This window comes from Ahaetulla prasina, chromosome 3 (assembly GCF_028640845.1).
Source record: "Ahaetulla prasina isolate Xishuangbanna chromosome 3, ASM2864084v1, whole genome shotgun sequence".
NCBI lineage: Eukaryota > Metazoa > Chordata > Lepidosauria > Squamata > Colubridae > Ahaetulla > Ahaetulla prasina.
Window position 1 is genome coordinate 143,172,028 of NC_080541.1, and position 144,179 is coordinate 143,316,206.

General features: G+C 39.0%; 2 protein-coding genes across 4 annotated transcripts; one reads left to right on the forward strand and one right to left on the reverse strand.

The window, feature by feature from the left end:
- The first annotated feature begins 60,456 nt into the window (after positions 1 to 60,456).
- On the forward strand, positions 60,457 to 110,745 carry ABCD3 (ATP binding cassette subfamily D member 3). 3 transcript variants are annotated; one of them, XM_058176116.1, is made up of 23 exons: positions 60,457 to 60,731; positions 71,217 to 71,250; positions 75,414 to 75,512; positions 80,975 to 81,063; positions 82,643 to 82,712; positions 86,973 to 87,070; positions 88,627 to 88,750; positions 89,149 to 89,205; positions 90,386 to 90,528; positions 91,313 to 91,382; positions 94,803 to 94,872; positions 95,906 to 96,003; positions 96,097 to 96,188; positions 96,730 to 96,818; positions 96,907 to 96,979; positions 99,516 to 99,579; positions 101,258 to 101,335; positions 101,424 to 101,489; positions 101,574 to 101,663; positions 104,405 to 104,524; positions 106,516 to 106,620; positions 108,009 to 108,065; positions 110,443 to 110,745. In XM_058176116.1, the coding sequence occupies exons 1-23, from the start codon at positions 60,607 to 60,609 to the stop codon at positions 110,518 to 110,520; spliced, it is 1,989 nt and encodes a 662-aa protein (XP_058032099.1). In that variant the 5' UTR covers positions 60,457 to 60,606; the 3' UTR covers positions 110,521 to 110,745. The 3 variants fall into 3 exon arrangements, with proteins under 3 accessions (XP_058032099.1, XP_058032098.1, XP_058032100.1); XM_058176115.1 differs by lacking the exon at positions 82,643 to 82,712 and adding an exon at positions 83,874 to 83,943; XM_058176117.1 differs by lacking the exons at positions 60,457 to 60,731; positions 71,217 to 71,250; positions 82,643 to 82,712 and adding exons at positions 72,983 to 73,014; positions 83,874 to 83,943.
- A 19,617-nt stretch (positions 110,746 to 130,362) lies between these two features.
- F3 (coagulation factor III, tissue factor) lies at positions 130,363 to 141,045 on the reverse strand. The gene is made up of 6 exons (XM_058176108.1): positions 140,820 to 141,045; positions 135,419 to 135,533; positions 134,504 to 134,691; positions 133,354 to 133,532; positions 131,767 to 131,926; positions 130,363 to 131,272 (listed from the first exon to the last, which is right to left on the reverse strand). Exons 1-6 carry the CDS (start codon positions 140,908 to 140,910, stop codon positions 131,127 to 131,129), a joined length of 879 nt encoding a protein of 292 aa, XP_058032091.1. The 5' UTR covers positions 140,911 to 141,045; the 3' UTR covers positions 130,363 to 131,126.
- Between the last annotated feature and the right edge of the window lie 3,134 nt (positions 141,046 to 144,179).

Consider the following 144,179-nt stretch of genomic DNA (forward strand, 5'->3'; position numbering starts at 1 on the left):
CCCCCCATCTCTCCAAAAAAATTCTGAGAAAAATTAAAAGCAAGGGATTCCATTAAATGAAAAGAAGCCACATATGACTGCATGGAAGCTGAGTAAAACTACTAATTACATTTTAATAGTTTTAATATTTTGATATAATTTTATAAATTTTATGGGGTTTTATTATTTTAATGTTTTAATTCGGCCATATGTCTAATAAGTTTTTTAATTCATTGTTTTATTTGTATATTGTTGTCGTTTTTATCTTGGCTGTAAACCGCCCTGAGTCCTTTGGGAGAAGGGCGGTATAAAAATTCAATAAATAAAAAAATAAAATAAAACATGCACTCATAAAAGAGCCCCATACTAACATCTTGCCCCAAATGCCCAGTGTTATACATTTTGCTTCTAATTCAGTCAGAAGACAAACATAAACTTAAATATCCACTGTAGACAAATTCCTTGTGTGTCCAATCACACTTGGTCAATAAAGACCTTTATTCCTTTCCTATCCTATCCTATCCTATCCTATCCTATCCTATCCTATCCTATCCTATCCTCCTTGAAGCTAAACGTAACTTGTGACTTTAGCTTCTGTGGCTAAGAATTAGCCATTGTGACTAGTTTTACACACTGTGGCTGGCTCCATATATCACACTAAGCCATAACCATACATACAGTTTAATGGCTTTACAATACAGTTGACCAAGAAAATTATGGCTGATTAAATAAACTATGACTATGTTCACTATGTCAACTCAGCAACTTTCTGATTTAATGTTCTCCTCCTGAGCAAAAAAACAACAACAACCAGAAGATAAGTTTACTGGTTTTCTGATAAGTTTTCCTGATTTCTAATGTGGCATCAAGATCATTCATCAAAGTCCTTAATGAACTTCAAAAATGAAGAAAGCTCAAGACTATCTAGGAATACATTTCTCTGTGTGGGAGGACTGTGACTTTAGTGCTGATACTTAAATGTGGAATGTGCTCAGGGGAATGCCGGAGCATCATATTGTCTTCATGTCAAACCTGTACAGATAGTTCTTGTTTACTGACCATTCATTCAGTGACCATTCAGTTACAACTGTTGAAAAAATAACTTTACAGCCCATTTATGACTATTAAGACCTTTTCAAGGTCTCTCAGTCACAGCATTGCCATGACAAGTCAGTGCCCGTACTCTTATCAGCATCAGAAAGAGGCAAAGGAGATGTTGCTACACCCACACAGAATAGAGAGATTTTGAAAGGAAGAAATTTCAAGGACTTGTCGTGTCCCACTCCTCCGCTGACGGCTGGGTCAGGGAAATCCGAATCAGGTGTGCCTCTGCAGCTCTGCCAAAGTCCTAGCAAAGTCCTCAAGGCAGGCAGGAGACCAGAAAGTGACTTCAGCAAGATATATTTAGACTTTGCCTGACTCAGAGAATGCCAGAAAGCAGATCCTTTATATAGGCCATGGGGTGTGGCTCCATGACTCAGCACTTATCCAGCCCTGCCCCTCCCTTCCTTCTGTTGCCTCCGCCTATCAAGTCTTCTGACGCGAGGGTCACTCCAGTCGGCAGCTGTTGGTAATAAACCTTCCTCAGGCTCACATGCTGTGGAGGAGGGGGAGGGGTCTAGTTGCTCCATTTGCCTTGGCATGGAGCCAAAGCTGGGGGCTGGAGGTATTTCTTCTTCTTCAGCCTGTCTGGGCATGGAGCCAGGGCTGGGGGCTGGAGGTATTTCTTCTTCCGTGTTCGGAAGCAGATAAGAAGACCCCGGCTGAGGTGAGATTGGACGAGACACAACAGGACTACAGATCAGGGGTGAAATGCTCCCGGTTCAGACCGGATTGTCTGATCCAGTAGCGATGGCGGTGGGTGGTTTGCAGAATTGGTAGCAAAAATCCCTGCCCCCCCGCACATGCCCAGCTGAACCGCACAATCATCAGAGGTTTTATTTTTTACTTTTAAAAGCATTTTTTCTTCGGCTGAAAAAATGCTTTTGAAAGTAAAAAAATAAAAACCTCTGATAATCGCGCAGCTCAGCTGGGATCGTCAGAGCCTTTTAAAAGCATTTTAAAGCATTTCGACTGAAGAGGTTGTAGAAAAAATGCTTTTAAAAGGTTCTCCTGATGATCCCAGCTGAGTTGCCTGATCATCAGAGGCTTTTTTTTCTTTTAAAGGCAAAAAAAAAAGCTTTTAAAAGAAAAGCCTCTGACGATCAGGCAACTCAGCTGGGTGTCAAGGTTCCAGAAAAACCTCTTCTGCATAAAAAAAACTCAGAAGCCATTGTCTTTCAGAGTTCTTTACTAGCATGAGGAAACTGGCACACGATGAGTGAAATTCCAAAACTGAACTTCCGGATCCTTTTCCCAGTTATACAAACCCCAAGAGTCCCACCCCCCTAACCCCTTTGCTGGTCACATGGTCCCACGTTCTCCCAGTTCATTCGAATATCTTCTCGCCACTCCTCCTGCAGATGTGAACACCATCCGACCTTGACCGCTTGAAGAACGTTACCATACCCCTCAACCCCCTTTCTTCCCCTCAGGGGAAAAAATGTGGCAGCGTCTGGAACCCTAAAGTCTAGTATGGTTTCCAGGCCTGACACTGGGATCATTAGAGGAGCCTTTTAAAAGCATTTTTTAACAACCTCTTTGGCTGAAGAGGTGGTAGAAAAAATGCTTTTAGAAGAACAAAAAAAGTTGGCCATGCCCACCCAGTCACATTACCCCCCCCACCAAGCCACGCCCACAGAACCGGTGGTAACAAATTTTACATTTCACCCCTGGTACAATTTACAATTTCCTCAATTTACAACAGTTCATTTAGTGACCGTTCGAAGTTACATTACTGAAAAAAGTGACTTATGACTTATGACCACTTACAACTGTTGCAGCATCTTTGTGGTCACATGATCGAAATTCAGATGGTTGGCTACTGACTCACATTTATGATGGTGGCACTGTCTCTGTATATTCTGATCCCCTTTTGCAACCTTTTGACAAGCAATGGGGAAGCCAGATTCATTTAACAACCTTGTCACTAACTTAAAGACTGCAGTGATTCACTTAACAACTGTGGCAAGAAAGGTCATAAAATGGGGGCAAAACTCACTTAACAAATGTCTTGCTTAACAACAGAAATTTTGGGCTCAATTGCTGTCATAAGTCAAGTCAAGGACTACCTGTACTGTAAACTCTTTGTGTAGCACATCTGCAACTCCCAGCCCCCAGGCATTTGGTATAATTTCATTGCTTTCAATAAGTACAAGATAGTAAGCAGGCACTGGAGCATTCCCTCCTAAACTGGGAATGGTTAGGAGGCAAAAAAATGGCAAAAATGTGAAACTAAGTAGTCTTGTCTCTTTATAACCAGAAAGCATAAGCATAATCGTTTGATTTCCCAGTTATCAACTGCTTTGTTTAGTGGCAGAATTGCTGTTCCAGATAAGGTTATTAAACCAGGATTACCGGTATATGTCAGGAAGCCACAATATGGACAGAACATGATGAAGGAGACGGCTGTATTAAATTTCTTTTAACTGGACAGTTTTGTTCCTAACAGATATCAGGTTAATTAAAATGATCACACGTGGGTATTTTAACTACTTTTATACCATCTCTTCCTGCCTCCCTCTTAGCCCACTGTGATAAGCAAGGAATTATCCAGTTAAATATACATAATGATCCTGTCTTCTTTTAAGAAGCGGTTTTTTCAAAGACCTTGAGAGAATTATTGACAAATATTAATTTAAGTACGCCCTTTATTCCCATTGCGCTTTATTTGTGTCTCCTTTAATACTGAAATAACTCAGGATTATGTTTTAGTTGAGTACTATTTCTGCCTGAAAAGAAAAATATCCATTCCCTGATCATCTGAAATACTGAAGCATACTTTTGAATAGATCCTATCCATGCTCCAATAGCACAAATCATTTCAGTAGTAAGACAGATATGGACAGTTTGTGTGGTACATGATTGGGGGCAGGGAGGGGAAGACCCATTTTGAATAAATAGCTGGGCTCTCTTTGAAGGAAAACACAGGGCTAAATAGTTCCCTGCCTTCTTTTCTTTGGCATGGGGAAGAAGGATACTCTCAGGAGGTGAGGCTTAATATGGTATCCTTGTTGATGACATTCTTCATCAGTTCTTCAGTCACTTCACATCACCTTTTTGGGCATGTCTGAATTAGGCTCCCAGACAAACTAGTTTCTTAGCCATAGTTTATGGGACAATTATGCATGGTAGCTAAGTTGCTTGTCTCCAACATTGCTCCTGGTTATTCTGAAGCTAATTGCAGTTCAAATTGTATCGGTTGGTAACACAACCAACCAAGTTAGTCTTTCGTTCAGTTACGGCCAGTGCAGGCCCTGATTCCCTGCTGCCCCTCCTCCCAAATTGTAGGAGTCTTGCTTCAATCCTACAATGATTACAGCAGAGGGGATACATTCCAATGTGTGTCCAAACTTTATGGCAATGAAGAGCTGATGATTCAGATTTATAGAGGCAAATACCTAAGTAAGATTTTATAGCTTCATTCTAACCTGCCTATGTTGCCACTTAATTTTAAAAGGGGGATGCCTAATAGTGGAATGGAGATGTACAAGAAGAGCAGATGGGAAAAACATGGTAGCCAGGGGACTTGAGTGGACTTCATGACTCTTATGGGCTATTGCTGGATCGACTGGGAAAATAACAACCAAAAGAAACTATTGACATAGCAGCCTAAAATAAAGAGGCTGTACAGTATAGTGACCAGACATCCCGCTTTTGGCGGGACAGTCCCGCTTTTTAATAATTTGTCCCGCGTCCCGTGGCAATTCCAAAAAGTCCCGATTTTTTCCCCCACTCCCATTCTGAAAATGGGAGGCGGCAACGCAAGAGGAGGAGGCGGAGGAGGGAGAGTGGCAGAGAAGGGGGCGCGAGAGGGAGGAGAGATGCTGCTTGACTTCACCCAAGAGGAAGAGAAGAGCCGAGAGGAGAGCCGAGGAGAGCCAAGCCTGCCTGGAAGAGCGGAGAAGCAGCAGCCGCTCCTCCTCCTTCAGGCAGGTGGCAAGACTCAGCGCGCATGCGCAGCCCCCCACCCGCCGGTCAATGGTGTCCCGCTTTGCCATCGCTGAAATCTGGTCACTTTACTGTACAGAGGGGTGTCAAACTTGTGTAATCATGGTGGTGTCACGTGGTGTATCGAGGATCACATACTAGACAAGAGAAAATATGCAAACACTTGGAGTTGGGGATGTTCCTAGATTCGAATGAAGGATTATTGACTGTTTGAAAGGACTTAAGATAACTCAGGATACAAAACAGTATTTTTAAGTGGAATTTCAAAGCCCACTTGAGGAATGCATTTGTGGTGGGCTAGGGGTTAGTGGAAACTGATTTTGTCAGTTCCTGGAAGAAATGTTTAGCCATGTGTTCTTTGAAGTAGAGCCCAGCTGTTCATTCAGAATGGATCTTTTTTTCATCATGTACCACACTAATTATCAATATCTGCCTTACTACTGAAATAATTGAAATAATGGATTGTTTGAACAGGTAACCGAGCAAACAGCAAGTATGGATCTGACCATGAAAAAAAAAAGTATCATATGGCCAACCTTATGACATGGCTATCATAAGACATTTGAGTGAGGGTAAACAAGCAAGGATGAATCATGGATATAGATGAGGGTTTGGAGGGAGGTAATCAAAACATGCCAACAGCCCTAAACTGGATTTCAGAAATATTCCATCTCAAGTTGATTTATCAGTCATGGACAAATCTGGCTAGATATAGACGCTTATTGCGGTACTTAAGATAGTAGCCCTTTAAGTAAGTAAAATATTAAGAAAGGAAACAGGAATGATACTGGAAGCTGTGCTTGGTATTTCAAAAATGTTAAGGAGGAGCAAATAGGAATTTCACTAAATTATTACAAAAATGCCAGCAAATCTCCATTTCCCATACTTTGCAAGAGTCCATGGGTTTTTTTTTACTCTGTGTTCCTTCTATGTCTGTTATCAGTCCATGATGAAACATTATCACTCTAAGTCTGTTTCCACGACCAGTAATGTGAGACTGAACAATGGGAAATACATTACACAATTATGTTATAGCAGAGGACAAAGAAAACAAAAGATGTGAGATGAGGGAGTAGCATCACAAATTCAACCTATTCTGGAAACTAAATATCAAACCCTTTGTAATCCCAAATATATATTCCTGTTTGACCAATTTTTTTTCAAAGTTAGCTCTCCTGTAGTGTAAGCCACTATTCTGGTGGCAGATTTACTGCTCAATTATACACTTGCTAAGCCTGCTGCATTTATCTTTCAGGAAGTACTTCTACCTGCTTCACATTTCCTAAATCAAAAATAATGCTACTGGTATACACTTTAGATACCTTTTTGTATTTTTTCTAAGAGGATTTCATGTTTGCCATCAATTATGAAATCTACTTGATTCAAGAAAGCAGTCCTTCCTACAGTAACAGGTTTCATACATTACATTAAGTTATTGGCTTAGTATATTCCATCACAGCTTGGGTTCCATATCTTTTAATTTAACGCAACATGTGAACACAATGAAATACTATAGGTCATGGTTCACTGTTATGTATAGAATAGAATAGAATAGAATTTTTTATTGGCCAAGTGTGATTGGACACACAAGGAATTTGTTTTGGTGCATATGCTCTCAGTGTACATAAAAGAAAAGATACATTCATCAAGGTACAACATTTACAACACAATTGATGATCAATGATCTTGACACTGAACCATTAATTCATGGGATTTGCTGCAACAAAATGAAATATTAGTCATTACATCTAAGAGTTTTATACGTGTTATTTTTTTAAAAAAATGCTCCCATAAAAAGTATTCCTGATATGGTCAGATGTATTTTTAATATGGAACTCTCACAAATCATAAAGCTTGACTCCCTGGTATGTGCAGTTTTTCATTCTTTTTACATCCTACAGAGCTGATAAGGAATTCCAGTCTGAACTATAAACTAATCTCTGTTTGTAGCAAATGTTAAATGAGAGTGTTAAGCAGCAGTTTTCCTCACTTGGCGGTGCAAGAGAAATCAAAGACTAGAAAAGGCCCTGGCACAAAGCTGTAGACTTCAGTTTTCCCACTCTGAATGCCCTCCATATTTTTCCCACAACAGGTGCCCTCCAGGTTTATGGGAAGTACAAAATCCTTGAATTCTGGGAATCCATAGCATATAAAGAGTGCTAGATTATAAAAGATGGTACACATAAGCAGGATATACATAAGACCAACGCTATACTTTTCACAAGATTTGTGCAAGGAAACTCCACAGTGCGTTTTGCTGGATTGGTTTTTTTTTATATGCATATGCTTGTTTCTGAAACAAAGATTCTTAAATAAAGATACCAAAAGCAAAAGAAAGAAAAACAGCATGGCATTTCATACTTCAAACCACTTGCTCCGTTTCGCATGCATTTATTATTAATTTGAAGGCACCCGAATTTCCCTATTACCTGTTCTCTGTCGGAGTGAACGTGAAACCGCAAAAGTGGGGAAAGCTGAAAGACAAATGCCTCCCCCCTCCTTTTTGTTCTTTTCTGTACACAGAGACACACAAACAAAATTGATTCGTGGGAGCAGGGTGGGGGAGGTCAAGACAAAACACGCAGTAAGAAGTCTTGTTTTTTTATGCCAATCTCAACTATTTTGTTTGGCATTCATCCTCAGATTCTTTGCCAGGATTCAATATTGTGCTGGAACGTGCACAAACAGAACAGTAACTAAGGAGCAGACCAGCATGTTAATATTTTTTCTGTTAGGCAAAAATAGCACGCCTATGACTTCAGCATATTAAAGTCTGAGTTGTACTCACAACCTAGCTAGTTTCATGTATGTGTGGGTAGCCTATGTGAGCTGCAAAACTGCAGACAATCCTTGGATGGTTTTCGCAGTGCCTTTGCTGTCATCTAGATTTTTGCAACCCAACATTGCCTGATTTGTCTCGGCTTCAAGAGGATCTCAATTCCTTTGTCAATCTACAACTTGTTCCAGTCCCAGAAGTGGAATACAATAATAGAGCAATTTGTTTCAATGAAACATGTTATGTCTCACTTATAGAATAGAATAGAATAGAATAGAATAGAATAGAATAGAATAGAATAGAATAGAATAGAATAGAATAGAATAGAATAGAATAGAATAGAATTTTATTGGCCAAGTGTGATTGGACACACAAGGAATTTGTCTTGGTGCATATGCTCTCAGTGTACATAAAAGAAAAGATACGTTCATCAAGGTACAACATTTACAACACAATTGATGATCAATATATCAATATAAATCATAAGGATTGCCAGCAACAAGTTATAGTCATACAGTCATAAGTGGAAAGAGATTGGTGATGGGAACTATGAAACGATTAATAGTAGTGCAGATTCAGTAAATAGTCTGACAGTGTTGAGGGAATTATTTGTTTAGCAGAGCGATGGCCTGTTCTTGTGTCTAGTTGTTCTGGTGTGCAGTGCTCTATAGCGTCGTTTTGAGGGTAGGAGTTGAAACAGTTTATGTCCAGGATGCGAGGGATCTGCAAATATTTTCACGGCTCTCTTCTTGATTCGTGCAGTATACAGGTCCTCAATGGAAGGCAAGTTGGTAGCAATTATTTTTTCTGCAGTTCTAATTATCCTCTGAAGTCTGTGTTTTTCTTGTTGGGTTGCAGAAGCGAACCAGACAGTTATAGAGGTGCAAATGACAGACTCAATAATTCCTCTGTAGAATTGGATCAGCAGCTCCTTGGGCAGTTTGAGCTTACTGAGTTGGCGCAGAAAGAACATTCTTTGTTGTCCTTTTTTAATGATTATACACGTAGTCTTCGACTTGCGAGCACAATTGAGTCCAAAATTTCTGTTGCTAAGTGAGATACTTGTTTAAGTGAGTTTTGTGCCATTTTACAACTTTGCTTGCCACAGTTGATAAGTGAATCGCTGCAGATGTTAAGTTAGTAATATGGTTGTTCAATGAATCTGGCTTCCCCATTGACTTTGCTTGTCAGAAGGTCACAAAAGGTGATTACAAGACCCCGGGAAATACTGCAACCATCATAAATATAAGTCAGTTGCCCAGCATCTGAATTTTGATCATGTGACTGTGGGAATGGTTAGGGTTAGGGTTTTAAGTGTGAAAAATAGTCATAATTCACTTTTTTCAGTGCCACTGTAAATTTGAACCTAAATTTGAATTGTAAACAAACTATTGTAAATGGAAGAATATCTGTAGTGTGTCCTTGCCTACAAAACTGTGTTGTTTCCACTGTCTCTTCCCATGTCATGTTAAGCCTTACTGTGGCATTTATTTATTTAATTAAACGTATTATATCTGCCCATCTTGGGATTTAAAAATCCAGGAATAAATTTTTTTTTTTTAAAAAGGTTAAAAATATGGTGGAAGAGAAAGAATGATTGCCATAAAGAAATACAGTGAAATGGGCAAATAATCAGAGAAAGTTCATTTGGCCATAATTTTCAGAAAAAGCAAGGCCATTGCTGTTAAAAAAAAGATTTCATTATAGACCTGGCATCAGGAGGTGCACAAATAATGAGATGCACAAATACAGTCTTTCTTCTTCCCCAAATAAAAGTGGAAGTTATCCCTAACCCATTGCTGGGAAAGAATTGGAAAGAAAACATTCGTTGAAAAGGCAAATATTGTAGCAGAGGCTGCCCAAACATACTTCTGTTTACATCTACTAAAGGCCATAGGGCCCCCTTTCTAATATGAGTGGCAATAGTATTATAGATTTGACACATGTTGAAAGAGGGAGGGGGCAATGTCAAATTGAACAAGGAAAAATCCACACACACAAAACATGAGGTAGTTTAACTCATGGCCTGGGGCAAGATGAAGTCAACATGTGATCCAAGGAAAGATGGAAATTGTCAAGCTTGGTGGTGTTTTCCAAACTGCAAGTTGCTTGCAAAGCCACTGTTAAAAGTTCAAGAGAACTATGTGGATCAATCTTCCAATAACAACAAGACAAATTAGTAGGTGCTGTAAATATTAGGGATTATTGCATTGAGAAAAATCTGTGCGTAAAGTAAAATTTACTTCTAAGCGCCACACCTGATAACAAAGAACAATGTATTTCGTTGGTTTGCAAATCAATTTTTTAAAGTGTTTGCTAGAATTCCTTTACAATTACCTCACCGCAAGGATAAAGTTGAACAGCTTTCCAAATAAAATGTAAACAATGTGTTAATCTATGATCTGTGGTTTGAATTTCAGTAAAGGTCAGGTAAAACTTAAGAGAGAAAAAAATGGGCTTTTCAATTGTGCCAAGCAATCTTGCAGTGTAATTATTACTGATCAGTATTAGCGTATTGCCTTAAACAATTTTTTCTCAATCTGGAATCCAGGTTTGTTTCTGTCAGAATTCCTAACCGAGCATTGGTTACTTTACTTTGATATACAAATCTAATTAGAAATGTTGGCGCTTAAAAAAAAAAGAACAAAAATAGACAAATTTATACAAATTTTGTTGCTCCAGCGAAAGATGGCAGCCAGCTGATTTGCAGATGTCTTGGTCTGGGACTGTAAATATTTAATATGATTTTGCTCAGCTTCTGATCTGAGACAAAGGACTCAGTCTGATGGTATGGAAACTCTTGCCAGAACAGAGAATCTTAGTGCAATGTGAAATTAAGTTTTGTAAAGTTTATTTATCTCAAACTAGTTCCTTGTGTTGTTTAAATGCAGACAGAAGAGTTAGACTAGGGTTAACATTTAACTAGAATGCTGTGCAAACTAAGTTCACATGGTTAATTTATGGTTCAGGAAACTGGGTAAGAATATTATAATTAAGTTAATCATGGATAAACTTATTCTCTATACATGACCTATTGTTGGCAGAAGATACTAAACCCACTTTTGCAAATGGAAACTGGGAAAAAGAAAGGGAAGCAAGAACATTATCCTGAAGGTAGCCAGTTTTATGGATACTTCCTTGATGTTTAGTTTCAATACTTACCAAATACATATTTCCTTTCAACACAACTAGGAAATATTTTAGCATTATGAACACAGAGAGCCATATCGATGATTCTTAATCTGTTTTGACCAAATTACTCCTTTTTTGGTCTCAAATAATACACACACACACAAGCTTTGTTGTTTTACACAAAGGTGTCAGCTGCAGCACTCCTATATAGACTCACAAATGAGCATTTACAAATAGCTCCATTACCCCCAGGATAAGAACCACTGTTACATACCACATGCTTACTTTTGCTATCAAACAATAGTCCAATATTTTCTTAAGATTTCACTGACTCAGTTTTCTTTTCTGCAAGTTTCCATATGGGAACAGGACTCTTGATTATGACCAAAATAATTACAAATTATGGTAGAGTTAATTTGCCTCATACCAATACCTTAAGGACTTGGAATATAAAATTTCAAGAATATTTTTAGAGATGAAAGGGAATCAATTCTATAGTATTGACTTTTACGAAAACAGAAAATACTTAAATCTAAAAGTTCTTAAAAGAAATTGCAGCTATTTTTCAATTTGAATTTGTTTCTCCATTCCTACCTAGTTTTCTACTGTATACAGGTTGACAAGTAATTAAACTGATTGCACATTTGATTCTCAATTCAATTTCTTTCCACAGAAATATTTTCTGCAGACGTTCAAAGTTCCATCTTTCTGACCTGCTATTGGACATAACCGTGAAAATTAAGAGACAGTGTCAACCTCTTTTCCATGTTTAAAAGGACAGGAGGAATTAATTACTTCCTTTACTTTTACATGCAAAGCAGGAGTGGAGAACCTGTGGACTTCCAATATTGCTAGGTCGGTTGCAGTGGTGGGTTGCTACCGGTTCTGTCCGGTTCTTGCGAACCGGTAGTAACGGCGGTGGGACGCTCCGCCCACCCTCCCAGACATCATCATGGACAATCTGCGTATGTACAGAAGCGTACGCATGCACGCGCTCTCTTGCGAACCAGTAGCGAAGGTAAGTGGAACCCGCCCCTGATTGGTTCCTCTGCTACCTAACAAAAGCTACAGGGAAAAACCATGCTTAGTGAAGTGCAATGCATGTAAATAGCAAACGTCCCTATTAAGGCCAACTGTGCTGGACAATACTGAGCAATAATTGAGATCACATTGAAGGAAAGCATTTAACGTCAATCCAGCCAATGCATTTAGAGTATAGTTCAATCTGTCCAGTGTGAAGCCAGAGAGCTGGATGGAAACAAGTAAATTGTTGTAACTTATCCATGGCGTTGTCTACGGAAGGAAAAGGAGGGGAAACTCTTGGCACAGAGGAGAGAAGGAAATGAAGTGAGCAAGTCATGGAAAGTTCCCAGTTTCTATAGAAATCAAGTCTGCATGAGGCTTTAATGGTGCTAAGGACATAACACAACTGTCTTGTTTCTTTTCCCAGAGAAGAAGTATAAACTGGGGTAATCTTATTGTAAAGTAAATAAGGCGTGGGTCTTCTAGAATGATAAGAACATAAGCAAGCCCTGTTGCACTGAATCCCTAGCCCATCTAGTCTGTTTTCACAATGGCCAACCAAGTGCACAAAGCCTTCAGTCTCCCAGCCAATAGCTTTGTAATGATACAAACACGAAATGAATTCTTACTAGTTTAGTAAGACTTTTTCCTCAGTAATACTTCTGGTCTAGATATGCTCCCATTCTAGGGAACTGAATTCTCATGGTTTTGTCCGGGTGGGTGGGTGGGTGGGATGTCCTCCAAAACAGTCATAATGCATATTAAGAAAAGGTGGAGCTTTGATTGCACGTTTGTGGCTACCATCTCAACTTTTTAAACCCTTGTAGAAAACCCCTGATTTTGTCACTTTTTTTAAAAAAAAGGACTTGTTGCTTATGTATCTGGAAAATTGCTCTGCAGAATACATACTAGTATCAGTTTCATGCAGAACTACTGAACAAGAAGTTTGTGCTAAATTGTACTTAGCCAATTGTACTTTTACACCATGCTCCTTTTTGGTTTTTTCCCCCTGACATCTTGAAGCACAACCCCAGCCTAGTTCAGGAGGGTCGTGCAAGAGATTTTTGGTACACTGTGCAGCTTCCTTTTTGTTCCATTTTGGTTTTGACTCATCAGAAGCTGAAGTAAGAAGATGGCAAAGGTCAGCTGGGTGGTGGAGCACAGGATAACAAGGGTTTCAGGGTGCATGGTAGTGAGGGCAACTGTGACTAGGATTAGGCCGAGGCAGCTAAGCTTCCTAGGGCATAGCAAGCAGCCCCAGAACCAGGTTCTGGTTATGCAAAATGATGCAGCACAGTCTAAGGGTAGAAATGTGCGGGCAGGGAGAATTGGGTACAGTCTCTTACCTTACTGAGCAGTGATGGGTTTCAATTTTTTTACTACCGGTTCTGTGGGTGTGGCATGGTGGGTGTGGCATGGTTTGGTGGGCATGGCTTGATGGGTTTGACAGGGGAAGGATACTGTCAAATCTCCATTCCCACCCCACTCCAGGGAAAGGATACTGTAAAATCTCCATTCCCACCCCACTCCAGGGGAAGGTTACTGCAAAAATCCCCATTTCCTCCTGATCAGCTGAGAATTGGGAGGCAGAGAATAGATGGGGGCAGGGCCAGTCAGAATTTTTGCTACCGGTTCTCCGAACTACTCAAAATTTCCGTTACCGGTTCTCTAGAACTTGTCAGAACCTGCTGAAACCCACCACTGTTACTGAGGCTCGGAGCTGAGAGGAAGCAAGCGTGGAATAACTTGGACTTGTCCTCGGCTAATGACAGCAATGGGGATTGTCAGGATTGTGGTCGCTGAGTTATGCAGTCACATGACATCTTGTTTTATAACTGCATCGCTCAGAAACAGAAATTCCAGTTCCAGTTGTGGTTGTAAGCGGAGAACTACCTGTAATGAGCCTGAAGAACATTTTAGTATGTATCTATTAATTATATTGAATTAATAAAGTGCTTTACAGCATACTGTATATTGTTTTTAATCTAAAACTGGTAGATGGGTTTTGTAATTTGCACTGAATTAGAACCATGCAACTATCTATATCCTGTACAGATTGGGAAAGGGAAGTGATAATCTACAAAATTCAGAGAATTGAAGAATTATACAATTTAACATTAAAAAAAAATCTTATAAGGACCAATCAAATGCATGCGCCACCGGCTTTTTCTTGATTATTATGCAAAGGATTTAGAATACTTTGTTTTAATTTTTCTCTTTCTCCTGGGAATCTGTTCTGGGTAAATGGTGACTTAGTTCTTTTTCTGCTGTTTTATAAATTAGGAGCATTAAGGGCAGAGCCACAATCTATTAAGACTGGTGTGGTGCTTTACGCTTCCTGTTACGTTGCTTCCCTAGTTTGAATAGACTTCCCTAAAAGTCATTTCCATCTGACTTAATACAAAGCCATAAATCTTCCGACTGCATCTTAGCTTATTGTGGTGTTTGAATGCATCGAGTCTAGTTTAGTTAATGGTTGTGTATTATACAAACCCAGAAAAGTGGGTTAATTGAGTAAACTGAGGTTATATTCATCACAAGTGTATAATGCAAAGTAGTTTCATATAGAGGCTAAATCACAAGACATCTTCAGTTCTTTCCTCTGCTGTGAATCTAGTAGGTGGCCTTATTCACTCCATCAGTTTTGAACAAGAGAATTAAAGGTCAGATAAGGGGTTAAGCATCCGCTCCCACCTGCCAATTGTTCTCAGAAATCCTTTGGGTTGTTAAGTCAGCATTACCAGGAAAACCAAAGATCAGAAAAGTCTGCCTTGCAATATGTAACTTTGCTCTCAGAAAGGCCGCCCGAAATAAACATGGTTTTAAAATCGTTTCGCTTATGCCAGAGTTATTTTTTTATAGCTCTTAAAAGATAACCAAAAGCCAGCTGATGAAAACACAGTTCCTGGGCGACAGGACCTTGCAGAGTAGCCAAAAACAGGAAACGCATTGAGGCTGCCTCTCTGTGCTTTGCAATCAAGTTGCTGAGCTATGATTCAGCATAGCACGAAACAGCAGGTGTATCTCCCATGAGGAAATGTGGGTGCCTGAGGCCCTGTGCTAGGACTTAATGTAAAGAGCAATTACAGCGTTTGTATCTGGGCCTTATGGAAGAGATGATTTTCACACTTTTGGTAACCGCCTTGCTTCAAACAAGGCGATGAAGGCAGAATGAAAGAAGAAGAGTCGAGGTGGCTACTCTCAGATGTGTTTGTTTGTTTTTTTAAATGGCAAAAGCTGTTACTGGATTCAGCTGGGTTCATTCAGCCACAATATGATTTGTATTTGTTTTAACCTGTTATGAGAAACCAGTCATTGTGGCTTGTAAATCATGGTTTAGGCTTATTACAGGTGTACAGAATGTATGGTCTGCCAGCATCCCTTTCGTTGTCCTCAGAATGAGTGGGGTGGAACCTTTGGGTCCTTTTTAGCAGTTAGATTTACCCAGTGGTGGGATTCAGCCAGTTCGCACCACTTCGGGAGAACCGGTTGTTAACTTTCTGAGCAGTTTGCTGAACTGGTTGTTGGAAGAAATCATTAGGGCAGAGAACCGATTGTTAAATTATTTGAATCCCACCACTGGATTTACCCCTTAAAACATCTCTCTTCAAATACAGGTAGTCCTCGACTTACAACCACAATTTAGCCCCAGGTTTCTGTTGCTAAAGCGAGACATTTCTTAAGTGAATTTTGCTCCATTTTATGACCTTTCTTGCCGCAGTTGTTAAGTGAATCGCTGCAGTTAAGTTAATAACACGGTTGTTAAGTGAATCTGGTTTTCCCATTGACTTTGCTTGTGTGAAGGTCGCTAAAGCTAATCACATGACCCCAGGAAACTGCAACCCTCAAAAATGTGAGTCAATTGCCAAGGGTCTGAATTTTGATCACTTGACCATGGGAATGCTGCAATGGTCGGAAATGTGAAAAATAGTCATAAATCACTTTTTTTCAGTGCCGTTGTAACTTTGAACAGTCACTAAATGAACTGTTGTAAATGGAGGAATATCTATAAGCCTTTGCCTCACCCACTTATGGAATGCAGCCCACAACATGTCTCCTGGTATGGCCCTTGAGCCTATAGAAATCCCATAACCCTGGCTTAGTGTGTTGTGCAAACCCAACCAACTCTCCTATTGCATAAACCATCTGCAGTTATAACAGCCATTGTTTAACGCAGTATCTATCAACCTCGGCAGCTTGAAGACGTGTGAACTTCAACTCCCAGAATTCCCCAGCCAGTTTTGCTTTGCTGGTTTGACTTGGCTTTGCTGGCTGGGAAATTCTGCGTGTTGAAGTCCACATATCTTCAAGCCACCGAGGTTGAGTAACACTGGTTTAGTGTCTGAAGAGTGAATCCAGTCAATATAACTTGATTTCGAGTGGAGCAGAACACAATCCCCTTTCCAGGGAATACGAGAGAGAGAAAAGTATGCATACTGACTCATGGCTAACTCCAGTAAGGAAAATCAGGGCACCTTTCTTCCTTTCGTATAACCAGTCAGTGATTGCTCCAAGCACATTCCACATTACTTGAGTTACTTTAATTGTCTTTAGTTGGAGGATCTTGGCCACATTCCTGTGAGATATTTTGATTCCTTTGGAGAGGAGCATGCTCTTCTTGTTTTTTTCCCCAGTCTATCCCTGTCCATCATGCTCCAGTTGGAATTGCACACCACCTACACTATGCACAATTTTACGACCCTCTGAACTAATGTTATGTAAGCTGTCTGCTGCTAAAGCTTCCCCTTTGATAAACTCTTGGAATAATAGTTTCAGTTCAGCCCATTATAAAATATTAAAACTGGTAACAGGGAAGAAGAGGATCTAAAGGTGTTATGAAATTCTTTTTACCTGTACGTTTTACAATGTGTCAGCAGGTGGCAACATCTGGCTGAACTTCTCAGCTCCAAAGCTAAGCCAAAACCAAGCTTGGTTTGTATTTGGAGACAAAACTCTAGGGATTTAGGTTAGACATGGGAAGAAAACAGTGGTGATACTCTTTCAGTATCGTTGCTGAGAAATCTGAATGGCCTTGCCCATGAAGTCGCCGAGAGTGGATTCCAACTCAGAAAGTTTACTTGCTTATTTAAAATCAGAAACAGCCATTCCATGCAGGTTCGTCCAGTGTTTTCTGCAGATTTGTTTAAGTCACTGTAGCTTGTTATAATCTCAAGTCCTCCAAAACATTTCCTACAAAGAGATTAATATGGAGCAGCTCCAAAGTAAGCTGTTTATAGGACTATAACCTTGGGATATGGGCAGGGCAGCTTGCTTGGAATGCACTACAATTTACAGGGCTCTTTTTTCAACCTCCAAATAAGGATGGGAATGACTGGTGCAATTTTCCCACCAGTAAACTTTTTGTGTAATGATGATGATGATGATATCACGAAACAGAAGGCAATGAATGAGGAAAAGCATTCCTGGAAGCCGGACTTTGCCACAATCATCTGCACTGAGAGTCTGCCACAAAACAAGCTTTCCCCCCACTATCCCATGTCTTTAGTTCATGTTTCACAAGCTAAAATGGAAAGCAAAAGTCCCTTGGTAGGGCTGCCAAGGTTAAAAAAGTTTAAACAACATATTTTTTTTTTGCCATGACTGTTCACTGCAACACCCCTGGTCACTTGCTTCTCTTTGAATCAGGTGTTTCTCCCTCCCTTCTGAAAATTCTGGTTTGAAAAAAGAAAAAAAACTAATTTGTTATCTTCCTGCACCATTGCTTTCCTGCTGCCTTTCCTCCTTGCATCCTTGCATCTCTTACCCCGGTATTATATGTCCCAAGTCATGGTCTGTCTTATCAACAGTTTGTTGACAGTTGGTTTCTGAGACCCTAAATAAATTATGTAGCGCAGTGGTTAGAGCCGGGGTGGCATAGTGGTTAGAGTGCAGTACTGCAGGCTACTTCTGCTGTATGCCAGCTGCCTGCAATTTGGCAGTTCAAATCTCACCAGGCTCAAGGTTGACTCAGCCTTCCAACCTTCCAAGATGAGTAAAATGAGGACCCAAATTGTTGGGGACAATATGCTGACTCTGTAAACTGCTTAGAGAGAGCTGTAAAGCACTGTGAAGCAGTATATAAGTCCAAGTGCTATTGCTATTGCTATAATCTGGAAAACCAGATTCACAGTAATCCGAAAATCACTCCTTATTTTAAGCTGCTATACTCCATATGTGTGGTTCCAGAGTACCAATGGTGGGTTTCTACTGGTTTGCCCAGATTTGGGCGAACCGGTAGTGGCGGTAGCAGGAGGCTCCGCCCACCCCACCCAGTCATCATCACGGACGCTCTGTGCATGCGCAAAAGTGCCGTGCGCTTGCTCCTGAACTGGTAGCGAAGGTAAGAGGAACCCATTACTGTAGGTACCCAAAAAAATGTTTCAGATGGACTCTTCCCACCGCCACCCCTGCCGCCATATTAATGCTATTTTTCCTGCTGCCACACCCTCAGCTATGACCTGACTAAAAACAGGGGAAAAGGAGGTTGCTGGTAATGCTGGCACTTCTGTTGACTGAAATGTTAGTTGACTTAGAGGTCGCAGTAGAATAGAATAGAATAGAATAGAATAGAATAGAATAGAATAGAATAGAATAGAATAGAATAGAATAGAATAGAATAGAATAGAATTTTTTATTGGCCAAGTGTGATTGGACACACAAGGAATTTGTCTTGGTGCATATGCTCTCAGTGTACATAAAAGAAAAGATACGTTCATCGAGGTACAACATTTACAACACAATTGATAGTCAATATATCAATATAAATCATAAGGATTGCCAGCAACAAGTTATAGTCATACAGTCATAAATGGAAAGAGATTGGTGATGGGAACTATGAGAAGATTAATAATAGTGCAGATTCAGTAAATAGTTTGACAGTGTTGATGGAATTATTTGTTTAGCAGAGTGATGGCCTTCGGGAAAAAACTGTTCTTGTGTCTAGTTGTTCTGGTGTGCAGTGCTCTATAGCGTCGTTTTGAGGGTAGGAGTAGAAACAGTTTATGTCCACGATGCGAGGGTCTGTAAATATTTTCACGGCCCTCTTCTTGATTCGTGCAGTATACAGGTCCTCAATGGAAGGCAGGTTGGTAGCAATTATTTTTTCTGCAGTTCTAATTATCCTCTGAAGTCTGTGTTTTTCTTGTTGGGTTGCAGAACTGAACCAGACAGTTATAGAGGTGCAAATGACAGACTCAATAATTCCTCTGTAGAACTGAATCAGCAGCTCCTTGGGCAGTTTGAGCTTACTGAGTTGGCGCAGAAAGAACATTCTTTGCTGTCCTTTTTTAATGATGTTTTTGAGGTTAGCTGTCCATTTTAGATCTTGCGATATGATAGAACCTAGAAATTTGAAGGTTTCTACTGTTGATACTGTGTTGTCTAGTATTGTGAGCGGTGGAAGTATGGAAGGGTTTCTCCTAAAGTCTACCACCATTTCTACGGTTTTGAGTGTGTTCAGTTCCAGATTGTTTTGGTTGCACCACAAGGCTAGTCGTTCGACCTCTCGTCTATATGCGGATTCGTCATTGTCTCGAATGAGACCAATCACTGTTGTGTCATCTGCGAACTTCAGTAGCTTAAAAGAGGTGATTTAAAAGCTCCAGTACAGGGGTGTCAAACTCGCTGTCATCATGTGACATATTGCAACTTTTCCCCCCTTCATTAAACCAGAGTGGGCATGGTCAGTGTGTGACGCATCCAATCTTCAGGCCGCGAGTTTGACACCCCTGCTCCAGTAGGTCCTCCCTTATTTACTGTATTCTTCCTTTGGCACCAGTCTTTTCATGATAGCGCCTGGTGGAACCATATCTGATCAGGTTTGTTGAGCTATGAGACAAAGGGAGATTCTATGGCTTCCTAGGCCTGTACACTAAGCCTGCTATGGTGGGGGGGGGGCAGGCGATCAGCTGTGGCGCACAATTTTTTTTTACTTTAAAAGCATTTTTTTTACACCTATTTGGACAAATAGGTTGTTAAAAATGCTTTTAAAAGTAAAAAAAAAGGCTCTGACAATTGCGCGGCTCAGCTGTGGTTGTCAGAGCCTTTTTTTTTACCTTTTAAAAACATTTTTTAAAAGAACCGGCAAGTCGGCAAGCAGGCGACTGGGCGATTGGGTGGGCATGTGGGGGGGGGAAAGGGATTTTTGCTACTGGTTCTCCGAACCACCCGCCGCCATTGCTGCCGGATTGGCCAATCCGGTCCGAATCAGGAGTATTTCACCATATGTAGAGGTAGACCCCCAGCAGCCTGATACTTGGGATGCACCTTGTCCTCTGGCTGCTATAGAAAAGGAGGAAACTGACAAAACCCTTGTCAATTCCAATGCTGCTCAGTCTAGTGTATTGTACTGAGGGGAGCTGTAAATCCATCCAATTAGCATCCTCCCTATGTGACCTAAATCCTCAGGTCTTAGAAGAGGACATGAATCAAAAATTCCCTCCAATAGGGTGTGTGTGTGTATGTGTGTGTGTGATTAAAGTTTCAATCTCAAGGCTTCAATTACATCACAGCTAAACCAGAACTAAATTAGTTCAGCTTTTCAACAACTGAACAGAATTCCAGGAATTGTGGGTGCTCCCAACACTGGAGGTTTTCAAGAAGAGATTGGACAAACCATTTGTATGGAATGCTATAAGGTCTCCTGCTCTAGTCCTGTTGGAATAGAAGGATCCTTCAAGGTTCCTTCAAACCTTGTTATTCTACGTTGTACGTTCCAAACTGGTACGTCAGGACAGAGTTTAAAGGTTTTAAATTACAAGAAAGCAGAGCTCAATTGAATATTAGAGGAAATGTCTTATGGCAAACATTTTAATCAATCTGTTACAGATAGTCTTCCATTTAAAATCAAAATTCAGGTGCTTGGCAAGTGGTTCGTATTTATGACCGTTGCTGTGTCCCGAGGTCATGTGATTTATTTATTTATTTATTTATTTATCAAACTTATATACCGCACCATCTCCCGTAGGACTCAGGGCGGTTCACAGGCATATTAAAACAGTATAATAAATAAACATTAAAACCCAGTTAAAACTAAATATTATCATGGCCTGGTCACTAAAACAGTAAAAACCTATAAAAACCCCATTAAAATATGCTAAAACCTTTCATCTTAGGCTAGTCCTGCACGCTGAAACAATAGAGTCTTCAGTTCACGTCTGAAGGTCCGGAGGTCGGGTAGTTGTCGTAATCCTGGAGGAAGCTCGTTCCACAGAGCTGGTGCCGCCACAGAGAAGGCCCTCCCCCTGGGGGCCGCCAACCTACATTGTTTGGTCGACGGCACCCTGAGGAGGCCCACTCTGTGGGAGCGCACAGGTCGTTGGGAGGCAATCGGCGGCAGAAGGCGGTCTCGAAGGTATCCCGGTCCTAAGCCATGGAGCGCTTTAAAGGTGGTAACCAAGACCTTGAATTGCACCCGAAAGACTACCGGTAGCCAGTGCAGGCTGCGCAGGACAGGTCTTATATGGGAGCAACACGGTGCTCCCTCTATCACCCGCGCGGCCGCATTCTGGACTAACTGGAGCCTCCGGGTGCTCTTCAAGGGGAGCCCCATGTAGAGAGCATTGCAATAGTCCAGGCGTGATGACCTTTTGTGAACTGTGATTTTGACAAGTCAATGGGGAAGCCGGATTCACTTAACAACCAGGTTATGAACTTATCAATTGCAGTGATTGACTTAACAACTGAGGCAAGAAAGGTCATAACATGGGGCAAAACTCAAAATTAACAAATATCTCACTTACCAACAGAAAATTTGGGCTCAATTGTCAAGAACTACCTGTATTTGGAGGCGAGAGGCAGGGCTGGTCTACCAGTGGGCAGAATGAAACAATCATTTGTAGACCAGAATGGGCAGCAGATTAAGCCAAGAAGCTCTCTTTCCATCATCATACAATTTCATCGCCTAGTATTCATTGCATCTATGATACAAGGTAGTGCTTGACTTAACGGCAATTGAGCCCAAAACTTCTGTTGCTAAGTGAGACAGTTGTTAAGGGAGTTTTGCCCATTTTACAACCTTTCTTGCCACAGTTGTTAAGTGAAGCACTGCACCTGTTAAGTTAGTAACATGGCTGTAAAGTGAATCCAGTTTCCCTCTTTTGACTTTTCTTGTCAGAAGACTGCAAAAGGTGATTACATGACCCTGGAACACTGTAACCATCATAACTATGCACCAGTTGCCAAGCATCCAAATTTTGGTCACATGACCATGGGGATGGTGCAATGGTCATGTGAAAAAATGGTCACAAGTCCCTTTTTCCAGTGCAGTAGTAACTTCGAATAATCACTAAACAAATGGTTGTTAGTCAAGGACTACCTGTACATTGTTTCCTAACTGCCTTGATACTCCTGGCTACTACTTACATATATTGTCCTGATGGTGTTTTTGGTTGCTGTGATCAAGTCACAGAGTATTGGCTGAGAGCAGGGGTGAAATCCAGCAGGTTCTGACATGTTCTGGAGAACTGGCAGCAGCAGTAGTTCGGAGAACCGGCAAATTACCACCTCTGGCTGGCCCCAGAGTAGGGTGGGAATGGAAATTTTGCAATATCCTTCCCCCAGGAGTTGGGAGGGAACGGGGATTTTGCAGTATCCTTCCCTTGGAGTGGGAATGGAGATTTTGCAGTATCCTTCCGCTGCCACGCCCACCAAGCCACACCCACAGAACTGGTAGTAAAAAAATGTGGATTTCACCACTGGCTGAGAGGCAGTAATAAGGTGGCTGGCTAACCATAGTCAAGACAGGCAGTGCTACTACAGCCGTGAAATGGGTGCACTAGAGGGAGTGTGCAAAAGGAGGGATTAATCATCCTTTGGACTCAATTGGTAATGTTTCTTCAGCAATCCTTATGCTGAAGAGACCTCTTTCTTGCTAGGCAACCATTCATAGAATGTTCTAATTCTGAATGTTCCAAATAGAATGGAACCACTCCAACTCTATGATGCTTTATAATTCCAAACAGGATAAATGTAAGCTGTGATAAAATGACTACAAAGGAGGATGTTTTGATAGCTATGTCTGCCTGACTGCGTGCTTAGGCAGACTATCCATCAAGCACTCTCTCTGCAAAGTTTCTATCCGAAACAAATGATATCGGAGTTATTTACCCATTCCCTAACCAATATTTAAAATAGCACAGATTTTCAACAATTATGTGATGCAAACACACACCCACACTTAGGAAAGAAATATTGAAAACTTAAGAGTAGGATAGATTTTTTTTAATATGGTTACTGTCCAGAAGGGCAAAACAGAAAGAGTTTAAAAATAAAAACATAAAATATTACAAGTGGTGCTGGGCTCATCAGTGGACAAAGTCAGTCTAATTTTGCAAGCAGATACAATAGCATTGTAATGTTAGGATTCGACGACAGACAAGTGCCCTATCCAGTGATGGGTTTCATATTTTTTTACTACCGGTTCTGTGGGTGTGGCTTGGTGGGCATGGCAGGGGAAGGATACTGTAAAATCTCCATTCCTTCCCCACTCCAGGGGAAGGTTACTGCAAAATCCCCATTTCCTCCCCATCATCTGGGACTTGAGAGGCAGATAATAGATGGGGGTGGGGCCAGTCAGAATTTTTACTGCTGGTTCTCCAAACTACTCAAAATTTCTACTACTGGTTCTCCAGAACTGGTCAGAACCTGCTGAAACCCACCTCTGGTCCTACCTGACAGAACAGAGTCTTCTGTTTGAAGGGATTTTTGCTCCAAGGAAAGAGAGGGAAAATGGACTTAAATTTGTTCAGCGTTAATACCTTGACTGTAAATTTACCAGAATACATATGATTGGAGAAGTCTTCTCATACCAAGGTGAAAAATGACATGTGGATTTAAATTGCAGAAATTATTTCTGAATCTTCCTCTGAACGTAGAAATTAGCAGCTGCATATTTTATTAAAATCTTTACCTTCTGACCTCCTTTTGAGTGACATATAAGCAATCACTCTATTGTAGTGTTTCTCAACCTCAGTCGCTTGAAGATGTGTGGACTTCAGTTCCCAGAATTCCCCAGTCCATGGCTCTATTGAAAGGCAATGTAACGTCTGTTTTCACTATCTGCTCAAATTTAGCAATTAGCGATCGGCTCCGGCAGGCCTTTCAAGAGAAGGCATTCCACAATGAACTTACGTGAGACTTGCATTTGGTAATATGTGTGCTCAGAGCTCAGAGTTCCTAGAACTCGTCAAGCTCAGAATTCCTAGAAACATATTTCAGAGTGGAAATAATTTGATCAGCAATACCTTCATAATTGGGGCCTCTCAAATGATTTGTTAAAGTAAAGTGATGTCTGTCTCTCTCTGTGTGTGTGTGTGTACCGATATATATCGGGGGTAAAATCCAGTTGGTTTGACAGGTTCTGGAGAACCGGTAGTGGAAATTTTGAGTATTTTGGAGAACTGGCAAATTCCACCTCTAGCTGGCCCCAGAGTGGGGTGGGAATGGAGATTTTGCAGTACCCTTCCCCTGCCACACCAGTCACACCTACAGAACCAGTAGTAAAAAAAAATGGATTTCACCACTGGTGTGTGTGTGTGTGTGTGTGTGTGTGTGTGTGTGTGTGTATGTAGAAGCTCCCAGAAGCATGAAGCTGAAGCCTGAAGATGACGAATGAGACTTTGTCGAAACGTCGCCAAGACACTTCCAATTTTACGCGGGAGAAAACCCGAATAACCAAAGACCTATATATATATATATATATATATATATATATATATATATATATATTTATATATTTATATATATATATATATAAATGATTGTTTTAACCTTCTTGCGAAGAATAATTAAAGATTTAATTATGTGGTTTTATAACTGCATATTTTTTCAATAGTACATTATTTCATAACAAACAGTGTGGCAATAGGGATAAACAAAATGCCAATTACTTATGTATCTAGAAAACAATTTAGGTCAACAATACTTGGCCAGCAAATGTAAGTGAAGTTATTATAACTTCAAGGACACCAAGGAACAGCAAACATTTGCGTCATGAAAGAACCGGAATCTCAGTGTGATTGAAACCATAAAAGAGAATTTTCAAGGCTGGCAACCATTTATTAACCCTCAAATAAAAATGAAGCAGTCCTATAGGATTAAAGATGTTGCATTTCAAACGGATTGTGATATCTGCATGTTTATTTTATTTTATCGAGCTGAAGTCACTGTGAGATAAAAAGACCACAAAGCAGATTGGCAACATAATTTAATATACAAAATCTTACCAAAAATTCTTCATTTACAAATAAAATAAGAAATAATACTGCAATGGATAAATCCTTGATTAAAATTGCAATTCATTAAAATAGACAAATGCAGAATAGAAAAACTGTCATTAATAAGGGAAATTCATTGGCAGAGTCGGCAGGAAAAAATAAAAAGGGCTATGGATAATTTTTTGCCAACATATAAGGATAGTCCCGGATTTTAGGACCACCACTGGACTCTGGCATTTGTCGATCTCAATGTTCCTCTTGCTGAACTCAAAAGAATCAGTTAGGTTTAAACAACATTCTGATTATCCTTCAGATAACCTCATGGAAGAGAATATATGGAGTTCAGGTTGAACTGTGCACAGTGTTATCTAATTCGGTAATGAAGCATATGCATAAAAATAGAGACAAAAAATAAAAATAGAGACAAAAAAAAAGAAACATCTGCAAAACAACAACAACCAAGCTCAGAGAGCACCAAATTCCCCTCAAATAATCTAATTCCATGCCCCATAGAGTTTTAATAGGCAATATCAAGTTAGTAATCTGAGGCCCTCCCTAGCCCACCTCACACTTTTTTCTGATTGATGCAGGAAATTTCTGAATGCTTCCATTCTGTAAAGGGTTTAATTATTTTGAACAGATTTAATACCTTAGTTGTGCAGCAGTTGTAATTTTAGACAAGGGAAGACCCATACAAACCATGGTACATTAATCAAGCTTGATCATTATTAGTCAGTGGTGGTTTTTAGGAGAGCATCAAATTGGCGAATCATGGTATAAAGAATTATATGATTCTTATATAATTAAGGATATTGTCATTCTGTTTGAATGCAGCTTTATAGTTTGCTCATACTCTCCAATCCTGAAAGAGAAAGTTAGGGTGATTAGAACTGTTCTGATGGACATTTTTAATGACCTCTAATCAGTGGTGGGTTGCTGCAGGTTCGCCCAGGTTTGGGCGAACGGGTAGCGGCGGCGGGAGGCTCCACCCACCTGCCCGGACATCTCTGGGCATGCGCAGAAGCATCACGCAAGTGCACGCGAGCCCACAAGTGAACCAGTAGTGACAGGTTTTGAAACCTAGTACTGCCTCTAATGGTGTGGGAATGAGGATGAAAAATTAACCTTCTTTTCAAAAAGGTGCCGCCGGATAGAAACAATAAAGTTTTTCAGAAAACTGAAAGAAATCTAAGGACTTTTTTGACTTACATGAGTTGGTGATCTCCAGTTAGAGCACCCTTTTGATTTTAAATGATAACATAAACATAACCTTAAGCACAACATAGTGGTTCAAGATGTAAACGTAATGCTAAAGTACAGAACCCGCCTAAATATGGAACTTAATTTTATTAAAACGGCTGGGTTTTTTCCCCTGCCTTGTAGTGAACATAGAACATACAAGGTTGCACATATTTTTGAAACCTAAAAACAAGAAACCAGAAGTAAACTTGGGCTTGGGTATAAAGCTACAAAAAGGAAATGGTTTTGTGGGTAGCTAATAACAGATTGTTGATAAACACTTCTAGACAGACAGGGAGGAGAAGTGTTAGCTGGCTGTAAAGAAAAGAAAACAGCAACAGGGAAGTTGAAACTGGTGCAGAGTTAGCCAGGAATTGAATAACTATATGAATTATGCTGTATGTCCTTCAGATTTACTGTATTATCTTCCGCCACAAGGTCAAAGCGGTTTATTCAGGGGGATCTCTGAAATTTCAAATTTGACGGTTTTAAATTTTCGGCCCTTTATAGAATATGTTATTTTAACTTTTGTCTTAATTTGTATATTGTACTGTTTTTATTCTGGCTGTACACCGCCCTGAGTCCTTCGGGAGAAGGGCGGTATAAAAATCTAAATAATAAATAAATAATAAATAATAAATCTCCCTCAATAACAGGTAAGATTAGCTGAGACAGTGACCTACTGTTCTGTTTCCCTCCCCCCAATACTCCCAGCAAAGAGTCAGTCAGAGGCCTCCTTTTCTAATTTATTTACATAGATAAATGTCCTGGCCACGTCTACCCACGGGCCTGCCAAGTTTCTGGAGATAGCGAGGAAATTATAGATAAGGCCAGAATTACTCACGAATATATTCTTCCCTCCATTGATACAGTTTGCCCGCGCAAATTCATTGTTTTGTCCAAGACAAAAAACCAGGAAGTCCCGCCTCCTATTTATAATCTCTGCAGATGTCCATCATTCCTTGACCTTATCCCAACGCTGCTTCTGCTGTGCGCGCCGGTCACGTCTGCGCAGTCTTGCATCACTCCAAAACTGTTCTTGGGGCGTTGCCAAATCAGAAGAAGGCTCCAGAGAATCAGGCCTTGCCGGCCCCTCCTCCTCCCTTTGAGTGGGTGCCAGGGAGGGAGAGGGCCCAAGAGAAGAAGGGCTTGCCAGGTCTTCTCCCTCACTTTCTGAATCATCCGAGTCCAGGAGTCCAGGTCCAGGAACCTGGGTCACAACACCTACCTTGGCTGAAGCTAAGTCTGGATCTCCTCAGGCCTAATTCAACATTTTTAATCACTGTATGTTATTAGTAGAAACTTCTCTCTTAGACTGTGACTTACTGTTACCTAAGAAGTTTGCATTGTTGTTGTGTTCTGTTGTGCCTATACAATAGCTTGCTACTTGTATCACATGCCACCGTGACAATTTCACGGAAAAAGTTCAGCAGACACATATACAAGTAGTCCTCGATTTACAACAGTTCGTTTAGTGACTGTTCAAAGTTACAACAGCACTGAAAAATGTGACTTATGGCCGTTTTTCATAGTAATGACCTTTGCAGCATCTCCATGGTGACATGATCAGAATTCGAGCACTTGGCAACTGGTTCGTATTTATGGACTTTGCGGTGTCCCAAGGTCATGTGATCACCTTTTGTGACTTTCAGACAAACAAAAGTCAATGGGGAAGCCAGATTCACTTATCAAGCCAGGTTACTAACTTCTCAACTGCAGTTATTCACTTAACGACTGTGGCAAGAAAAGTCATAAGATGAGGCAAAACTCACGTAACAAATGTCTCACTTAAACATGGAAATTTTGGGCTCAATTGTGGCCATAAGTTGAGGACTACCTGTACAAGCCCCAGTTCTCAAAACATGGTTAACTAGTTCATAGGGAGTTAAGTGTTGTCATGCATACACTATAATAACCCAATTTGTAGTTGGGCAATTTAGAGTGAATTAATATATAATATAATATAACAACAGAGTTGGAAGGGACCTTGGAGGCCTTCTAGTCCAACCCCCTGCCCAGGCAGGAAACCCTACACCATCTCAGACAGATGGTTATCCAACATTTTCTTAAAAATTTCCAGTGTTGGAGCATTCACAACTTCTGCAGGCAAGTCGTTCCACTTTATTAATTGTTCTAACTGTCAGGAAATTTCTCCTTTGTTCTAAGTTGCTTCTTTCTTTGATCAGTTTCCACCCATTGCTTCTTGTTCTACCCTCAGGTGCTTTGGAGAACAGCCCGACTCCCTCTTCTTTGTGGCAACCCTTGAGATATTGGAACACTGCTATCATGTCTCCCCTAGTCCTTCTTTTTACTAAACTAGACATACCCAGTTCCTGCAACCGTTCTTCATATGTTTTAGCCTCCAGTCCCCTAATCATCTTTGTTGCTCTTCTCTGCACTCTTTCTAGAGTCTCAACATCTTTTTTACATCGTGGCGACCAAAACTGAATGCAATATTCCAAGTGTGGCCTTACCAAGGCATTATAAAGTGGCACTAACACTTCACGTGATCTTGATTCTATCCCTGTTTATGCAGCCCAGAACCGTGTTGGCTTTTTTAGCAGCTGCTGCACACTGCTGGCTCATATCTAAATGGTTATCCACTAGGACTCCAAGATCCCTCTCACAGGTACTACTATTGAGCAAGGTACCACATATACGGTACCGGTGCAGGGTTTAATTAGTATTAAACCCAAATAGTTCCAGAGCTGCCTTGGGCTAAACTAATGATGAGGTTGACAAAAGATTTAACCTTCCCTTCCTGATGCCGGCAGAACAAACAAAAAGTGCTCTGCAGTTGCCCTGCAGAGAAGTTCTCCAAACTTCATAGCTCTCTGTTTTACTTTTCACCTCTTGCCACAACTACGGCTATGGGGAAGCAGCCTCTCAGCTCTGCTCACAAAGGTGTCAGTAACATTGCATTAAATTTTGCATTGTTTTTCTTCTAATGCCACTGAAAGAAAGAATATCATTCATGACTCTCCGGCAGAAAACCTTTTACCTTCAGCAGTGTTTTTACAATGTATGTAAAAAACATTGGATTGCTGTATGGATGCCTGTATGCAATATTTTCTCCTCTGCAGGTATAATAAATAAAAGTGTCAGAAGGAAAGAAGTAACTCTGCTGATGTCAACCAATATGCTTCAAAATAGCTGCAAGGATTTTTGTCGTCGTGATTTGACAATTACATTTTTTGGAAAAGTACTTCTATTTTTTCATTCAGGAAAAAATGTTTAGAAGAACTTGGAATGTTAACATTTCAGTGTTCTGGTGCCATCTGCTGTCTAAACATGGAAACTGCGTTTTTCTGTAATGCCACCTTCAGCTGCTTGTGCCCTGGATGTACATTGGCTAGAAATCAAAGTGGCTTAAGAAATGCTTTTCCATATTTCAGCTCCTTGCAATAGGGTCTACAAGGCAGGCATGGTCAAAAAAGTCAAAATGGCAGCCTCAAACCATGATTGAAGCCCTACCTTTTTGAATGTATGTTACTGTCACTGTTTTATACATGTATGTTAAGTTATCAAGTTAATTGTCGAGGATGCCCTTCATGTTGGCCACACGAGTGAACAAGTATTCTGTCCAGATGGCAATTAACCTGGCCTCCAACTGGTGGGTTTGTTTTGTTTTGGAGCCTTGAAATCAGTCTTGATTATTAGCACGTGCCTGGAGAAGCCCCTACATTTTTCTTGGCAATATTTTTACGTGCCCTTGCCTTCTTTTTAGGGCTGAGAGAAAGTAACTGGCCCAAAGTCATCCTTCAGGCTTTGCACCTGAAGTAGGACTACAACCCACTGTCTTCTGGTTTTCAGTTCAGTCCTTTAACCACTAATGTATCAAAAAAGCTATACCGGTAGCTCTTATTTGGCAGGAAAGTAAGTACCCACTATGATAATGGCTTTTGAGGACTGGTGGGGGGGGGGAAAGGCCAACACTGTAGTTTGACATTTTTTTTCTTATTTGGCTGAGAAGGGGAAACTCGTCAAACTGTTGTTATTTTTGTATAATTTTTTTTTTTAAAAGCCTTTCTCCGCCGAATCTGTTTTAAACTAAAGGACACCAACTCAACTGATTGCTTTGTTTCTTTCAATCTCAGTTCTCCAATGGATCACCAATCAATAAATACAAAACAAAACACAAAACAAACACCACCACAAATATTGTATTAGTTAATAGTTAATAACACTGATCACATCGAAAGCAGAACAGAGATGTAAAAGCCTGTTAACAAAAGCCCTGAACCTCTAAATTAAGCTTCTTTTTAGAGATTTAACTACCCCCCATTTCGTTCATTTTTCAGGAATGTGTGTGTGTGTTTTCCTGCAAGGGCAAAGTCTGTTGTTGGTGGGGGTTTTCCAATACTCAGTTGATCCATTGATTGTAACAGAACTTGATAGACTGGTCCACTGGCAAACCTCTCATTCACACATACTTGCTGAACTAACTACCATTCCATCTAGATAGAATTTGGTCTTATTTTGTTGCAACCAATTCTTACACCATCCCAACATTGGGTAAGGAGTCCCGCAATGTCCTGTTTAACTCTGGGTGGAATGAATCATATAACCAGATATCATCAGCATATTGATGATGCCTCATCCTGTAATGACAGGTGGCTTTCCCCCAGATTATTGCCATTTTATGTACTGTATATTTCTGATCTTGAGATGATCCATTGCTAACGCAGCCAAAATGAGCTCTTGAACACACATCCAGTACCCATGTATATTTGTGTGTTCCCCCACAGACAACTTCCCAAACCACCCAAGGAGGATTAATCATGCTTAATGGCACAGAAAGATGATTGCCCCATTTTTTTGCATCTTGAAATATTCAGTCAAATGTTGGAATGAATACTGTGAAAGAGTATGAATGAATGAATGTTTAAAGCAGGCGGACAGAGCATTCCAAATAGGAATGTTTTATTATCAAAGGTTCTAAATTACATAAAGTTTCTCCTAACTTTATGTAATTCCTAGCTAAACCAAGACAATACCTTCCACGAAAAACACATGCTGTGTAATGTATCTTTAAATATTTTGGCGGGAAACAAGCACGTTGCTGATTGGTTGAAGCCGCCGGTTAAACAGTATATAAGGAGAGGTTTTTCCCCAGCCTGGTTGCTGGGTTCACCATATAGTAAAGAGCTGTTGTCACTACCCTGGTCTCCTGCCTCGTTACTTCAGAACTTAACACTGGCGACGAAGGTGGGATCTCAAGGTTAAGAGCACCAGGAACGAGCTGAACACACGAAAGAACCGAACCCAGCAAAGATCAGGGCAGAATCGCAGCGATGGCCAGCTACACTCCGCCCGCGCCGTTTGACCCATCCAGGGAGAAATGGGGAACGTACATGACCCGTTTCGAGAGTTTCCTGGAGGCAAATGAGCTGCAAGGAGTTCCAGACAACCGCAAAAGGGCATATTTCCTGAGCCACTGCGGTCCCGAGGTCATCGACATCGCGGAAGCCCTGGCAGAGCCAACGCCGGTACAATCGGTATCGTGGCAAACTCTGCAAAATCTTCTAAAGAACCATTTCGCGCCAACACCGTCCAAATACGTCTGCGGCGTTTTGAATTTGGAGGCGCAGACAGCAAGAGGCGAATCCATCAGCGATTACATGGCCGCCCTGAGAAAAGCCTCCAAAGACTGTGGGTACCGAGACTTGGATGAGGAGCTGTTAGAGCAACTCATCCGTGGGGTCAGAGACATGCGTTTGCGGGCGGCTGCTATCAAAAGCAATCTAACGCTGGCAAGCGCTCTGGGCGAAGCCAGAGCTCATGAGATGTCCACCCAAGCGGCGGAAACCCTACAAAGCCACTCACGCCAACGGCGAGTGCAAAAGAAACCCGGTGCACAACGAAGAAATCCAGACCGAATCAGGCGGCGAGGATGAGGAAGGAGTTTGCCTCACCGAGAGAAGGGGCAAAGAAGACCGGGATGAATCACGGAAGTTGCGGAGGGCAACACCAGCGTCAACGATGCAAGTTCAAGGACGCTACATGTCGGCGGTGCGAGAAGGGGCACCTGTCTCAAGTCTGTCGAGCACCCCAACCTTCCCGCCGAAAATTCAAATCGGCCAATCAGGGCGCAGGGTCGGCAAGGCGACCCGCGATTGGTCAAAACAAAAGGGCGCGAATTCAAATTGAGCGACCGTTGTAATAGGCCGCAGCAACCCGCGTCGAGAAGAAAATCTTCACCAGACCGAAGATAGAAGGAGTGCCGTGCCGACTAGAAGTGGACACAGGGTCAGCGATCACAATCATGTCCTGGGACACTTTTGCAAAAGCTTTGCCGAAAACCGCCAAACGCAAACTGCAAACACAACGGCTACGAGTGCACGACTACCAAGGGAATCGCATCCCTGTTCGAGGGACCACCTCCGTCCGCGTCAAGTACGGACCACACAAGAAGACCCTGCCCATCACGATAGTCGAAGGGACCCTGCCAAGTCTGTTGGGACTAGACTGGTTCCGTGCATTGGGCATGGGAGTGACTGGCATCTACCGAAGTGACTGTAACCTAAAAGACACACTCATGACCGAGTTCGAAGATGTCTTCAAGGACTGCCTGGGCAAGTACAAGGGGACCCCTATTTCCTTCAACTTAGACCCCAGGTAGCCCCATTAGGTTAAAGGCAAGGAGAGTCCCTTTTGCCCTTAAACCTAAGATTGACAAGGAGATAGACAAGCTCATAAATCAGGGGATTCTGGTGCCAGTCGATCACGCAAAGTGGGAGACGCCAATCGTCACCCCAGTAAAACCAGATGGGTCAGTTAGAATCTGCGCTGACTACAAGGCGACGTTAAACAAAGCCTTACAGAAAAGCGCTTACCCGGTTCCCGTGGTGCAACACTTGCTGCACTCGTTGGGGCAAGGGCAAGTCTTTGCAAAGTTAGACTTGGCTCAAGCCTATCAACAACTGCCCGTGAGACGCCAACACAGCGAAGCCCAAACGATTGTAACTCACAGAGGTGCTTTCAAGTGTACCCGATTACAATTTGGGGTGAGTGTGGCATCGGGCTATTCAAAATTTAATGGGCGACTTCTGCAAGGGCTCCCAGGGTAGTCCCTATTTCGATGATGTATTGATATCAGCGAAAATTTAGAGAATTGGGGGCGCTTGAGAAAAGTTCTGGGCATTTTCGGTCAGCGGTCTAAAGGTTAAAGTGAACAAATGCCAGATAGGGGTAGAATCCGTAGAGTTCTTGGGCTACAGAATAGACAAGAGAATTCACCCACTGAAAGCAAGGTCAAGGCAATAAGAAAGGCTCCAGCGCCCAAAAACAAAACAGAGCTACAGGCATTCCTGGGGCTAGTGAATTTTACGGTCTTTTTAAAAACAAGGCAACCGTTGCTGAGCCGCTGCATAAGTTACTGGGAAAGAATACTGCTTGGTCTTGGGGAAAGTCGGAAGCTAGGGCTTTCGAGCAGTAAAAACCTACTCTCGGCGATAGCTTACTGATCCAGTATCATAGCTCATTGCCATTATTATTGGTTTGCGATGCCTCCCCTTACGGGTGGGGCTGTGCTCAGCCACAGACTTCCAAATGGCACAGAAGCCCCAATAGCCTTCTACTCCAGAGCGATGTCCTCGACAGAGAGGAACTATAGCCAGTTGGATAAGGCGCTAGCTATTGTGTCAGGGGTAAAAAGTTTCACGAATCGTTTTGGTAGAGACTTTGAAATTGTTACAGACCATAGACCACTGTTAGGGATACTGGCTGGCGACCGCCCAACGCCTGTGGCACTTTCGCCACGATTGACCCGATGGACTATCTTCTTAGCCGCTTATTCCTACAAGCTGCAGCATCGACCGGAAAAGAGTTGGGGCATGCGGACGCGTTAAGCAGATGCCCACTACCAGGGCGATCGAGACCCCACTCCGGGACGCCCATCCTGCTAATTGACTCTCTGGACTCTGGCCCAGTCACATCTAAGGAGGTGGCTCGGGCATCATACCGGACATTATTTTGAGGACTGTACTCGGTTGGGTACAAGAGGGTGGCCGCTGCGCTGGGCGGCGTTTTAAAGAATTTGTAAAAACGTGGGAACTTTCGGCTCAAGGGGTGCCTGCTATGGGGGATAGAGTGGTGATCCCAGAGAAATTGAGGAAAAGGGTGTTGGATCTCCTCCACGAGGTCACCCAGGGATCGTTAGGATGAAGGGTCTAGCGAGAAGCTATGTGTGGTGGCCCTTAATGGACTCCGAAATTGCTGAAAGGGTAGGGAAATGCCAGGCCTGCCAGGAGTCCAGACCTCTACCCCCAACGGCCCCGGTTCGGGAATGGGAAAGACCCCAAGGGCCCTGGTCAAGAATCCACATTGATTTTGCTGGCCCCTTCCACGGCCAAACCTTCCTGGTAGTAGTTGATGCCTACTCCAAATGGCTGGAAATCATTCTCATGAGATCCATGACAGCCGAAGCCGTGATCTCAGTCCTACGGCACCTATTTGCAACACACGGGTTGCCTGACACATTGGTTTCCGATAACGGCCCGCAATTCACGGCAACACAGTTTGAGGAATACTTGGCAGAAGAGGGCATCCGCCATGCCCTCTCGGCGCCTTTCCACCCTGCGACGAATGGCCTTGCAGAGCGTTTCGTCCGAAGCGCGAAAGAGGCATTATCCAGACTCAAGCCAGGCGACTGGCAATCAAAAATAGATATTTTCCTAGCCGTCCAACACCGAACCCCCTGTGCCACCACCGGCAGAAGCCCTGCCAAATTACTAATGGGCCGAAAACTCAGGTGCCCACTAGACCGTTTAAATCCCAACTATACACCGGAGGGATACAAGGGGGGACTCGAAAAGACAAGAGGAATGGATATAGGCGACCGGGTATGGGCACACAACTATGGTGAGGGCCCGACCTGGGTAACAGGAAAAATTCTAAACATAACAGGCCCCAAATCATACTTGGTAGAGTTAACGGATGGCCGAGTATGGAGGCGACATATAGATCAATTGAGGAAACGGTTAGCCGGACAACCCGAGTCAGACGAAACAGGCCCTGACTATTCTATGTTTGAACCAACAGCTGACTCAGACCCGGGAAAATCGCAGGACTTAACTGAATTCCCGGAGGTCCAGCGACGCCCACAGGTTCCTGTAGAAAACAGCAGGGACAACTCGGAAAATAATCCAGGGCCGGATGGCCTAGAGAAGGAGCCGAGAGGAGCAAACAGCCCCTCCGGCCAACTCAACCCGCTCCCAGAGACTGTACTGCGCAGGTCCGAAAGAGTCAGGAGACGCCCAGTCTATTTACGTGATTACGTTGAAAAGTAATGTAAATATATAGGTAAAGTGTTTTCTGGGAGGGAAGGAGTGTAATGTATCTTTAAATATTTTGGCGGGAAACAAGCACGTTGCTGATTGGTTGAAGCCGCCGGTTAAACAGTATATAAGGAGAGGTTTTTCCCCAGCCTGGTTGCTGGGTTCACCATATAGTAAAGAGCTTGTTGTGACCCAGGTTCCTGGACCCAGACTCCTGGACTCGGATGATTCAGAAAATGAGGGAGAAGACCTGGCAAGCCCTGCTTCTCTTGAGCCCTCTCCCTCCCTGGCACCCACTCAAAGGGAGGGGCCGGCAAGGCCTGATTCTCCCGGGCCTTCTTCTGACGGCAACGCCCAAGAACAGTTTTGGAGGGACGCAAGATTACGAAGGCTTGATCGGCGTGCGCAGCAGCGGAAGAGTTGGGACAAAGCCAAGTCATAATTGTCATGCAGTGACATCTGCAGAGACTATAAATAGGAGGCGGGACTTCCTGGTTTTTTGTCTTGGACAAAGCAATGAATTTGGCGCGAGCTAATTCATGGAGGGAAGAATATATTCGTGAGTAATTCTGGCCTTATCTATAATTTCCTCGTTATCTCCAGAAACTTGGCAGGCCCGTGGGTAGACGTGGCCAGGACATGTATCTATGTAAATAAAAGGGAAAAAAAGGAAGGCCTCTGACGGACTCTTTGCTGGGAGTATTGGGGGAAGGGAAACAGAACAGAGCTGTTGTCACTACCCTGGTCTCCTGCCTCGTTATTGCCCGAATCTAACATGCTGTACATTTGGAGACACGCAAACCACTGATTTGTGATTAGATTTTGCTTGCCTAGTCTTCTGAAGATGTGGGATCTGCACAAATAGACTGCCTGTGGTCCAGTTTTCCATCCATGTGATACTACAGTCTTTTAAATCCCTCAGATTTATCAAATGCGAAGGAGAGCTGAGTGAATGTCCGTCTTCATAATCAAAAACTACCACTATTCTAATATCTCAAGGAGAAGTGGGCAGTTAGTACATATGCTAATGACAGTCAGTACATAAAAATGGCTATACTATATCAGTGTTTCATCTAGAAGCTTCCTCTATTACATGGAGGGATCAATAATAACTCATGCAATTCATGAAGCAATCATAATGAATGAAATAGGCATCACTAACCTTGCAATTTTGCAATAATATGTTTTGTGATGGTTTGTGATGTTGGAGAAAGCCTAATGCACACTGGGGAAAAAATAACTTTTCATCAATGGTGTTTGCTAGTGCATAGTATATATACAGATTTATAGCCAAAGCCAGTTTGTTTCAGGGTATTGATTCTGTTTTCAGATGCCCTTATAAGAATTTATTCTGTCATGATTACATCAGTGTGGCATAAAACAAAAGAGCCAAAATAAATGCCCACATGCTCACTATTCATAAGTATTAAAACTACTTTACATACAAGTTATTTCTTGGACATGGCTAGGTAAAATTTAATGAAGTCTCCTAGTGCTGTTCAATTAAATTGTCACAAGCTACAACATTCCAGTGTTATGGAAATGGGCCGGGTTACTTACGGGACCGTCTACTGCTACCGAATACCTCTCACCGGCCCGTGCGCTCTCACAGAGAGGGACTCCTCAGGGTGCCGTCAGCTAGGCAGTGTCGTCTGGCGACGCCCAGGGGAAGGGCCTTCTCTGTGGGGGCTCCCACCCTCTGGAACGAACTCCCCCCAGGACTTCGTCAACTTCCAGACCTCCGAACCTTCCGTCGCGAGCTTAAAACACACCTATTTATCTGCGCGGGACTGGACTAGTTTTTAAATTTTTTAAATTTTAAAATTTTTTAAATTTTATAGGGGTTTTAATTGGTTTTAATATTTATATTATTTTTAATAATTAGGCTTTTTGAATATGTCTCTTAATGGTTTTCTTAATTTGTATATATATGTTTTTTATCTGCCTGTGAACCGCCCTGAGTCCTTCGGGAGATAGGGCGGTATATAAATTCGAATAATAAATAAATAAATAAATAAATGGAATATGTTGAAAGGAAGATCAGCTATTTTTCAGAGTAAATAGCAAATAGTGTATTTCATATTCACATAAAATGGATTTAGGCTGCATGAATCTTTATAACTGAAGACTATAATCTCGCTTCAAACAGCTGCATCTGAATTGTCCTTTTTAATGAGATAAAAGGTAAAGTATTAAAAGTGTACGGGTAACTAAATTAACAACATTTTGTATGTTTTTGTTGAGATGTAAATTAAAGTTTTTTCCTGGCTTTTGATCACTTCTTGAGCATGCCTCCCAATATTCCAGAAGTACAAAAAGTTCTCAGCTCCCAATAGGCTGCAGAATTGCACCTCCATTCCGTAGTATTCCAGTTTTAACTTATTTAATCTCTGTTTATTTTAATATTTAATGTTTTAATGCTTTGCGCCTATGGTTTTTATGATGTTTGAAACTCATCGAATTTAGTAACGCATTTTGATGCGAAAATTTTACCCATTGTTTGTCTGGTACTCAATGCACAAGCTAAAACTTATTGGTGTCGGTTGCCTTTTTCCCTATGGCAAAAAATTGTTTGATACTCATCTTTTTTCGGTACTCATTACACCTTCCGGAACCAATTAACGATGAGTACCAAGGTACCACTGTATTTATCAGATAGAAAAATGTAATTGTCAAGTGAAAACACAGTGAAACACTGGGTGATCAAATCACTACACTATATAGCATAAAGGTCTCAACCTCACATTTCTCAAGAAATTTTCTGTTGCCCATAATATAGTGGTTCTCAACCTTTATAGTGCTGCGACCCCTTTAATACAATTCGCCACGATGTGGCAACCCCAACCGTAAAATTATTTTTGTTTTGAATTTATTGCGCCTGAAGCCGTATTGGCTAGCAATCTGAACTGCTTGCGATTGCCTTGAGGATGGAGGCATTAAAGCGGAGACTCCTCCCCTATTAAATTTATCGCGCCTGAAGCCAGATTAGGCTAGCGATTGGGAGTGATTGCAGCTGGCTTGAGAGGGAGACATCAGAGCAAAGATTTCTCTCTTTTTTAATTCATTGCGCCTGAAGCCGAATTCGGCTAGCGATTTGAAGAGCCTGCAGGTGGCTTGTGGAGTCAACCATTGGAGCGCGATTCTTCGACTCGCAAGTATACTTCCCATATTTCCAATGGTCTTAGGCGACCCCTGGAAAAATCATCATTCGACCCCCAATGGGGGTCATGACCCACAGGTTGAGAACCACTGACTTAGAGGAATAAATAAGACCCCCAGGGCCAGGGGTGAAATGCTCCTGGTTCGGACCAGATCGCCTGATCCGGTAGCAATGGCGGCAGGTGGTTCAGAGAACCGGTAGCAAAAATCCCTGCCCACCCCCATGCCGAGCTGAGCTGCACAATCATTAGAGGTTGTTTTTTTTACTTTTAAAAGCATCTTTTTTCTTCAGCCAATGCTTTTAAAAGTAAAAAAAAAAGCCTCTGATGATCGCGCGGCTCAGTTGGGTGCTAGCCAAAAAATGTGGGGTGGGGGAAATCCATTTTTCCTCCCAGCAGGCTTCAGGGAAATCCAAAAACGGGGGAGGGGAGTCCGTTTTTCCTTCCAGCAGGCTTCCTTGAAGCTTCCCTAAAGCCTGCTGGGAGGAAAAACAGGGTTTTTTGGTTTGGCTAGCAGGCTTCAGGGAAGCCTGCTGGGAGGAAAAATGGGGTGGAGGGGTCATTTTTTTTGAGAGAGAGAGACAGACAGAGAGAGAGAGAGAGAGAGAAAGACAGGGAGGCAGGGAAGGAAGGAAGGAGGGAGGGAGGAGTGGAAGGAAGGGGTACAAACCTGGCACTAGATGCAGCTTCAGAAGATAATCCAGGTCTGGAAGGGACCTGGAGGTCATCTAGTCCAACCCTGCTCCAGCAGGACATTGCTAGTGAGTTTCTATCTTTTGATCCCCCGTCACATGGTTACATAGCTACGCCCACCCAGTCACATGATCCTTCACCAAGCCACGCCCACCAAGCCACACCACAGAACCAGTAGCAAAAAAAATTAGATTTCACCCCTGCCCCAGGGCACAGGACTTTCCCAAAAGATGTTGCTGCCCATTTCGCGGGTGTACAAATTATTAACAAGGATGGAGAAAAAAGGAGTGTGTTGGCTTACCTGAAGCCCAGGGTAGAAAGTATCTCACTGCACTGCATATACAGCAGCAGAATGAAAGTCTACTCCAGGCATCTGACCACACTGCCCTTGTTCCTTCATCCTCTCAGGTGATCTCAGGTGGAGGGGAGGCCACATAAATTGCAGAATTGGCAGGATCCATGAGAACAGTGTTGAGGAACAACTTGACCTTAGCTGTGTTAGGAGTAGTAGGTGGTATTACACTGAGGTTCCAGGAGCCTCTCTTGAAGACCTAAAGGTTTGCTGCTCTTAGCTGCTCTCTATTCAGGAGTCCTCTCCCATACAACCTCCGGTGACTCAACGGACTAAGTCTGTCTGTTATTAACACAGCTGCTTGGAATTACTGCAAGTTCAAGTCCCACCAGGCCCAAGGTTGACTCAGCCTTCCATCCTTTATAAGGTAGGTAAAATGGGGACCCAGATTGTTGGGGGCAATTAAGTTGACTTTGTATATAATATACAAATGGATGAAGACTATTGCTTAACACTGTGTAAGCCGCCCTGAGTCTTCGGAGAAGGGCGGGATATAAATTCAAATTAAAAAAAACAAAAAACAGCTCCAATGTCAACAGCAACTGATGAAGGGAAATTTCCTGACACAGTAATTCCATCAGGTATTTAAGAATAATTCTCTATTGAATTGATAGCACGTTTCAGGGAATATTTAAATGCCAAACATTTAAGGCAGAAAAATCACTGTGGTATCAGGGATCTCAACAGATATTGATTGATATGCTGGTGCAGGGGTGTCAAACTCAAGGCCAGCAGGCCAGATCCAATCTGCAGGGTGCTTAGATCTGGCCTGTGGGGCTGCCCAGGAACCAGTGAAGGACCAGCCCGCACTGCCTCTGCCAGCAAAAATGGAGCTTGGGAGGGCCGCGTGTGGCTCCCGAGCTTCATTTTTGCTGGCAGAAGGTTGCGGGAGGCTGTTGCAGCCAAAAACAGAGCTTGGGAGCCCATTTTCGCTGGCAGAGGACTCGGGCCACCACAGGCGCCGACACGAGTAACATCGAGCTGACCACGCCCACCCTGGCCACACTCACCCCAGCCCCTTCGAGGTCAAACACAACCCTGATCCAGCCCTCAATGAAATGGAGTTTGACACCCCTGTGCTAATGAAAAAATGTCTGTGCCCAGGGGGAAATAGCTTATCACTGATACCATCAGAACTTGATGAAAAATCATGGCAAAATATAGTGTTTAGACCTTGGTCCTGACCTACCTATATTAGGTAAATGCTCTTTTCATATCTTTCACCGTATCTCACATTTAACATGCATTCACATTGGAATTTTAATTAGTTTGCCTCTCTGAGTCTGTTAGTGACAACTAACTGATTATTACGTTCATGCCTTGAGAGATGACTAAATTCAAGGATATATGCGGCTCGGTTCAATTCACATATTAAAGTTTTTATGAGTTTTTTTTTATGAAGTTACCTTAAATGACTTAATCCTATAAAAGGTACTTTTGTACAGTAGGTAATCTTGTTTCTTTATCAACTGTAAAGCAATTCTCTCTGCATTTGGGATCTTCCACTGATATATACACATGCTCGAACTTTGATCAAACTTCTATGTTTGATCTGAACAATTTTGTGTTCTTTGCTCTTTGCTTGTCTGGTACAAAAGACCAGTTACTCACTGTAAGTTGCTATTTGGGTATCTTTCCACTTATGACTGTATGACTGTAACTTTGTTGCTGGCAATCCTTATGATTTATATTGATACATTGACCATCATTTGTGTTGTAAATGTTGTACCTTGATGAATGTATCTTTTCTTTTATGTACACTAAGAGCATATGCACCAAGACAAATTCCTTGGGTGTCCAATCACACTTGGCCAATAAAAATTCTATTCTATTCTATTCTATTCTAAAATAATTGCTTGTCTCCAGTTATGGGTGTTTTGGGACTGAAATTTCCACCACAGAGAAATAGTTGCCTGTGACTTAATAAGCACTTTTTGAGTTAGGGAAGGGTAGAGAAATGCATCGAAAGGCAACAAAATCCAACCCCCTGCTCAAGCAGGAGACCCTATACCATTCCAAACAGTGGCTATCCAATCTCTTCTTAAAAGCTTCCAGTGATGGGGCACCCATAAGTTCTGAAGGTAAGCTAACCCACTGGTTAATTGTTCTCGCTGTTAGGAAATTTCTCCTTAGTTCTAGGGTTTTAAAATCAAAACACTATGCTGGAAATATTGGTTTCAAGCTCCTTTCTTTATATTGGATCATTTTGGACTATTGGACCTAGTGCTATGGTTTTCTGCTTTACCTTAGGGTACCTAGTAGTATAACTTTTGGTTGGATTTACATACTGGCAAATCTTGTTCCTTGTGCTTTTGAATGTGAGGAATAACACAATCCTGAACTTCCTGGGTTACTTCAACTTATCTATGCAAACCTAAATGGACCCTGACATGGTAGAAATTATTCTCGCACAGGAATCTCTCAAGGAAGTAAAGGGCACTTAAAGATAATAATAACAACAACAACTTAAGAAGGAACTTGATTGATACCTAGGATGCTGGCAGCAACCTGTATGAACCATTAGCACCAGTCAATGGTATTTGTGATGCATTTTTGAATGTTCAGCTGACTGAGTTTCATGTTTAATGAATAAAGTAAATAATACTAATAATACTAATACTAATACTAATAATACTAATACTAATAATAATACTGATACTACTACTAATAATAATAATATATTTTAAGAAGATACTTGGTTGATACCTAGGATGCTAGCAGCAATCCGTATCAACTATTAGGACCAGTCAATGGTATTTATGATACTTTTTTAAATGTTCATTTGACTGAGTTTCATGTTTAATGAATAAAAGATAATAATAATAATAATAATAATAATAATAATAATAATAATAATAATAATAATAATAATAATAATTCATTCTTGCCAAACTGAACAAAGTATTGACTACTCTATTATGCATACTTAACCAGCTTGGTTAAGATTCTGTTATGTAGCAAGCTTTGGAAGACTTGAGATATTTTAAGGAGCAAGAAGCAGCCATGACTAGGTGGGCCTTTGCATAAATCCATCCTGTGCATCAGTTATGACTTGTCCAGGATTGGGCAGGCATTCTTACAATCACTCATGCCTTATCTCCCATCTGGACTACTGTAATCTGCTCTACACAGGGCTACCTTTTAACCCCACTCAGAAGCCACAACTGGTCCAAAACATTGTTGTATAGGTAATTGTGGGTGTTCCCCATTTCATCCAGGTAGCACATGCATTAATTGAACTGCCCTAACTACTGGTAAGCTTCCATTAGCTTCGAAGTAATGCTTGTTAACAGTAGATTCTATAGTGGCTTAGAACCTGGTTGACTTTAGAACTACCTTTCTCCTGTTGTTTCTACCTGACTTGCAATATCTGATCCAGCCGCAAAGAGATGTCATCTTGTGGGACCTAGAAGATGTATCTTTTCTGTAATTGTGCTTACCCTATGGAATAGGATTCCCCCAGTTCTGTATGGCTTTAACTTTTCTGTGCTTTTGTGAGACTATACAAACCTGGCTCTTTCTGAAACAATGGCACAGTGGTAGATTAAAGTGATCCACTCCCTAATAATTTACTTCTTTGATTATGACTGAGTATCCTTTTCCTCTAATGCTCTGTATTTATTGGCTGTTCTTTTATTATTTTAAGATGCTATTTCAATCCTAATTTGTAAGCTGCCTAAAGTTACTTTGGGGCTGAAGTAGCATACAAACTGATAAGTAAATAAAATAAAAGAGGGGGCAGCATCCAATAAAAGCTGCACATCACAATATTGTTCTGTACAAGCTATAGTCTGATGTAAATAAAAAGCAAGACAATTAAAGCCGGAACACTTAAATGATTTATCAATCTATAAATCTACCTGTAGCCAAGAAACAGTTGATAACTAAAACAAGAAGAGTGGATACTTTAGACAAAGACTTGAAGAGTTCAGAGAGAAGTTGCCTTGTAAATTATGCCAGCACTGAAAGTTGTTGAAGGATTCAGAGGTAAGGATGCCAAGAAGTGTCTAAGACAATCTACATGTTGAAGCCAAGACAATTTTTTGTATCCATGCTGCTCAGATCTCTTCACCCACTTGGCACTCTCTGATTCCTTACTACTAGAACAAGCTATTACAAGCTACGTTGTGTCAAATCCATCATTCATAGGTGGCTGCTAGCTTGTTGCCTCTTGAATTAATCTAGTAGATTTTGCTCTTCAGTCTTGACATTGAAGACGTCTACAAGAAATATCTGCTGACCGTACACATTAATTCTGAGGCAGATCAGATGCTCCATATCACAACTTCACAATAAGCAATGTTCCTGAGCTCAGGGAGATTTCAGTATCTTTTAACTTAAGCACTTCTCCTAGCAAGAAGTAGTCAGAGGCAGAGGCATAAGAATTGTCTCAGATACTTCAAACATTGAAAGCCAAAACTGCAAAGTGGCTCAAATGACAAACTCAAGAGCTGATCACCAGGCAAGAAGCAGAAGGAACCTGGGGCAGGATATTACAAGAACACTGAATCACCAAAAAAAAAATGTTTTGGAGAAAGTAAGGGAAATACGAAGGTTGCCCTTACATAGCTGTCAAACGTTTGAGGTAGCCCAGCCAAGAAGCACAAACCATGAGTACCAACACTACCCTTATGGTAAGGTTACAGTAACAGAATCTTGCAAGTCTGAAAGCACTTCCCCCCTCTGTTACTTTTACTCTCCAGAAAACTGGGGTCCCCTCTGAAATGCTTATCATGCCCTTTTCCCTTCTGCGGGCTGAGACACTTTTTACATGAGGATTGTCTAGGCTGCGTCTCTTCTTCCTGTCTCTTCATAGTCATTTTCACATACCATTACAATAGCCCAACCTGCTGACAGGTTAAGAAGCAGAATTTCCATCCTTTCCTCTTGAAGAGCTTTGCTGATCATGTCTGCTCTGTTCTGCTTAGTTGCCAGTCTCTTCTTGGACTTGCACTCTGTCTGGATCTGGGCCCTTGTGATCTGAGTTAGCGGCATCCTGTCATCTCTGGGAGCTACAAGTTGTGTGTATTCTGCTAAGCCTCAGCAATTTGCTACAAATTGCCATCCTTGAGTTTCACATTCAAATCATATTCCAGAATTGCATAGATATATTTTAAGAATCAGAATCTTTTAGATTTTATTTCTGTATATACTCATGTATAAATCCATCCATGGGTAAGCTGACACTCCAAATTTAAGTCAAAATACAATGAAAAAGCAATCCCTGAAAATCTGCACCTCCATGCAATCCCTGAAAATCTTATGTGTTTTAATTTTCATAATTGGCTTGTCTGTGGGAAATCCATGGTTTATCCATTTTTCATGGTATTTCAGTTAAAATTCAAGCATCACCTTTTGCACAGATCCACTCATACACAAATATATGTGGGATATAAAGGTACTTTAAAAAAAGTATTACCAAACATACCTGCAGACTAGTCCATCTGTGGATATGCCAAACCCAATTACTGGAATGTATTTTGACACCAAAAATTCTCAGCTTATCCATGAATATATATGGTATTATACTATTCAATTTACTAAGGGGAAAATAAATTCGTAAAATATAAAACAATATATTTTACAACAACATAACTTAGAAAAAACACAATAACACACAGAGAAAAGAAATAATATACATATTACAATACTTAATGGTGACACTGTTTCTAAATACCAAATTAAACCTTGCCAATACTGATCCATATCAATCAGTATGTGTTGATAAAGAACACATGCAAAGGCTGAATTAGATTAAACACACACACACATATATATATATATATATATATATATATATATATATATATATATATATATATATATATATATATATATATATATATATATATATATATATATTCGGGTTTTCTCCGCATAAAATTAGAAGTGTCTTGGTGACATTTTGACAAAGTCTCATTCGTCATCTTTAGGCCGGTGCCTTCTGCTTCATGCTTCTAGGAGCCTGAAGATGACGAATGAGACTTCATCGAAACGTCGCCAAGACACTTCCAATTTTACACGGGAGAAAACCCGAATAACCAAAGACCTAAATAATAATAACAACAGAGTTGGAAGGGACCTTGGAGGCCTTCTAGTCCAACCCCCTGCCCAGGCAGGAAACCCTACATCATCTCAGACAGATGGTTATCCAACATTTTCTTAAAAATTTCCAGTGTTGGAGCATTCACAACTTCTGTAGGCAAGTCATTCCACTTATTAATTGTTCTAACTGTCAGGAAATTTCTCCTTAGTTCTAAGTTGCTTCTTTCCTTGATCAGTTTCCACCCATTGCTTCTTGTTCTACCCTCAGGTGCTTTGGAGAATAGCCCAACTCCCACTTCTCTGTGGCAGCCCCTGGGATATTGGAACACTGCTATCATGTCTCCCCTTCTTTTTATTAAACTAGACATACCCAGTTCCTGCAATCGTTCTTCATATGTTTTAGCCTCCAGTCCCCTAATCATCTTTGTTGCTCTTCTCTGCACTCTTTCTAGAGTCTCATATATTATCTCATATATTATATATTATCTATATATAAACACCCGCGAAAACCTCAGAAAACACACACACACACACACACACACATATACACATACATATTCAGTCCAAGATTTTAAATCCAGAATCACTATTAATTTTTCAGTAAAGTGAAGATATATCCTTGGATATCCTCCAAAGTTCTCCATATACTGCTAAATTCCACATTTTTAGAACACTGTATCTTTAAAATTAATTCTCTTTACAAAACCATCCTAACAATGGTTTGAATATCTGCCATAATCAGATTATTATAGTCCTGAACACGTATATCAAAATCACCTCAAGAATTAGGCTCAGAAGCACAGACAACTTGTAATTAGAAACCGAAGATGTGATTCTGAAAAGGTTTATATTATGTTTCATAGAAATTAATCTGAACAGCCAAAAATCCACCAGCTTCACTGAATATTGTCATTCCCCTTTAATATTAAAAGAACAGATTTTCCATGTTGATGTTTCCACTCTCAGGTTATAAACTGATGCCTTACACTCCTCTTTTGTTTACTTAAAAAAAAATTATCTGGTCCACATATTCCTTACTGGTTTTGGGGGTCACAGTGGAGGATCCCACCAGGCAGAAATGAGCAAAAGCCAGACAGAGTTGTAGTGAAGATCTCTGAGTGATCTTCAGACAACAAGCATTTCCAACTTTAATTGGATCAGTAAACCACAACAAAATTATTTTTCCTGTGTGTTTTTGAGATGTTTTTGTGTAAAAGAACTTGATGTAACCAAATTCTTTAATATGCCCATCATGATCCCAAGCTCCTGTAATTGTAGGGTTTTTCTTTTCAGCTGGTTTCCAGTGAAGGCTGAATAAAATCAGATCTGCTTGCTCATGAAACCAAGCCTAATTTGGGAGGGCTGAACCATTTGGAAATGGTTATGCTGTGGGAAAAAGTTGAAAGTCATCCTACGCTAATTGGAGGTGTTGCAAGATTGAATGCCCTGAATCTAATGCATATTAATATCCCTTAGTGAAAATTGAGTAACTGGATGCTTGCCTTTCCATTAAGGATAGAAGCACTGATTCCTTAGAGCGATGGGAAATCTATGTGATGTTGCTCATGTTGCATTAAACTTTTGTGCAAGTGAGTGTATTCTTATAAAATAGATTAAGGCACAGAAAATTACTGTATTTTTCAGAGTATAAGACGCACCTTTTCCCCCCAAAAAAGAGGGTGAAAATCTGGATGCGTCTTATACTCCAAATGTAGCCCCGTCCAGCTTCTCAAATGGAGGTTTCAGAGACTGAAAAAAGCATCAGAAACGAAGCTTCAGAAAAGAAGCCCCCAAACAGAGCTTCAGAAAAGAAGCACCCAAACAGAGCTTCAGAGGCTTTTTTTCCGAAGCTCTGTTTCGGAGGCTTTCAGAGGCAGAAAAAAAAGCAAAAAAAAAAAGGAAGGTACAGAGTGCACAACCAAGGAACCAGTTGCTAAAATTCACCCCGGGCACAGCTGATTGGGGGTATTCTGGGAGGCCGATCCACCTGCCAATAAGCTTTTTTTTTATTTTCCTCTCCAAAAACTAAGCTGCATCTTATACTCCGCTGCGTCTTATACTCTGAAAAGTATGGTATTTTACATAGATTTCATGGGAGTCCTTATTTGCAGAGACTTTACCCTTGTGGATCCAGGGAGACTGAAACTTTCATCCATGTCCTCATACAGTGCCCTTTTGATGATGCCCCAAGACTTGCTCTGGTAGCCCCAAAGAATTCCAAATAGCAATAGCACTTAGACTTATATACCACTTCATAGTGTTTTGCAGCCCTCTCTAAGCAGTTTACAGAGTCAGCATATTGCCCCCAACAATCTGGGTCCTCATTTTACCGACCACGGAAGGATGGAAGGCTGAGTCAATTTTGAGATGGTGAGAATTGAATTGCTGGCAATCGGCAGAATTAGCCAGCAGTACTGCATTCTAACCACTGTGCCACTATGGCTCTTAATAAGAGGATCATAAAGATAAAATTTATGTTCGTTATATTAAGGAATGCTAACCCCACAATCACATATCAGGTGACCAAATATCTTCCCCAGCTTATACAACTGCATAAAACTTTTAATTACTTTGTTTAATTGTCCTGTTGTTGTTTTTCTCTTTCCCAATAATGAATTGTTGTATGAACCTAAGGTACAACAGGCTGGTCAAAGACCATAATAAAGATATTTGATTTAATTTTTTTTTACATACATACAAAATTGAAATTTTATAATACACCTGAAATAAGTATGCAGATACATACCTGTATGTAGTTTTGTAAGATCATCATTTGTATGGTGCTAATCTTTTCCATGTCTACTTTCTCCTCCATTTGCATGGGAAATTATAGTGAATTTAAGAATTGTGCTTACCATCCTTTAAAGCTATACTATCTGCTTCCAGTGAGAGTATAGGAGTGGGATTCATGCTGAGAAAGCAGTGAGAGTTTGTCTTCATTTCTTTTTTTATTTCTCCAGTCTGACTGTCAACCGTGAAACCATTTTGGAGCATCTTCAGGGCTGCCACAGTAGGGCTGGCTAAAGCTATGGGAACAGGAGTGGGGAGGTAGAGATAGCTGGGGACTTATAGCCAAAACAAAATTCTTTCTCCTGGGAACCAAGTATATTCTCACCAGGTGCTGGAGAGGTGTGGACTGAAACCAACTGGAGTTTGGATGGTGTCCGGATTAGACCATGTGACGGACATGTGGACTGGGGGGAAAGAACTTTGACTTTTAATTTGGCTGGGGAAAACCGCAGGACTTTCAGAGTCAGGTTTTCACCAGATGTGCCAATATGACTTGCTTAATATTTGGACTTTGAGGAACACCTTGGCCTCAGAGCTTTGATTGTGTTGGGTCTGTTACTTGAATCCCTGACACTGACTGGATGGCAGATTTGAGAGGAATAAGGGCTGTAGGACTGGACCAAGGATTCATGATTGAAATCACTGAAGCGAACTTAAAAGTACAAGCAGAAATGTCAACTTATTGTATTTATTTTCAAGGCTGTTTTGCTCAACCGTTTAGTGTTAACTCTGCTCTTATTTTCTGTCTCAATTTTTTGGTAGATTAATTTGGTTAGCTTTTATATATGTATAAATGTAGGTCTCCTGTAACCTGGCTGCTATCTTATTTCCCAAACATTTACTTAATTGAATCTACTAAAAGAAAAATCCTTTATATTCCTTTATGGGAAACATTTATAAGCTTAGTCCTGGAAATAAGATATTTCCTGTTCAGCCCCATCCAGATTCTAGACAAAGGGACTGGAGAACTGACCACTCAAGAACAGGTGATGACAGCTTAATTACCTGCCCAGGTAATTAATTATTTTATTTGAAGTAACAGCTACACATCCAGACACCTCAGATCTAAAATAGAAGAGTGGATTTCTGAGGAAGGGATTTAAAATATTTATTTCAGAATCCAGAATACCAGTATTTGAAGAATATCTTAAAATATTAGATTGTGGTGAGCATTCACTAAATTAACCTTTCTTAAATGGTTGTCCACAAGGGGAAGATACAAAGGAGTAATGATTGTTGTGACTATATGTAAAATATCTTCTCAGTATTATATGGCATAAGTATTAAAAGTAAGAAAGCAGTTTCTTAGCAAGAAGTAAATGGGAAGAAAAATCTTATTATTCCATCTGCATTTATTTATTTATTCTTTTGCGCTTGTGGAGAAATTAAACCCTGTTGAAAAATACTGAAGCAGATGGAAGTTTTATAATCTATCATAGACTAAAAGGGCACCTATAGTCTTACAAGAAGGCTTGCTCTTATTCTGCAGCGAATTCATTATCAAGCAAGAGAAAAATGATAAATTGATTAATGAAACTGTGTAGGAGACTTATTCTAAGTGCAAATATGCATTTCTTTGGTAGTTTTCTATAGATTTCTATAGTTGTTACTGTTGAAGGATACTTTTATAATGAAGCTGAGTAGGTTCTGTTAATTAAAAATCTAATTAGGGCTACAATCCTATATAGAATGTACATTGTAGAGTACATTCAGTGAGTACATTGTAGAGTACATTCAGTGAGAGCCAGTTTGGTCCTGCGATTAAGACACCAAGTCACTAAGGTGATTAAGTAATCTAATGATTAAGACACCAGGTTTGAAACCTGTGAATTTTAGTCCCTCCCTGGCACAGCAACTGGCTGGGTGACCTCTCTCTCAGCCCAGTCAGGTTTTGGTAAAGGGCAAGTTGTTCAATTATTGTGGCAACCAAATGAATCAATATTTTGCTGATTAAAAAAAAAGGATACCCTGCACTTGCAGGAAAACCTAAGAAGAAGAAAAAACTTGCGCACACATTCATCTTGGAAAGTGACAGAGCTGACTTCTAAGTAGCCATATATAGATTTCACCCAATATGTTGTGTATATCATTTTACAATTATTTCCCCCCCAGCAAATCGGTTGCTTAACTATCAACAGAATGGTATTATTGCAAAAACCCTAATATCTCACGTAGATATTAAAAAGCAAAAAACGTTGCTTTTTTTAAAAAAAATCACACAAACCACTTAATGCAAAAGGCGGGAAAAACATTTCACCATCTGGGCTCTGCCACTGCAAAGGTTGCAACTGAAACTGTAACATAAAACAGTGACTAAAATACAACTGTCTCCAAATCTGAACTATTGGTTGTAACTTTCTTCTTCCTTGAATACTGAATTCTAGGGCGTATTCTGTGCTTCTTAGCCCATTACATGATGTCCTAGATTCATTTCTTTTCTTCTTTCACTTTGGTGGCCAAGTGACCCCCAATTTGAAACAAAGCCTGTATCTCCTGTTAGTTTTTGCTTAGTATTGCAAATTCAACTTGTTACTGCATGTTGTGGGCTTTCTTGTCCTTGGGAACAGGGCAAAAACACGTTTTCCTACCTGTGCAGCTCTAAAACTAGTTGTTTAACAAGATTACCTTACTGTTTTTGACTTTCACAAACTTCTATATGCATTCCATAATGTAAGTATCACCTGCACGGGTGATTGAGGGAGCCACATGTTGCTCTCGGGTAACACCGCTCCTGCGCAGTCTGCACTGGCTACCTGTGGTCTTTCGGGTGCGCTTCAAGGTGTTGGTTACCACCTTTAAAGCGCTCCATGGCTTAGGGCCCGGGTACTTACGGGACCGCCTGCTGTTACCTTATGCCTCCCACCGACCCGTACGCTCACGCAGAGAGGGTCTTCTCAGGGTGCCATCCGCCAAACAATGTCAGCTGGCGGCCCCCAGGGGAAGAGCCTTCTCTGTTGGAGCACCTACCCTCTGGAATGAACTTTCCCCCGGTTTACGCCAATTACCTGACCTTCGGACCTTTCGCCGTGAATTTTTTTTTTTTTACATTTATATCCCACCCTTCTCCGAAGACTCAGGGCGGCTTACAGTGTATAAGGCAATAGTCTCATTCTATTTGTATATTTACAAAGTCAACTTATTGCCCCCCCAACAATCTGGGTCCTCATTTTACCTACCTTATAAAGGATGGAAGGCTGAGTCAACCTTGGGCCGGGCTTGAACCTGCAGTAATTGCAGGCTACTGTGTTCTAATAACAGGCTCCTTACAGCCTGAGCTATTCCAAGCGGGACTGGCTTGATTTTTAAATTTTCAAATTTCTGGAGTTTTAATAATTTTAAATTGGGGTATTTTAGTATAGGTCAATTCGACGGTTTTAATTTTTGGCCATCCTTTGAATATGTATTTTAATTGTTATTTTAATTTTGTATATTATTGTTTTAATCTGGCTGTATACCGCCCTGAGTCCTTCGGGAGAAGGGCGGTATAAAAATCTAAATAATAAATAAATAAATAAATAAATAAAGTACTAAAATAGTCTATCACATTTGTTCTTTATATTATGCCATTCTCAAATGTGATTATTCCTTTGTCTTCCCACTCTCTCTCTGCTAAAGAGTTACAACTCAAATGTCCAAGCAGTTCTGTTTACATTACTGACTTGGCTTCAACTTTTAATGTTTATTCCATCTTCTTTCCCAATCTTTTTGCCTTTTAAGGGCCCCAGCCCCATCTAGTAGCTTATTCTCAATTCAAATAGCTAGTTTCAGCTCCCATAGCAGCTGAAATTCCCTAAAGATTAAGAGGTACAAAAACTGAAGTTGAATAAGGCATTCAGATCTTTAGATATCTTATGAACTACTGAACAAAAAATATAGAGAGAAAATAAATTAGTATTCAGAGAAAACACTTGGAGAATCCTAAATGAAAAGACAAAGAAAAGCAAATGTACTGAAATATCTTAATTTGAGGATATGGTTTATGTCAGTGCTGAAATGTAAAATTTGCTACTACTGGTTCTGTGGGTGTGGCTTGGGGTGTAATGTAACTAGGTGGATGTGGCCACCTTTTTTTTTACTTTTAAAAGCATTTTTTCTATTTTTGGCCGAAGAGGTTGTAAACAATGCTTTTAAAAGCCTCTGACGATCAGTAACTCAGCTGAAGAGGTTGTAGAAAAAATACTTTTAAAGGCTCTGACGATCCCAGCTGAGCTGCATGATTATTAGAGGTGGTTTTTTTTTACTTTTAAAAGTATTTTTTTGGCTGAAGGAAAAAATGCTTTTAAAAGTAAAAAAAAACAACCTCTGATGATTGCGGGATTCAGCTGGGGATGGGGGTGGGCAGGGATTTTTGCTACCGGTTCTCTGAACCACCCACCACCATCTCTACTGGGTTGGGCGATCCAGTCCAAACCAGGAGCATTTCACCCCTGGTTTATGTACAACACTACTGACCTTCTAAAGCAATGCTATCCTGTTTCCCCCCAAATAAGACATCTCCTGATAATAAGCCCAATCGGCCAAACACTTATTTCAGTGTCAAAAAATATAAGACAGGGTCTTATTTTTGGGGAAACACGGTATATGCTAATTAAGACCATAAAATTAATTATAGCAGGATCCTAGGATGCAAAACATATCAAGCTTAGTGGGGGTTTGAGCAATAAACATCACTCAACAAGTTTTGAAATCTTGGAGTAAACGTGTATATTTCCTGCTAAACAAGATTAACCACTTAATTCAATTACTAATTTTTTCTAAACTAAAACGAAAAAACACCTGTAGGACAAATGAAACTTCCTATGACCAAAACCTGACTGAAGTACAAGCAGGATTTCATAAAGGAAGAGGAACATGTGATCATATGGCCAATCTATGTTGGATGATGGAAAAAGCAAAGGAATACCAAAAAGACTCTACGTGTGCTTCATTGACTACACAAAAGTCTTCAACTGTAACAAGCTCTGAAAATGCCTCAAAGAACTGGGAATATCACCATAACACATCTGGCTCAAAATGGCTCAGAATTGGAAAAGGCATTCAGCAAGGTTGTCATCTATTCAAAATCATCCAAATATTATTCAAAATGTACACAGAAATAGTTATGAGAAATGCATATTTGGAGAAATCTACCACTGTGGTTAAAATTGGCAGTAGGAATATCAACAACCTCTGATACGCAGATGATACAACATTATTCACGGAAAACAAAGAAGATCTACAGTGGCTAATCCTGAGAAGTTGAATATGAAAGTGAAAAATTTGGACTGATCTTAACATCAAGAACACAAAGATAATGATGACTGCAGAGAACATACAGGTCAGAGTATAGATGGAAAATGAGAATTCGTCTTTCTGGCTCTAAAATTGACCAATATGGTGACTGCAGTCCTGAAATCAGAGGTCATATAGCACTTGGAAGAACTGCGATGTCCAGCATGAATAACATCTGGAAGAATAAAGATATCAGCCTACCAATCAAATGCAGATTAGTCAATACAATAATTTTTCCTATTGCTGCAAAACCTGGATTTTGAAAAAGGCAAATAGGAGAAGGGTAAGTACCTTTGAGTAATGATGCTTAGAGACCACTATTACACGTTCTATGAATTGCAAAAATCATAAGTCCTAGACCAGGGATGTCAAACTCAATTTAATTGAGGGCCGTATCAGGGTTGTGTTTGACCTCGGAGAGCTGGGGTAGGTATGGCCAGGATTGGTGTGGCCAGTTCAATGTCACTCATGTCGGGGGTTGAGTGTGGTGGCCCAAGCGCTCTACCAGCGAAAACGGGCTCCTGAGCTCCGTTTTCGGCTGTGATGGCCTCCTGCAACCCTCTGCAGCAAAGACAGAGCTCGGAGACCCAAGCTCCATTATCGCTGGCAGAAGCACTGTAGGACAGTCCTTCACTGTCTCCAGGGCAGCCCTGCGGGCCAGATCTAAACACCTCATGGGCCAGAGCTGGCCCATGGGCCTTGAGTTTGACACCCCTGTCCTAGACTAAATCTTACCAAAAATATCACTCAATGTTGTGACCGAGGCCCAAGTAGTGATTACCAAACACAATTAGTCCTGAACAAATATATTTTATCAAAACAGCTGAGAATTAATCCATTCTCAGCTTAGTCCAAAACAAATTCTTCATAAACAGTCCTGCAACCTTATCACCAACCTTTGTTGTCTTTGGCAACCTGCCAAAGGCTTTTCTTGGCAAAACCCCCACAAAGTTCAAGAGATGCTGACAAGAAGCAATGGAATCAACGTTGCTTTTCTACAAAAGACCCAATGGCTTGTTGCTGCTCTTTTAAGGCTTATGGGAGCGACCAATCATCTTCTAGCCTTACTCCCAAGTCGTCCTTTTTGCTTCAGCTGCTCTTGCCTTCTGGCAGCTCTTCGCATGCATGCACTAGAAACAGGCTCCTCCTGTTCCTCTGCCTCTCTGCTTTCCTCCTCTGGAGGCTCCAGAGTCTGTGCATCGCTCCCAGATGGCCCTGGCAACATCTCTTCCCCTGACTCCAGGACTGGCCCATTGTGCTCCCCAGCCTCCTCACTGTCTGACTTTGCTGCCAGGTCTGCTGGTGGATCACAACACTCAAAGTCAAGATCTCCAAAAGAAGGTTATCATACTTTGGCCATGTCATGTGAACTGAGACTCACTTGAAAAGTCAATCATGCAGGGAGTGATCAGTGGAAAAAGGAGAAGGGTATTCGTTGGCTGGACATTATAAAGGATGACACTGGGATGACCATGGTAGATCTGAAGGAGGCAATGCGAGGCAGAGGGCATGAAGAGTGCTGATTCATAAGGGTAGCCAAGGGTCAGACACAACTGAATGGCTGACGATGATGGCAAAACTTGATGTTATATACTTTTAAGGTATTGATGTAAAGTATTTGTACAGCTAGATGGTGGAACCAACCAAAGCTAATTTCAAAAGCCTAAATGAAGTCAGATCTATTTAGTATTTCTACCAGAATCCACCAGAAATTCCAAGTAATGTAAACTAAACTAAGAAGCCAAAAAACATCATGGAATAAAACAGGGCAAATCATTCCAATATTATAATCTCTCCCAAAAAAACTAATATTCAATAAAACTGAAAGCTGTTACAACTTATGATGTTCTTCTTAAATTCCATCTCAGTACAGGTAGTCGACTTACAACAATTCATTTAGTGACCGTTCAAAATTACAATGGCACTGAAAAAAGTGATTTATGACCATTTTTCACACTTATGACCATTTCAGCATCGCCATGATCATGAGATTTACATGTGCTTGACAACCGGTTCATATTTATGACGACTGTAGTGTCTCAGGATCATGTGATCATCTTCTGGGACGGTATGACAAGCAAAGTCAATGGGGAAACCAAATTCATTTAACAACTTTGTTACTAATTTAACAACTGCAATGATTCACTTAACAAGTGTGACAAGAAAAGTCATAAAATGGGGGCAAAACTCACTTAACAAATTTCTCTTAGCAACAAAAATTCCTCGCTCAATGTAGACATACGTTGAGGACTACTGTACAGTTACAAATTACAGATGGAGGCCTTTAACGTATTTTTTTTTTACCTCTACCCCTGACATATTTTGTTTTACATCCAGCTTTAAGAATATTTTGAGAATCAGGAAAGCTTGTTTACAACTTTGTGAAATTTTGGTCCTACATATTAAAAGTTCTAACCTAATGTACTTTTGATTATTATTATTTTTTTGGGGGGGGAGATTTTATTAATTAAATATATATGCCACTCATCTCACTATTGAAGCCACTCTGGCCAGTTTTGTTTCAGATTATGGGTTCACTTGGCCACCAAAATGAAAGATGAAGAAAAGTGTATTGAGGACATCATATAATGGGTGAAATGGTCCATGACAGGGCAACAATTCTGAGTCAGTTGAAATGGGCATTAATAAATAATTAAACAATTTTTGACCCAAGGTAACTCAAATGGGTTTTCTACAGAATGTATCCAAAATCCATGACTCCTGAGGGAACGAAATTTTGGAAAGTTATGGCTGCTTCAATGCTATTGGCTGCTGCTTTACTACTGGGCTGCTGTGATCATGTGATCTTTATTTTCAACATTCCGTGATATTTTCCCAGCCAGTCTTGCGATCCCTCCCTCTGTCTCCCACCCAGGAGCAGTCATTTATCTGCTTGCTGGGAAAATGAGGGGAAGGGGATTTCCAATGCTCCGTTCAGCTCCCTGCTCCATATGGAAACTCAATGGGGAAGCCAGCAGGAAGTCAGAAATAATTCCTGCTCCCACTGTATTTTTTCCTATCCTTGGTCATGTTTCTCTGTTCAGGCAAAGAAATACCTTTGAAACGATCACTCAATGGGATATAGGGATATAGACAGATAGACACACAGACATAATGTACAAAATATGTCTATGTGTCTATCTGTCGGCCTGTCTGTCTATCAACTCAAAGCAGCAAACATATTTAATACTCCTGCTTCCTACTCTCTTCACAAGAAGCCTGTGAGGTGAGAGCTGAGTGAGTGACTGGTCAAAAATCACGACACCAAACTGTCTGCCTTAGTAAAGGCAGCCTTCAGCTTATGACTGTTTGCTTAATGACACTTCAAACTATTGATGTTCTGAGAAAGTGTGTTTTATGGCCTGCAAAGCACTTTCTGTTGCAAAATGTCACATTCCCCTCCTTGGGCACGTGATCACAATCTGAGTGCTTGGCAGCCTGTTTGCATGTATGACTGGTTGCCAAGCCCCCACAATCATGTAAACGCCATTTGCTATTTTTTTCTTTCTTGCAGGCCAGCCCAGAAAGTCAATGGGGAAGTCGGCAGGGAAGGTTGCAAGCTGCTGCTTTCTATTGAGAACTTCCTCTCAACTCTGGGGTCTGGCTCAAAAAGTCCTGTGCAAAAACCAGCATAAGTGCAATTGAAATCCTTCAACACTAAACTCTTTCAGCCAACCCACAGAGAAGAGAGGGAGTTGAAATTCAGGTAGGGTTTTTAATCCCTGAGTGGAGTGCCAACGCAGCCAAATAAAGAGTGCAAGGCACTTCAGAAGTGTGCAAGGAGGCCAGGCGCAGGTTGTGCACTTAGTATCTCTCTCCACTCAACTGAAAATCTGTTGATTTTCACTCAACTGAAAATCTGTTGACTGAAAATCCTGCTAGAATTTTAGCAGGGAGGATTTTCAGCTCCTGAGTGGAGAGACACTTATATGCCACCTGCACCAGGCCTCCCAGAATCTCCTCACACACACACACCCCTCACCAATGCCCCATGCTACTCACATGGAGCTCTGTCTACTTAATGACCTGCAAGATCACTTAGCAACCACAACTGGAAATGCAGTTGTTGAGCAAAGCAATCATATGATATCTTGCTTAATAAGTATTTTAGTCAACCATTGAGATTCTGGTGTTAACCGTGGTCATAATTCAAGAACTACCTGTACTTTATTTCAGAACCTACTGAAAAAGCATTTTTTGTACTCCTGAGGTAGCAAAGGTAATACAGGACATCTAGAGCCTCCATTCACATTTTGCAAAAACACACATATGCCTCTAGGAACACACTGAAATGACAGTGGAATTAAATGTGCAAGCTACTCTGATTAACTGTAGCGAGCCACTAGAAAGATTTTTCGCCTTAATAGATTTTTCTATTAAAGTCTGCAAGGTCACAATTAGAAGAGACGGTAATCTCTTCTTGTTGCCCCAAAAATCTCCAGGCAGAGAAGGGGAACAGCACTGGCTGCTTCTGGAGGAACAGGTAGTCCCCGACTTACAACAATTCATTTAGTGACCATTTGAAGTTACAGTGGCACTGAAAAAATGACATGATTTTTTCACACTTTATGACCATTGTAGCAACCCCATGGTCATGTGACATACATTCAGCGGCTTGACAATTGGCTCATATTTATGACGGTTTCAGTGTCCCAGGCTCATCTTTTCAGTGTCGGCCACCTTATAATATGTTGGTTTTAATTTCTTTTAATATTTATACTGTGATTTTTTACTTGGCTGTACACCGCCCTGAGTCCTTCGGGAGAAGGGCGGTATAAAAATTGAATAAAATAAATAAATAAATCTTTTGCGACCTTCTGACAAGCAAAGTCAATGAGGAAGCCAGATTCACTAAACAATCGTGTTACTAATTTAACGATTGCACTTAAGAAATAGTGGCAAGAAAAGTCGTAAAATGGGGCAAAACTCACAACAAATTTCTCACTTAGAAACAGACATTTCGGGCTCAATTGGGGTTGTAATTCGAGGTCTAACTGTATAACTTGTTCCTCTTTGAGATCTTTCTTTGATGACATTTTAATCCTAGAGCTCATGTTTTTGTTCTTTATTTTTACAGCTACAGCGGTAGACACATAACAAAAGGGAATCGTGCAATAAAAGCTGCCACCTATATATACAGAATACAGGTAATCCTCGACTTACAACTCTTGTTTTGACACCTGTTCTTGAAACAAAGGTCTTTCTGACTTTTAGTTGAGCGGTCTTGCCAAGAAGTTGAGACTCTAGAAAGAGTGCAGAGAAGAGCAACAAAAGTGATTAGGGGACTGGAAGCTAAAATATATGAAGAACGGTTACAGGAACTGGGTATTTATTTATTTATTAAATATGTCTAGTTTAATGAAAATTATGGGTATGTCTAGTTTAATGAAAAGGACTAGGGGAGACATGATAGCAGTGTTCCAATATCTCAAGGGTTGCCACAAAGAAGAGGGAGTCAAACTATTCTCCAAAGCACCTGAGGGTAAAACAAGAAGCAATGGGTGGAAACTAACCAAGGAGAGAAGCAACTTAGAACTAAGATATTTCCTGACAGTTAGAACAATTAATAAGTGGAACAATTTGCCTCCAGAAATTGTGAATGCTCCAACAACACTGGAAAAATTTAAGAAAATGTTGGATAACCATTTGTTTGAAATGGTGTAGGGTTTCCTGCCTGGGCAGGGGGTTGGACTAGAAGGCCTCCAAGGCCCCTTCGAACTCTGTTGTTGTTGTTGTTGTTGTTGTTGTTGTTGTTGTTGTTGTTGTTGTTGTTATTATTATTATTATTATTATTATTATAGACGTGTCTTGCTATTGCCTCAAAGGTGCTTTTTCAAGAGGCAACTGGACTTTCTGGTTTTTCTTTGAAGATGTTTTGCTTCTCATCCAAGAAGCTTCTTCAACTCTGGATGAGAAGCGAAACGCCTTCAAAGGAAAATCAATAGTCCAGTTGCCTCTTGGGGAAAAAAGAGACCTTTGGGGACAACCATGATCCGGATCAGGGGTCTCCAACCTTGGCAACTTGAAGACTTGTGGACTTCAACTCCCAGAATTCCTCAGCCAGCAAAGCTGGCTGAGGAATTCTGGGAGTTGAAGTCCACAAGTCTTCAAGTTGCCAAGGTTGGAGACCCCTGATCTGGATGACTGAGAATCTCTATAGACAAAGCTATTGCTTTGTTCCGGGATGTTTTGAGGACTTCTCAAGTCTAGCTTCGAAGCCGGGGATTCCCTGCTTGGTTTTCCATTCCAATATCACCACCTTCCTTTCCAGTCCACGGCCGTTCGTGGGTATCTAAGCTCACTCACACGCAAGCAAGCGCCTCTATTGTAGTGAATTCCCTCCCCTCTCTCTCTCCTTCGCCCGGCCTTGGCGATTTCGGCGCTCTCTGCTTGAGGCTGCCAACCGCTCAGGCTCGGCTGCCGGGTGAGGAGGAGCCAAGGCGGGGTTGCCAGAAAGAGGGCAAGGCCCGAGCCTTCTCCGTTGCCGGCAGACGCCACCTTTTTTTCCCGACGTCCTTCTTTGCGGCGAGCCCTGTCCCTCCGGTCGGCAGCCGCCGCTTCGCCGCTTGGGGTTGCGCTCGCCCTTCTTCGTTCTTGCTGCGCCGCCATGGCCGTCTACAGCAAGTTCCTCACCGCGCGCTACTCCACCATGGCCGGCACCGCCGCTGCCGCCTGCGCCTTGCTCTGCCTGCTCAGCAAGCGGCGGAAAGCAGCCGCTGCCGCCTTGCACGGGTCAGTGACGGGGATCGGGGTGGTGGTGGTGGTGGTGGTGGTGGGGCGGCCGGCTGGCTGGCTGGCCCGGGTCTGGGCTGCGATCGCGATGCCGGGCGACAGGCTGGCTTCTCCAGGGTACAAGGTCACCCGAGGTAGGCCGGGTTGGGTTGGGATGGATGATCTTCCCCTTTCCTCCAGTTACCTAAGAGCCAGTTCCAGCTCGGAAGCTGGTAGGAAAGTCTGAAAGGGATTTCGCAATTGACAGAGGTCAACAAAAAGCACCGCTGAGCTGCCGAGCCTTGCGAAAACAGGTGGATGTTCAGCAGGTGTGCCTTTTTTCAACGGGGGCGGGGGGCGGGGGGGGGAGGCACTGTCTGGTCTTGGAAAGCTTCCTCTTCCTTCAACCCAACTCTTGTCCCTTCCAAACTCTTGATCTCGTCCTGCATGCTTGGAACGGTGTGGGGTCACCAAAGGATCCCAGGCCATCTTGGGGCTGCCCTTTGTGATGAGAGCGCACTCCAAACCTTTATCCGGAGGGTCTCCTATTATGTCTTTCTGATATTTGAAACCCAGTTAATTGGAAAACATCAACAGTGGATGCAAGGTTTTAAGGACGACTTCGCAATGTTCCAAGATTCGTATGGCGTCCAAGTTTTAAGATAAATCGAAGCTTATGATATCCGTCTTGGACTTACAGTGACTTGCTTGCTAAGTGGCACTGGTGCTTTGCTCTGTCTTTTGATTCCAGAAATATAGTTGACAGCCGTTCTTCTTCGTTAGGAGAAAGGAATTGTACTACTTCAAAAATGTATATTATTTTAATCGTACAATCATAATAATTATCCTTCACAATATGCTCAGTGGCTCTTATACAAAAGATCTAATTGACACAAACTGCAGACTGTCCTATATGAAACATGATGTATGCATGGACCCGTGGAGAAAAAAAAAAAACTCCTGTAAAAGTTGAATCTTCTGAAGTGGAGTTAACAAATAGCGTTATTGTTCAGCTTGTAAGATTCCCTGTTGAAACACTGCACTGTGGGTAAACCTATTATTGCTGGTATGTACACTACTGTGCAAGCCTTAGTCCACCATTAGATTTGTTGTAGCAATTATACAATGACAATTTATAATTATATCTCACTCTCCTTATACCAGAAAATACAGTATTCAAAAGCAGGAAATAGCAGAAGAAACAACTCCCATAGGTTAAAGGGGCAAGTATTTAGTGTGACCTCTCCTTAAACTTGAGCAATAGCAGTCACCTGGCTCCTGTAAACCTAAATGGAATGGAGCCATACATACTGCCAAGTAGGCCACCTGTATGTGTTCTAGTATTTCATGCCAAAATGACAACTGTGCAAAAAATGCAGGCACATGTTGTATGAGTGTAATTCATTGGAAGCTTGCTAATAAGACCAACTTTCAATAACATCATTCCAGTCAAAATGCCAAAGTTCAGGAATTTGACAGACATAAAATTATTCTTTTGCATCAGTGAAACCACTCAAAGGGAAATCAACAAACAAGCTGGATATTCGGGATGTGGAATTCAAGACTGAAAAATAATTATGGACAGTCATTAAAACGGCTACAGATAAAATAAAATCAAATGACCTTTTTGCATACTATTATATAGCTTTCGGATTTGTAGCTGTGATAACTGAGGCTAAAATAATAGTTTGTGTACTTTTAAAAAATTTTTTAGCACTCAAACAATTTTAAAGATTTGTAGGTTGGTACTGCCAGAATTAAAATAATTAGGCAACAATTAGTTTAGTTTGTCTTCATACAAGCAAATTGAGTTTTTACATGAGCTGAACATATACACATACACAACACACATTATATGCTGCCAGAACTAAGGAAAGCAGTTTATCCAATTGACAAATCCAATAGCTATTTTATTTTCAGTGTAACCTTAGACCTTGATCCTGCGTTTGTTTTCCTGAAATTCTATTTAATTGTTAAATGATCTATTATGCTCCTTTGATTTGGCAACAAGTTTTGTGTATTTTATAAATTACCTGACAAGCTGCTCAATAGTATATACATACTAATGCATGTTGCCTTTATTGAAATGCAACCTTCTTTAGTTAGTTATTTAGAACCGTTATAGAGCTGTTCATTTTAAAGCCAAACTCTGGCTTTGCATATATTGGTTTATGAAAACATAAACCAATATAGCAGACAACAAAAACAAAATAATTTTTAAAAGCTCCAGGGCAACACGTACACTTCCCTGATGCAATGTCCAACATTCTCTTCCCAACACTAGAGGGAAATGCCAGGTCTCATCACTTTCCTGGGAGTTAAAAGGATGGGGGCCTGTTGGATCATTATTCCATAAGGCAGTGCTGGCAATGGAGAAGGCACATTTCCCAGGACCTATAAGATGGTAATGTTTAAGGGAAGGGACTGGGACTGTGCCCACGCTATCTGCTTTGGTGGAATGAGTACATTCAGGGAGTGGCAGTACTGTGGGTGACCTGGCCTCATGCCATGTAGGATTTTAAAGATGATAATCAGCAACTTAATTGGACCCAGAAAGAAATTGGGAGCCACCAGAGCTCATGTCACAGGGATGTAATATGGGTCAACTTACAGATGCCCAGCTCTGTGGACCCAGCTGCCCTTTGGATCAGGTAGTCCCATGTAGGTTCATTGCAGTAATCCAAAGGAAAGTGACCAAGATGGGCATTCAGGAAAGGGCATAATTGGTGCACGAGACAGCTTTGTGCAAAATCTCCCTAGCCACATCTGCCACTTATTACTTTTATAGTAAAAGTATATTTATATATTTATTTCATACTATGACATCCAGTGGTTCTCCAGTCACACAATGAACTCTTCTAATGCTGTCTCTTCAGCCTTTCAAATCTTTTCTGGTGAATTTTATTAGAATGAATATTCAAATAAATATAATTGATGGAAATTCCTATTAAATTAAATGACCTTTGGATGGTTAAATGACTATTCATGTTAAATGATTTAGGTAGTGAATTTTACTTGGTTAAAATGAATCTATCATCCTTCGTGTTCAAAGTTAATCTAGTAAAGTAAGCAACATTGCTGTATGTTCATACATTAAATTATAGTACCTACAGTATAACAGATGAGTATGTGGTGAAGAATAGGATTGTTAGAATTCTAGTGGAGGTATCATTACTGTTTTATTTGTATTGTTTCAGCATTGTGATAAATAAAATGCACCACAATGAACTGATATGCTCTCATCTTAAATGGAGTAACCCTTGAAATATATACAAGCAATTCTAATCAAAATTTTATTTGTGAAATTTTCTCTCCATCAATGGATTTGTGAACTCACTTTTGGAAATGTTTTGATATAAATGTTTCAATTTGGTAAACGATATATACTTTTATCCCAATAGGAATTGCACAGTGCAGCAGCAACAGGTTTTGATATTATCCCATGTACTATAGAAGGCTTTACACTAAAATAATATAAAACAGCATTTGGCAACCATAATTACTGGATATTGTAGGAGATAGGATTATGTTGCAAGGACAGATAGACTTCTTAACCTTTGTTCTACTGAGATGAATCATACTTGATTATTCATCTAAAGAAATAGTTGTGCCATAGTATATCCTTTTCAAAGGTAGTAGGAAGCTAAATGAAAATTAAGGGAAAACTATACGCAGAATAATAGTATTTGGAGTAGGAGTAGAGAAACTTCTTTTTTTTCAGATGTTACTGAATTAAGTTCCTGTTATTTACCTAGCTAACAAGTTTTAGAAAATCATAGTTCCCTCATTACAGATTTAGAAAGTGTCAGGTTGAATTCTTCAATGCTACTTTTTGAGGAATTCTTACACATTGCCACTAAGGAAAGGTATATTAACTTTACCTGTGATAAAATTCAGTCAAGGGGAAATAATTTTCCATTGCAAGGAAATTGATTGAAGCCAAACATAAATGCTTCCTTAAGTCAAAATTACTTCTATGACTACAGCAGTGTCCTCTAGTATCTGGAATCATTCATGTTTTATTCTTTTGGTGGATTCTCCCAAGTGAATATCATAGCACTTGACTAATGCAGAACACATAGAACTGTACTGGTTTGTTACAGTAGCTTTGCTCTCATTGTATAAAAGCACGAGGATGGATTTTGCAGTAAAATACTAAAAATAAAAAAGATAATTTATTTATGATAATAGAAAGGAAGCAACATTTCGTCTGACTATTGTAACACGGAACATGTCCTTCCCAGCAAGTCAATGAGTTACTTTTGAATCTTTGGAATTGTGATTGCTATTGATAATTAACAGCAAATAAGAAATGCCAGAAATGAATTTGGTCGGTATAGATCAGAGGTGGGTTTCAGCAGGTTCTGACCAGTTTTGGAGAACCAGTAGCGGAAAGTTTGAGTAGTTCGGAGAACCGGTAGTAAAAATTCTGACTGGCCCTGCCCCCATCTATTCTCTGCCTCCCAAGTCCCAGCTGATCAGGAGGAAATGGGGATTTTTTTTTTATTTTATTTTTTGTTTACATTTATACCCCGCCCTTCTCCGAAGACTCAGGGCGGCTTACAGTGTATAAGGCAATAGTCTCATTCTATTTGTATATTTTTACAAAGTCAACTTATTGCCCCCCCAACAATCTGGGTCCTCATTTTACCTACCTTATAAAGGATGGAAGGCTGAGTCAACCTTGGGCCAGGCTTGAACCTGCAGTAATTGCAGGCTTTGTGTTCTTAATAACAGGCTGTACCAGCCTGAGCTATCTGGCCCCTGGAGTGGGGTGGGAATGGAGATTTTACCGTATCCTTCCCCTGCCATGCCCACCATACAACACTCACCAAGCCATGCCACACCCACCAAGCCACACCCACAGAACCAGTAGTAAAAAAATTTGAAACCCACCACTGGTATAGATATATTTGCAAAAACGTCATTTTGTTCAGGTCTAGGATTATGAGCGGTTGTCAAGCTTCCTTTGAAGCAATGTGGATTGAAAACAGTTAATTGGTGTTTTAGAGCTTTTTTGTTTTGTTTTGCTTTAGCAATAGTTATTAGAAAAAAGTAAATCTGTTGCATGTTGCAATAAGAAAACTATATATAGGTGGCAAAATTCTGATCCACTTTCTCATCCTCTTTTCCTTCAAAAAGGAAAAGGAGGGTTGGCTTTTTGAAGGCATGGCTGCAGTTGTTGATTCTTTTTGTACTTGTTAGCTAGGCTTCTTATCAGTGTGAGAAATTACTCTCCCAGCTCTATCTTTTCAACACAGTGAAAGCAAATGCAGTTCCCCATTGGCAAAGAAGGGATCTGTTCTGATCTTGTGTGATATTTGAGCAGAACCTGGAAAAAGCACGGCAGGTGAAGGAGTTTCTTGTGTTTATCGATTAATCCTGTAGAATGAATAGAATAGAATTTTATTGGCCAAGTGTGATTGGACACACAAGGAATTTGTCTTGGTGCACATGCTCTCAGTGTACATAAAAGAAAAGATACGTTCGTCAAGGTTCATCCTTGATATTCCAAGACCTTGGTGGGTGGAGAGAAAAAGTAGTGACAGCAAAAAAAAAAAAAGTAGTCTGGCAGGATATTTTAAATCTTAGCTTCTTATGAAATGAAGGGGCTGTGAGAAGAACGTTGCCTTCAGATTGCCATCTGAAGAGTTACCTTAGAAGTCATTTCTTCATCACAGAGAATAATGAGAACTGGTGTGAGAACTTAGATGTCTTCTCTATTCTCATTCAAAGCAAAGAATAATAGCTTTTGTTGTCCCGTCTTCCAACGCTGTCGCTATTTATGGTGTCATTTAGGAATATCTTCTTATAGAAAGTTGCATTATTTATTCTGACCCAACATCCAGGTCCTATAAAACGGGTCCCCAACCTTGGCAACTTTAAGCCTGGTGGACTTCAACTCCCAGAATTCTGAGAGTTGAAGTCCTCCAGGCTTAAAGTTGCCAAGGTTGGAGACCCTTGCTATAAAAGGTTCTATTATTAAACTCTTGGATGAAATCTTGCCTTTCTTAGGATGTGTCCCAGGTCCTGGGATGGATCATACAATATAATTTTTAATATTTTTTTTTTTAAAAAGTGGTGAGTATAGCAATTAGATTAGTGTTAGTTTTTATTTTCTTGCTATGTCTTTTTTAATTTATTTGACAACCGTCTCTTTTTATCAGGTACGCCTGATTCGCCAGTTGCGCCCCTTTCTAGACCGGGATTCCTTATGCACAGTCACTCATGCTCTTGTCACTTCTCGCCTGGACTACTGCAATGCTCTCTACATGGGGCTCCCCTTGAAGAGCACCCGGAGGCTCCAGTTGGTCCAGAATGCGGCTGCGCGGATGATAGAGGGAGCCATAACCATAGAATTGCCTGATACTCATTCAGCGATAATTTACTTATCTGATTCTAAAATCCATCATGTAGTCAGTAAGCAGATTTAAAGAGATGAACCGTGCCAAAGGTAGCATAAGCAGGTTAGGAAATACATAGGCTCAGTGTCTGAACTACTTACGATCCCAATTGAACCCAAAATTTCATTGCTAAGTGAGACAGCTGGTAAGTGAATTTTGCCCCTTTCACATTTCTTGCCATAGTTGTTAAGTGAATCATAGCAGTTGTTAAATTAGTATCATGATTGTTAGGTGAATCTGTCTTCCCCATTGACTTTGCTTGTCAGAAGGATGCAAAAGAGGATCACATGACCCCAGGACACTGCAGCCGTCATAAATATGAGCCAGCTGCTAAGCAGCTAAATTTTAATCATGTGACCATAGAGATGTTGCAACGGTCATAAGTCTGAAAAAGGGTCATAAGTCACTTTTTTCAGTGATGTTGTAATTTCGAAAGGTCACTAAATAAACTGTTGTAAGTCAAGGACTATCTGTAGTGTCTGTCCCACACATACCTGTGCTACAAAATTTCATGTTTGTATTTAAAAGAAAGAAAATAAGAATTGAAAGGGTGAGTTGAGCATCACATTCTGAGCATGTGTGAGTTTATTGCATGTAAGACTGATACCCGGCTTCAAAAAAAGGAAGCATTATTTCGGAATTCTACTTTTGGAAAGCACCATAAAGGCCCCTTCTTGGAGGAGGACCCTTAAGTAGCTACAGCTGGATTAAAGAACAATAAAGCAAGAATATGTAATGATTACTTTTGCCCAAAAGTTGCATATTGCCTTAAAGTAGATTACCAGAAAGTTGTATTGCAAAGAACAACTGAAGCTAGAATAAATAGTTGGAGAAGGCTAGGAGGGGAACTAAATTTGATTTCACTTAAAGATTAAATTAACTACAATTAATCTGATTATTCCCTATACATGTAATACATATGAGAACTTTTGAAGGAGCTCTGGGAGATGGACCAAAGGAGTTTGAGGCCACATGCAGCCAGAAATGCCAGGTGCAATACTTGTATGATGGAGGAATTCCTCCTATTTGCAACTAAAAGCACATCATTGGCTACATTTAGAAGGAAAACAAAGATCAAAAGCTAATATAATAACAATTGAAGTACAGGTAGTTCTCAACTTAATGGCCACAACTGAGCCCAAATTTCCATTGTTAAGCAAGACAGTTGTTAAATGAGTTGTGTTCCATTTTATGACCTTTTTGCCATGGTTGTTAAGCCATCTGAAGTTGTTTGTGAAGTTGTTAAGTGAATCATGTAATCGTTTAGGGGAATCTGGCTTTCCTTTTGACTTTGCTTGTCAAAAGCTCCCTAAGAAGGTTGCAGATGACAATCCTAGTGTCAGGGTTCCAAGTAATACACCCATAGCAAACAAAACTCCAAGGCAGGTAGATTCTTCAAAGAATAGTTTTATTGGATATATCATATTGGCACAGTTCTGGTGAAAACTGACTCTGAAGCTTCAAAGTGGCTTAGGTCAGGTCAGCTTTAGGGTTGATACCTAGGACCTACGATGCTGCAACCATCATAAATACTTGCTGGTTACCAAGCACACGAAGTTTGATCATATGACTGTAGGGATGCTGCAAAGGTCATAAATGACTTTTTTCAATGTTGCTGTAGTTTTGAACAGTCATTAGATAAATGGTTGTAAGTCGAGGACTTACCTGTCTTGGGTTTCACCTTTATGTTTGCTGAATGATGTTAAAAGTTATGAGGCATGTTTAATTAATTAATATTTCTATCTACAACTTTGCTTTGCATTCAGATAATGGGATTATTTTAAATCTGTCTGTCCTTTCAAACAGATATTGGACATGAACGAATCAAATATAGCAGCAAATACGTCTGTAGCAAAATTAATCATATTTGATCAGAGCTCAACATGTGGAAGTCAGGAAAACAGCTAGTCTGATATTGCCCAGTTTTGGAAATACATCAAGAAACTCCTTATACTAAATATAAAACTGTCTTTGTAGGTATAACCTATGAAGAATGGTGAAAAAATCGAAATAACATGAAAGCATTCATTCTGGTTGGTTTGTTCCCGTTGCTAATAATTTTTTAACTTCCTTTTGGTTGTATTTGAAATATACAAGAAACATAATTCCTGATTAGCCATCGTTTTGTTATTCTACAGGTATTTCTGATAGTCCATTAAATTTATATAGACTTCTTATGTTATATGCATGCACCTTTTGCTTTCTTTAAACGTAACTATTTCATCTTCTTCTGATGTCTTCCTGACATCAACTTGTAGAGTGAACCTAAAATAAGCCATGGGTACACAATGCTAATTTGTGCTCCCATCAGCCTCCACTACAAGCAGAGTTTCCTTTTATGCAATGCATTGCATAACCATTGCATAAACATCATCTTATCTCTTTGACATGCTGGTGGTTTTTATTTTTATCATTAAAATCCTGGCGTATTCTTTTAGCTATTATGCTTGTTTGGCAAAATTAAACGTGGACACTTCGGATAACTTTTTAGGTGATGCAACAAAGAATTGAAGGCAGAGGCAAGCAAGTGTGATAGGTGACATAAAAATTTGACAGATAGCAGACAGACAGAGAGTCAATCAGATAATCTAGGACAAGAGATAATTGTACATTATATTAATAATGTGGTGGCTTAGTGGGTAAGACGCTGAGCTTGTCAATTGAAAGGTCGGCAGTTCAGCGGTTAGAATCTCCCGTTACTTGTCCCAGCTTCTGCCAACCTAGCAGTTCGAAAGCAAGTAATAAATGCAAATAGAAAAATAGGGACCACCTTTGGTGGGAAGGTAACAGCGTTCCGTGCGCCTTTGGTGTTTAGTCATGCCGGCCACATGACCACGGAGAAGTCTTCGGACAGCGCTGGCTCTTCGGCTTTGAAACGGAGATGAGCGCCGCCCCCCCAGAGTCGGGAACGACTAGCACGTATGTGCGAGGAGAACCTTTACCTTATAGAGTTTTGGTTAATTTACATTTGTCCACTAAAGTATTTCTCCACTATAATGTTGGAGGGTTTTTTTTGCTTTTGTTTCTATTAAATGTTTGTGTTCTAGAAATAATAATAAAAAACAGGCTGGTTCCCCAGCTTTGGAGTTAAGATGGTCTCTTTAAGCTGAATGGATTTGTGGAAAAATGGGCTTATTTCTTTGGATAGTTGTTTTATGTTTGTTTGTTCATTTCTTTTAATGGAATTGTTATTCTACTCTGTGAAGCCTCCCAAAGTCTTTTAGAGTGGGTAACCTAGAAATGTAATAAATAACCATTAAAAAACAGTGTGATCTATATTTGAGTGAAATAAAGTAAATATGTACAAGATGTAAAAATTTGTCAGTAATTTGATACATTAAGAATATTGTAAATTGGTTTGTATTTTATTGTAATATTTATATTTTTCATATAGGCATGCAACAAATAACTTATATTTTCTAGAAGTGGTCCGCCTAATATTTTGATTGCATCTTGATATTTTAAAAATACTTTGCTTTTTAGAATAGGGTCCCCAGATATTACTAAATTACAAGTCCTGGGAACTCACCATTGCCATTCAGGTGACACTACCAAAAATTATAGCTTGGTGGTATTTGAAAGGATACCGCTTCTCCATTCTAGTTTAGGAGGAAAACATTCTCAATTAATTCACATAAATGATATTAAAATATGTTGACTTAATCTTATTAAAATAAGTTATAGACTAATACCCTCATCCAGTGAAAATTAAAGAGAATTTCTATGCAAATGGAGCTATTTTTATGCATTGGTTTTACCAGCTAGGTGTATCTGGGTTATTACCATCTTTTTTTGTTATCCTGAAACTATGTTTTTATTTTTCTCAAATAACGTTGGGAAATATTTTTAGAGTTATGGTTTCAGGAACAGATGCTTTATCATTAAAATTACAGAAGAACAGCAATCCTATTGAAGATTATAAAATCAGGAGAAACTAAAACAAAATTAGCTAATATAAATTTAACTAAAAATATCCAATGGATAGTGCGTATGTGTATTTTGATTTTATTTAGTAAAGAAACAATTTTAAGAATGTGTTGTGTTAATTTTGTAAAGAACTTTGTAAGAAACAATAAAAGTAAAATAAATTCATTATTTGCAGAAAGAAAAATGGAAAAAATTTATCCAGCAGTGAGGTAAGTTTTACTACAGTTACCCTATCAAATCTAGATCAGATGATTGCTGAAATTCCATGAAATTATTTTGTGTGTACGTTAAATACAATAAAGAAGAGGTTAGAAGAATGTTTTAGCCGTATTTTCTCTTATACAATGGGAAATTAGAGCACCTATTTAAGTGATGTATATTATATAATCCTGTATATTCGCTGACTGCAATAGGGCTTATTTCAGGGATGAAATGCTCCCGGTTCGGACCGGATCGCCTAATCCAGTAGCGATGGCAGTGAGAAAAAATCCCCCCCCCACCCATGCCCAGCTCATCTGCGTGATCATCAGAGGCTTTTTTTTTTTACTTTTAAAAGCATTTTTTCTTCAGCCGAAAAAATGCTTTTAAAAGAAAAAAAAGCCTCTGATGATTGCAGGGCTCAGCTGGGATCCTCAGAACCCTTTAAAGGCATTTTTTCTGCAACCTTTTCGGCCGAAGAGGTTGTAAAAAAATGCTTTTAAAGGGTTCTAACGATCAGGCAATTCAGCTGGGATCATCAGAACCCTTTGAAAGCATTTTCGATTGAAGAGGTTGTAGAACAAATGCTTTTAAAAGGCTCCTCTGGCGATCCCAGCTGAGTTGCCTGATGATCAGAGGCTTTTGAAAGCATTTTTTTAACAACCTCTTAGGTCGAAGAGGTTGTAGAAAAAATGCTTTTAAAAGAAAAAAAAATGGCCACGCCCACCCAGTCACATTACACCCCCACCAAGCCACGCCCACAGAACCGGTAGTAACAAATTTTACATTTCACCCCTGGCTTATTTTCAAGCAAATAAATAAAAGATTATGATATTCTAGCACTAAGTCATTATATGTAGCTTTGTTCAGAAACTGAAATAATTATAATACATTTATTTTTATAATATAGATAAACCCCTATAAAAATCCAATTATATAGTGGCTGTACAGAGCAACTTGTCATGAAGTCAGAATCAATTTTTTATTACAATACTTCATTATACTTTAGAGAAGAATAAATACAAAACATATAATAAATAAAAGCAGAAGAAATTCTGGAACATCCTTTTACAAATTTGTGTAAGAAAAAAAATCTGGTAAAAAAAAAATCACACTTCTTTTGATATTGGCTAATACAAAAATAAAATACAGTACTTGGCCCATAAAGCTTTCAGGGAATAAAAATTGAGTAATAAATATTAGATCTGCTGTGTGGTAGAAGCAGTAGAACATTATACGATTTAAAAATTCTACAGCTTTGATCTACTAGAATAAATTTGAAAAAAAGTTTATATCCACTAGTCTTAGTAAAATAAGTTATAGACTAATACCCTCATCCAGTGAAAATTAAAGAGAATTTCTATGCAAATGGAGCTATTTTTATGCATTGGTTTTACCAGCTAGGTGTATCTGGGTTATTACCATCTTTTTTTGTTATCCTGAAACTATGTTTTTATTTTTCTCAAATAACGTTGGGAAATATTTTTAGAGTTATGGTTTCAGGAACAGATGCTTTATCATTAAAATTACAGAAGAACAGCAATCCTATTGAAGATTATAAAATCAGGAGAAACTAAAACAAAATTAGCTAATATAAATTTAACTAAAAATATCCAATGGATAGTGCGTATGTGTATTTTGATTTTATTTAGTAAAGAAACAATTTTAAGAATGTGTTGTGTTAATTTTGTAAAGAACTTTGTAAGAAACAATAAAAGTAAAATAAATTCATTATTTGCAGAAAGAAAAATGGAAAAAATTTATCCAGCAGTGAGGTAAGTTTTACTACAGTTACCCTATCAAATCTAGATCAGATGATTGCTGAAATTCCATGAAATTATTTTGTGTGTACGTTAAATACAATAAAGAAGAGGTTAGAAGAATGTTTTAGCCGTATTTTCTCTTATACAATGGGAAATTAGAGCACCTATTTAAGTGATGTATATTATATAATCCTGTATATTCGCTGACTGCAATAGGGCTTATTTCAGGGATGAAATGCTCCCGGTTCGGACCGGATCGCCTAATCCAGTAGCGATGGCAGTGAGAAAAAATCCCCCCCCCACCCATGCCCAGCTCATCTGCGTGATCATCAGAGGCTTTTTTTTTTTACTTTTAAAAGCATTTTTTCTTCAGCCGAAAAAATGCTTTTAAAAGAAAAAAAAGCCTCTGATGATTGCAGGGCTCAGCTGGGATCCTCAGAACCCTTTAAAGGCATTTTTTCTGCAACCTTTTCGGCCGAAGAGGTTGTAAAAAAATGCTTTTAAAGGGTTCTAACGATCAGGCAATTCAGCTGGGATCATCAGAACCCTTTGAAAGCATTTTCGATTGAAGAGGTTGTAGAACAAATGCTTTTAAAAGGCTCCTCTGGCGATCCCAGCTGAGTTGCCTGATGATCAGAGGCTTTTGAAAGCATTTTTTTAACAACCTCTTAGGTCGAAGAGGTTGTAGAAAAAATGCTTTTAAAAGTAAAAAAAATGGCCACGCCCACCCAGTCACATTACACCCCCACCAAGCCACGCCCACAGAACCGGTAGTAACAAATTTTACATTTCACCCCTGGCTTATTTTCAAGCAAATAAATAAAAGATTATGATATTCTAGCACTAAGTCATTATATGTAGCTTTGTTCAGAAACTGAAATAATTATAATACATTTATTTTTATAATATAGATAAACCCCTATAAAAATCCAATTATATAGTGGCTGTACAGAGCAACTTGTCATGAAGTCAGAATCAATTTTTTATTACAATACTTCATTATACTTTAGAGAAGAATAAATACAAAACATATAATAAAAATAAAAGCAGAAGAAATTCTGGAACATCCTTTTACAAATTTGTGTAAGAAAAAAAATCTGGTAAAAAAAAAATCACACTTCTTTTGATATTGGCTAATACAAAAATAAAATACAGTACTTGGCCCATAAAGCTTTCAGGGAATAAAAATTGAGTAATAAATATTAGATCTGCTGTGTGGTAGAAGCAGTAGAACATTATACGATTTAAAAATTCTACAGCTTTGATCTACTAGAATAAATTTGAAAAAAAGTTTATATCCACTAGTCTTAGTAAAAGGAAGATGATAGCTAGATGGTTTATATTGGCCAATGAAAAATGTTTTAAACAATGCAGCTTTTCTTTAAGATGGTATCTGTTTTGCAATATTTACATCATAGTGAACTCAATTATGTGTAAGCTGTTTTAATAAGTACGTTTGTTAAAGTATTTTATAATAGTTTTCCTTTTGTGGCCAAAATATATCAAAGTTAAAATATTTTCCTTAAATCTATACTATGTACATTTCTGTTCTTAAGAACTGGTCATACATGTGTGGATGAATGAGAAGTACCTATTTAGTAGGGGCATGGAAAACATTTGAAAGTGCTTTTCATAGGAGTTAAGTCATGTGCAAATAAATCTCCTCTTTTTGAAAGATTAAAGCAGCTGCATTTTCTGCAAAGCTTGTGTGACTACTTAGAGGGCTGTGTTTGTTTTTCTGGGCCTGAATTTGATGGCTGTGCTGGCATACAGACCGACAAGGGACAGCCTTTGGAACAGCCGCATGAGCCCGGCAAAGGAGGCGACTGCTTTAACGCCTCAAAGAGAGAGACTTCATTCACACTTTGCAAAACACCTCTTTAAAGCACTCCGTTTACCTATTTATTTTATACCACTGTAAAATACCCTACCAAATTGTAAGCAATTTTCACCTGCACTGTTAAAATACATAAGGTCATTTTTAAAAAAATACTGAATATAATCCAGGAGAAAGAGAGCCGTTTTTGCCTTTTTGATTTTCACCTGGAAATAACAAAAAAATACTTGCAATAACCCAATTTGGTGTGGGAAGTGGAAGGACAGGCAAGCATGTATTATTAACTTCATCTCCCAGTTCAGTCTTCTTGGTCTATCCTGGCTGGCTAGATTTACAACCTATCTATTTGATTCATTCAGGAATAGGCATTGATAAAATAAAGATAACAGTATTTTAAGATAATGAAGAAAATGGCAAGCCCTGTTTCTTTTGCAAAGCAAAAGTATTGGTATTCTTTATTTGACAGATCTAGGATGCAGAGAATAATTCACATTAAATTGTTTAGCTGTGTTGAAATAATTAAGATACACTTGTTTTTTGAGACCATTTCCTCCTGTGATCTTTCAATATGCAGAAAGAAGTCAAGAAAGAGAGAGCGGTAGTAGATAAAGTATTCGTTGCAAGAATTTGTCGAATTTTGAAAATTATGGTCCCCAGGACATTTTGTAAAGAGGTAAGTTACAAATAGAGAATAACCAGTCTAATACTTTCGTTATGAAACTTTACTAGCTTGTGGTCTTTCAGATGTATTTTGGCTGCAATTTCTAGAATGCCAATTCAAGACAAAGGCTGTTCATTTCACTCAATTGAAGACTGAAAATTTAGTAATTTGCAGTTGCTGTTTATGTCAAACTGGCTCCTGAACATTTTTCTGTTAAACCTATACTTACTGATGTAGTATCTGGTGGATGGTTATTCTTATTAACTTGAATTAGTTAAACATTGAAAAGCATCTGCTGTAGTTTGATTGCTGTAGATGTTCTTAAAAGAATCCAAAGCAGCAATCAGGAATAACAATTCTGCTCACAACATTGAGCCTCATCACCATGGAAGAATGCAGTGGGTAGGAATAAGTACTACGTGATGTGTTTCTAGGAGTTTTCTTTAGACTGGCACTCTTGTTTATAAAGTTCGTAACTTTTTCAAAGACTATTTGATAGACAATGGAGATTTGCCACTCTCTTCGTTAAAGATACAAATTGTGTCCTAAAGCTGGACTGTTGTTCCTGTTTTTACAAACACAAATAGCATTAGAAGTTGCAGCAATTTTGCATGCTTCGTTCATTTCAATACTGTATGCTATATTAATACGCTGCATTAAATTTTCTACAAGTCCACCATCTGAGAGACATGATTAAAGTATAACAATCATATTAGGACTAGAAGTCAGCTTGCCTCAAAAAAATTTGTGCATGCAAATAGACTTTGTACGTACACACACAAAAAGTGTGCAATCCCTTCAAAAGTCCAATTTGATTTTTCTATCTTGATCATTCAGATAATTAACTGAAAACTAAACTAGATTGAAGATAATACATGACCGTAGCAATAGGAGTTTTCTAATATATAACAGTTACAATAATTTTTTACTCTGCTTATTTTAATATTTTTTTGCTTTGCATTTATACTGAAAAGAAAGGAAACAAGATGAGAATTTCTTAGAAACTGAGAGAGAAACTATTATTAACCTGAATTTTTATAACAGTACGTATAAAAAAGGCTGACTAGTCCTGATTCCATTTTTTAAAATAACTTTGTTGGACTTTTCAAAGATAAAACCTAACAAAAATTAAGTTAGAAAAGAGAAAAAAGTAAAGAATGAAAAAGAAAAGAAAGTTAAAAGTACAGAAAGAAAAAGACATCAAAGAAATCGCTTCGGACCTTCTTTTACAACAGATATAAGTATAAATTTACATTAAACTCTTAGTCTAAATTCAGAACAAACTTTTCCCCCATTATTTACTATTTTTATAACATCAAATCCATATGTCATAATTTCACTTTTTTCTGTTTCTGAAAAAACTACAGAAGGGGCTTCTAATCAGCATTAAAATTAATATGTGTTTGTCCATCAGTCCCAAAGGCATGTCTCTGATTTCAATTTTATATTAATTTTTAAAATTTTCTGAATTAATATTAATTAATTCAATTAAACTGAATCAATTTTTTTAGTTCGCTTACATGTTCACCAAGCATAATAAAAAGTCCTCTCTTGTTGTATATACTTTCAACATATAATCGAGGTATCTTTAAATGTTTCAGAGAATTTTTCCAGTAACAAATGTCACTTTACATCACTTTATAACATCATTTTATAACTCCAACACCAAATCATCTGCAAAAGTTTCTTTTTTTCATATTTATATCCATTATCCTCTCATCTTGCCTTATAGGTCTATTCATAATGTCAAAAACCAAAGTAAACAAAAGGGGGGGGGGATAATGGGCATTGGGCAGCCTTATCTTATTTCCTTATCTCACAAGGTTTGAGTCTCCATTAATGATAATTTATTCTGTGAAGTATATACTGATTTTATCCATTTTACAAAACTTCTCTCCAATGTTTGTATCTTCTGAAACTTTAAACAAAAAGCATCAATTTAAATTGTCAAAGGCTTTCTCTGCATCTAAAAAAATTAATGAGGCTTCTTTTTCATTGTGCTCTTCCAAATATTCTATAATGTCTAATACAATTCTGACATTAACTTATAATTTAGATTAAAAAAATTATAATATTGGCTTTCATGAATAATTTCTTGTAGAATTATTTTCAGTCTATTTGCCAAAATTGCTGCAAATAACTTATAAACACTCTTCAGTAGTGATATTGGTCTATAGTTTTTTGTGGAAATACCTAACGATGGTTAAACCTTGACCATCTTTATGTATTAATGTTACGTTAGCCTGTTTCCAAGACTCAGGCATCTTACCTCCCTGTAATGTAGTGTCCAGATTCCTACAGCTATACATCTTCCCAAATTTGAAATGCCTAATTAGAATACCAAATAATATGAATGAGCAACTGGAATACAACTCCCTAGAATTGCATTGATTCATCCAGTTTATATAGCTGTAATCCAGTTGCTCATTCATATTATTGATGACTCTGGGCGGTATACAACTATGCTAAAATACTAAATATTAAGAGATGCAGCAAAAATAATCCCTGCATCTTTAGTACACAGGTAGTCCTCAGTTTAGTGACCATTGCAACAGCACTGAAAAAAGTGACTTATGACCAGTGCACTTATGACTCTTGCAGCGTCCCTGCACTCACATGGTCACAATGCAGGCACTTAAAAACTTCAGTCACTTTTTTTATTATTATTATTATTATTTATTATTTATTCAATTTGTATACCGCCCTTCTCCCGAAGGACTCAGGGCTGTGTACAGCCAAGATAAAACAAAACGATACAAAAATATACAATTTAAAATACAAATTAAAAAACTTATTATATAGTTGGCCTAGAAACTTTAAAAATATATAAAACTAAAAACCCCATTAAAATTAGTAATAAATTTAAAACCAATAAAATTTAGGCCAGCCCCGCACTAATAAATAGATGTGTTTTCAATTCGCGGCGGAAGGTCCGAAGGTCAGGTATTTGGCGTAAACCCGGGGGAAGTTCGTTCCAGAGGGTGGGAGCCCCCACAGAGAAGGATCTTCCCCTGGGGGCCGCCAGCCGACATTGCTTGGCGGACGGCACCCTGAGAAGTCCCTCTCTGTGAGAGCGCACGGGTCGGTGGGAGGCATGAGGTAACAGCAGGCGGTCCCGTAAGTACCCAGGCCCTAAGCCATGGAGCGCTTTAAAGGTAGTAACCAAAACCTTAAAGTGCACCCGAAAGGCCACAGGCAGCCAGTGCAGTCTGCGCAGGAGCGGTGTTACACGGGAGCTACGCGAAGCTCCCTCTATCACCCGCGCAGCTGCATTCTGGACTAACTGAAGCCTCCGGGTGCACCTCAAGGGGAGCCCCATGTAGAGAGCATTACAATAATCCAAGCGAGAGGTAACGAGCGCATGAGTGACTGTGCACAAGGCATCCCGATCAAGGAAGGGGCACAACTGCCGAACCAGGCGAACCTGGTGGAAGGCCCTCCTGGAGACGGCCGTCAAATGATCTTCAAATGACAGCCGTTCATCCAGGAGAACACCTAAGTTGTGCACCCTATCCTTTGGGGCCAATAACTCGCCTCCAACAGTCAGCTGCGGCTGCAGCTGACTGAATCGGGATGCCGGCATCCACAGCCACTCCGTCTTGGAGGGATTAAACTTGAGCCTGTTTCTCCCCATCCAGACCCGTACGGCCTCCAAACACCGGGACAGCACTTCAACAGCTTCATTGGGGTGGCCCGGGGTGGAAAAGTACAGCTGAGTATCATCAGCGTACAGCTGGTATCTCACCCCAAAGCCACTGATGATCTCACCCAACGGCTTCATATAGATGTTGAACAGAAGGGGCGAGAGAATCGACCCCTGCGGCACCCCACAAGTGAGGCGCCTTGCGGCCGACCTCTGCCCCCCTGTCAACACCGTCTGCGACCGGTCGGAGAGATAGGAGGAGAACCACCGATACACGGTACCTCCCACTCCCAATCCCCCCAACCGGCACAGCAAGATACCATGGTTGATGGTATCAAAAGCCGCTGAGAGATCTAATAGGACCAGGGCAGAGGAATAACCCCTGTCCCTGGCCCTCCAGAGATCATCCACCAATGCGACCAAAGCTGTCTCCGTGCTGTATCCGGGTCGGAAGCCGGACTGGAACGGGTCTAGATAGACAGCTTCATCCAGGTATTGGGGTAGCTGCCACGCCACAGCACTCTCTACAACCTTCGCAACAAAGCGAAGGTTGGAGACCGGATGATAATTACCCAAAATAGCTGGGTCCAGGGAGGGCTTCTTGAGGAGGGGTCTCACCACCGCCTCTTTCAAGGCGGCAGGGAAAACCCCTTCCAACAGAGAAGCGTTGATAATCCCCTGGAGCCAGCCTCGTGTCACCTCCTGAGTGGCCAGTACCAGCCAGGAAGGACACGGGTCCAGTAAACATGTGGTGGCGTGGAGCCTCCCCAACAAGCTGTCCACGTCCTCGGGAGCCACAGGGTCAAACTCATCCCAAACAGACTCAACAAGATGTGACTCCTCTCTCTCGCTTGGATCATCCCAGTTTCGGTCAAGACCATCCCGGAGCTGAGTGATTTTATCGTATAGATAACCACTAAACTCCTCGGCACGTCCCTGCAAAGGGTCATCCCGCACCTCCTGATGAAGGAGGGAGCGGGTCACCCGAAACAGGGCGGCCGGGCGGTTATCTGCCAACGCAATGAGGGTGGAGGCGTAGGAACGCCTCGCCTCCCTCATTGCCACTAGGTAGACCCTAGAATAGGACCTAACTAGTGTCCGATCAGCTTCGGAACGACTGGACCTCCAAGTACTCTCTAGGTGTCTTCTCCGGCGTTTCATCTCCCTCAGCCCCTTGGAGAACCAAGGGGCCGGACGAGATCTGCGCCGGGTCAGAGGCCGCAAAGGCACGACACAGTACAAGGCCCCAGCCACGGCCTGTTCCCAGGCCACAACTAGTTCCTCAGCCGAGCCGTGGGCCAGATCCTCAGGGAATGGCCCAAGCTCCGTCAGGAACCTCTCAGGGTCCATCAGGCGCGTGGGACGGAACCAACGTATAGGTTCCGTCTCCCTGCGATGGTGGGTGGCGGTTCGGAATGACAATTGCAGTAACCTACTGTCATGTGATTGCCATTTGTAACCTTCCCAGCTGGCTTCCGACAAGTGAAGCCAATGGGGGAGTTGATAGAGAGTTGCAAGTCATGGTGACATGACGTCTCGCTTAACGGTAGGTGATTCGCTTAACGACCCTGATAAAAAAAATTGTAAATTCAGATTCATCCCCATCATGTCTCACTTAATGACCACACTGCTTAACAATGATTTTTCTTCTGGTCCTTATTTTGGTTGTAAGTCAAGGACTATCTGTACTTCATATTTGGAACAGATTAGCTTCATTTTAGAGTCTAATTTGTACTGATTCTTTATGGTTGGAAAAGATCTGTATGGTTTCTGTGCAGAGCTCCTAAAATTAATACAATTCTAAATATTTTTTCTATCTTTCTTATAATAGACAGGTTATTTGATACTTATTGCCATTATGTTGGTACTTCGCACATATTGTGACATCTGGATGATTCATAATGGAACAGTTATCGAGAGGTAAGAGTCATTTATATATTCCAAACCATTTTCTACCATTATTCTTCTATGTTACCATATATCAGAAGCCAATACTGCTATTTTTAGAAACAGTGCATACAAATAAATGATATTTGATTTAAATGAGTACCCTGTGTCCACCAAAATAAAACATCACCTGATAATAAGCCCAATCGGGCTTTTGAGCACATGGCAATAAGGCCAAGCGCTTATTTAAGGGTTCAAAAAAATATAAGAGTGGTAAATATAAAGGCTTAATCCAAGTACAATACAAAATCAAAACTTCTTTCTAAGGGAACATGCCATGTTAAACCACAGGCTCTCCTCCACCCTATTAGATGAGAGCTGCCTGGAGAAGAAACTTCCACTTTTAAACTAACCAGTGTGGCTCATGCAAAAGCAAAAACCATAGTTTAAAGGTTAGCCTTGCGCAGCTGGTGCCCTCTAGAGATACAAAAATCATAGTTTTCTCCCAAAACCCAGATATATTGGGATTTCTCTCTCAGAATTCCCTAGTTGCATGACTATCAGTTATGTTGACCGTGAGTTTTTAAAGTTGGTATTTCAACATACTTAAATGTGTCAGTCAAGCGCATATACGTAGGAGTTTTATTTTATGGAAGGTAATACATGATTCTTTATTCCCGTGTTGCATATAGTATAAATACAATGCAGTATTGTGGGCACAAATTATCTAAACCATGAATACTCTTGGATAGCAAGAGTTTTGCTCTAAGCATCAAGACTCAATTTTAAACAAATTTTATGGAGAAGAATTTATTTTAAGCTTTCCATTTTGACATTCATGCAATAATCCTGTGTAGAATAGAATAGAATTTTTTATTGGCCAAGTGTGATTGGACACACAAGGAATATTTCTTGGTGCATAAGTGTACATAAAAGAAAAGTTGCCTTCCTCAAGGTACACTTACAATAATAGTGATAGGGTACAAATTTAACACTTAATGATACAACACTTAATGATAGTCATAGGCTACAAATATTCTATGAAATGTAACAGATAGCTATTCTTTTTACCTTACAATTTTTGATGTCTATTGAGGAATGTTGTTTAATAAACTACAGGCAGTTCTTCTGTACTACAGGTAGTCCTTGACTTACAACAGTTCATTTAGTGACCGTTCAAAGTTACAACGGCACTGAAAAAAGTGACTTATGATCATTTTTCAACTTATGACTGTTGCAGGATCCCCATGGTCACATGATTTACATTTGGATGCGTGAGAACTGGTTCATATTTATGACAGTTGCAGTGTTCTGGGATCATGTGATCACCTTCTGACAAGCAAAATCAGTGGAGAAGCCAGGTTCATTTAACAACCATAATTTTAGAAACGGAAGTGATTCACTTAAGAAATGTGGCAAGAAAAGTCAGGGGCAAAACTCAGTTAACAAATTTCTCACTTAGCAACATAAATTCTGGGCCCAATTGTGGTTGTAAGTCGAGGACTACCTGTAGTAATTATCCATTACTTTTGTACAATAAAAATATATAATGATTACATTGCCTAGTCAGAAATAAAAATGTTAAATTATGTACATTTTTTGTTTCTTTCAGTGCAATCGTTAGCAGGGATCTGTCGCTATTCAAGAATTTCTTTTTTAAATTTGTAGTTTCCATTCCACTGGTAAAGAGACATAAATATTAGCATGTATCTACAATGTTTATGCTCATAACTGATGCATAAATGAAACAATTGCTTCTTTTCCCCAGTGGTTTTTGGCTTCGGAGATATTTAGTTTAAATAATATCTGCTAAATTATATACTCCATAGTCTTTCTAAAGCTTTATTAATTGCTTCAAAACTTGTATTCTTACAAATTATACAGTATGGTGCTGGTGACTTTCACTGTTGTTTTCTGCTACTCCAAAGACAACCACTTAGTAGGTCAACAGCCTCAATTGCCGCCAATGCCAATCTTGGTCTAGATTGCTCTTAATCTAATTCCCAGTCAGTGTATTGGGAGTGCAGTTTCCAGTTTTGGCCATGCTGACTGAGAATTCCGAAAGTTGAGGATGAGCATGTTAAGAAACATTGCTGATCATTGTAGTCAAATTTCTTCCTGCTATGTTTCTAAACCATTAGTATTATTTTTTTTCCTACCAAATTCTTCACCTTCCTGAATATAGATTTTTATTCCTTGTATATGTATTTCTATGTTGGCTTTTATCCAATTCGAATCCTATTTATTAAAATCTTTTGCATTTGCTGCTATAATATAATACATTTTTTTATTTTATTTTTTACAAAAAACACGGAACTGCCTTTTATAGTGGCAGCCCATGCTTTCTCTTGTGGAAAACCTAACTTATCCCATGTCCGGATGTCAGCAGAAATGGGGAAAATACATATCTTAATGATGTCAGGATGGAAATGTAGGTTAATAGCCAGGCGTTATGGAGGCCTGGGATTTAACAATAGGTTTGTTTGGCGATAGCTTTCTTTGAATTGTGGTGTCTTTGAGGAGATGGGCAACAGTATGTGGAAGTTTAAAACCCACCACTGCCTGTATAATTAGTTTCATTAGTGTGAAGGGTAGCAAAGGAGGTGATGGCTTTCACCAGGGGTCAAAAGGGAGGTGATGGCTTTCACTGATTCAGTTGTCGCTTTGTCCACAGTTGTGGGAGCACAACTGAATGTTGATATGGTGTAAAGAGAATCTTGCTACTTCTTTTGTTGACCTTTTCTTGTGTTCGTTTTCACGGCTTTCCACTTGTCCTTGTGGAAACATCGCGGGATGGGTCTTCTTGCTTCTGCCACTAATCTTGTGCATGTGGTGGTTTGCAGTGCTATCATTGGCCGCAGTAGAAAAGATTTCAAGAGGTACTTGTTCAACTTCATCGCTGCCATGCCTGCTGTAAGTGGTGCTTTTTTGTTCTTGACCTCTTTGGGGTAAAATGAATAGGTATTATTCAGTCACAACTTTTCCAGTAACATTTGACCACTTTGTACTCCCATGAAATTTATTACCCTGAAAAAGTTTATGGGTTTGTGGTGTTTCATTTCCCCCCCTACTTTAATTATGCACTCACTATATTGTAGTGATTTCCAGGAGTTAGGTCTACAATATTATCAAGCGAAGCTAGTATGACCCATGGCACAATCTTGTGGAAACTGTCATCCAAACTATTTGCAGTGCTCCAACTTCCTACCCTTGATCTTAATGTGAAAGATTTCTTTAATGTCACTCCAACTACAGTGAAACAGGAGGATTGAAATATTCTATGTCCAGAGTATAACAGCATAGGAAAAGTTTGTATTTAACAGTGTAAAAAAAATATATTTAAAAGTTGTTAAACTGTTCGTTCCATTTTGATTTTGAATCAAAGTACATAAGATACAATCTTGGTGTAGTTTTTCCTCCTCATCATTAACAAAATTATAGTTTCTCACCTCATTAATGGAACAGCTCCTCTTCCAGATGATGGGGAAGTGTTTTATACAAGAGAGGATTTTTTTTTTTAATTTTTTTTTGCTCTACATCAAAGTAAGAGCAAGGGTAGATATGAGCACAAATGGATTTGATTTGTGATAGGGCAGAATATGCTAGGTAGGAAACTAAGATTGGTGGCATAAATAATTGCCTGATACCCATAATCAAATTCAGAAGTACCTGAGTTCAAAACTGGTACCTGGCCAATTTTCCTCTCTGTTAAAGGGATATGACATGACAAAAATGATTCCCCAATCCAAGCTCTTCTTTTTCTGTATAGTGATTTTATTAAAAATAGTAAGTTCAGGGATGAAATGCTCCCGGTTAAGATTGGATTGCCCAATCCAGTAGCAATGGTGGCGGGTGGTTCGGAGAACTGGTAGCAAAAATCCCTGCCCCCCCCCCACCGCCCATGCCCAATTGAGCCGTGCGATTATCAGAGGTTTGGGGGTTTTTTTACTTTTAAAAGCATTTTTTCTTCTGCCAAAAAAAGCTTTTAAAAATAAAAAAAAGCCTCTGATGATTGTACGGCTCAGCTGGGATCGTCAGAACCCTTTAAAAGCTTTTTTTCTTCTGGCAATCCCAGCTGAGTTGTTTGATCGCCAGAACCTTTTAAAAGGATTTTTTCTACCACCTCTTCTGCGGAAGAGGTTGTAGAAAAAATCCTTTTAAAAGTAAAAAAAAACAAACAGTTGGCCACATTACCCCTGCCACCAAGCCACGCCCACAGAATCGGTAGTAACAAATTTTATATTTCATTCCTGTGTAAGTTAGATAAAAATTTAATACAATGCAATATAGAAAATTTAGTACAATGCAATAAAAAATTAATACAAACTAAAAAGGGGGCAGAAAATAAAATAAAAAATATTTAAAAATGAAAACAATAAGAATATATAGTAAAGAAAGGGAAAAGAAAAAAACTTCCCCCTTCATCATGACTCCTCATCATATAACAAGTGTAAACAATTTTAGTAACAATGCAGTAAAATATACAGCCAAATAAAACCGCCACAGTAAATATCATTAAAATAAAAGTTGTAAACGTTAATAATATCGTTATGGTTCATCCTGCTTTCAGCCAGGTGCTCAGACTGGGTTTGGCATTTTTGTCTGCCTGTCGAGTCCTTCCCAAGGACCTGGGATAGGCAGACAATAGGGAAAATAATAGCACAATCAAAATGTAAGATAAACGTAAAAAACAACAGTTAAAGGGGGTTGAAGCCGTTGAACCAGTCCCTATACATTCTGGGGAAGAGTTCAGAATGTGAAGAAGGATAGAAGGGTAGTGTCAGTCTTATTTCCAAGGGAAGACCATTTCACAAAGCCAAAGAAGTAAGACCCTGTGACCTCCATTCTCCTTACTTATAAAAGGGGGGTATGTGCAAAAGCATCTTCCAGGAAGAACATATCAAATGGGCCAATTCAGGTAGGTGGAAGCGTTACTGTAGATCACGGGTGTCAAAATCAAGGCCCATGGGCCGGATCAGCTCGCGATGTGGTCGGATCCAGCCCACAATGTGGTCAGATCCAGCCCATGAGGCCGTCCTGGTCTACCCAATGTGAAGAGGAAAGTCCAGGCCAGTGTGGCTTCAGCCCGGTCTACCCAGTGCGAAGAGGAAAGATCAGGCCAGCGTAGCTTCGGCCTGGTCTATCTACCCAATGCAAAGAGAAAAGATCAGGACAGCAGTTTGGGGAGTGGCGTCAAGCTGGCCACCCAGTTGGCCACGCCCACCCAGTTGGCCACACCCACCCAGTCAGTCACGCATGGCCAGCCTCCTGAGGTCAACCATAGCTCTGATGCGGCCCTCAATGAAATTGAGTTTGACACCCCTGCTGTAGATAGTTGAGACTTGCGTAGTAAGGTATTAGCATGTTAAAGCTTTTTTTGTGTGTAGAAAAGCCAGCAGAACAAGTCCTAGCATAGAAATGAAGAAAAAACTGAAAAGCTTTCAAAATCAAAAAAGAATTAGAAGTTCCTGATTCACACAAAGCCCCCTCCACTGCTACTGCTTTCTATTTCTTTTGTGGTACCAATATGTGGTTCTTGCAGATAAAAGATTGCTCACCAACAATCTATAATTTATAGACATTCTGTAATTTATATCATTCCCAATATATTGTGATATTGTGCCATGAGAAACTGTCACCATCTGGTAAAACAGTTCACAGAGTAGCAAGTATTGTTACGCTTCAAGCTGCCTCTTGGTGCCTTGTATCTGAGCATATATTTCTTCATGAAGTTTTTTTTTTAAAAAAAATACAGATAACAGCAGGTTTACATTGCATTCAGTTTATTGGGGCTTATTTCCCAAATAAACATTGCTAGGATTGCAGATGTGGGTTTGTACTCTTAAATGGGATTTTAGTTTGCCATCTGTTGGGATCTAAAGTGGTGGTTGGCTTTAAGCACATTAGATTATGCGTTCTTATTGATATCTTCTTATTTATAGATTTCCCTAGTGAATAACTTCTTGAAATATGGACTAAATGAACTTAAATTGTGTTTCCGTGTCCGACTTACCAAGTATCTTTATGAGCAGTACCTACAGTAAGTATTTTTTTTAGTTTTTAACATTACATTAGATTAAAATTAAATAAACTCTACTCTTTTAAAGTTAATATAAATTGTAATGTATAATTTTATGTATAAGGAGGCCCTGGTTCACCTTGCCTTCTTGCATGATCATTGCAAGATCCCACCTGCCTGAATAATTTTTGTCCATTTCTTCCATCTTCCCTTCTTAAGGAAGATGGTAGAAAAGGTGGTTGTTTGGCAGCTTCAGAGGATCCTGGATGAAACAGGTTATCTGGACCCCTTTCATTCAGGATTTAGGCCCAATTAAGGGACAGAAACAGCCTGGGTTGTACTTGTGCATGATCTCTGGCAGGAGTGGAATGGGAATTATAAAATCATCCTTGTTCTCCTTGACCTCTCAGCAGCCTTCAATACAATTGGCCATGATATCTTTTTGGGCCAGCTATGGGGTTTGGTGCTGGGCAGCAGAGTCTTGTGCTGGTTTGGCTCCTTTATCAAAGACCAGGTCTCAATCGTGAGGAGTGAGGGAGTGAGAGATCCAGCTCACAGCCTGTGGCCTGCTGCAGGGTTTGTTACTCTCACCTCTCTTTTAAAACATCTACATGAATCCACCAAGCGAAATCATTCATCACCATGGGTTGAGGTATCATCAGTACTTTGAGGTATCTCCATCCCTGGTTGACCCGAGTGATGCTGTTTCTGCCCTTTCACGAAAGCCGGGAGGCTTTCGAGGCCTGGATGAGGGACAACAGACTTCAATTGAACTCTGACAAGACTGAATGGCTTTGGGAGCGTGGAGCTTCAGGATCTCGGACTTTGACATCTTTGGTTTGGATGGGGTGGCACTACCCCACACAGACCTGGTTCGCAACTTGGGGGTTCTCCTGGATTCATGAGCAGATGGCAGTCGCGGCTAGGGCAGCCTTTGCACAACTTTGGGTTGTGCGCCAGTTGCAGCCTTTCCTGGTTCAAGAGTTCCTGAACTGAGTCATTCAAGTCCTGGTCATCTCACATCTGGCCTACTGCAATGCGCTGTACATGGGTCTACCCTTAAAGAGCATTCAGACACTACAACTGGTGCAGAGTGTGCCTTTAGGGCCCCTAGAGTGGCCCATGTCACAGTGCTGTTCTGCAAGCTACACTGGCTACTGATTTGCTTCCAGGTGCAATTCAAGGTGTTGGTTATCACCTTTAAAGCCCTGCATGGCATGGATCCAGGTTACCAGAGGGACTGTCTTGTTCCAGTGGGGAGTATCACACTGGAGGTGGTTGATGGAGTCATAGCAGATCCCACCCCACCCCTGAAGTTTTTATTTTCTCACTCTCCATCTTTTTACCATAATTTTAATTACTGTCTGTCTGTCTGTCTATCTATCTATCTATCTATCTATCTATCTATCTACAAATGTATAGATATATATGTATAGTTTTATTTCTTTTAACCTTGTTAGCAGCCCAGAGTTGCCTTGCAGTGGGAGGGCTGCCAACATTTTTAATAAATAAATATAAATGTAATTAATTGTTCAGTAAAACTGCTATGTTATATGACTGATTTCCTGACATTTTAGGAGTTACACATTCTACAAAATGGGCAATCTAGACAACAGAATAGGCAACCCTGATCAACTACTTACACAAGATGTCGAAAAATTTTGTAACAGTGTAGTGGATCTATATTCAAACCTCAGCAAGGTAAGTGTGAAGAAAAAAAGTGATTATGTTGTCACCTGCATGTTTAAATATTATTTACATGGTAGTGATTTAAATATTTGTTCTCAGCATGAAACTGAAAAACTGCTGAATTAAAAAAAAATCTTGCATTTAAATAACTTGAACGGTAGAGAAAGCAAAAATTCTTGAGAAATTGATTTATATTGTAAGAATTTTTTTAAAATACAGGTTTTTAGTTTTTTAAAAATTGAATCAGAATGTTCACATAACCTTTGCGAGACTAAGTTATAATGAGATATTTTAGCTACATTTATTTGAAAAACCTGAAATATTCCTTTTAAAAGTGTCCTTTCAAATAAAAATTCATACTGCATGCTTTCTCCCATGACCAATATTTACAATTAAATCTTATTTTACAGCCATTTTTGGATATTGTTCTCTACATCTTCAAACTAACAAGCGCAATAGGAGCACAGGTAAAATTGTATTTTTAAATGCACTTTAAATATGAATTATATGCTCTCCAATAGGAGAGATGAATTACTGAGAATTTTCTATAATGTAATATTGAGAAGTATTTGGAAGTAAAATGACAAGAAATTTAGAAATGTTCAACCATTATAATCTGTCAAATGTGTGCTACGTACTCTATAAACAGATGGTAAATATAATGTGGGATATTCTTTTAACAATGTCTTGATGATGTAATAGGTAGAAAGAGAAGATCATTCAGACTTTCAAGAATTTTACATGCATTAAAATTCTTGTAGAGAGCCACTTTGGTATAGTGGTTAAGGCACCAGATTAGTAACATGGAGAGTGTGAATTCTAGTTCCACTTTATCCATGAAAGCCAGCTGGGTGATCTTGCGCCAGTCATGTTGTCTGAGATATAGAAAGTAGGCAAAGGCAATCCATTTCTGAAATCTTGCCAAAAAAAATTGCAGGGACTTATCCAGGGAGTCACCAGGCGTCAACATGGAGACAAACACATACAGGCACGCATGTCCACATCCCTACACACATTTTTTGTAATAGAAACGGGTGTATTAATAATAGAATAGAATAGAATAGAATTTTTTATTGGCCAAGTGTGATTGGACACACAAGGAATTTGTCTTGGTGCATATGCTCTCAGTGTACATAAAAGAAAAGATACCTTCGTCAAGGTACAACATTTACAACACAATTGATGATCAATATAGCAATATAAATCATAAGGATTGCCAGCAACAAGTTATAGTCATACAGTCATAAGTGGAAAGAGATTGGTGATGGGAACTATGAAACGATTAATAGTAGTAATAAGCCACTATAAAAAGTTAAGCGTCATTGTGTCATAATCTTTCAGGAAAGGTTTTTATCATAGATCAGCCCTTGACATCTACAATACCATATAAGTATTTTACTCAGAAGCAAATGTTATATTTGGAACATTTATAAAAATAATTAAGTGTTGTTTAATTTCAGAATTTGCAGGCCTTACTTTAAGATTGATTATATTTTTCTGCAGTTGGAAGTAACTTCTGGTGATACTTTTCCTTGTAACCAGCCTCTGCACCGATGGATTGCTAGATGCATCCTTTTTGAAAAAGAAAATATTGTTAATAGATTTATTTTGGAAGTTGTGTCTTATTTTATTTTTTGATACTTTCAGGGCCCTGCTTCCATGATGGCCTACTTGCTTTTTTCAGGCTTTATCCTTACACGCCTAAGAAGACCTATTGGTAAGATGACCGTTACAGAACAAAAATACGAAGGCGAGTATAGATACGTCAATTCACGGCTCATTACAAACAGGTATGACATAGTTTCAAGACAAATTAATGTTCATTAGGCCAAATATTATAAGCTAAATCAAGTCCTTTATCTTGTTATTTATTTTATAAAAACCTTTTAAAATGTTTCATGTTAAACCTCTCTATATTGGTTGGCGAAGAATGAAAACAATTTTCATCTGAAAACTGAATGAATGAGATATATATGTTTGTTTGATTTGTCGTAATTTGTTTTGGTGCAAATTTAATTTGTCATAGGAAGCACGTCCTAAGATAGTTGGTTTCTTTACTAAAAAAATATATATTAAAATACCCATTTTATTAAAATAAACGAAATGAACTTAATGTGAACTTTGCTGCTAAAGCAATGAAAATCGGTAGTTATTGGTAATTCTGTTACTGAACCAAGAGTATGGCTGTAACTAAGAATTTAAGAACGAACACACTCTTGAGTTGTTTTGCTCGGTCATTTAAATAAGAACATTTTGCTAATTTCGTTGTTGCAGCAAGCTTTCACTAGTTGCAAGACTAGTTTCAAGGTCTGGTCCAGACATGTGAGAGATCGAAAAATCATGAAATGTGGAAACAGTCAATGTGATTCTGTGTTGCAGGGAAAGATTAAAACCTGTGTAGTAAGCAGGGAAAGAGATTGAGGGAGCATTTAAAATTGTGACTTCCAACCGGTTGTCTGAAACGGCAGGTGCCATTACACTTTTATCGCCTGTAGGCAACTCCACCTCATTCTGCTGCTGCTTAGTTTGATCTTGCTTGCCAATATGTACTGATTAGACCTTTTTTTCCTGCAGTGAGGAAATTGCATTTTATAATGGGAATCAAAGGGAAAAACAGACAATTCACAAAGCTTTTCACAAACTGGTAAGTTAGCATCAAACCATTCAGTAATGTAAACAATCCGTAACATTTGGTGCAGTGATGTTAAAGATTATGAAAGACTTCTGTGCTAGAGGGATATCTGCATGAGACAATCACTTATGAAAAATGAAAAGCAATAGGTGAAAGGCACTATATATTTTTTTCTGAAAGCAATGCCTAAGGACTATGTGTACTGCCAAATGATATACAGTAGTTAAAAAGGAGGGGACATGATTGTAGTATATTAGCCTTTTCTATAAATTGGCCTTCTAAATGCTTTAAGGATTTTGTCTCCTTCAATTTGATTTGATTCAATTTGATTATATTCATTCTACAAAAATCTTGCCAAACTTGCTTATCACCTTCTTCCCCTTTCAGCCTTTCAGCCTTTATGTCTTTTATTTTTCCTTAAGTCTGACTTAAAACGCCTTTTAAACCCAGTGACTTCAGAATCAGTGAGCTTTGTTGATCCTGAATGTGGATTTTTTTTTAAAAAAAAAGTTTATTTGACTTTTACAAGTACCATTACACGCACCAAAGTCTTTTTTTTCCTCACCATTAGTTCACTTTTTTAGTTTTCCGTATTGCATTATAAATATAATTTCACTTTTTTAGTTGTGAGTAGGTTGAAGCCCTATCTGAGATGCAAAACAAATCTTATTGTTAAAGCTTAATAAATTTGATGTATGAAGTTTAAAAGGCAAAAATCTGTTTCACGTTGCAGACTTTTGCCTCTGAAAATTCATATCACAATTTAAGTTTAATTTCTAATGTACCACAGGTTTCCTTGACAGATGTGACATTCAAAGAGCTTTACCTGTCTTTACCTATTTACATATTTTATTCTTGGGAGTCATCAGCATAACCATCCACATATTGGATACAGTTTCTGTTATTCTTTTTTAAATCGTATATACATGCATGTATATTAGCAGTGTTCCAATATCTCAGGGGTTGCCACAAAGAAGAGGGAGTCGGGCTATTCTCCAAAGCACCTGAGGGTAGAACAAGAAGCAATGGGTGGAAACTGATCAAAGAAAGAAGCAACTTAGAACTAAGGAGAAATTTCCTGACAGTTAGAACAATTAATAAGTGGAACGACTTGCCTGCAGAAGTTGTGAATGCTCCAACACTGGAAATTTATAAGAAAATGTTGGATAACCATCTGACTGAGATGGTGTAGGGTTTCCTGCCTGGGCAGGGGGTTGGACTAGAAGGCCTCCAAGGTCCCTTCCAACTCTGTTGTTATATTATATTATATATTATATATATATTTCAAAATTGCTCTCCATTTTCTATGCCATTTTTAATCTTAACTGTTCATTTTTCTCTTTGATTACATTCTTGCAGCATACACAAACACACACACGCACACTCTGTTTTTTTCTAGTCCTCATGCTGCTGTCATTGTATAGCAGTGATGGCGAACCTACGGCATGCGCATCAGAGGTGGCACGCAGAACTCTCTCTGTGGGCACACGAGCTGTCGCTCCAGCTCATGCCTCCCACTGGCCAGTTGGTTTTTGGGTCTCCGCAGCACATGTGTGGGAGGCAGGGTGCATGCAGGGGGCCGGGGCGCATGCACGGGGGCTGCGTGTGCATTGCATTTTGGGGGTTGCGCGCATGCACTTTGGGCACTTGGTCCAGAAAAGGTTAGCCACCACTGTTCCATAGCAACGGTTTTTTCCTCATTAGCATTTTTCATCAACATTCCACCAAGTACAGTATCTTTTCACAGACTTCTCATAACTCCACGTATTTTTGTAGTACTTTCTAGCATACATCATTTAACACTCTTCCAAATAATCATCTCATTCTTTTTCCTTTTATCCATTTTCTGTTCATCTAAATAGGAGATTAATATATCTTCTAAAACTTTTTCATATAGGATTTGGCACCAAATCAACCAAAGTCCTATTTTACTTAAGCAAGCTCATGCTATTCTATGCAAGCTAAGATCTTTAATTAGAGACTACTTTGTAAGTCAATGTGCTGTTTATTGCCTGCATGATACCAACTGAGAGGCATATGCAGTGAAATTACACAAAATGAACCAAATTTCATGATTACTATTCATGCACGAGATAATCATGAGATTTTTTTGGATCTTTTTTTAATTTTTAATTTTGAGCATGCTCAACAATACACAGTGATTGTTATTGCCTCGAAAGGGTCATGATTCCCTCATCCACGGACATCTAATATAAAAATATATAAATTTGATTAAATAGTTAATAAAAAAGGTTATCTTGAAATTATAACCATTTTTAAAATATACTATAGCAATAAAATCAGCCATATGTTTTTCGAAAATTGTGGCTTATAAATGATAGTACCTTTTTTAAAAAAATACAACAGAAGAGGTTGCCAAATGTGGACTACTATTTGTTGTTGTTAGTTGCGAAGTCGTGTCCGACCCATCGTGACCCCATGGACAACGTTCCTCCAGGCCTTCCTGTCCTCTACCATCCTCTGGAGTCCATTTAAACTCATGCTTACTGCTTCAGTGACTCCATCCAGCCACCTCGTTCTCTGTCATCCCATTCTTCTTTTGCCCTCAATCTTTCCTCGCATTAGGCTCTTCTCCAGTGAGACCTTCTTTCTCATTAGGTGGCCAAAATATTTCAGTTTCATCTTCAGGATCTGGCCTTCTAAAGAGCAGTCAGGGTTGATCTCCTCTAGGATTGACTTGTTTGTTCGCCTTCCAGTCCAAGGGACTCGCAGAAGTCTTCTCCAGCACCAGAGTTCAAAGGCTTCAATTCTTTGGCGTTCAGCCTTTCTTATGGTCCAACCTTCCCAGCCATACATGCTACATACATACTACTACTTACACATTTTCAATTCTTGGGTAAGGAGTTCCCTCCTGTATATTGTAGAATGCAACATTTTTCTTTTTTCCCCCCTTCCAATAAAACAAATACATCCTAAAAAATACTGAGACACAATCTATTTTTAATTCATCATTTAAGTACCATGTATAAAATGTATTGTATGTATTCTCAGGGTGCTGTCCGCCAAACAATGTCGGCTGGCGGTCCCCAGGGGAAGATCCTTCTCTGTGGGGGCTCCTACTCTTTGGAATGAACTTCCCCCTGGTTTACGCCAAATACCTGACCTTCAGACTTTTCGCCGCGAACTGAAAACATATTTGTTTGTTCGCGCGGGGCTTTCTTAATTTGTCTAGATTTTAAATTTAAATTCTATTTAAGTTTTAAATTGGGGTTTTTTAGATTTTTATATATTTTAATTTCCCGGCCAAACTGTATAATAAGTTTTTTAATTTACTTTTAATTGTACATTGTTTATTTTTATCTTGGCTGTACACCGCCCTGAGTCCTTCGGGAGAAGGGCGGTCTAGAAATCTAATAAAATAATAATTTTTAAAAAAAATTGACATAACTTTCCAATTTTTTATTGCCCTAGGTAGAGCACCTGCACAATTTCATTTTGTTCCGGTTTACAATGGGCTTCATAGACACCATTATTGCTAAATGTAAGTGTCAGTCCTCCCTCCTTCCCTCCCTTCCTTCCTTTTCATGAGAACTAAGGACGGTCATGTCTGAAACGCTTTTTCTAATTACATGTCTCTCTTTCTCTCTCTCCCCGCCCCCCTATTATAGAACTTAATAGTACTTTCCACAAAACAGGCATTTTGCCATGTAAAAAACTCAATAGTGCCAGTATCTACTTTTTGATTTTTAAATACCAGCTTCTCCCTTCTGATTCCTGTATCGTTTAAGAAGTTTCCCCAACCTTGGACAGAAGGAAAGGTCTTATAGCAGCGTTTTATTCACATTTTATTGACCCTGGACCGGGGTGTCAAACTTGATTTCATTGAGGGCCAGATCAACATTGTGGTTGTCCACTGGGGGTCGAGGGGAGGGGCATGGCTGGGGTAATCACAGCCGACTGGGCGTGGTCCGGGAGGCACGGCCAGCTCGACATTTTCCAGTAGAAAATGGCAAAAACCACACATTGCATATGTTGGATTCGCTTAACCTCTCGGTTCACTTAATGATCATGTGATTTGGTTAATGACCATTGTGGCTTACATTACGATCATTGTAAAATGGTTTTAAAATTGAATCAGGTTACATTGGCACATACTTAATGATCGCAATGATTTATGACCAAAATTCTGGGCCCAATTGTGGTCATCAAGCAAGGGCTCCTATACTGGCTTGCACTCCCTTCCTCTCCAGTGAATATAAATGCAAATATTAATTCCTTTGTGCTGGAGTCAGCATTCCAAAGGTCTGGGGAATGGTTAGGAGGCAAAAAAAAACCTGATCAGCCTTGTCAGTTTCGTTGTTAGTTTCAAGCCTGAAATCCCAGGTGTGGTCACACAATTTCCCATTTAGCAACCCGGACTTGCTAATTGTGGTTGCTAAACAAGGACTTACCTGTATTAAACTGAAAAGAATAAAACAGTGTTTCATTAAATTGCTGTCTGAACGTTGGATCAATCCACATTTAAAATAATGACATGGAATTACAAATACTTTTTTCTTCTTCAAATGTTATAGATCTTGCAACCGTAGTTGGCTATTTGGTTGTTAGCCACCCATTTCTAAACTTGTCTCATCCTCGCCATCAAAATAGCACCCATGCTGAACTTTTGGAGGTGAGTAATATATTTGCTGCAATAGTTATAATAAATGACACGCATGTTGTTTGTTCGTTTTTGAGAGAAAAACATATATTTCATTGTTTTAAGGATTATTACCAAAGTGGAAGAATGCTACTGAGAATGTCTCAAGCCCTTGGCAGAATAGTTCTAGCTGGTCGTGAAATGACTCGATTGGCTGGGTAAGTGTCAAGTACAAGCAACTAGAGCCACCCATAAACAGTTAAAATAAACAATTTCATTGACTTCTACCTGTTCACTTTCCTCAGGAACAATCAGATAAGGCTTTATGCATCTTGAAGGAGGTCAAGCTTGGCTATGCAATAACTCTAAGCTAGACCCTCACTTGACTCCTGCTTCCAGCCTGGCCAACAGTTTCCCAACAATTAGATTGACCAATAAATGTAATCCTATTTTCATTCATAAAATAAATTCATTTTATCCTCCTTGTTAGCCCCAAATCCATATTAATTTCTAATTATGAGATAACTGAAATTAATGTGATCATTTTTAAAATATAAAACATGAATTACCTATTTTAACAAAGCTTGGAGCATCATTTACAGAAAAAAAAGTACTTTCTAAATAATGATAATATGCACTCGTGATATGTATTATTTTGCTTTCCAATTTAAACTGTTGATTTTATTTATTTTTCATGAACTGAATGTTTTGAAGAAAAATTCTTGAAGTCTGTCAGTTTAATAGATTTATAACCTTCAGCTTCACAGCTCGAATTACAGAATTAATGCAAGTTCTGAAGGAACTAAACAGTGGGAAATATCAAAGAACAATGCTAACACAAGACAAAGGTAACTATGATGCCCTGATGTTGATTAAGGAATTAATACAAAAACACATAATAACCTTACTATTGATTACTTTTTTTTTTAATTTAAGAATTAGATCTAAAGCAGGCCACCCCGCTGATTCCTGGCATGGGACGGATTGTCATAACAGATAACATTATCAAGTAGGTAGAATCCCTCATTTCTTATTAGGATGTCCCACTAACCTTTTTCATTTATACATACCTATCCACGTTATATCTAAATTTTATTTTTAATTTTTAGCATTTGTAGTAGATCTCTGCACATGCCTCTTGCCCAGAAGAGAAAACAGTACAAGAAGCAGCTGTGAGACCATGTCTACAATTGCTTCCTGCCAATGTCATTTTTTTCCCTCTTCTCCGTTCCCAATTGTGGTCTTCTGAATGGAGAAAACCAACCTAATCATGTAGACCTCTGTAGGGACATGCTTCCACAGATCTTGGAGCTTGTGTCATCTGCATGGGATTCAATGAATTAAGTTAAAAAGCAAGCAGCGTTACATTTGAAATGTTTAATGAATATCACAAACCACTACTTGTTCAGTTGGCAGAATTATCTAGCCATCTGACTTGATTGATTTAAGACAGCAGTTTTACATTGATCAACGTTTTACTCCAACTGTCAAGAACTACTGCCATCTCTTGGATCTACAAGAAGCTTTGTGGGAGAGAGTTGCAGTAAAGTAAACATGTAAAACAGGCTTTATTAAACAAAAGTCAAAAAGTTATTGAACCATTACTGTTCATACACATTCAAACTTTTGAAAGGAAATCAACACATTTCCACCTTTAGCTCTCTTTTATGTACAAGTAGCCTTGAGTTATGATGGCAATTAGAACTGGAATTTCCACCACTAAACAGTGCAATTATAAAGCTTGCTATCATGTGACTGCATTGCTTAGCGATAGCAATCCTGGCAGCCCCAATTACAATTGTGAACCGAATTCCACTCATCTTTAGCAGAGGACCCATCCTCAATGCAAATCACTCTTGGCTTGGTGGCAAGCAAGCCAAGAACTGCACAGCCTAGGGCAGTGTCGGTGAACCTATGGCACGCGTGCTGGAAGCGGCACGTGAAACAATCCCGCGAAGAATGCGCAGCCTCACCAGCTCATCTTCTGCGTTCCTGTGATCAAATGCACACCAGTCAGCTGGCTGTCACGTGTGCGGGAGCGGTGGAACCCAGAAGAGCGGCGTTCTGGCACACATGCGCAGGCAGACACCCGACCTTCCGGGTTGATGTCGCGCACATGCATGGTGGTCAGCTGTTTGTTGGGCGCACTTCCGTGTCAGTATCCGGGTGTTTGGGTGCTGGCTCACACATGTGTGATGGACCACCACTCTTCCAGGTATCAGCACGTGCGAAGGCCAGCAGGGCCGCGCATACTTCACGGGATGGTTTGTATGCCACTTCCGGCACACAGGCTGGCACGCGGGAACCCCAAAGGTTCGACATCACAAGTGTAGGGGCTGCTTGCCACATTGCAACTCCGGAGCTTCTTGGCTTTTTTTATTATTATTTTTTTTTTATTTGCATTTATATCCCGCCCTTCTCCGAAGACTCAGGGCGGCTTACACTATGTCAAGCAATAGTCTTCATCCATTTGTATATTATATACAAAGTCAACTTATTGCCCCCAACAATCTGGGTCCTCATTTTACCTACCTTATAAAGGATGGAAGGCTGAGTCAACCTTGGGCCTGGTGGGACTTGAACCTGCAGTAATTGCAAGCAGCTGCTGTTAATAACAGACTGCATTAGTCTGTTGAGCCACCAGAGGCCCTTGCCACAGCTCTGGGGCTGCAAGGAGTCCTGAGCCCTAGCATAAAGCTTCAGTTGCCCCAGGAAGCTACAACCATCACAATGGGAAGCCCCAGCCATCTCAAGAAGTTGCAGCTGCCCCAACAGCAGCTGCCCTTGTTGCTCTGCCCTCTGAGGCCCCTGCCATCCTGTGTTCCACTGCCCCAGCTAAACTTTACTGTCTTCTTGTTCCCACTGCTGACAAAGTGTAATGGAGTATGTGGGGAAGAGCTTGGGAGACAGGACAAACAGAGGCTGCCTAGGGAACAATGACAGCATTACCCACATCTGCAGAATAAGAGGCTTAGAAGGAACTCCCCCCCCCCGCAAGTTCTGATACAGATGGGAAAGATGGGTGGGGGAAATTGGAGCACCCCTGTGATTGTAAGTGCAGATGGGCTGCCAAGCACCTGAATTTTGGTCACTTGACTGCAGGGGTGCTGCAACAGCCGTAGCTTTAGGAACAAGGTGTATCATTCACCTGTAACTTCGAACAGTCACTGAAAAAATGGTTGTAACTTGACGAATACTCGTATCATTTCTGAAAAGAAATAACATCTACAAATATTAAAAAAGAGGGACAGAGGTTAATGCTTGTGAAACATAAAAGAATATATTTTCAACTTTGTAGATTTTCATATATTTCCCCTTTTTCAACTTCAAAAACACATTTTGTTTTTTGCACTTATGCACATTTTGTGGCACAGCTTATGTTTCAAGTACCTTGAAAATGTTTCTCTCTCCTTCCCTCTCTCTCTCTCTCTCTGTAAATCACTAGTAAATTTAATAGACAGTTTACTAATTCATTTATTAATTAGGGTTTTTGTGAATGATAATATCTTTAGTAATTAATAGTGGTATGTCTATATTCCTTGAAGATTTGATCACGTTCCGTTGGCAACACCAAATGGCGATATGCTGATTAAAGATCTCAACTTTGAGGTACCTTCCAACATTCACAATTTTATCTTAAAATAATTCGCTGAATAAGAATAAAAATCTGTTTTGTTCCTCTTCCCATCCCAAAGCATTATCTTTGGAAGATTATTTCAGAACAAAATGATCTCCGATAGTGAGGGAGATTGCCTTCAAAGTGAAAACTATCCAAAATTAGTGGAGGTATTTTGGTCAGTGAAATCTACCCAATTTTGAGCAATGTCTCCTTCTCAGAATAGGGCTCTTCCACAGACAATCAAGAATGTTTTCTAAATTTGGGGGGAAATGCCAAAAGGCAGAAAAAGGAAAGATTTCTATATGAGAAACTTTAAGAGGGGAGCTAACCCAGGTAGACTGTAAGTAGTTTTCCCATCTCCTGTATGCATAATGCTAAATATTTGCAGAAACCTCTTAATAATCATGCTGTACACATGGAAACCAGGAGAAATTTAACAAACAGACTGCATATATCAGGCATTAATCAGGCTGGTTGTTTCCCTCTTTAGGTAGTTATAATATACACCAGAATATTCATTCCATAATATTTTTTGTGTAGCTCCAAGATTCCCTTATGAGGGTTTTAGCACAGCCTGTTTTTGTCCTATCCAGATGCTTATATCTTCCAGACAAAGAAAAAGGAAATCCAGAGTTGATGGAGTCCAGTTCAGACTTGGGTGGCAGCATAAAACTTTGTATCATCAGCGCCCCAAGTCATTTCAGGACTTCTCCCAGTGGCTTCATATAAATGATAAAGAATAGGGGAGAGAGAGGACCAATCTCTGTAGCATTGCACAAATAAGTCGCCAGAGAGTTGGCCTTTAAGGGTACTTACGAGACCGCCTGCTGTTACCTTATGCCTCACACCGACCCGTACACTCTCACAGAGAGGGTCTTCTCAGGGTGCCGTCCGCCAAACAGTGTCGGCTGGCGGCCCCCAGGAGCAGGGCCTTCTCTGTTGGAGCTCCGACGCTCTGGAACGAACTTCCCCCTGGCTTACGCCAAGTGCCTGATCTTCGGACCTTTTGCCGTGAGCTAAAAACACATTTATTCAAGCGGGACTGGCATAATAGTTTTACTATTTTAAATTGGGTTTTTACTATTTTACGGTTTTTAAATTTTTAAATTTTAAGGTAGACCTTTTTTTCTGTAATTTGCTTTGTTTTAACTTCTGGTTTTAATTGTATATATATTGAGTTTTATTCTTGGCTGTACACCGCCCTGAGTCCTTCGGGAGAAGGGCGGTATAAAAATCTAATAAATAATAATAATAATAATAATAACCTTAAAGATCAGAAATCACTCTGCAGGAAGACCAGAACTACAATATCAGAATCTTGCATTTTATTTTCATAAAACAGTCTAGTTCAGTCTGTTTTAAAAACTTATCAATCTAACTGAACCTTTTAATACTTTAAAAAAAAAAAAAAGCAGGTCCGCCCCTTAGTGAACCAAAAATTTGCATGTAGGTTTTTAACTTCCTTCTACCAAATTTTATAAACACTTCAAGGTCTGAATACTTTTGAGTGCTCGTGTTTAAAAGGAATATCTAGAAAATATCTGCCAAATCAAATATATGTTCCCAAGTTAATGAAGCGAACCTCATGCATTACGAAGGTAATCCATATTCTGTAGCTTTTAGTGTTTGAGAAACTTTAAGTATATTCTGTCTTGATTTATATTCCAGGTGCAATCGGGTGCAAATGTTCTTATTTGTGGGCCAAATGGATGTGGAAAGAGTTCTCTCTTCCGTGTCCTTGGTGAAGTAAGTAAAGGCTAAAGTAAACTTGATTTTAAGGGCAAAAAAATGATGTTACATTTCTATTCTAATAAATTGTGTTTTCTTATTGCAGTTGTGGCCTTTGTTTGGCGGCTGTCTAACTAAACCCGAGAGAGGAAAGTTGTTTTATGTTCCCCAGGTAAATCAAACCACTAGAACTGTTGACATTTCTTCTCTCTCACAAATGTCCCAATTTTCTAATCCCTTATAAATTTAATTTCAGAGACCATATATGACACTTGGGACGTTGAGAGACCAAGTAATTTATCCAGACACTATAGAAGATCAAAAAAGGAAAGGCATCACTGACCAGGTGAAATGCATTATTATTCCTACAATTAATTTATTTGAATCTTCCCTTCATTATTTTTACAAATAACTCAAGGCAGCTAGCATATCCAACAAACTTTCCTCCTCCTACTTTCCCATCAACAACAACCCTGTGAAGTACGTTAGGCTGAGAAAGGGGACTGACCCAAAGTCACCCAGCCGACTTCCATGGCTAAGATGGGACCTAGCACTCACAGATTCCTGCTCTGCAATCTTGTGCCTTAACCACTAGATCAAACTGGCTTTGTCTATCTGTTTTTAAAGGTTATATTCACTGTAGATATATAATAAAAATAAGTAAAAAAAAAACCAGAAATCACTGTGAATTTTAAAAGCATGTAATAATTTGAAATGCCAGTGATTTAAACTAGTTTTGTCTCAGTCCATATGTACAAAATATCTATGGATGGATACTCTTGTATTTATTACAACCTTAATGGGAGCAGAGAAGAAGGGAAATTCATAAATGTTTCTACACATTTTGAATTGCCTTGCTCTGATAAAGATATAATACTTTAAAAAGGAAATATGTATCTATTATAGATAAGTATGCCAAAAGAATAAGGTTTCTGGGTAGAGTATTGTTTCATTGGGTTTCAGATTTGCTGTTATAGTGGCATCTGTGTTTCAGGTATTCCTAGAGTTGATTCTTGTTTGATTTTTAAATTGAGATTAATTACAACATTGCTCATACAAGCCTTAATTTGCTCAATTACTATAGAACTCTGAATTAGTATAGGAGCAGAATCATAAAAGCTAATTTTCTGAATTTATTGTAGACACTGCCACTTGGCAAATAGGAAAATGTGCTATATTATTTGACCAACCTGAAGCTATAGGACAGAAAAATCAGGTGCATAGCTCCCTGTCTGCTGATTTATTTATTTATTTATTTATTTATTAAATTTTTATACCGCCCTTCTCCTGAAGGACTCAGGGCGGTTTACAGCCATAATAAAACAAGAGCAATATACACATAAAACCATAATTAAAAAACATATTATACAAATGGCCGAATTAAAACATTAAAAATAAAACCCCAAATTATAAAATATTAAAACATTAAAACTAATTAAAATCCTATTAAAATCCTATGCCAGTCTGGCGCGAACAAACAAATAGGTCTTCAGCTCGCGGCGGAAAGTCCGAAGGTCCGGCAGTTGCCGGAGTCCAGGGGGAAGTTTGTTCCAAAGGGTGGGAGCCCCCACAGAGAAGGCCCTCCCCCTGGGGGCCGCCAGCCGACATTGCTTGGCGGACAGCACCCTAAGGAGTCCCTCTCTGTGCGAGCGTACAGGTCGGTGGGAGGTATTCGGTAACAGCAGGCGGTCCCGTGATGCCATTAAAGGGTATGAAAGTAATAAAGAAGAGATGCATCAATTCATCAGTACTTGCATAGAAATTACTGTTATGCTTTAACTTCTGCCAAGCTTTCAAGATGGAGGGAATTTTATAACTGTACCCATGGATTTCCAAGTCCCATAACTCTGGTTCTTAAATAGAAAAAAGAGAATATAGATTGAATCTGAAATCTGCGCTGATGCTTCTCTGAGTTAAATGCCAGGTTCTGTAGCAATGCTGTTGTGATTTCTGTCTTGAATCACAGAGAAATTGGAGGGGGAAAAGAAACTATAGTTATGGTGAAAAAGAGCACATGATTACTTAGGGCAGCAGTCACCAACTGGTGGTCCATGGACCACTGGTGGTCCATGAGAAAATTTTGGTGGTCCACAGAAAAATAATTTGCATTTTTTATATTGCACTAAATCAGGGGTTCTCAAACTACATCCCCTAGGCTGGATACGTGCAATGAATGCTTTTGTTACTGCAGAAGTCTTTTTGTGCAGGTCAGAGGGGGGGCAGAAATTCTGACTTGGGGTCTGTTTCAGCCTCCTGGTGCGGGGCTTTAGGCAAATGCTGGAGAGAAGGACCGCTGGTAGTGAAGCGCTAGAGGGTCTTGTTCCAGTGGGACTGTATCACGGCCTGGAACTGGCTGACCATCTCAGCCCACTGAGTCTCCAGGCACCGGTACTTGGTCTTGCACTCCTGCAGGTCTTCCCTCTGCTTGGAAAGCCTATGCTCATAGTCCTCAGTGAGATGCTTCTGCTGAGCCTCCTTTTCAGTCATATCCAATTTGAACTGAGCCAGCTGTTTTGCCAACTCTTTCTCGTGGTGGCTGCTTAGCTCCAACAACTGCTTCCTCTCGGGGCCCTAAGGAGCCCAGGCAGGCAGGCAAGGAGTGGCTGGGAGGGGAGGAGAGAATAGAGGCCAGCGAGGTGCCCCTCAACATGAGTGACATCAAGTTGGCCATCCCCACCTAGTCACATAATCACCTAGCCACACACCCCCAGCTGGTCATTAAGCAGATCATATTAGTGGTCCACAGGATTTAAAATTATGAATTTAGTGGTCCCTGAGGTCCAAAAGGTTGGTGATCGCTGACTTAGGGTGTCTATTTTAATGGAAGGGAAGGTCAGTGAATCAGAACCGCTTTCAGGCCAACTGTATGTGAGGCTGCATAACATTTATCATGTACTTCAATACCACTTAAAGTACATAATCTAGCTCAGTTAATATTGTTGCTTGGAACAATTTTCTGACAAAATTTTTTGAGCTAAACCAATCTAAATTGTCAGGGAGGGGGAGGATTAGATAAATTAACAGGGAGGTACCAGCAAATGTATCGGCAATCTGTTAAGCAATATTTGTTAACTGTTTTGGTTGCAGGTATTAAAGGAATACTTAGATAATGTCCAGCTGGGTCAGATCTTGGAACGTGAAGGAGGCTGGGATAGTATTCAAGACTGGATGGATGTTCTCAGTGGAGGAGAAAAACAGAGAATGGCAGTAGGTTGTCTTCACAGTGTCCCTCGACACTGTGTGCATTTTCCAGCACTTGTTTTAATTGATGTGTTGACGTAAATTCAGTAGTAAAATCGTGGTCTAATGCCACTATTATTAATTACATTTATAGACCGCCACATCCCTAGGTTCCAACAAAAATCAACTACTAAAGCAACCAAGCTTGTCTCCATTCCTGTGTGACCCAGACCCAAGCAGGTAGTAGGAAACTCAGTCCATGAAAAAAAAAACTTAATTCGAACAGCTGAGAATTACTTCATTCCCAGCGTAGTTCAACTAAATTAAAACAAATTCCTCCCAACACAAATTCCTCAGTCCTATCGCAAACCTTGGTCCAATTAGGCAAAGGCCTTTCTTGGAAAATGTTCAGAAGTCACAAAAATAAAGGCAAGATGTAGACGAAGCAGAAGACGAAGCTACCAACGTTGTTTTCCAGCAAAAGCCATTGCTAGTCTGTTTTAAGCGTTATGGGAGGGGGCCAATCATCTCTTGGCCCTACTCCCGAGTTGTCCTTTTTGCTTGAGCTGCTCTTGCCTTCTGGCAGCTCTTCTCATGCGTGCATGTTTCATGGCTTCTCCTGTTCCTCTGCCTCACTACTATCAGTCTCTGGAGGCTCTGGAGTCCGCACCTCACTCCCTGATTGCCCTGGCCTCACCTCAGCCTCATCCCTGTCCAACTTGGTTGCCAGCTCCGCAGGCTGCTGGTGGACCACAACAATTCCTAAGGGTAGAGTCCTTCAAAAATTCATTTCATATAAGATGCTCCATAGTTGATGCCACTGTTAATGTAATAGTGGTTTCAATAACCTTCCCCCAAAAGGGGAGGTTGAAGACTGGGCAATTGTCATCCAATACTTCTGGATCCAGAAAGAACTATTTGAGGAGGTGTATCATAGCCTCCCTCAAGGCTGCTGTTAGCATCTCATCCTTTGGTGAGGCATTAATAATCTCCTAGGTCCAGATCTAGAAATTCTCTATTCTTTAGCTGCCCAAAGGAGCTAAGTAGGGCAAAGATTAAAACTATAGATGTTTGAGGAGATCTTAGCATCCTTTGTTGGAGGTCGCAAGCCGAAAGGAATTGAAGTAAAATGATGCCCCAGTCATTCGTCCTGGACCTACTATAGGTAGTCCTCGACGTACAGCCATAGCTGAGCCCAAAATCTCTATTGCTAAGCGAGACATTTGTTACGTGAGTTTTGCCCCATTTTACGACCTTTTTTGCCACATTTGTTAAGTGAATCTGCTTCTCCATTGGCTTTGTTTGTCAGAAGGTCACCAAAGGTGATCACATGACCCCGGGATACTGCAACCGTCATAAATTGCCAAGGATCTGAATTTTGATCACATGACCATGGGGATGCTGCAATGGTCATAAGTGTGAAAAACAGCCATATGTTACTTTTTTCAGTGTCGTCGTAACTTTGAACAGTCACTAAATGAACTGTTGTAAGTCGAGGACCACCTATACCTGTTGATTAATAATTTAGTACAGTATTACATAGGATGTGTAACACATTTTGTTACAATGTCTGCTTTTGACAATAAGCTTTAAAAAAATAATAAGTTCACTACTTACCGTTTCCCATTAATTGCTGCCTTTAAGAGGGTCAGAAATTTAGCAAAATATTTTCAGTTAAATTCTGTGTGATGGCAACAGAACGAAATTTTTGCATCTACTTCAAGAAAAAAAAGAACTGTGTGCCACGTATAAAATTTGCTTTGTTTTTATTTTCATGTTTACTAAAGGACCACGTACAAATAATGTGACTCTCTGGAGAATATGAGCATGGTGGAATTAATGGACATTTGTGTAGTACTATTGTGATTTGAACATCTCTCCCATCATATAATGTGGCTTATTTTTTATGATTACCTGCAAAATACCTTAGATATTTTTTTTAAAAAAATCCCAATTTAATGTTCTTCGTATGTATGGATTATATGGTCATTCTTTTATCATTTCTTTTTCCATTGCAGATGGCTAGATTGTTCTACCATAAACCCCAGTTTGCCATTCTGGATGAATGTACAAGTGCCGTTAGTGTTGATGTGGAGGGCTACATCTACAGCCATTGTCGGAAAGTATGTCTTTCTGTGGTTAATTTTGCATTGCTAGTTTAAGATCAAACTTTAAAGCCATGTTAAAAAAAGAAAAGGGTATGACTACATTTAGTAACATTAGGCCTACAGACCCTAACCCTAACATGTTAACTTGAAACTGTGTTAAAGAAAACAAAATAAAACAGTAGAGAGAAAAATCACATGAAGAGTAACGACAGTCTGCTTTGGCCGATTTTTTTTTTTATATTTTCCTGTAGAATTTAACTTAAGTCTGTCCTTCTCATGAAGTGGCTCCAACCTGAAGGTTATTTCTCTGAATTAAAGAATGAGAGTGATTTATTTCATTGATTAGTACAGGTCATTGTTTTGGGGGAAAAGGGGGAAGATAGTGGCTGAGTGAAAACAATGGGGATTTGATAGATTTAATTCTCCGGTTTCAGTCAAAGAAGCTGCTTCTGGACCCAGGGGGTAGGCCACTATGACATCTTTACGACATGTGGACTTCAACTCTCAGAATTCCTAAGTGAGCTGTACAGGTTGTAAAGTTGTCATAGTTGCCCAACCCTGTCCTGGATAGGGGATGGAGGAATATAATGCAGTAAGAGGGCTAGCTGGGTATTTTGTGGATTTATTTAAGTTTATTTATTAAATGAATATGCTTCCCCATCTCACAGTTGAAACTGAGTTAGAGCTGGTCCTGCTCTGAATAGCTGTTTTGTCTTTCTTATGGCCAAAGGCCCAAAGCAAATAAGAATTGTGCAGTTGCTGAAGCTGGAGTTGACTATTCATGCACATATTTTCTTATTCACTGCATTCAGGTTTCTTCTTTGTCTTGGAATGAAAGTTTTAAAGAATGGTTAAAATATATTTTTAATTCTGAAGTGATTTCTGAAAGCCGGTCTTCAATTCTGGCGAATTCAATGAAAAAGATTTATGTATCTTTTATCTCTTTAGGATTTAATTTTGGAACCCATAAGTAAAGTTGACATAGGGGTTATAGCCTGATTTTTAATCAAAGGGCAGAATGGGAGGACAGGGTTAGGAGAAGGGAAGGAATTCTTATGTTTCCCATGTAGAGTCCCTGTTCCAAATCACCCAACTCTAAGCTGGTATTATTTATTGTAGGGAAAATGTACAAGTATCACAATGCAACTGTTAGTTACAAAAGGGAGTTATGCAGCACAAAATTAAACAGAGCAAAAAGTCCCGTTCCAGCACTGTAATCCTGTTCTAAATGTTCCCTCTTTCAGTAGCTGCTTTTAGAAAAAGGGATACCTTGGAAAATTAGATTATTTTTCTGTAGATCATATATGGGTTGGTTTTCTTATTGTTTCGTGTGCTTCAGTGCAGATAGATGTCTAGTAATCTAATGCTCATTATAACCCTTAAACTGTGTTTTGGCATTTCAGGTTGGCATCACTCTCTTCACTGTTTCTCACAGAAAATCACTTTGGAAGCACCATGATGTAAGGCTTATTTTATTTAACTGGTTTTTTTTGTTTTTTGTTTTTGCTAATGCATAAAATCCATTCTACATTATTTGTCTGCTAAGGGAATAAGACCAGCTTGGTATGTTATTGCTGGATAGGTTGAAAACAATAACGTACATAGGAGCTCTTATTATCTGAATTAAGGGGCAGAATCAAACAGAAGACTTACTCTTTAAATATTCTGGTCTCAAAGCATAAAGTTTTAAGCCTAGGAATTAGCTTGAAGGCATTATAATGCTTTTAATAAGTATGGGAAGTCCCCAAGTCACAAACCTCCCACTTCTAGATTACTAATTTAACAACTACTTTGATTCATTTAACAACGGTGGCAAGAAAGGTCATGAAATGGAACAAAATTCACTTCACAAATGTCTTGCTTAACAACAAATTTTGGGCTCAGTTGTGGTTGGAAGTTGAGGACTATGTGTATATAGAAACCCAAGATACAGAGTCAGCCTTAATGTTATCAGCAAATTGGGAATCAGGATTGAGTTTAAAGAGAAGTCAAATCCAAGGTTTGGCAGCAAAATGACCAGCTTTGGCGGCAAAATCAGCTGATAATTGGCAGGAGAGAACAATCCTCCTATCGTTCAGCAGCCATCTTGGGGGAAATCTGCTCAGAAATTGAATTACCATATTTTAAAAATGAATTTACATACTTTATATCACTTAATTTTACATATTTTTATTAGCATATATATTTTAGTAAAGTTTTTCTTGGTTTTGCTTTTGAATTTGCCTTTTTTTATAGGAAAAACAATTTTTTACTCTTATGAACCTCTTCCAGATTTACTTCTTTTCCTTTATTTTCCTAAGAAAATAGGGTCACTGTACTTATCACCCACCCTTTAAATAGATTAATTATTTACATTGGCCTGAACATTCACTGGAATGTCTCAGATCAGTTGTTTCTGCCAATAGAGTTGGCATGCTTCAGATTTCATCTGTTAAAGCAATATCATCTTCTTATGGGATTGGGTAGACATATAGTTTTCTTTGTCACTACATCTGCCTTTTTGGAACAGTTTCCTCTTGAGGTCTGTTTGATCCTGATTTTACACTCCTTAGGACAGGGGTCTCCAAACTTGGCAACTTTAAGACTTGTGGACTTCAACTCCCAGAGTTCCTCAGCCAGCAAAGCTTGCCTTAGGAGAACCTTAAAGATCTGGCTGTTCCCACAGATACCATGCTGGGACATTGCATGAATCAGCATTTTGAACTCTGAGACTGTATTGCTTAATTCTTGTGGGTTTTTTCCTCAGTCCTTTTTTCCCCTCAGTGCAATTCTTTTTAGTGATTTTTTTTTTTAAAAATGCTCTGTATTCTTTTTAACTCTATGTGAGCTGCCCAGTGTCATTGGCAAGTGGGCAGCCTTAGAAATTGTCATTGTAAGTAAATAAATGGAAAAATGCACTGCATATTTTCCCCTTATTTTTGACTGTTAAAGAGCCATAGGTTTGCTTAGATTCTGTTATATTTTTCTTCTAAATTTCTAAGTTCAGAATCATAACCATATTGTCACTGAAACTTCCTTTCAAAAGTATATCTATATATTAGAATAGAATAATGGAAGAATAAAACCACAACAAACCATTACAATAACACCAATTTTATACTCCTCTGAATCATTCGTTTTAATCTGTTATTTATATTTTGTATATTCTGTGTTTTTAATATGGCTGTAAACCGCCCTGAGTCCTTCAGGAGAAGGGCGGTATAAAAAATTAAATTATAAATAAATAAATAAATGTACATTTCTCTCAAGAATAATTAAAGATTGATGGTTTTCCTGTATTAATACTGCACATTATGATTGCTCATAAATATAATTAAAACTTTGTTAACAGTTAAGAGTGGTCACTTTTGTCATTAGTTTGTTGTAGCTAAAAAAAATTTTTTTGATAAATCACCTGTTTTAATACCCGTTGTTTTTAATCACTATTTGAAGAATACAGGATTATTATTTAGCAATTTGTGAGTTTCAATAATAAAAAGCATTGAATTCATTTTTTGAAGGATGAGGCTTAAGCCACTGGTTAAATTATCATGGCCAGCAGATGGTGATCAAATGTCCACATTTTACAGAGCTCTTTTTCCCAAGGGCGATGTCTGAATATGTTCATTTCTCTAAATCAGGGGTGTCCAAACTTGGTCCCTTTAAGACTTGTGGACTTCAACTCCCAGAGTCCCTCAGCCAGCAAAGCTGGCTGAGGAACTCTGGGAGTTGAAGTCTACAAGTCTTAAAGGGACCAAGTTTGGACACCCCTGCTCTAAATGATCCTTATCTAAACAGATGCATACTTTTCACTCTTTAATATCCAAATTTGCTGACTCTGTTTTCTTGTCTCCCCAGTTTTATCTTCACATGGATGGAAGAGGCAACTATGAGTTCAAGAAAATTACTGAAGAAACAGTTGAGTTTGGTTCATAACCCCCCATCCCCAGCCATCAACAGCCGTGACTGTTAACAATACTGGACTTGGGAAACGTACATCGTGGTGTAACAAAGCTACTTGACTTACTCTTAAATTGATTACTAGAAATACAATAACAAGCTGTCAGTACCTTTATTATTATGTAGAATATTACTAATTTGTGTTCATGTTGGTTTAATTATTAATATGCTCTAAGAATGTTCTTATTCTTGTGTTGTTTTTTTTAAAAAAATCTGCCTAAATTAAATTGGGCTTAAATCACTGAAATGTTGATTCATCCTGGGATGTAAACAGTCTGAAGTCAATTAATTTGACTTCTGTTTGACCATACTTCCTCTGGGGAAGGCCCTTATTCAAATTAGATTCACTACCTCTTCTGTACCCATTACAACAGATATGAATTTCTATGTCAATATCCTAATATATCAGTTCATTATATGTACTCTTTTCAGGATAGGTTTTGTTATATTATTGTAACACAGTTACAGGGCAGTTTGGCCTTTATGTTAGCTGTGGCTATGGAGACAGTCTCCTTCCAGCAATATGCTGTATTGATGGGATAAAGGACCCTTAGAATTTCTTTGCAAAAAGATATACTCCATCCAACATCCTCTGGCCATTGCTGGACACTACCCTTCAATCCTGTCTTTCCATTTTTTCCTGCTCAGCGCAAATAAAATAACAATATTCCATTTGGCCTTTATATTCCGATTTCAGAAGGACAAATAAAAGGAATGAGATTAAAGAAGAAAAAAATAAAAATAATTCCCAAATCCTTGTCATGGAATAAAGATCATGGACATTCTCACTTATGAAGAGGTCTGATCTCTTTGTAATTTGTAGAATGTAGTGCGCAAGTTTGAAATGAAATGCCACAAGGATTTGGATTTTTCAAAGAAGGTATTAGCTTACTGGACATTTTGTACCTGGCATGTAGGTCTATAATATGTGATTTTTTAAAAAAAAAAAAGGAATGTAAACTAAGTAATGCCAGAGACACAGCAGTTCAGAGTCACCAAGACACCGTTCAGAATCTTTTAGAACTATTTTACAGTTATTACTTGAATAATTGTTTGGCTTCCTGTCAATTACTTTTATAAAAACAACGTAACTGCTTAAGTATAAATAAGCATTTTTGAAACAAGTATGTGATAAAACTTACATATGATGATTATAAATTATTATCCAGATTTATTGACATAGATGGGACTGGAAGCTGTGAGTTGGTTAGTCTGGCTATGTAATTGATTACCATTCTTCTAACGAATCTTTAAAAGCCGTGCTGTATGACGTGATTTTGTCCTTGTAATATCTACATGCACTTAACCTGATGGCAAGCACGACATGCAAAATAAATGTGTTTGGTGTTTCTCCCCCCACCTTTGCTTAAAATCAGCATTTGTTCTTAAATGATTAGTCAATCATTAATTATCCCTTTTTCATGGGAAATCTGGAATTTGTCAAATTTTCCAAATAGTTCATCAGGTTTGGTATTTTTCCAAAAAGTCAAGAGTTTCTAAATGCCATTGTTTTCATGTGTGCTGTGGGTAAATGGGTGAAGAGTTGGGTTAGGATAAATTATCTGTGAAATGCAAAAATAAATGTTAAATAACTATTTTCAGTTTAAATATTTAATAACTAGTTTCAGTTTGTTGCCATTTTGTATTTAACAAAGAATTGCCTTTTTTAGAACTACTTCGATTTTTTTTCTCCCTAAAAGCTGATATTGGTTGTATTAGTTGATATGAGTTTACAGACAATGCATCAGGACGTGTCACAATCTGAAACAAGCCTTCCAAGCAGCAAGACTTTGATACCTATTTAGCATAAATCAATTGCTTGGAATGGTTGTTTCAGATTGGATGGAAATCTGACGTTAGGAATAAAGCTCTGATTTGAATTTGCTTGCCAGGCTTCTGGTGAAAACTTCTTTTTCCATGTATGATCTTTTTTTCCCCCTTTCCTTTCCTTTTTGTGTGCTGCTATTCTACCAAAACTAGCTTTCTCAAGAAATTCCTATTTAAAAAAACTGCTATTAAAATACATACCTATCCTTTTACAGGAAATCTGGGCTACCAGTGAGTAATAGTCAGAAGTGGCATGTATGTTTTTGTTACTAACTGGAAAGCACCCTAAACCATATAGCATCTTTTGTAGAAAATCCAGGATTGCTTAATAGCAGCATTTTTCATAGAGTGGGACATTGCCTTTCTTGGGAAGTAGAGCTAATTGTTTACTCTTCAATCTCCCTTCAGCCACCACAACCCTATAAAATCTTCTCTGAATCTAGAAGATTTTGAGGGATATAAACTGTTGGGAAGACCTCCACAGTCTATGAACAAAAAAGCATTTCTACTTATCGGAAACTCTCCAATGAATTTTACCCACTGGCCACAATTTTTAAAAATGTTATCTCTCAGACACAGCTGATTAACTTCAGTAACTATTAATCAGTGATACCGTTGATTTACTTCTGTGCTACATGAAACCCTAATGGGAAATGGTGATTTTGGATGACCTTCATTAAGCTCAAGCGTCATACTTTTTATTCAGAGTGCATCAAAAATCAACCTGCCCCATGAGAGAACTAGTATGAAGGTAAAAGTAACCAGAGCAGTGCTCAAGGGGAACAAGAGTTGTTAAGGTTATGCTTTTCATCTGTAATGGTTCGAAGGTTATGCAAAATGATCCACCAATCAGCCATGATGGTCTTGTCATGGTCATATGGTTTGATCGATACTGTTAATGATTTATTAAACTGGAAATGTTGGTATAATGTAAAAGTCCGCAAGAATGAAGCATCGCCATACTTTATACCACATTTAACCTGGTAGTATTTTGTACTGTAGTTGATCACCAGAGACTCTCGTTTCAGTGGGAAATAATTGCAGTAATTTGTTATTTTATAGCTTGTAAAGTCAATTAGAAGGAAAGGCATATGTACGATTTTTCTATATAAGTGCCTCTGGATAATAAAATTGAAACATATAACCACCTAGTATTTTTTTTCTTTTTAATTGATGTCAATGAAAAATTTTTATAACTTTACAATTGATTGCCATAGTGATTTAGCTTTCATAATTTTAGGGGCTGATCCCAGTTAAAGTGAAAAATTATTTTATCACATTAAGCCTAAATTACAAACATTACCGAGTCCAAATTTCTGTGAGTGCATGCCTGCTGGTGTTTAATTTTCTAACACAGGATCCAGTCAACAGAAAACAAAGAACCTACTGTAAAACAAATAGCCTTTGTGTTGTTTCAAGGCCACTTTTTTAATCCAGTCTGATTGCAATTCCTGTTTGTTTGTTTGTTTGTTTGTTTGTTTGTTTGTTTGTTTGTTTGTTTGTTTTTGCTACATGGTAAAACTTTCAACTTGGAAAATGTATATTATGTGGATGTGCATCAATCCAGCTGCCTTCTGCTTGCTAAGAACATATTTTGCTGTACACTTTAGACCAGGGGTCTCCAACCTTGGCAACTTGAAGACTTGTGGACTTCGACTCCCAGAATTCAACTCTTTTCTGATTACACTTGTTCTACATACTTGTGGTTTCCAGTAAGGGGAATGACTAAAGTGTTACTTTAACACCTGGCTAAGTGTGATTATTAAAAGGATTTTCTTAAGGAGCTGAGATTTCACATCTTATGAGCAACTACAGCATTGTGGTTTCTGGTTGCAACATGACAAGGCTTACATAACCATTTTTCTTCTTCACACATATCTCATACACGACTACATTCCTTACACATGAAAATTCATTTCTTCTAAGCTATTATCACACGCACACATGCGTATGTATTCATATATAAAAGTATTATGTGAATGTATAACATAATACATGCATACACATGTATGTTTGATATAGTCCTTTGGGGGTTTTTTAAACCAGGAATAAGTAATGGAATTGTTTTATGTGAGAATCTTCAATAGCTTTGATAAATTTCCATGACTCTGACCTCTGCATAGCAGAGCTGTTGATGAATATCTAACTCCCCTTTGGTCTTTATTACCATAATGGGAGATAAAGCAGACTGCAGAAGACAAGTTTACATTAGAAATACTTGTCATTGAACTACGCAGTGACTAAAACGTAAGTGGGGAAAAATGATTTATGTGTAATTAACAGCAGGTTATGCAAGTAGGTTTTCGAAAATGAAGTACACTATTTAGAATAGGAAAGGGGAATCAAAATTCTGATGGGGCTGGAGCCCATTTTTGAATATTGTGATCAACATGCAAACAGGTTTTGATTGAAGCACTTTTATACTTGCTATTAAAAGACATTAGCACTACATATGGATTTTTTTCTCAGACAACGCATTCATAGCATGTTAAAGCACTCCTGTCATTCATGCAGGTTCAAAGGCCCTGTTTATTATAATGGAGAAGTTTCCCATTCGTTTTAAAGCCTTGCTTGGCAGATTATCCACTGGAGTTGGAAAAGCCAAGCATAAAATTCCGTTGTTCCTCAGCCTCGGGGGGGGGGGGGATGAAAAGGGGAAAAATGGTTTTAGTTCTCTGTTCACTTTATTAAACATAATCACTTGTGGTTTTTTTTTTATTGATATTTAAGCGAGATCTCAGACAGTTTTCTACTTCTCATATACTTTTATCCCTTTTAATCAAGTAATACAGCATCTTCTGATAGTCTTTTATCCATCAAAGAGGTTAAATCTGTCAATGTTCTCATCAGATCATAGCTAAGTAATCAGATTGCTCTTGGCTGAGATGAATAGGGATGATAGGAGTTGAGATCTAAACCCTGAAACCGCTAATAATTAAATTCAGCAAAAAAAAATTCCATTTTATAGGCAAGTGTAAAAATACAGACATGTCATCAATTTAAACCAGGGGTCTCCAACCTGGGTCCCTTTAAGATTTGTGGACTTCAACTCCCAGAGTTGAAGTCCACAAGTCTTAAAGGGACCCAGGTTGGAGACCCCTGGTTTAAATCAATGCTATTCCATGCAATATACTCGCATTCCAGACATCATTATAGAAGTATATAGTGCATACAAGTATTATGCTTTAGAGGTACAAATTGCTCTAGATATTTATGGGATTTTAGTTTCTATTGAAACTAAAACACTGACCACAAAAAATAAATCTTGGGTTTCAGGAGCGGTAAGTGTTACGGCTTTTATCTGTTCAGACATCAGGGAGAGGGTTACTAATAAAATTTAAAGCACTTCTCACTCAACCAGTAAGCAAGTGAAGGATGGAGGGAAAACCAGTCCTAGATTGGTGGCAGAAGTAACTTACTGTAAGAAGTGGCAATCCTACCATTTGGGTTACACGTAGATGCTTTCCTTCCACCTGACTTAATGGCAGGTCAGTATGTGTGAAAGTGGACCATTCTCTACCATAAACCCAGATTCCAACGCTGTCTCTATATTTTCTCTGGCAACAATACTTTAGTTTCTGCTGCTATTCGCATAATATCCACTCATCTTTCCAATATGATATCCGCTATCGTTTTCCAGTATGCCAATTCATTCTAGGTAAAACACCTTTTTGCTCTGAGTATAAAAGAACAAATGTATATGATCCAATATCTGAAGTGATGTTATGCAAAAAAAAAGCAGGAAACCCTTAATCTTCTCGAACATTCCATCATTGATAGCTATCCTTGTGAGAAAAAAGATTCTAGAAAATAATGGTTTCTTTCTGAATTTTGTTACATAAATTCAACACCATGTCTGTTTTTAGTTGATTCAAGCTGCTTTCCCCCCATCAGTAGGTTTAAAAACAGGAAATGCTAGATGAACGCATACTTTTAAACATACTGTGGAAATGTAGAAAGAAGATATTTGAGAAATTGCACAATTTGCCGTTTCAAGAAGGTTCTCCTGTTTAAAGCTTTCAACAGAACTAGAGAATTTGTTTAAGTTTTAAGGAATTTAAGGATTTTTTGTCTCCATCGGATCCAGCGAATAAAGGCAGGATAAAGGCAGGATAATCTTTGCTAATAACCTTAGGAATGTTAATATGTCCTAGCTGTTCCCATAAAAAAAGTTTATATTTTAGATATAATAAACCTCTTAATATTAGGCACAGAATTTATGGGAATTCAGATAAGCATACATCTCTTCTAAATACAAAGATGTTTCATTTATGAAATCTTATAATTCATATTCTAATTTTACTTATAGGAAAGATGCTTTTAATATGCATAAATGTACAAAGGATTGAAAGTATTTGGAAATTAATGGGCATGATTCCCATGAATTACATGTGTCTATAGTGCTAATGTTTTCACATACATGTCACCTTTTTATGAATAGTTAATATAGTTTGATGATGCCCAATTCCAATCCTGTGCAACTTCTATGTTTTGGTATAATTGAGGATCAAATAAGTATTTTTTAAGCACTGCAAAAAAAAATTCTGAGATGAGATGGTAGAGGAATATGCACATTTAAACCATAGATAATGTTATTATGCCACCTTCATAAAATAAACTGTCATTGGTGCTTCATGAGTGAGGCTCATAGATGGTGTCCATATAAAACCCAAATCCAATCATTTGTAAATGATTGTGATCACATACAATAGATGAATCTCTTAGATTTCAAAATTCTAACAAAATCTCAGGGTTGCATTCCTGGGAATTCTGTTCTATTTAATAAACTAATAATGTGAGGACTATTCTTAAATATTTGTTCTATATTCAGGCCTGACAATGTCTAGCATTTGAAAATGTCTCTTGCTTAAATCGTTATAAAACCAGTGGTGGGATTCAAATAATTTAACAACCGGTTCTCTGCCCTAATGATTTCTTCCAACAACCAGTTGGTTGTTGGAAACTCCTCAGAAAGTTAACAACCGGTTCTTCCAAAGTGGTGCGAACTGGCTGAATCCCACCACTGTATAAAACCCATGTTAACATTTATATATAATATGAATTAAGATAGGAACTAGTATGACATTCGTAAGCGCTGTATGAGATTTGACAACATGCAACCCTAAGCAGAGAGACACAAATTATACTGTGATTCTAGCCTCCCCTAAGAGGCTATTGACTGCAAGCACTCTGGCTTCAAATCCTAAATTCTTGCTGTCCGTACATGTGTCAGCCTACCTAAGAATTATGGTGATCAAATATCAGTTTCAGCCAGCTGATTTTTTTTTGTAGTTAGAGGATTTGCAATATAAGAACAATTGCCCCAAGGTGCTGCAGTACACTCTTTGACATCAATATGAAGAGTAATAGACATAGCAGTAAAAACTCTTAAATATTACAAGTAAGTCTATAATTGCTTACATTAAAAAAAAAATAGAAGATGCCAAATGAGGCATTTAAGGAATATGGAATAAATACAGTACATGAACTTCAGGAGAAGCTAATTTTGACATCCATAGGTCATATTTCTAGCTTGAATTTCAGTTAATCCAACTGAAATGTTTTGGGATTCATTTGATACCTATATGTGTTTAGAAGGAAGTTGTGGTATTCAGCCAATGATAGGTGTGGTAGTTCTAAAATGCAATACTAGTTTATAATAAGGCAGTATTAGTCATTTGAAAGAGGTGCTTTATAGAATGCAGGAATTGTTCAAACATTAATTGCCTCATTCTAGGTAATTGTGGCACATTCATAAGCCACTCCATAAATGTGCATAGAGAATATGGAGCATCGGCCACTTTTCCACTGAAAGAGATGCTTTGTATGCACTTCTTTGCATTTCGAAGCATTTCTCTGAAGAATTTGCAAACCTTCAGTTCATATAATACCGTCATGTAATACAGTAACTCCCTGTGACTCACAGGTTTTGTATACTGTAATTCAAAAGAATTGTGTACAAATCATTTAGAAATGAGTAGAAGGACAGCAGAAAACTATTTTACTGTTCAATACTGTAAGACCGTAAGAATGTTCATTCTCCACCTATTATTCAGAGGACCGAAGATCCTATACCTCTATATATGGAAAAGAATTCTATTGCTGAAAGATTCATTTGGGGAAGCATATATCATACGTTTTAATAAAACGTGTTTTATAAAAACATATTTTATAAAATTTTAGACTTACTTTGAATGTAAAAAGACGACAAACCCACAAAACCGTGTAACTCATGTATGAGATACACCAGGGAAATGTATAATTTATTATTTAGACAATGGAATCTACTGTTGTACCAAGTATCTACCAAGACGTCTCCTGTATGAAAACAATGCAGCACTTGATTCGAGGAAAATTTGTATTTGTATTGGTATTATTAATCTGTATGTTAATATATACATAGTAAAATAGAATCACAAATAGAATAACAGAGTTGGAAGGAATCTTGGAGGTCTTCAAGTTTAACACCCCGCTCAGGCAGGAAACACTATACCATTTCAGACAAATGGTTGTCCAATCTCTTCTTAAAAACTTCCAGTGTTGGAGCATTTACCACTTCTGGAGGCAAGTTGTTCCACTGATTAATTGTTCTAACTTCAGGAAGTTTCTCCTTATTCTAGGTAGCTTCTCTCCTTGATTAGTTTCCATCTTTTGCTTCTTGTCCTGCCCTCAGGTGCTTTGGAGAATAGCTTGACTTCCTCTTCTTTGTGGCAACCCCTGAGATATTGGAACACTGCTATCATGTCACCCCAAGACCTTCTTTTCATTAAACTAGATATATCCAGTTCCAGCAACCATTCTTTATATGTTTTAGCCTCCAGTCTCCTAATCATCTTTGTTGCTCTTCTCTGCACTCTTTCTAGAGTCTCCACATCTTTTTTACATCATGGCAACCAAAACTGGATGCAGTATTCCAAGTATGGCCTTACCAAGGTTTTATAAAGTGGTATTAACACTTCACGTGATTTTGGTTCTATCCCTCTGTTAATGCAGCCTAGAACTATGTTGGCTTTTTTGGCAGCTGCAGCAAACTGCTAGCTCATATTTAAATGGTTGTCCACTAGGACTCCAAGATCCCTCTCACAGTTACTACTTTTAAATTAATACATTAATAAATCAATACATTTATACAATTCATATGTATGCTTCCAATGCAATACAAGATGCTCGTTATTTTTTTAAAGCCCTCATGGCATAGGACCTGGTTATTTGAGGCAGACTGCCTGTCCCCCATGATATCTGCCTGGCTGATTCAATCCTGTAGGTTTGACAAATTCCAAGTTCCTTTGCTGGACCAATGTTATCTATTGAAATACTGGAAGCCCATCTTCTCTGTAGCTGCGCTGCCTTCAGGAATAAGATTCTCCCTGAGATCCAAATAGCCCCCACTCAACTGTTGTTTAGAACAACCTTGAAGATCTGGCTCTTCATCCCGGTATGGAAGAATGAGACACACACACCCTTTATTGCATCTGCCATATTTTATCTTTATTGATTTTATGGTACTTTTTAATTGTATGAGCCATCCAAAGTCAATAAGAGTCAGGAAGCATGCAAGTTTAATAAATCATCATCATCTTCATCATTATCATCTAATTTCCTTTTGGATTGGCAGCAATATGCAAATCATGGGACAAGAAATTAAAAGAAAGAATGTAAAAGAAAAGGAAAGAAAATCAAGTTTATACTATTAATTATAATACCATATCCTTCTATCCTTACAAACCACCCTTGCTTCTATCATCTCCATACACTAATTCATACAGTCCCTTTTATTATGTCCTTTTTCCCCGATCAACTCCATCTTAACATTTCTCAATTTTTCCAAGTTTGACTTCCAATTTTTGATTCATCTTCAAAAAGATATATTAGACATTCAAATATAATGTCCCTCTAAATGGGTAAATGATGAATAACAGTTCTTAAGTGGCTTGATAACATGAGATCTGGATTTTTCCCACAGCGCTGCTGGCTCCCAAAAGGCACTAGAGACAATATTCCACTGCCATCGATCCATCCAGCGATCCTTCCAATTATTGTGCAATAATGATTCTTAGAAGAGTATTATTTTTGCAATGATGATGATGATCCAAATGTGCTAAACTACAACTCTTAGCCTCATTCTCAATTCACCAAATTACCAAGGAAAAACTGATAAAAATAATAGTTCAACATGATCTTTAAGGGCAGAAAATTCTAATTCTTGTTCTATTCCCAGAAATTTTCTCACCGGAAGGGATTGTGGTCTGTTGTTACTTTTGTCAGAAAGTGGAAAAATGACATACTTTGGAACAGTCTTCTCAGAATTTGATACTATGAAGGCTTCAACAACCACAATCCTCAAAAATGGACATTATGGACAGAAATTTTAGGAAATTGTTAGGAGGGGGCCAAGTTAAGGAAAGGCTGCTCTCATGTTGACATCCTCTACATTTCAAAATCCAATAGCCAAGAAAAACAGTGTGAGTTCTATATCCTTGAATGAGCTGTGGCTAACACTAAGGGATCTGTAGTTTATTAGCATTTTTATTTTTTCTTCCAAATGTTGTTACACTTTTTAAAGTAAATTGAGTGGAATCTATATATATAAAAGCGAAAACCACTCATGCATTAAGCACGAAATCTCCAGAACTGTAAAGCCTACAAACTTGAAATTTGCCACGTATGTTCCTCTTGGCTTCTAGGTGCTCACTAAGAAAGGATTTTTTGAAATGACCATCAGAGCATTACTATTTCCTATATTATTATAACACACTTTGATGCTAATTAGTTAGATGTTCTACTCCCCCTTCCAACTTGAAAATAACTATGGAGAGAATGGGATAGCATGGGACAGGCTTCTGTGTGGAAAGCCTCATGGAGAGAAGAGGCTAGAAAGCCTGAGGGAGAGAAGGGATAGGATAGGAGATGTTTCTGTGGGGCAAGGCTGAGGGAGAGAAGGGGAGAGGAGAGGCTTCTGTGGGACCAGCTTGAGGGAGAGAAGGGGAGAGGAGAAGATCTATGGGGCCAGCCTGAGGGAGAGAAGGGTAGGATAGGAAACATTTCTGTGGGGCAAGGCTGAGGGAGACACGGGGAGAGGAGAGGCTTCTGTGGGGCCAGCCTGAGGGACAGAAGGGGATAGGAGAGGATCTATGGGGCTAGTCTGAGGGACAGAAGGGGATAGAGAGGAGAGGCTTCTGTGGGGATAGCCTGAGGGAGAGAAGGGGAAAGGAGAGGCAATCGTAACAACTCATTCATTTTCAAACTCTAAGTGTCGATTTATCAAGCCCTATCACATCGTTTCATAGCGGAGCACGGGCATTCAGCTAGTATACAAATACAATGAAATTCAATAACAGTCTGCAAGATTTTAAAGTGGAAAGGAAGGACTGAAGGGGAAAAATCTTTCAAAAGCATCAGAGGAAATTAAATTTCATTTTTAATGGGGAGAGATGTACACAATTTTATAAGAATTATTGCTGCAACAGAGGTCTGCTTTAGTGGTTTACTAGTTTATCTATAGTAGTCTGTCTGTAACATTAGTGGGAAGTACTGATACAGCACTTTTCTTTCATTCCAGTTTGAAAAAAAAAACTTGTCCTGGTAAGTTTCCAAAAACGTATGTTATCACCAAACATAGGACAGTCTTGGCTGCTGGAATTTATAGGAAAGGCCAAATCTGGGTAGCCAATTTTGAAATTATGCAATCAATAATTAGTTCCCTCAAATGTGATTTGTGTCATTGCCAAAAATAGTAATTTAGGATTTTTATTTATTGTGCTAGACTGGACTGGATGGACTGTAGAATGAAAGTTATGTAACACAGAGGTGGGTTTCAGCAGGTTCTGACCTGTTCTGGAGAACCGGTAGCAGAAATTTTGAGTAGTTCGGAGAACTGGTAGTAAAAATTCTGACTGCCCTCCCCCCACATCTATTCTCTGCCTCCCAATTCCCAGCTGATCAGGAGGGAATGGAGATTTTACAGTACCCTTCCCCTGTCATGCCCACCAAGCCATGCCATGCCCATCAAGCCACACCCACAAAACTGGTAGTAAAAAAAATTTGAAACCCACCACTGATGTAACAGAATGTATGGATGACCTTGGAGAAAGAGTGGAAAAGATGCTGCCTAGGACAAAAGAAGGGGGAGCTCCCAAAACCTTAATTATCCAAGGAAGAAACTTAGGAAAAATCGGTCCTAATTGATCAGATGGTTAAAAATGGCAGAGGGAAGTTGTAACTTCAGACTTGAAACATTGAGGTCAGCCCCCTCCAAAGCAAACCAGACAGGAAATGCGACCAGATAACTAAATCTACTTATTGTAAGGTTACATTAACTGAATTTTGCAAGTCTGAAGGTACAAACTTTCTACCTGAAACCATCTGATAAATTTGGGTGAGTCCTTCCTGCGTTTCTTTCTCTGACCATTAAATCCTTGGGCTCCCCTTTCTCTTATTATTTCCTAGGCAACATCTCTTTCCCCAAAGTCATCCACACATTACACAATTAAGAAAAGTGAACAGAGCACGCTGTGTAAAAAAAAAATCAGTAAAAAAAAAATCAATGGTATTTGGTTTTGGGGGGAAATGGTGTGCTTATGAGAGAAATGTGTGGAACAGATGTGCTACATAGTAAAGAAAGCATTAAATACGATACTGGATACAAAATTAGTTTCCTGAGAATCTTTCTTTTGATATGTTTTTAGGAAAATGAGCAACTTATTTCAGTGTCTTATGTAACATGTCTGCTGTGGAGTAAAATCAATAAAACGTTTGAGGTAAAATGAATAAAAATCAGCTGGATGATGTAATGCAAAAGAGAATACAGCTCCTCAAGATGTGATAAATGAGTCATTTGTGGTTTTAAAAACTGTGTAAAAGTACACACAGTGTGAACAAAGGCAATTCTTACTACCGTAGTACTTTCACTTCAACATTTTACTGATGCATTTACCTTACCTTATTAATTCTACAAGGTGGTCTTGATTTGTAACACCTCTATCTTTTCCTGTCATTTTCTTATTTTATTTTATTTTTAAAATATGGGGTTGAGAAAGGAAAGTGGGAATGACCTCCCAATTACTTTTGTTAAAGATCGTTCTCGAGTTAGAATCAAAATTGACCATGGCAATTCTGGTGGTAAGTTATGAAGATCGTAAAGCAGGTCATCACTTGACCTACATGATATTATGACCTTTTTTTGTAATGGCTGTTAAGCAAACCCTTTGGGTGGGTTTTTTGGGTTTTGTTTTTGTTTTTTTGAAACTTGAAGCAAACATGGGTTTTCAGCAAAACATCATAAGTTGTAATCACACGACTGCAGATGCTGCAAACTGTCGTAAATACAAGCCAGTTGCCAAGCACTTAAAAAATGACCACGTGATCATGAGTGGGGGGCAGCTGTCACAACTTTGGATAGGTTCCAACGGGTCCTAAATTACATTTTGGGGGATCCATTATAACTTCTAATAGTTGCTAAGTGACCAGCTGTAAGTTGAGGACCACAGAGAGGAGGGGGTAAAGCTATTTTCCAAAACATCTGAAGGCCAGACAAGGAATAATGGATGGAAACTGATCAATGAGAGATTCAACCTAGAAATTAGGAGAAATTTTCTGACAGTGAGAGCAATCAACCAATGGAAAAGCTTGCCTTCCGAAGTTGTGGGAACTTCATCACTGGAGGCTTTCAAGAATAGACAGGACTGCCATCTGTCGGAAATGGTATAGGGTCTCCTGCTTAGGTGGGGGGTTGGACTAGATAACCTACAAGGTCCCTTCCAATGCTGTTAATCTCTTAATTGACTACCTGTAATTAAATCCTAAACATCACAACCTTGATACAGTACTGAAATGAATGATTGCCTAAATAATCTCCGAAATATTTATTTTCAGAATAGCTAAATAAAAGCCATCCCTCTCTTTGGGGGAAATATGAGGTTTTAAAATTTGATAAATAAATAAAAATATCTTAATATCCATGTTGTAGCCTGGATCACTTCTTTCTTAGAAAAAGTATTCATGCATTACTGACAGTTTTAGTCCCCTAAACCAGATAGGAAAGGCTGTTCATAAACAACAAAAACGGCTAAAATTTCCATCTCAGTATGTGGATTGAGGAACAACACATGGAAATTACTATTGTTGGAATAAGGAGCTGTCCATAGGGTGGCGTAGAGAACCGCAAGTTTTGCCCTACAATCTCAGATCGTAGAAGTAATCAACATGGATTTAACAGGATGAAGCTGAGAAGTGAGTGTATTGTGACAGGTAAGATCAAACATAATGATAGATGGAAAAGCTTTAGCAATAAAGAAGGTCAAGAGTTCACAAACTTTCCAAAAGTGTCATGAGCAACTTAACCTGATCCATTACATGGTGGAAACCCAGGAGCATTTTTACCATTCTGCCTATTCGAGTCTGTAATAGGCAGTTACAAACTTTGTGGATCCCTGTGATCTACAGATCGTTCAAAGCAGTAAATTTATTTCTTATACAAACTTCATAGGAATTGAAACAGTGAAATTAATTTTATTGGGGTGGGGGGGGATGAGAAATGTTACACAAATTAATTAACGTATTCTTGGTTGATTCTAAACGGTGCAAGGCAGTTGCTGCAAAACTCATTACCCCAATGTAGGCTATCTATAAGATTTATAGCTTTTTAAATTATTTGATATTTTGTATCAGAACTTAATTTTACTACTACCATCTAATCATTACATTAAATGTTTTACATTCGGAATGTTATCTAGGTGAAAGGATTAGAATAAACATTGTACTGCATGTCATGTGGGCAAGCTTTTTATTCATAATAGTCACAAGAAACCACATTCTTATATTAAGCTCCTAATTACATTCCTGACATACCATTTGACAGTCTGGATTTGTTCGCTGACCTTGTTATAATGTATACTAGTTGACCTTTCGTGTTTCTAAATAGGATTTTGTTTATAAATATGTATAATTGCAATTACTTATTTGTACCACCCTAGCATTATATATATGCACTTCTCCACTTGCACACAAAAAAAACCACAACCCACCTCACAACATAGTTATACTTTTGATATACAACACAGAACACAAATAGGAATTACAGGAGTATATTCTACATTTCAAATAGAGAATGTGCTATGAATTTTATAAATCATCAGTTGAGTAAACCATGGTTGATATATTTTTCTGTCAGATGGTGGAGCTAAGATTTGTGTTACTAGTGAGTTCATGTTGGCTCACTCGAAATGTATTTCTGCAAGTAACAATGAACAGAAGCATAAATAATGCATGTGTTAAAAGAAATCCTATTTTTTTTATATCCAAATTTTTATTAATTTTACTACAACACAATACAACACAAACATATATAATACAAACACATATGTGTTTTCTATTTACATGTCCGTTTCATTCCACATACTTTCTGCTTTATATATTCCCCATTTCCCCCCTCTTTTCTTATCTTTATCTTTATCGTCCCTTTATTTATTTATTTATTTATTGATCATCAATTGTGTTGTAAATGTTGTACCTTGATGAACGTATCTTTTCTTTTATGTACACTGAGAGCATATGCACCAAGACAAATTCCTTGTGTGTCCAATCACACTTGGCCAATAAAAAAAATAAAAAAAAAATCTATATCTAGTTTTATTCATTTACAATATTTTACACATTTATCACCTTCTCTTCTCCATTATTTATTCATATTTACTTTTCCTATTCTCTAACCAATCATACCACTTAGTCCATACTTGATAGTATTCTGTCTCTTCCTTTTCTTTTATTTCTTTCATTAATTTATCCACCTCAGCACAGTCCAGAATTTTCTTGATTATTTCTTCCTCTGTTGGTACCTTTTCATTTTTCCAGAACTGTACGTAGACAATCCTTGCAGCAATAATTATGTGTAATATCAAATATTGAGTTTCTTTACTTTAAGCTCTGTTTAATATCCCTAGTAAAAACGTCTCTGGTTTCATGTCCATCTTCTGTCCGCTTATCTCTTCTATCCAGTTTCTAATTCTGGACCAATATTTTTTCACCTTAGGATATGTCCACCAGAGGTGATAAAAAGTTCCTGGAACTTTTTTTGCATTTCCAACAATCTGGAGAATTATTAGGAAACATTTTAGCAAGCCGTATTGGTGCAAAATGCCATCTGTAGAACATTTTTAGCTGGTTTTCCTTGAAAGCGGTTGATAGGGTCAATTTAAGGACTGGCTTAATAGGGTTTTTTAAATATGGATTTTATTGGGGTTTATTTTATATTTTGTATTGTATTTTAAATTTAGGCTATTGGAATAAGTTTTTTAAATATTGTTTTTATTGAAATGTATCGTTTTTATTTTATCTGCCTGTTCACCGCCCTGAGTCCATCGGGAGAAGGGCGGTATACAAATTAAATTATTATTATTATTATTATTATTATTATTATTATTATTATTATTATTATTATTATTATTATTATTATTATTATTATTATTATTATTTATTTCCCATAATTTTTCCCATTTCTCCAGTTCTACATTATGCCCAAAAATTTTTGCCCATCTAATCATGGAATCCTTAACTACCTCTTCTTCCATTTTATACCTCAGTAGATATTTATCTATATTGGTAATTAATTTTATTTCTGTTCCGTGAATAATTTTATCCAATTCTTGCGGTTCCTTTCGTATCTCATACCTCTTTTTATCTCTTGCAAATATAGATTGGATTTGTGTAAACGTCCACCAATCTGTCACCCTGCCGATATCTTGTTCCAGTTCCTATTTCTTTTTCAAGCCTCTAATTTTTGTTAGAAGAGTTTCAAGTGATAGAATAAATAGAAGAGGAGAAAGAGGACACCCTTGCCTTACCCCTTTTGTTATATCGATTTTTTCTGTTAATCCATTCATGACTATCCTGGCTGTTTGTTTAGAATATATTTTCCTGACCATTCTTTCAAATCTTTCCCCCAATTCCATATAATTGAATTGTATTGTAATGAACTTCCAATTCAAATTATCGAATGCCTTTTCGGCATCAAGGAAAACCAGTGCAGCTTGTTTTTCCAGGTGACTCTCATAGTATTCAAGCACATTCATTACTATCCTCATGTTATTTTTAATTTGCTGCCCAGTCAGAAAACTGTTTTGGTCCGAGTGTATATAGTAGTAGTAGTAGTAGTAGTAGTAGTAATAATAATAATAATAATAATAATAATAATAATAATAATAATAATAATAATAATAATAATAATAATATCAGAGTTGGAAGGGACCTTGGAGGTCTTCTAGTCCAACCCCCTGCCCAGGCAGGAAACCTTACACCATTTCAGACAAATGGCTATCCAACATTTTCTTAAAAATTTCCAGTGTTGGAGCATTTACAACTTCTGCAGGCAAGTTGTTCCACTTATTGATTGTTCTAACTGTCAGGAAATTTCTCCTTAGTTCTAGGTTGCTTCTCTCCTTGATTAGTTTCCACCCATTGCTTCTTGTTCTACCCTCAGGTGCTTTGGAGAATAGTTTGACTCCCTCTTCTTTGTGGCAGCCCCTGAGATATTGGAACACGTTATTCAACAGTTCTTTTAATCTTTCCGCTATTATTGTTGCAAATGTTTTATAATATGTATTTAGTAGGGAAATAGGCCTATAATTTTGGATTTGTTGTGTATCAGTGTCCTCCTTGGGAATAAGGGTGATAATTGCCTCAGTGCAGGTTACTGGGATTTTTGCTACTTCTATTGCTTTATTATATGTCTCTAACATTATCCATTGTAATACCTCTTGTATTTTTTTATAAAACTCAATCGGTATCCCATCTGGGCCTGGTGACTTATTATTCTTTTGTTTTTCCAAGGCTTTTTCAAATTCATTTATTGTTATTGACCTACTTTTTTTTGTTCTTCATGAATTTTATTCATTTTAGTCACCTCTATATATTTTTTAACTTTCTCATCCACTATGTCTTCCTGCTTGTAAAGCTTTGCAAAGAAGTTTTGTATTATTTCATTTTTTTCTTCTCCTCTAAATTGTATTATACCATTTTCATCTTGTAGTTGTTATATTATTCTCCTTCCTTTTTCTTTTCTTAATTTATAAGCTAACCATTGTCCTATTTTATTCGCATTCTCGAAATAGTTTTGTTTTGCTATCCTAATTTTCTGTGCTATTTCTTTTTGTGTTATCAAATTAATCTTATGTTTCGTAATATTCCATTTTTCTTTTATCTTTTTGTTTTGTGGGTGTTGTGCCTTGTCCTCCCTCCTCTCCTCAGCCGGGCCCCTCCCATCTCCTGCTATCCGATTCAGAGTCTGATAATGAAGAGGAACGGCCTGGCATGCCTCCAGCCCCCAGCCCTGGCACCATGCCCGGACAGAATGTCAGGAATGAACAAACAAACCTCACTCCTACAGCGTGTGAGCACAAAGCCAGCCTTGTGCTAGAATTGCTAGCAGCAGATCAGGAGGAGGGGAATTCACAGTGGACGGATTCCCGCTTCCGGAGAATTGAGAGGAGACGTCAGCAAAAAGAAGGGAGGGGCAGGCTGACTCAAGTGCTGAGTCATGGAGCCACACCCCATGGCCTATATAAAGGATCTGCTTTTTGGCATTCCTTGAGTCAAGCAAAGTCTCATCTGGTTTGCTGAAGTCACACCTTGGATTCCTGCCTTACCTGAGAAATCTGAAAGGAATTTGACAAAGCTGCAGAGGCTTCGTGGCCACGCTTGATACAGACTTCCCAGACCCGGCCGTCAGAGGGGGAGTGGGACACGACAGTGGGTATTTTGTACTTCATATTCTATTCTTTCTGCAAGCTTTCTAATTGGTCTCTCTTTTTGTTTACATTTTCTTGGACTTATATGCAATGGTTAATCCCCTTATATAGGCTTTTGTGGTATCCCACAGATTTTTATTTTATTTATTTATTTATTTATTAATCATACTTTTATACCGCACCATCTCCCGTAGGACTCAGGGCGGTTCACAGGCATATTAAAATAAAACAATATAATAAATAAGCAATATAAAACCCAATTAAAACTAAATATTATAATAGCCAAATCACTAAAACGGTAAAAATCGATTATCAAATTATCAGATTATCAGATTTTGTATCAAAGTATCCTCCTTTTGTTTATTTGAAAAAATATTTTCAATTTCCTCTATATGTTTTGTCTTTGCACAAGTTTGGTTCATTGTCCATCTGTTATTTTTTTCTGGCCTTTCTATTTTAATGTAATCAGATTATGGTCTCCCAATCGTTTATTCCTATTTCAACTTCTTCTATTTCATTTTGAATTTCTGCTGTTGTCCAGGCCATATCGATTCTGGACCACGATTGATGTGGGTATGAAAAAAATGTATATTGTTTATGTGTTCTATGTGTCTCTCTCTCCTTATATCTCTCAAATTGAACTCAGAACTCAGATACTATGTCAAAGAAGGTTCTTGGTAATACACTTTTCTTCTTTGTATTTTTTTTAATACTTTTAAAATCCCTCTGAGCATCTGATTAAATTACTTTGTATTTAATCAGTTGAGTTGACAAAAATTGATATTGATACCTTTGGTCTCTAATTCTTCGTGGAACCTGTTTCAATACTATGATTTCTTTACCTTTATAAGTTAATGTTCCCTCTCTTGTCCTCTTATACATTTCATCTCTTATTGTTCGTTTCATGAATTTAATGGGTACATCCCTCGCCAATTTATGCTTTCGTAAGTAGTTCGTATATACTCGATAGATTTCATCAATGGCTTGTCATATTTCTTGTTTATCTTTTCCTAATATCTATGCCAAAATTTCTGTCATTTTCTCTCCTAAATCCTCTTCTTTCTCTTTTGAAATCTAATTATGGTACTTGATGGAAAAATAAATTTCTCAATTAATGTTGTGGCTTAACTGTTGACAAGTTTTAAAATGTACAATGACATTTTTTGCCAGCACTGGCAAAACCAATGCTGGCTAATAAAACCACCGAATGCACAAAATAAAACCACCGAATGCACAAAATCAAGAAACATACTTCTGTAGTCCCCATTTACCTTTATTATATTAAATAAATAAATGCAATATATACAAATATATAAATCATAAATAAGTTATTATAGTACCACGAAGAGCCTCAATTCACACCACCTGTATTTACAGTTATACAGAATTATTAAAAAGTTAAGATTTCTTTCTTTCCAGCAGTTAATTACCAATACATATTTAAAGTGCTAAGTTCGGGCAATGGCAGCCAACAACACGTTGCCAGCTGAAATAGTTGACACAGTTTTGATTAAAATGGAATAATTATTTAAGAGTTATTGCCAGATATGTGCCCAAGAAAGACATTTCTGAACCACTTCCATGGTCAATTGTCAAGTTCAGCTCAAGGGAATTTTATCAGTTATTTTTATCAGTTATTTTATCAGTTATTTTCTTGCACCATATACATTTAAGGGCAATTTGTACCATACCTTTTATGCAAAATCAGACTCCTAAAAACTCATTCGTATAGAACACCCATATAAAAAGATGCTACCAAAAGTGCAGTAGAAACGGTAACATTTCATCATATATGTCAGTTAATATATTTCAATCAGTTCTCATCGTTTTAACAGTGAAGCTAAAACAGGAGTTTCAAATAGTGTTTTAAAATCAGATGTTTCACAGAAACCATAAATGTCTGTACAATGAAGAGTCAGTTATTATTGCTTCCAGAGAGGTTTTTTTTTCCATGGCATCATCGCAACATTAATGCATATCAAGCATTTTGATCAATCAGGGCTAAGTGATTAGTCCTTATAAATTTGGGGGCATATTTTCTTTTTCTGATGATCTGCTCTTTGCTTTTTTACACTTGTATATCACCACGGATAAAACAATAATCAGAATGAGAACTCCGACAGCAGCAGCTACTATTATGAGGATTTTGTCGAAATCCAGAGCTGGAAAGAAGACAAATGCAACGTCAGTTGAATTAGATGCATGCTTTGTATTTATCTGAACTTTGCCCTGGCTGAAGCTATTCTACATTAAAGAGGCATTAAATGGTGTAATAAATCCAAAGCATTTCCTTTTAACTGGGAGGAAACATTCCAGAGGCACTGATATTCTGACAAAGCTGGTGTAGAAAAGTTAGTGGATCCAAAGAATAACCTTATCTCAACAAACTAGTGTAGATGTTTAGACAAGAAGGACTATTATACCCTGAGATATTTATCTGCTCTGAATAGTTCAGTCCTCACAGATCTGTGATCTTTCTGAATATGAAAATCTAAGAATGTCCTCAATTCTTAGAGTTAAAAAATGTGCAATCCACATGAAGCAACAAAATGAAAAAAAAAATAATTATGACCATCCCTTGTGCAATCTGAGTAAAGTGAGGCCACAACTCTTCACAACTCTAATGGAAACATGTATGAAACCACATAATACATACCATCCAAGTCTTCCCTGTGAATACTGGTACATTTTATGCTGCTTTTTTGACTTTTCTGGTTATTTAAGCGGCTTGGAATATTAGCCTGAACATAGAAACAATAGCTCTTCCCTTTATCAACATCAACTGCAAATTGATTGGTTTTTGTCTTTGCTGATTTCTGAAAAGTAACAAAAGAAATTATTTAAAGAGTTATTGGCAGATAGCCCAGTTCGCCACACTGCAAATTATAATCAACTACAGGTAGTCCTTGACTTACAACAGTTCATTTAGTGACCGTTCAAAGTTACAACAGCACTAAAAATAGTGACTTATGACTGTTTTTTACATTTACAACGTGGCAACATATCCCCCATGTCATATGATCAAAATTTGGATCAAAATTTGGATGCTTGGCAACTGGTTCATATTTATGACCGTTGCAGTGTCCCTGGGATCATGGGATCGCCTCTTGTAACAAGCAAAGTCAATGGGAATGTCAGAAGCCATGTTACTCACTTAACAACTGCAGTGATTCATTTAACAATTGTGGCAAGAAAGGTCGTAAGATGAGGCAAAATTCACTTAACAAATGCCTCAGCAACAGAAATGCTGGGCTCAATTGTGGTCGTATATCCAAAGACTACCTGTGCTATAGTATGTGTATGATTATTGCTATTAATAGAATTAACATAAAGGCTTTCAAATATATCACAGGTATTATTATTCTACTGACAACCATTCAGTTACGGATTATTCAAATTTATGACACTGAAAAAAATGACTTATGAACTGTTGCAGTATCCCCATGGTCACATGATCAAAATTCAGGTGCTTGGCAACCGGAAAGTAAATACATGTAGTATCCTGAGGTCATGTGATCACCGTTTGTAACCTTTCCAGCTGGCTTCCAACAAGCAAAGCCAGACTCCCTTAATGATTGAATGATTCACTTAACAACTCTGGCAAAAAAAGTCGCAAAATGAGGCGAAACTTACTTAACAGCTATGTCAACTCTGAAGCGAACCTGGCTGAAGCCATCTTTAGCCGCCTCATAGTTGATATGAACTTTGGAGAGAGTGGGGAAGGGAAATAGATAGGCTGACTAGCAGACATAACAAAAAGCTTTCTCATGAGAACGAAGGTCATCCCAACAGGTGGCTGTTGAAGGAGAAGAGGAGTGACCAAGAAACCCACCAAACATCGTAATTGGACAATGTGACCTGGGACACTTGGGGAGGGGAACAATTGCACTTTTAATTATGCTACAAACGCGGGAAACCTCTCAGAGTTGGCTTTCACGGGCTGTGCTGATATGATGCATCTAATAAATATGTTCTTCGAGGAATCTGCATGCCTCAGAGTTCTGCTTTTGATGGGCGCATTAGTTGGAACGCTGACAAACTGTCTTGCTTAGCATAATTACAGCTAGTCTAATTATGCTTTTTTATTTGTTCCACTTATCCTTATTGTTGAGAACCATACCCCAATCTACAATAAAAAATGCCAAAGAGCACAGAACTATGTTTTACATTCAAATGAATTTTAAAAAGAAAGTGTTAATGCTGAGCAGGAAAAGTTAAATGTTCTTAGAAATTAGGTTCTCACCTTGCCAGTGCTCTGATCCTTCCAGTAGTATAACAGGTATTCTAGATCATTTTTGAATATGTCCCTGATAGTTTGCAAGGTACCATTAACTCTATACGGTGTTAGTGGATCGGCTACTTCCACTTTCAGAATTTCATCTTTTTGTTCAAAATGTGTTACGGTTGGCGTTCCAAGCTCAGCTAGAAAAGAAGTATGACCGAGTTTGATTTTTTTATAATGTAAAAAGAGTGCACAACAAATGTTATTATTTTCAGAAGGTTCTTGTAACACTTGGGCAATTGTATAGAATGGGGAGGAACAAAAAAAAAAAAGAAACATCACCCTTTTTTAAAACCAGCTGTCATATATTGGGGAGAAATGCATTAAAGTTCTAACAGCAAACATTTATTTATTTATTTCTGAGCACAGATTTTTTGGGGGGGTCAATTTACAATGGCTATTATAAAAATATAGCATATGACTGAAGCTGCATCAGATGTGTTTGCGGGCCTTTGAGTCAGTGTTGATTCCTGGTGACTACCTAAACAAGTCCTTTCAGTTTTCTTAGCATGGTTTTTCAGAAGTGGTTTATAGTTTTAAGGCACCAAGCTAGAAACTGGGAGACCATGAGTTATAGCCCCCCCCCCCCTAGGCACAATGCTGGTTGTGGGCGACCTTAGGCCAGTCACTCTCTTTCAGCCCTAGGAAGGAGGCAGTGGCATCCTCCATAAATATGTCAAAATGAAACAAACGTTTAAATCTAATGCTAATTTGTTCCAACTGAATAAATTACCTTTCCTCCCTTTTAGCTTTCCAGTAAATGTTACTGCAGCTGGTCAATATTCAAGCTGGTTGCCAAATGCATGAATTGTGATGGTGTAACTGCAGGTGTGTGATGTGAGAGTTGCAACTTTGAGGACAGGTCGTAAATCACTTTTTCCAGAGCTGTCATAACTTTTAATCATTGTTAAATGAATGGTCATAAGGCAAGGACTACCTCTATGTAAAAAAATCTCTCAAAACTAAATTACAAAACTGAACTATTACCAGGAAGTACTGCCTTCCTATAAATCTTAAAAACACACTCCTTATAAGTCTTTATACCTAATCTTCTTTTTTGTGTATAAATATATTAAGGTTAGTGACTATGTATCATATTTATTATACTTACTTTGTGTGTAAGGTACAAACTCTGAAGAAATTTCATATGGGGGAGTTTCAAAATTATCTTCATCATATGGTATTTCAGAATATATGCGTGCCATGTAAGTATCTTTTAAATTCTGAAGTATCACGTTAGTAACATCACATTCAGTTTTATCGGTATGAATGCATACTTTTTCTCGTCTTACGTGATGCCTATAAAGATTAAGATCAAGAATATAAATCAAGCATTTTATGCATATGTGTGAGGAGTAAGACTGTTATACATACATGCCTTGCAGTGGTAAGAAAAGAAATGGATATCATCCTGGCCACATACATAACTTTCACTATGATCCTTATAGCAAAACGCAAAATGCTACATGTTTTGAAGGTCAGCAGTAATATTGTCCATGTTAGTGAGATAAACAGTGTAACTAGGAAAACATGAAATGGCCTTTATGCCCTTGAATATTTTGTACTGCTACAATGAATAAAACGTAACTGCTTTCACAGCAGACTTAGAAGTACTAAGAAATGCAATAACACAGGACAAGTAAAATTAGGGGTAATTTAAAAAGTTAATGAAGGAAATAAAAAATATAAAACATATAATATGAAAATAACTAGCTTACAAATAAATTTATATAAAAACTAAGTACATTAAAGGAATATAGTAACAATATCTACTATAGATAGATCCAATATTTAATCAAAGCACTTCCTTCTGAAACCCCAGATCATAGCACTTGTTTATTTCAATCTGGGCCCTATGCAGTGGTGAAATCCAATTTTTTTTACTACCGGTTCTGTGGGTGTGGCTTGGTGAGCATGGCATGGAAAGATACTGCAAAATCCCCATTCCCACCCTACTCTGCTCCATTACAACAGATGAAATACAAAGATACCTAAGGAAAGGTATGGTTTCCAAACATTAACTTACCCGTCCATTTCAACTGTATAAACATAACCAACTGGCTTTGGATCCCAGTGGAGCAGCGTCTTAAAATTGATTGATGACCAAGTTATGTTTACAGCTGTCCGTACTGCAGAGCTACCTGTTTGAAAATGCATAGAGAGGAATATGATTTAGTGGGTTTTTCCACATATTACAATATTCTGTGTGTACTGTTTAAGGCTCTAACAATATTATAAACACAATAATTTACCATGTATTTTTTTTAAAAAATCTGATTGAAATTGGAATATAAGTCAGACTTTCCCAACCTGATATCTTTCTAGTAGGTTGGTCTACAACTTGCATGACTTCTCAGCAAACAAATCTCTAGTGGTTAGTATTTTTTTTTATATTTTTATTTTTAATCCCAGTTTTATTGTTTTTAGAAATAACTCGAGGTGGCATATATATAATACTCCCCCCTCCTCCTATTTTCTTCCAACAACAACCCTGTGGGTTGGGCTGTGAGTGTCATTGATCCAAAGCCTCCCAGATGGTTTTCATGCCTAATGTGGGATTAGAACTCACCCTCCTGGTTGCTAGCCTGGTGCTTTTATCACTAGACCGAACTGGCTTTTATTGCAAAGATTGCAGGAATTATAGTTCATCTGGTTTAATTTGTATTAATCCAGAATTTAAAAATGAGATATATTATTTCCTCATGCAACAGAGAGTCTCCTTGAATCAACAATTCAGACAGGCTGAATCCATATACTACGCATAAAGCGGTCTTTTATATTCAATAGATTGTAACTTATAATTTCCTCTAACTTGTCCATTGAGCTATAACCCAAAACATGTAAAAACCATACATTTAGAGAAGATTTAGAATATCTAAGAGATTCTGCATTAATACCAACACATTGGTTAGGTTCTTACATGATGTTTAATCCTGCATAACAAAGTGCGCTAATGGACACTTCACATTATGCATATGTGGCACTGCCACTACGTAAACTGCATTTGTTGCCTGGAATCTTCTGGATGCAATTCAAGGTGTTGGTTATTACCAGAAAACTCTTCATGGCATAGTTGATTATCTATCTGGTTATTTGAGGGACCAATTAATCTCCAATTACTTCCGCACATGCCGGCAGTGTGTGTGTAATCCAGTTCCTTCACTTAAAGACTGCCATCTTGTGGGACCAAGGAAATATGTCTTCTTTGTCACTACCATTGGTTTCTAGTACAGTGTCCCCACTATTTTGGGGATCCAGAAGATCTAGTTGGTTCTCAGGCCTGGAGCTAATGCAGGGGTGAAATCCAGCAGGTTCTGACAAGTTCTGGAGAACCACTAGCAGAAATTTTGAGTTGTTCGGAGAACCGGCAAATGCCATCTCTAGCTGGTCCCAGAGTGGGGTGGGAATGGAGATTTTGCAATATCCTTCCCCCAGGAGTGGGGAGGGAATGGGGATTTTGCAGTATCCTTCTTCTGCCATGCCCATCAAGCCATGCCCACAAAACGGGTAGTAACAAAATTTGGATTTCACCACTGAGGTAATGTGTTTGTGGGACCCATCATATTTGTACTACTTATTATTTTGTTTTAGTCATGACTGCCTGCTTATGCATGTTTGTAACCATTTAAAAAAAAAAAACCTGTAAGCTGCCCAGAGTCTAACACAGTGGGCAACCATAACAAACTGAACAAACTGAACAGAATAAAATTTAATATGCTAGACCTGAACATCTAAACTTATATTATTTCTCAGTGTGCTAAAGTGTTCACCCAAGATGCTAATTCAATATTTAGGTTCCTGTCATCCTCTACAAAGACAATCTAACCTCATGTTAGCTTAGAATGTTATATGAATCAAGATATTGTAAGTTCGTTTACACTAAGTGAGTTACCTGTAATGGTGGGCATATGAAATTTCTGTAGAAAAACTGGAAGTGGAATTTTTAGGACTATTAAATCTGCATTGCATAGATTTGGATAATCTTACAGGGCTAGCAAAGAAGTGTAGAAATGTGGAATTCCTTGGTACTCTCTGAACTTGGTTGTTCACTTACAGATGTTTCATTAAGGTAACCCAGGCAATACAAGTGAGTGTGGGGTTGTTCCTTGTTTATTATATAGCAGCTTTCCCTGCCAGGGTTGGAGGGGCGCGCATGGTTTTCTCCTTGGTAGTTCCTTGATTAAAATATGCTTGATTGTTTGTCTGGTTTTTTGTTTGGTGTTAATCCTTGCTTATCTGGGAGTAGGTTGCCGAAGAGGATGTGAACTGGTCTTATTTCTTCCTTAGCTTTTTTATTCTTTCTTTGAATGTTGTATAAAAGTAAAAGGTAAGAAGGAAACAAACAGATCAGGACACATCCTTTCCGGCAGATACACCCAGATAAGCAGGAATTAACACTAGACAAACAATGAAGCAGAAAAGAACACCGTAATCAAGAAACTACCAAGGAGAAAAGCACATACACATATCCAACAGTTGCAGGGCAAACTACTATACATAAACAGAGAGCAAATTCCACAGTCACTAGCACCAGTAATGATACCTAGTCAGATAATGAAACAACCAAGCTCAGAGGGCACTAAGGACTCCACAGTTCAACCCTGAGCAACATATATTCTCTTCTGTTGGAAAATATTAATTCTTTGATGCCATTTTGTAGTTGTCTGCTATATTTCATATATGCCCTGTTTGTGGGCCTTTCCAAGATTAATCCCTGTATAAAAGAATATTGAACTCAAAGGATGGTTGGCTCTTATCTTTATGACTTGAGAAAAAGGGAAACCTTCTTCTTTCTAAGAATGCATAATATCTCTCCTTAGGCTCTAATGATTACCATCTTTATACTCATTGCATTTATATGCTCCTCAGATCTATTGAATAGTTTGAAAGGTACCCTAAAGTTCCATTCCTTCTTTAGAAAACATGACTACATGTGACAAAACAGTCTCTGGCAGGCTTTATAGCTATTCAAAGCAATTATTTAGATTTTACTTGCTTCTTGGTATTATTAGATTAAATTATTCTTTTAAGGATTATCATTATAACAGAGACCCTATTGTATAATGTACTCTGAAGAAAATTATGTTTTAAATACAGGTTTTTCAAAAAAAATTCTGTAGTTTGTGAATTTACTGATAGCATGTGCAGTATGTTTGTGTAATGGTCATAAACATTTCTTATGAATCTTTACATGCATGTTAAAGCATTCCAGGTAGTTAACATGAATATATGTGTTGCCATCTTGCTTCTGTCCCACACAATTTTTCAACCATAGTGTAATAAGGGAGTCTTCTGCTGTTAAGAATGCAGTGCCAAATGTGGCTAACACCTCTAGTTATGTCCACATTAGTTTTAAATTCCAGTTGGTACCAAAATCCCATTCCACATTTGCATATTACATTTAATTGTATCAGATGAGAATAAGGAAGCAGCCCATTCACTCACAGAAACCTATCCTGCTCTTATATTGAAGATTTACAGCTTAGTAAGGTGCCCACTTAAACATTGATTGGGAAGAATTATTTCCAATCTTGAAAGACTTCAGTGTCTGCAAATTTATTAAAGTAGTCCAGTTTTTTTGCAGGTTTTCCTAAGATGCTGCTTTAAACTACCTAACGTCAGTGCTATTGTTAAAGCAACTACAAATTTTTATCAAGTACACAAACCTAAAAACCTAAAAAAGATCAGGTTGTTTTAATGAAAGGCATGTACATATTATGTTTAATGTGAGGTTCAAAGCACTTCCAATCATTTTTATACTATAGATAGCCCTTCTGCTTAGCTAATCAGCTCATAACCTTTTTCTGGAACAGATTTATCCATACATACCCTGTTGATATTAAATTAAGAAACTGCCTTGTTTCAATGTGCCACCGTGATACTAACACAGTATTTAAAAATGTACCAATATTGCACAATACTTATACATGTACTTAATCGCTTTGAAAACATTCTTGTTTTTTTTCCTATTGTTAATAACAGATGATAAATTTCTCACTAAACTTCTCACCTTGAAGCATGAGATGAGATGGGTGGCAAATAAACTTGATAAATAAAATACTTAATTGATATTCAGACTATATGGACTTAAATCGTGCCATTTTTCTATCTGCGCTTGAACAATATACTCAGATTTGATTAGAGAACAATATATATCCTTAACGCTTTAGCGTATTCTGAACAGAATATACTTCTTGAGCCTTTCTGGTATTTTCCATACTTCCTGAATCATTTTCCCCCCCAAAATGTCCAGAATGATGAGCAGCCCACTCTAGCCCACACACCCTTGAAAGTTTCATTGCTTTTAACTTAGTCAGCTCAAATCCCCAGAAGTTTAAGAAACTTCTTAAACTTGAGACCCGATTTGCGCTGCAGTCCAAATGCAAGGATGACTTCTAGCCCATTTCGAACAATTATATTATTATTATTTTCATTAAACATGAAACTCAGTCAAGTGAACATTTAAAAATATAATAATAATAATAATAATAATAATAATAATAATAATAATAGCAACAACAACACAACAACAACAATAACAACAACTAGTGATCTGTGATACGAAATCCAGCATAGTTATCTCGTTTGCTGTGTATACTGTCATTTTATGTAAATAAAATAGTAATAATAGCAAAACGGTAAGAAATGGTGAAAGAAACCATACAAGCAAAACAGAAACTGGCGATTCTGAAGCATTGGCCAGTGCCAGGATCCTCGAGGAAAATCCAGCCTAACCCCTCCAGACGATGGTGACCTGGCCATCGAAACTACATGGCTATTGATGAAACATGTAACAGTGATACCCATTGTCATCATCGGGGCACTTGGTACCATGTCCAAGAATTTTATAAGAGAGAACAACAAATTGCACTTCCCCTGCAGAACTGCAAAAAATTGTGCTACTTGGAACATCGTACATCTTAAGAAGGTACTTGGTTGATACCTAGGATGCTGGCAGCAACCCGTATCAACCATTAGCACCAGTCAATGGTATTTGTGATGCATTTTTGAATGTTCAGTTAACTGTTTCATTTTAATGAATAAAGTAAATGATGATGATGATGATGATGATGATGATGATATAATAATAATAATAATAATAATAATAATAATAATAATAATAATAATAATAATAATAATAATAATAATAATAATAATAATAATAATAGCAGCAGCAGCAGCAGCAATAGCAAAACGATAGGAAACGGTGAAAGAAACCATACAAGCAAAACAGAAACTGGCGATTCCGAAGCATTGGCCAGTGCCAGGATCCACGAGGAAAATCCAGCCTAACCCCTCCGGACGGAAAGCAGACCACTCAGAGACCAAGTCCAAAGGCGCGAAAAAGGGCATCCCGGGGCTGACGGAGGGAGGGAGGATGGAGGAAGGGAGCGCTCCCCGTTCGCTCGCTCGCTCGCTAAACTCACCTGAGCCGGAGGGAAGCAGAGCGAGCACCGCGCAGAGCAGCAAGGTTGGAGCGCCAGGTGTCCCCGCCGTGGGAAAACAGCGCCGGGCCATCAGGACTCTTGGAAGGCAGTTCACGAAACGGAGAGCAGGGTTGCGTGAGCGCGCGCGCGCGTGTGTGTGTATGTGCGACTGCGAGACAGCGGCTTTCTCTAAAAAGTTGGCCGGCTCTTCCTTCTTTTATATTATTCCTCCCTTCCTCCCCCCCCCCGCTCTCTCTCTTTCCCCCTCCCCCATCCGGAAACTCTCCGGACAGACGGCGGGTGGCTTAGAGGCTCATTGAATCACTCAGGCGCTGGCTGTGATTCAGCTCTCACGCCCGGGAGCCACCGCCGGGAGAGAGGAACCGCTCCTTCTTCTTTGTGGGTTCTCGCTCGCTCTTTCTCTCGCTCTCCAGGATCTGGGCCAGGTGAGCAGCGGCGGGAAAAGGGAGGAGCGGCCTCGCCTTTGGCCCAGGTATCCCAGGGTGGAAATCAGCCGACTTCGGAGGGGAAAAAGAAGCCGGTGAAGTGAGCCTTAGGCGGGAAGGGGGTGAAGGTGGCTTTCCTCCTTGCTCCGCCCCGCGATGCGAGGGAACGAAAGGGCACCGACGGGCCAGCCACAGCAGAGGAGGAAGGAGAAGAGCTGGGCGACAGGAAAATGGAAAATTACGATTTTTCTCACGAAGTTTAGAGAAACGATCCTTGCTCAAATCAAGGGGGTGTAAACGAACCACGAAGCCCCGTTGAGCGCGGTAGCTCGGTTCTGAGGAAAAGTGGATCCGACCGCAGAATTGGAAGTGAAATAGGGGTGGTGGTGGTTGTTTTCTCTCCCTGCCGAGGCAACTTAAAAACCAAACGTAGGAAATCAAATGTGTACCTTCGGGTTTCCATGCTCTTTTTAATAAAAGATTCTCTTTTAAGATGCTCTGGTTCCCGCTTGGTCTTCATGGGTGGGCTAAAGCTTCGGTGCAAAAAATCTTTGGTAAGAACTCCATTTGACACTACTCTCAAATCAATAGATCGTGGGTGTAACGGTTATAAATCTGACAAAGTTTAAGGTCAAATTTCTTTTCAAAAAAACGGCAGGATTGTCTGACATCCACGTAGAGATATTTCAAATACTGTAACCTCAAGATGATTCCAGGCACCAATTGCATGAGATCCAGATGTCTGCACCATAACTACTGTATCATCAGCTCCGCATAAGAATATAAGCAGATGTAGCCTGTAATCTGATGGTTCTTTCAAATGGATCCAATATAAAAATCAAAGATTCTACCACAGCTCACAAAATATACCACCCGCAAAACATATAGTACTGTCTTCTCTGAAATGTCTATATTTGTTTGAGAGGTAAATTAGGACCAGTGTCAGATATTTTTTCACTTAGCTTCTCAGGAACCTGCTGTACCTTAATCATTTTTTTGTATTTAGGGATTCACAGCATTTTGTTACATTTGGATGCTGGAGAAAGTTGCACAGATTAAATTTATCTTTGAAATGTAGCTGCAGTAAAGAAGGCATCTTGCTAAGAGGGGAAAAAAGAGAAAATTCTTAAAGTATTTTTCTTCCCTCTGCTACATTAATTAAAATGCTTTTGGGAAAAGAAAGGCTAGAAAAATTTCTTGAGAGTGCTAATTAAACCCGGGGAAAAACAAGGGGTAATACTGTTTATATTAAGGAATTTTTCCAGTTACTTTCTTCTAACTGTAGATACATGAACTGCACTAATCTAAAGCATGATTGATCAGTCTACAGTTTAATCTGTTTGTGCAAAGCCTGTCAGCATGTTTAATTAATAGTTCGGTATGCTGTATGAACCCAAGCAGGTAGGCTAATTTAGCAAATCACATTTTAATTAATCATGGATTAGTATCCTGTTTACCTGGATTCGTGTTTTCAAGATTTCATATTTCATTTATAGCAAATATTTTTGCTTACATATAATGTAATCTAACCTCAATTTGAAGTCATTCATATCTCTGTAAGGTTTAATATCTCTCTCTCTCTCTCTCTCTCTCTCCCCCCCCACCCTCTCTCTTTCTTTTTGGTCTAAAGATGGAGAGAAGAACCTTAGCATACTTGTGCAGACTGGAATAGTGAACTATTACTGTACTGATTTCCTGAATACAAAAATTTAACAAAAACAAGATCTGCTGGGTTGTTGTTGTTTTTTGAATTGTTGCTACTTTTGTCTGTGATACAAAAATATGTCCAATATAATGATAATTATTAAACAGCCCCTATTTTGTATTTTCCCCTCTGCAACTACTATAGAATATAAGGCAAAGATGTGGCTGCTTTAAAGAAGGCCGGGAAAGTGCTATTTGCCCTCCCATGCTCCAAAGCAGGGGTCTCCAACCTTGGCAACTTTAAGACTTGTGGACTTCAACTCCCAGAATTCCTCAGCCAGCTTTGCTTTGCTTTGCTGGCTGAGGGATTCTGGGAGTTGAAGTCCACAAGTCTTAAAGTTGCCAAGGTTGGAGACCCCTGCTCCAAAGGACATGTCTAAAATCAAATCTGAAGTGATGTATAGCTACAGTAACTATAATAAAGTAATTTCTATTTCAACTCAACCTTGACTTTGAGAGATACTTCCATATACTTCTTGGCAACAAAATAAAAATGATTTGCTATTTCCATACTCCATGGCTCCTTTTGTGTGGTTTTTGGTTGTTTGCTTGCTTTTGCACATTTTACTCTAGCCTATTTCTTGATGGTGTCTCATGCAACTAGTACGTAGGTCCAACCCTAGTTCACCTTTCTGAGAATGCATGTAATGCTAAACCTGCTAATGATAGAGATATTGTCATATAATATCATTGGGTGTTTAAATTTTATTGAATAGTGTCCAGATAATTTCCGATGTTGCCTTTTTACAATATACATCTGAAATATGGAGGGGGTAGCAAGAGAAGGAGAAAATTTCCTATATATTAATATTTGGAATAAAACATGATTATGTTCATAAGATAGTAGTTTTAGATAAATCTAAACTGCAGAGATGTTCATGGGATCATACGGCTCCTTGTGCCTCCATAAAAATTGGTTTAGGCAGCACCGTAAGACAAATCTGTTTTGCAGATGGCAACATTATTGGCCATTCACTATTACTTTGTCTATGTCTATGTTCTTTTCATCAGACATTTTTGGGAGGGTCACTGTTGACACCTGCCAACTGCCATGACTGGTCCCTGCAGTTTTCTTGATAACGTTTTTTGGAAAATAGTTTGCCATTGCTTGCTTTTTAAGACTGAGAGAGTGACTGACTCAAAGTCACCCAGCTGATTTCGTGCCTAAGGAAGGATTAGAATTCATGGGCTCCCAGCTTCTAGCCCAGTG

Coding starts and splice junctions, on each gene's coding strand:
- ABCD3 (XM_058176116.1), top strand. CDS start 60,607: ATGGCCGTCTACAGCAAGTTCCTCACCGCGCGCTACTCCACCATGGCC. Junction 90,529..91,312: donor TCACGGCTCATTACAAACAG/GTATGACATAGT, acceptor TTTTTCCTGCAG/TGAGGAAATTGCATTTTATA. Junction 101,336..101,423: donor TCTTCCGTGTCCTTGGTGAA/GTAAGTAAAGGC, acceptor TTCTTATTGCAG/TTGTGGCCTTTGTTTGGCGG.
- F3 (XM_058176108.1), bottom strand. CDS start 140,910: ATGGCCCGGCGCTGTTTTCCCACGGCGGGGACACCTGGCGCTCCAACC. Junction 134,692..135,418: donor TATACAGTTGAAATGGACGG/GTAAGTTAATGT, acceptor TAATCTTTATAG/GCATCACGTAAGACGAGAAA. Junction 131,273..131,766: donor TCACAGGGAAGACTTGGATG/GTATGTATTATG, acceptor TCTTCTTTCCAG/CTCTGGATTTCGACAAAATC.